At 38.3% G+C, this 144,179-nt stretch overlaps 1 protein-coding gene and 3 pseudogenes across 5 annotated transcripts; 2 read left to right on the top strand and 2 right to left on the bottom strand.

Moving 5' to 3' along the window:
- Window positions 1-2,773: 2,773 nt before the first annotated feature.
- Window positions 2,774-2,906, bottom strand: LOC118661949 (annotated as a pseudogene).
- A 10,019-nt stretch (window positions 2,907-12,925) lies between these two features.
- Window positions 12,926-18,885, bottom strand: LOC118670854 (annotated as a pseudogene).
- Window positions 18,886-39,004: 20,119 nt separating this feature from the next.
- Window positions 39,005-142,316, top strand: MINDY3 (MINDY lysine 48 deubiquitinase 3). Of its 5 annotated transcripts, XM_036352205.1 has the most exons (15): window positions 39,007-39,325; window positions 55,048-55,127; window positions 59,113-59,173; window positions 60,993-61,169; window positions 65,463-65,514; window positions 66,333-66,447; window positions 70,168-70,241; window positions 71,296-71,375; window positions 85,088-85,158; window positions 90,069-90,149; window positions 111,424-111,496; window positions 128,824-128,896; window positions 131,233-131,320; window positions 138,116-138,187; window positions 141,368-142,316. In XM_036352205.1, the coding sequence occupies exons 1-15, from the start codon at window positions 39,232-39,234 to the stop codon at window positions 141,515-141,517; spliced, it is 1,341 nt and encodes a 446-aa protein (XP_036208098.1). In that variant the 5' UTR covers window positions 39,007-39,231; the 3' UTR covers window positions 141,518-142,316. The 5 variants fall into 5 exon arrangements, with proteins under 5 accessions (XP_036208117.1, XP_036208098.1, XP_036208107.1 ...); XM_036352224.1 differs by lacking the exon at window positions 60,993-61,169 and having other exon boundaries at window positions 39,005-39,325; XM_036352214.1 differs by lacking the exon at window positions 90,069-90,149.
- LOC118677262 lies at window positions 67,172-69,463 on the top strand (annotated as a pseudogene).
- Window positions 142,317-144,179: the final 1,863 nt, after the last annotated feature.

Raw genomic sequence — 144,179 nt, 5'->3', positions numbered from 1 at the left:
CTAAAATAGTTCATGACCAGGTGAAGTGCACACAAAGAGAGTCATTTCATAATGTTAATTTTCAACTTAGTAGGAAGATATTACAAATTTAAATTTGGTTAACAATAACCTCAAATATATGAAGCAAAAATTTGACAGAAATCTAAGAAAAAAGAAACAATTCACCATTCACTGTGGGACACTTTAACTTTCTCAGTCATATGAAAAAGTAAATTTAAAAAATAATAGATAATATTTGAAGAACAAGTAGCAAACAACAGACATATACGGACCACTACTACCGAATTTCAGAATACTGCCTTTTCATGAACATGCACATTACAAAATTGACCATTCACAGTCTGAAATATTATACAATGAGAATGAGTGATATGCAGCTATCCACAACAATATGGATGAATCTCACCAATAATCACATTGAGAAAAAGATGGCAAAGCAAAAATATATATGCTGTATAATTCCATATATGTAAAGTGTAAAAACAGCCAAACTAACAAAGGCTATTAGAATCTAGAATAGTGGTCACACTTGGGGGATGTGACTGGAACTTCTGGTGTTCTGACAATGTTCTGTGTCTCGATCTGTGTGCTAGTTACATACCAGTAGGTGTGTTCAATGTGTGAACATTTATCCACCTGTAATTTTCAGTGTGTGCACTTTTCTATATGTATATTATAATTCAACAAACAAAAAGTTTTTTAGAAAATGACTATAATGGGCTGCAAAGAAAATTTCAACAAATATCAAAGAATTAAAATCATACTAGATATGATTTGAAGACAGTGAGACATAACTAGATATCTATAACCAAAATATTATAGATTATCTCTATTTTTTAATACCTCTGTGTTTGGATATTGAAAAAAAAACATATTTCTGAATAGCCTATGGGTCAAATAAGATATTACAAAGGAAATTAGAAAATGTGTTGAATGCTTGATAAAAAAAAATATTACATATAAAAATTTGTGATGGAATTATTGAGACTTTCTATATGGCCCAGATTATATTTAATTTTTGTCAAGGTACCATTAAGCATTTAAAAAGTGTTTGTAGTCTGCAGTTGTTGGGTGATTTTATATCTACACACTTGTTTATTAGTCTTAATATTTAAATCTTCTATATCCTTATTGATTTTCTTTTGTCTCCTTGTTCTCTTTCTAAAATTTCCCATTCTGGTTATGAATTTCTCAGTTTCTCCTTAGAGCTCGGCCATTTTTGCTGCATGTAATTGAAGATGGTATTAATGCACTGAAATTTACAATTGTTTTGTCCAGATGAATTGACTCTTTTATCATTAGGTAATGTCCTATTTATATCCAATAGTTTTCTTATCTTAAGGCCTACTATAAGTGATATTTTATAGCTAGCTTCCAGTTTCTTTTTCATCAGTGTTTGCATCGTATCTCTTTCCATTCTTTTACTTTAAACCTTTTAATAAAGGTGTGTCAAATAAATGAGATATGGTTGTTGAATACCTAACCAGTCAGACCATGTTTGTTAATTGGAGGGTTTAGTCTGTTTACATTTAATGTAACTAGTGATATACTTGGATTTAAATCTGTCATCTTACTTCTTTTAAAATTCCATATGTTCTAATTTCTTTGCCGTTTCCCCTTATCTTCTTTTAGATTAACTAAGTATATTTTTTATCCTACTGTCTCTTCGTTATTAATATATTGGTTACACAATCTTTTTTGTTTTTCAATCCTCACCTGAGGATATGGTTTTAAAAAAAATGATTTTAGAGAGAAAGGAAGAGAGAGAGAGAAACATAGAAACATCAATGTGAGAGAGAAACATCAATCAATTGCCTCAGACCCCAACCGGGATTGAACCCACAACCTAGGTATGTGCCCTGCCTTGGAATTGAACCCACAACCTTTTTTTTTGTATTCCCACAATGTTCCAACCAACTAAGCCACTCAGTCAGGGCAATTACACATTCTTTTAATATTTTAAATGGATTACCCTAGAAGATAAAATATGCATTATAACGTGTTATATTACAGTCTAACATAAATTTTTACTTTACCACTTCCAGGACAATACAATGGCCTTTTATATATATATATATATATATATATATATATATATATATATATATATATATATATATATTTTATTTCAGAGAGGAAGGGAGATAGAGAGATAGAAACATCAATGATGGGAGAGTATCATTGATTGGCTGCCTCCTGCACTCCCCCTACTGGGGGGGATCGAGCCCACAACCCAAGCATATGCCCTTGGCTGGAATTTAACCTGGGACCCTTTTGTCTGCAGGCCAATGCTCTATCCACTAAGCCAAACCGGCCAGGGCACAATGGCCTTAAAATCTCTTAATTCTATTTACCTCTCTCCATATTTTTGTTATTGTTCTCATATATTTCACTTCTTTTTATATTTTAAATTCTATGCATTATTGCTGTTGTTTTATTCATTAAATATATTATCTCTTCTGCTTCCTTTATTATTTCTTTCCTTCTCTTCCTCCTTCCCTCCCAGCCTCCCTCCCACCTTGCCTTCCTAATTTCTATGCTTCTACCTGAAAATATTTTTCATATACCTAAAGAATCTCTCTTACTATTTCCCTTACTACAGATCTATTTGAGATGCATTTACTCAATTTGGGTTCATTTGAAAATATTTTTATTTACCTTCTTTTTTGAAGAATATTTTTTCCGTGTATAAAATTCTAGGTTTGCAAACGTTCTCTTTAAGCCCTTTAAAGATGTCATTTTGTTGTTTTCTGGCTTCTATCTTTTTTTTTTAGCTTGTTTTAAACTAGCCCACATCCTATAGAGCAGATGATAAGCACTGTGAGGCCAGCTTCAGTATTATTTTTTCTCCTTTTACAAACTCCAAGAGTGGTGTTCCAATCAGATGGAAAAGGGAACTGGTGGGTTCCATTTTCTTTTCTTGAGTGCTTAGTTGTCAGTCTTAACCTGACAAAGGGTCTCTGAAAAAAAAATCAAATAATGTATTCATATTAAATATTAAAAACTTTCTGAGAACAGGAATAAGAAAAGACTACTCATTATCATTTCAACTAAAAAATGCCACAAAACCATAGAACAAAAAAACCCTATATGACTACAAAGTACGTAAATAACACTAATATTATGTGGAGATGACATGACAATACATGCAGAAAACATAAAACAATATAAAAATGTGAGATTTTAAAATAAATTTAGCAAGGGCACTGTATACAAAGTTAATATCAAAATCAGTTTTATATCTATATGCCAGCAATAACAAAAAAATTAAAATGAAAAAATTTAAGTAGTACCAGAATAACAAATATCTATTGAAACTTGTGCAATATTTCTACACACACATACACACACACACACACACACAAACATTGAAAGAGGAAAAAAGGGAACATCTGTAATTCTTTCAACAATAAAGATAAATTTAAAGCTTAAAAAAGAGTATCGTATAGTAAATACATAACAAATACCGAAACCAGTAAAAAAATAATTGAATGAAAATAAATAAAATAAATGGAAGAACATACCATGTTAATGTAAGAGACGTTTATGGACATATTGTCATTATGCCAATAAACTCTATATTTTTTATAGTTGATAAAAATTCAAATAAACTCTGTCAAAATGTCCTTTATTTTCTACAGATTTAACGTAATGCGAATTAAAATTAGAGGGTTTTATTTTTTTGCTACAAATTGACAAACTAATTCTACAACATCTATACAAATATAAAAGGGCACAAAGAGCTAAATTAATCCTGAAGCTGAAGAACAAAGTGGGAGAATTTACACAATTGTATATCAATGCATATTAAAAGCTACTGTATTTAACACAGCTTCATAAACAAGAAAAAGCTAAAGGAGTTCATCACCACCAAACCAAAGTTATATGAAATGTTGAAGGGCATTATTCATGAAGAAGAAAAAGGAGGAGGAGGAGGAGAAGGAAAGAAGGAGGAGGAGGAGGAAGAAGAAGGAGAGATAAAAATATGAACAATAAAATGGCAACAAATACATATCTATCAACAATTGAATCTAAATATCAAAATAAATGAACAAAATAAACTGGTGAATAAAACAGAATCAGAGGCATGGAAGCATGGAAGCATGGAACAGACTGACGAATCTCAGGGGGAAGTGGGAAGGAAGGGCGGGAAGAGATTAACCAAAGATCTTATCTATGGACACAGATGGTAGGGTGGTGAAGGCATGGGGTGGGGCAGGAACTGGGTGGAGGGAGGCAATGGGGTGGGAGGGGGTGAGAAAGGGGGACATCTGTAATACCATCAGCAATAAAGATTTAAAAAAGAAAATAATAGTTGTCGCTGACAGTAACATGAGGGACCAAAAAAAAAAAAGTAAATAAACCACTGCAGCAGAATTCAGAGTTGAGAAACAGTCACTTGGATTATGACAAAAGTAGCAGGACAAAGCAGTGAGCAAAAGATGGCCTTTTTATTAAATGGTGCTGTGTATGTAGAAAATCAAACTGGATTTCTACATGGAAAAAAATGAACCTCAGCTCCTACATTATACCACACTTAATAAAAATTTCAGATGGATTTGAGAATCTAAATGTGTAAGTTAAAACAAGAAATCTGCAGGAATGATGGCAACCAATAATCAGATATGGCTATTTCAATTTAAGCTTAAATTAATTAAAATAGTAACATTAAAAAATTAGTACAGTTTCAACTAGCCACATTTTAAGTGCTCAGTATGTCCTATATATGCAGATATAGAAATTTTTCAATATATAAGAAAGTTCTCTACTGGACAGTAATCTATATATATAAAACCCTAATATGCAAATAGACCTAACAGCGGAACAACCGAACAACCGAATAACCAAACAACCAGTCACTATGATGTGTGCTGACCACCAGGGAATGCGCACAGAACATGGAAGGCATCAGCAGCAGGCAGCAGAGTGTGGAACATGGCGGGCATCAGTTTCAGTGGAATGATGGAGCAGGTGAGCGGGGGCACCAGAGCAAGGTGGGGCACTGGTTGCTGTCATCGGGGCGAGCCTCTGGTGGTTACTGAAAATTCTTTGCTTCCACACGCCACAGTCCCGCCGGGTGCTTGCACCTGCTGCCGGCACCAGCCCTGCTCACACTTGCTGCCGGTACTGGAGCTGCTACTCGCACCCGCTGCTGGCACCTGGCGCCAGCCCCAATTGCTCCATGCCATCAGCGGGTGAGAGCAGCAGCTGCTGGCCCCGATCTCCCCTCAGGGGTTCTCCACCTTCCCCTGCTCCTGAGGGGTGATCGGGGCCGGCAGCTGCCGCTCACACCCACTGCTGGCACCAGAGCCACCGCCGGTCCTACTCGCACCTGCCCCAGTAGCTCCCCGCCATCAGCGGGTGCAAGTGGCGGCTGCTAGCTCTGATCACCCCAGGGCTTCTCCACCTCTCCCTGCTCCTGAGGGGTGATCAGGGCAGTAGCTGCTGCTAGCACCTGCTGCTGGCAGACAGGGACTGGGGGCCGTGACGGGAGGGTCTGGGTGGGGGTGCGGAGGATGGACCGAGACCCACACCTGTGCCCACTGCAGTCTCTCAGCCCACAGTTCCTTTCAAGGTGCACAAATTCATGCACTGGGCCCCTAGTGTTCTATAAAATAACTAGAGGCCCGGTGCACAAAAATTTGTGCACTCGAGGGGGATTGGGGGGGGGGGGTCCCTCAGCCCGGCCTGTGCCCTCTCGCAGTCTGGGACCCCTTGGGAGATAACGACCTGCTGGCTTAGGCCTGCTCCCAGATGGCAGAGGGCAGGCCCAATCCCTAGGTGCAGCCCCTGGTCGGGGCTCAGAGCAGGGCCGATTGGGGAGTTGGGGCGCCGCCCCATCATGCACAGAGCAGGGCAGATTGGGAGGTTGTGATGCCACCCTCAGTCACGCTCAGGGTAGGGCCAATTGGGGGGTTGGGGCACTGTCCCCTGTCACACTCAGGGCAGGGCTGATGGGGAGGTTATGGCTCTACCCCGTCACACACAGAGCAGGGACCGTGTGTGGAGGGGGGGGGTTGGGGAGCTCCCCCCTATCAGGCACAGAGCAGGGCTGCTCAGGGGGTTGGGGCCCCGCCCCCTGTCACACACAGAGCCGCAGGGCGATCAGGGGGTTTGGGCGCTGCCCCCTGTCACGCTGATCCCGGTGCCGGGAGGCATATTACCCTTTTACTATATAGGGTAGAGGCCTGGTGCATGGGTGGGGCCAGCTGGTTTGCCCTGAAGGGTGTCCTGGATCAGGGTGGGGGTCCTCACTGGGGTGCCTGGCCAGCCTGGGTGAGGGGATGATGGCTGTTTGCAGCTGGTCACACACCCTTCAGGGTGGGGGTCCTCACTGGGGTGCCTGGCCAGTCTGGGTGAGGGGCTGAGGGCTGTTTTCAGGCTGGGAGTGACTGAAGTTCCCAACCGCTCCTTTTTTTCTTTTTTTTATTTTATTCTGGGCCAGCTTTACCTTGAGGCTTGGCTCCAGCTCTTAGGCCTCCACTGCTGAAAGTAGGTTTCTGGCCTTTGCTTACTATGTTGCGAATCTGCTGGCTGAAGTCCGGCAGTATTTGTTACAATGTTTCTTAAACTGCCCACTCAGAGGCCTGCAGCCGCAGGCGGGGAACATTGGTTTCCTCCTACGATCCTCCGTCACTGAGGCAAGCAAGCCTCATGTTAGTTTCAAGCTTCCTGGCTGCCGGCCGCCATCTTGGCTGACAGTTAATTTGCATATCTCGCTGATTAGCCAATGAAAAGGGTAGCGGTCGTACGCCAATTACCATGTTTCTCTTTTATTAGTGTAGATATAAGATCATATAGTCATGACTTTAAAGAAGGCTGCATGTTTCTTACAAAGATAGAAAGGGTACTAAGTAGAAAAGAGAATATTGATAAATTAGATCTTATTAATACCAGGGGTTTCTGTTAATCAAAAGATATAATTAAGAAATAGAGAATATTTCTATATACCACTGTAGTATAATCATCAGTTTATATTTTTAAATGAAAAATCAAAGTGGAGAAAAATTTATGATGTATGTCAAAATAGCTTAAAAGCAGAAGATAGACACATATATTTGCTTATATTTTACATATATACTTACATTAAAACAGAAATAGTGAAAGGATAAATCATAAAATATGATGACCTGTAAGAGGAGAGGACTAGAGTGGAGGAGCAGGGATAGTAGATGCTAGACTTCTCTAAATATTTTTCCTTTTATAAATTTATTTTGGAACCATGTAAACATTTCACATAACCATTAAAATTAAATTTTAAAAAGCAAGTCCTAACTTTGAAAGGAACTTGAAACAAATGAACCTAACTCTGAATGTAGTGTGTGGCTTAGCTACACAGAGATAAACTATTCCAAGATACTTTAAAATACAATAATTTGCACTGTGAGTGCCTAGTGAGATATACCCTACAAATGAAAAGAATGGCAAAAATATTAAACTGTTACTGTAATCATATTGTTGGTGAGGTGCTGGTATTGTTTTCTAAGTCTGTTGTTTGAGTAGTATGGCAGTTAGGAATGAGTAATTATGTTGATGTAAATGAAAACCAGTTTTGTTTTGGAAGATTGATGAAATAAGTAAAAACCTTATAGTGCTGAACTTGGAAATATTAGTATTGAACTTGTGATGCCTAAATCTTTTAAAAAATGCACAGTATCTGAGGATACCTAGAAACACTAATTGAACCCTGTAGCAATAAGCCCACTGATTGTCCAGATTATATCTCTAAATATCATCTCCCAAAAAAAGGAAGTGAAGAGTCCTTGGAGACTAGTTGATTCCAGGTCTGAGACAGGAAATTTACAAAATGAACCTGGATATTTGTAATACCAGAAAGCAGACATTGTCTTTAAAATAAATTAAATGAGCCCTAAACGGCTTGGCTCAGTGGATAGAGCATCGGCCTGCAGACTGAAGAGTCCCAGGTTCGATTCTGGTCAGGGGCATGTACTGTGGTTGCAGGCATATCCCCAGTAGGGGGTGTGCAGGAGGCAGCTGATCAATGTTTCTCTCTCATTGATGTTTCTGACTCTCTGTCCCTCTCTCTTCCTCTGTAAAAAATCAATAAAATATATTTTTTTTAAAATAAATTAAATGAGTCTGTCATTGCAAGAAAAACAACTGACAGTATTTGCTTGAATGATAACATGTAAGATTTTGAATGAGAATTATAATTTTGGAAAACTTGTGTCTACCACTGTGAGCTTGTTGTTTCTCAATACTAAAAGACTCTCTCATGAGATCAGTGGTGTTGACAAATGTGATTTTTTTTGTTATTGTATAATAAAATGTGTCTATATTTAGAAGATCTGCATAGCTCTGTGAACTAATATTTCCCAAACAACCAATAAACCTGACTTTTATAAAGTATATAATGGAAGGGATGAATGGTGTTAGCATTTTAATAGTCACTTATGTAGACTGTTCAGTATTCAATTATTACATTGCATGAAAAAATAATACAAATCTAGAACTAAAAAACAATGAGATACTAGTACACACCACTGTAAGAATGAAAATTTTAAAGGTAGGTAATGCTAAGTATTACAAAAATGTAAAATAATGGGGACTCTCAAATACTGGGAGAGTAAATTGGAACAACTATTTGTGAAACTGTTGGCAGTATTAAAGCTGACCATACTCACACCTAATAACCAAGCAATTTCCACTACTAGCTACATATGCAATAGAAATGTGTACCAAGAGACATGAGAAAAATATTCATAGCAGAACTGTTTGTAATAGCAAAAAATAAGTGACATAATGTCCATCAACAGAAAAATGGATAAATAAATTGTGGTATAGTCATACAACGCAATACTAGTATATAGCAATTTAATGAATGAATCATATCTATACACAGCAGCCTAAATGAATGTCATATGTATAATATTGAGTGAAAGGATTCAGACAGAAAAACATAATCATACTATATGATTCTATTTTTATAGTGTTGGAACTCATGATAATGGTTATATTTCAGAGGGGAGCAATGATAGGGGAGGATCAAGGGAGTTTGGAGGTGCTGCTATTGCTCTTCTGTACCTCTGTAGTGGTTACATGATTGTGTTGGTTTTGAATCCTGTCATACACTTATGATATGTGAATCTTTATGTGCATTTACTTCAGTTAAAATTTTTAAAAATAAAGTTTCTGTGAAGCAGCTAATATCATGCTTAAGTGGAAAATTTTCAGCTTTAAATCCATAAATTAGAAACAACAAAACTTGAAAATCAGTAAGCTAAACAAGAAGCTAGAAAACAAATAGCAAATTGTATACAAAGGAACTATAAAGTTGGAAATAAAGTTAAGAGCAGAAATCAATAAAATACAGAGCAAATATATTAGGAAAAATGAGAGGTGACAATAACTAACATCAGAATTGAAGAAGGTGGGTAAAGAGGGGGGGAAAGGGGGGCATCTGTAATAGGGTCAACAATCCTAGCTAATAAAAGACAAAAAGGGTAATCAACCGTACCTCCGCTACGCTTCCCATTGGCTAATCAGGACGATATGCAAATTAACTGCCAAGAAAGATGGCGGTTAATTTGCATACATAGGCGCAATGTTGGGAGGCAAAAGGGGAAGGATGGAAGAAGCCGCCTGCCACTCGGTGATTGGAAGCCCAGGTGGCAGCTAAGAGCCAGGTGGCAGGGCAAAGGTGGCCCTGGGGCTCAGACGGAAGGAGGCGATGGTGGGGGCCCCCACCCCCTGTGCGGCCCACAACGTGTGCAGCCAGGCCATCGGTGCGGGGCTTAGACGGAATGTGGGGATGGCGGGGGGCCCCCGCCCCGTGTGCAGCCCGCCCTGTGCGCGCCCCGGCCATGGGCATTGGGCTCAGGAGGCTCGACCAGCAAAGCGGGACTGTGGTTTGGGAATGGGCACAAGGCAGACCTCCTGGTCCTTCCCCTCAGCCAGCAGGCTCCTATCAATCTTCAGTTTCTACTGAAAGGAATGTGGTGCCTCCACTGTGCAGCCTCCCAGAACTCGGACTCAGAGGCTCCGGAGTGGAGACTTCAACAAGGACTTCAGCGCCTGCTCAGGGGAATAACCGCCACCTCCCTACTCCACAGCTGCTTCTGTGTCTGCAAGAAACTGCACATGCTCCTCTCTGTGACATGGGTGGAGCCAGAGCCTGAGTTGAGGGGTTCCACCATAGCATAGCAGCTGGACCAGTGCAGGGATGGAGGGAGGGAGGGCAGGGAAGGAACAAGGGGGAAGCCCTGGTTCCCTGCTCCTCCACCGACAGGCATGGCCCTTGCTGCTGTTATGATAAAAGGAGTCGTGTTTTTCTAACTCTGTCTGGGTAAAGGAAACAAGTGTCTGTTGACTTCTGATCTTATTCTCAGAGCTGCCAGTTAATCCCTCTGGATGCATCATATCCAATCTCCAAAGGATCCAAGGGGCAGGATCAACCTTCATTCCATAGTTGAGGAAACTGACCAATAAACACATGTGTCTCATGCCTCAGTGTTAACTACCACAGAAATCTCCGGGTAATGACTCAGATTCTATAACTAAGGGCATATTTTCTTCTGTTTTCATGTTTAATTCAGCCCCAGGAATCAAATGATACAATAAAGAATAAAATGAGTTCAGAGGGCTCAGCATTGTATTCCCAGGGCCTTTGGTCCCACACAAACCACAGAGCTCAGTTATCCTGAGATGAAAGGAAAGGAAAGAGAAACATGAAAGGTTTCCCAGCTCAGTCACAGAGACATCTCATAACCACATATTAAGGACACAGCATTAACTTAGGGGTGGAAAGGACACAAATGGAATAGAAGATGGAGCCACTTGGAGTGAGCAGGCCAGCAAGGGGGCAGTTGGGGGAAAGCAGGCCAGCACGGGGGGGGGGGCAGTTAGGGGCAAGCAGGCCGGCAGGGGGGGGTAGTTGGGGTGAGCACACTGGTACAAGGGGCAGTTGGGGGTGATCAGGCTGGCGGGGGGGGGTGGCATTTGGGGGAGAGTAAGCTGGTGGCGGGGTGAAGTTGGGGGCAAACAGGCTGATAGGCAGAGTGGTTAGGGGCAATCAGGCAGGCAGGCAGGCAGATGAGTGGTTAGGAGCCAGAAGTCCCAGATTGTGAGAGGGATGTCTGACTGCCAGTTTAGGCCCGATCCCTGTAAACCAGGAGTAGGACATCCTTCCAGGGGTCCCAGATTGGAAAGGGTGCAGGCCGGGCTGAGGGACACTCCCCTCCCCCCCCTCGCCCCTGAGCGCACAAATTTTTGTGCACCAGGCCACTAGTCTACACTAATAAAAGACAAACATGCAAACTGACCATACTTGTGCTATGCCTAAAGCTACGCCCACCAACCAATCAGAGTGACTATATGCAAGTTAATCCAACCAAGATGGTGGCAGGCAGCCACGGAGCTGGAACAAGAAGGAGGCTTGGTTGCCCCAATGATGGAGGAAGCCAAGCTTCCCGCTTGCTGCGGCCCTGAGCTCCACTCACAGCAACAAAGTTTCAATTATAGAAGGTAAATAAACCCCAGATACCTGCTTTCAGCTGGCCATGGCCATGGAGCTGGAGTGAGCAGGAGGTTTCCCTCCCGCACGCCCTGGCTGGCTCTGAGCTCCTCTCAAGGCTAAAAAGTTTCAATTATAGAAGGTAAATAAATCCCAGAATAAAAACAAAAAGAAAAAAAGGAGAGGCTGGGAGCTTCTGTTGCCAGGGGGTTTGGCCAGCCTGAAAACGGCCCTCAGCCCCTCACCCAGACTGGCCAGGCACCCCAGTGGGGACCCCCACCCTGAAGGGGGTGTGACCAGCTGCAAACAGCCATCAGCCCCTCACTTGGGCTGGCCAGGCACCCCAGCGGGAACCCAACCCTGATCCGGGACACCCTTCAGGGCAAATCAGCCGGCCCCCACCGGTGCACCAGGCTTCTATCCTATATAATAAAAGAGTAATATGCAAATTGACCCTAACAGCAGAACGACTGGGAATGACTGGTCACTATGACACACACTGACCACCAGGGGGCAGACACTCGATGCAGGAGCTGCCTCATGGTGGTCACTGCGCTCCCACAGGGGGAGCTCTGCTCAGCCACAAGCCAGGCTGATGGCTGCCAGTACAGCAGTGGTGGTGGGAGCCTCTCCCGCCTCCTCAGCAGCTCTAAGGATGTCCAACTGCACCTTAGGCCTGCTTCCCGCTGGCAAGTGGACATCCCCTGAGGGCTGCCGGGCTGCTAGAGGGATGTCTGACTGCCATCTTGGGCCCGATCCCCCAGGGAGCAGACCTAAGCCAGAAGATGGACATCCTCTGAGTGGTCCCAGACTGCAAGAGGGCATAGGCCGGGCTGAGGGACCCTCCCGAGTGCACAAATTTTGTGCACCGGGCCTCTAGTTAATAAATAACACTATATACACACTATATATCCTGGCAAAAGAAACTGCTTTAATTCCAGAAGAACAATACATTGATATAAGATTGCTATGATCAAATTATAATTTTCATGTGGAGTATTTAACAAAGTCAGTTGTACACGGTTGTGCATTTTGCTACAAAAATACTTATTATCTAAAAAATTTTCCAATGCACTTAACTTTAAATGTTAAGTAGAAATTTATATCTCAGAAGTACTATCTTAGACAACAAACTAAAAAATAAAATTGCCCATTAAGAATTTTAATGAAAAAACTGACATGAGACACATGCTTTCTGCTTGTTGTGCAGTGTGGCAATTTTGTTTATATCTGTTAAATATTGTCAGTAGGAGAGATACAGACATGAATGTTTCTCTAAATTCCTTAAACTCAGATTTGAGTATTGTAAACTATGTTAAAATACATTGCAAACTAAAATAAGCCAGAAGAGTTTAGAATTTGAACAAAATATAAACAAGTATGCATTAACATGATTCTGTATGACTCAGGCGCATAGTTGAATTGATAAAATTAGACCCATTTCAAAGGATTTTTGTTTTATAAAATTCAAGCAACAAATATTTTATTTCTAGAATTCTGTTATTATTATTAAGGCATTTGGTGAACACAATGACAAGCATTTTTTTCTAAAGAATCAAGATTGGATTAATATGCAATAGGATAGGAATAAATAAATAATAAATGCCCGTGTGACTCACAAATACTCCAGCTTGCTGAAAGTTACTTCACCCATGTTTTTATGCGTTATATATTTTTTATATATAAGGAAATATCCAGCCCAAAAAGTTGTTAGCAGAGAATGGACTACCTAAAAAGTGATCAACAATGATGGAAAAAGATTGCTTAACTGGATGAATGGGGTGCCACAATATTCCTGCGTGTAATGAACATTATAGCTTTGTTACTTTATCACTTATATAAGTTTAAAATTTTAGTCCCGGTGACATTTTTCTTCATTGTTAGTTATTTTTTTCCTTTTAAATAGTTTTCCTTCTAACTTCAGGTCCATTGATTTTCCTATCACTTATATATTCTTTTCTAATCTAGTCAAAATGTGTGTCTCAAATAATTCTTGACTCCAAAACTTCATGGACATTACTCATATTCTCATCTGAGTAATAAAAGAAATAAATGGTGAGAGTTTATGCATTGTTTTGATACCTAAAATGTTAATATTTTGTGCACCATTTTCTCCCTTAAAATTAATTCCATTTTAATTTGCATTCACTGCAAATTTCACCTGTAATGATGTGCCCCTCTGTTTAACTGCATCTGTGGAAAGAACTAATGGAGCTTTACCATATTGGCTGAGATTCGGAAAAGGCTACAGTCAGGAGCCTGAGAGACAAGATAGGAGCCACTATCTGCATCCCCTGCTACCACTTTTGTAACCAAGTGTCCAGTTCTGGTAGAACAGAGCACAAATTTCACGGGGACAGAGCCATTCCTGGGCAAGGGAAACAAGATGACAGGAACATTGTCCTTCCCATCTACCACAAACAAGTTCATGGCCACAGCTGCACTTCTGAGAGGAGTTCCACCATAATGGGCTTCCACATGAAAGTGAAACCCCTTGAGCTGCTGAAAGTCAAAGGAAGTTTTGGCAGCGATAGCCCCACTGGAGGATTCTACTGCCACCAAGCTAGAGGCTGTGTGCCCTTCAGAGATAATATGCAACAGTTCATACAAGACAAGGCCATTCTTCCCCTGGTCCGGGTCCTGGCAAACACGGGCCTTAGGTTCCAGGAACATGTTTTTAGACATGAAAAAGTTCCTGTTGAGGTTGAGGAAAGCTGGATATATTGCTGTGAGTGCTAAGCCGGTCGAGCCACCATCTAAGGGGGTGATCAGGCCTCGGCATTCGCTGATCTGCTCCCAGTTCAGGGAGCCGTCAGTCAGTAAACTGTAGTAATGGTCAAACGAAGCCTTCAGCTTAAAAGGGCCTCTACTGGACATGCTACAAATGACCTTTCCATTGGGACCGAAGTCCACGCCCCCAAGGAGAGAAATCACTGTGTCAGGGCGGTGTCCTTGGAAAGTGGCCTGGAAAGTCAGCAGGTGCACCCCCCGGGGGCACGATCGTTCGTGTCAGCCACTCCCACCAGCAGTTTGGCGGTGCTGGCTAGACAGAAGGCACTTGGTCTCTCGCCTGGATGGATGCCTCCAACAGTTTCAGGAGGATCTATCAAAGCAGCTCCCCGCACCTCCCCATTTCTAGGGTGCACTTGAGAGTGGTGTCGCAGCTTTGCTTGCGTGCTATTGTTTACTGAGTTCCGGATTTCCCCACTGGGGCCTTCACCCAGGTCCGAGGCCTGAACTCGAATGACTCAGTCCCCTCCGGTACATTCTCTGGTTCCTTTGCGCCATAAACTGTGCGCTCAAATGCAGGTGCATCGTGCTTTGTGTCCACCAGAGCGCGCGGTCCGCCCCGCGTTCCGGATGGATGAGCGCCAGCCGGTGGGTGGCGCGCTTCTCGGGATCCAGAGCTTTCTCCAACCAATTCCGGCTACTCGCTGCGGGCCACCCGCAGCCCCAGGTGCAGGCGAAAGTGTTGGCTGGGGCTCAGGCGGTAGCTTAGCACCCCGTTGCTTCTCTGGTTGGCATCTTGGGCATTAGGGAGAGGAAAGCGGGCCCCAGGCACCAGGAACTCTGGGATGCGCAGCTGCAGCGCTGGCTGGGAAGTGAGTGAGTTGTTGGTATCCAGAATGTGAACGCGCATCTGATGTGGTTCCAGCGGGTCCTTTTGCACCGACGGGTCAAGACGCAAGCAGCTCGCGGTCCGCGGGCTCTCGGACCACCAAGCTACCACTGGCCATCTCTACCTGAAGTAGGGCTGGTCGTGGCTGAAAAGGAAGCGAAAGTTCCGCAAGGACAGAGCACCAGCTGACATCCTCAGTCCAAGGTGACTGTTGCTACGGCTCTGCCCTGCTGGGTCTCCTCCAACACTGAGTATTCCAGCTGCCCCGCGGCAGAGCTGCAGGACACCCACAAAGGCCCGCACCGTCCACACCCCGACCATGCTCCAAACTCCCGGAGAGCAGGAGCCGTGGTAAAGAGCAAGGCCAGCTAGCCGCCGCTGCCCGCTAGAGGGCAGAGACCGTGGACGCCCCCTCTGAATATCAGGATCTCCCGGGGCTGGCGGGGGGGGGGGGGCGGTGGGGGGGGGGTGGGTTAGGGGGGGGGGGGGAGATCGGCCTGCTGGACCAGAGGCTAGGCAGCCGTCTGGCAGAGGAGCGCAGCGCCACCTAGGGATGCAGAGACGAGGTAACTGGCCGGGCTTGGGAAGCGCCGCCTCCATTCCTAGCGGGCTGGGATCTCGCCTGGAGGCCTGGCAGCGGGAGCCGGGCAGGCAGGAAGATTCTCCGAAAACCTAACACATCTTCCCTTAATCGGTGTTTCCTAGGACAACGCCCCGAGGCCACCCCGGTCTTAGCCTCCACAGCCTCTGCCTGAGAACTGTAACTGGGCTAAGCTCAGCTGGTTTTCTCTCGGCAGCTGTCAGTCCCCAAGGCACGGACCCAGGGGTCTCCTACAGGGCCCCCTGAAGGCGCGGAACTCTGAGGAACCGCGGGTCTTTATGATGTAACTTTCATCCATCTCTTAAGCAGATCTGAAATGCATTAATTTTTAGTATACCGAGGCTGCTTACTCACAAGGTTAGCCTTGGTTTCTGTTTTTCCATGGACATTTGCGGTCCTGGGCAGCCAATCATCCCATATTTTAATTTCTTTTGTTTGAATAAGGGGAATGCATTTCAGATCTGGAATTACCAGGTAGCTAATTTGATGTACTGACAGACACTCTAGTGTGGACCTCCTTTCGACCTAGTCTTCTCCTTAGGTGGTCACACAGAAGACAGAGGCTAACTAGTTTTCCGTAATCCCACCTGAAACTATGTCCTCTCCTTGCACAGCAATCAAACCTCTGAAAGCACTGGGGGCTCTACGCGCGGGGACTACTGCACAGGCCCCATGGCAGATGTGTAACCCGAGGTTAAATACTAGCCCTGAGTCAAATAGCAAAAGGATGAGATTGGTTCACTTTGACCTCCTAAATGTCCCACCTACCAAGAACCTTAAAATAAAAGCTACAAAACGTAAAGACAGAAAGCAATGAAGACAAATGGCTCTTTTGTCTATTTGTTCCATTCCTTGGAACTTGTGTGGAAGGAAAAGAAAGAGAAAAACACAATAGAAAGCAAGGAAATTCTAAAAGAACACGAGGATTTCAGAGAAGCCTATATAGCCAGGCCTCAGAAATTTTAACTTAAAAAATCAAACACTTATGTAATTGATATGTAGAATTGATTTTTAAAAATTCAGGTACTACAAATAGGTTAACTAAAAGATCATTTCTACCCTAAAGATAAATTTGAATTTGCTCTACTCAATTTTTTCAAAGCTTAATTTTAAGAGGTGTATACACATTTTTATCACTGATTCCCATGTGTGTAAATTTTAACACTGGATATTAACTGATAAAATTTTAAATATTTAGTCTCTCTAAATTTCCAAAGAAAACTGTCCAAATAGGCTATTTCTTGGTTCTTTCTGTAGTTTAGACAAAGTAAACTTTCACCTGATTTGAATTCTTTCTGCAGTGATGGTGACCTATCCATCCACTCCAATGCTCTCCTTAATAAGCAGCATGCAACTAACAGAAACTACCCAAGAATAAAGTTTATAGCCAGAAAACAAAAACATTTTCTTTGAAGAAACTAACTGGCTCTCCTATAGAGGGAGTAAAAGCAATACTTTAGCCTGAGGCTCTGATCAAGGAGACCACCCAGTCACCCAGGAATGCCAGCGGTCCCTTCTCATGAATACAGACACTCAGAGCACAGAAATAAGCAATGTCATTCCCACTTTCCCGTCAGGGCCTGTCTCCTGTTCTGGACCTGTCACCAGAACTGGCTGCACTGAAATTCTTACTGTTCTCTCTTGGGAAGCACAGCCACCAGAAGCCCTCAGTTTATGGCCCACCAAGCAGTGTCCCATTTCCAGTCTCCACTACTGGCTCACTCGGCCCTTCTCTTCTTGGTTCTCCCCACCAGCTGACAGCCTTACAGCCTCCCCATCCCGAACTCTGCCCCAGCAGCACTTGGGCACCAGAGTTCTTTCCTCATGCTACCTCCTCCCAGAGTCCACTTAGGGGGGAAGATACTGGAACAGTTTTTCCTTACAAGGGGTCTGCTACTGCTGGCAGCCTGACATGGGACATTTTCTAAAAGAAACAATTATAAAGGGTGGTCAAATTCCATTATATTATTAGTACAACAGTCCAGCTATTTTATGAATTAAGTAGGTTTTTATAGTAACATAATATTGTTTCTATGGGAAAATTTGTTCCAAGTCATAACCAACAATGTACAAATTTTGAACTTCAGTCCCAGATGTGAAATGAACATTGTTCACATCCAGTATACGATCTGAAGAATCTTTACACCTACCTTAAAAATGACTAGAAAATACAGTGTGGTTTGAAAGTTTAATATTCAATACGTTATTTCTTTAATCCCAAAGACAGTTCCGATTAATCTCTTGTTTAGTGTTCAAGCTTACAAATATTTGTGTTGGTCTGTTGATAAGATGATGAAATAAATTATTTGGGTGCTGGTTGATCATAGACATTCCCTTCCAATTCAAGGCAAACTATTGCAGTAATTGGGGGAAGGACCAGAGTTGGCAGGGTGTTTATATTTTCTAGAGGTGGGAATTGTAAAGAAAAGAGGGAAGATGGCACTGTATATGAGGTTCCTTTTGTGCGAACTGCCAAAATGACTGCTGGAGGCACTAGGGAACTGCCTAAGTAAGTGGTTTATTAAGTAATAGATTCTTCAAGTTTGGAGAGCTCTTGGAGGTTGGCCACTTGGTCATTTCTAGATGGGGACATCATGACTCTGAGAGTTAGTAACCCAAGGTGCTACGCCATTTAATAGCAGATATGTGATGGAAACCCAGGTCTCTTTCCTGTCCTTCACTGTCCCTCTCAAAGATGGCAGGTTTATACCTTTTTAATTTCTGAGGGGCTAAACTTATACCCTTGGTGTGATCTTGCATATTCATGTGTGTTGAAATACCAGAAATGGATAAATCATGGTAACAGAGAGCTTCTATACCATTTGCCAAGTCTAGGTGCTGATTTGAAATTATTTCTATGTCTAGGATAACAAACCTTTAGTTTGTTAAGACTCCCATTGACCTGACCCCTGAGGCTCATCCCTTAATTGGGTTTCTCCTGGACTCACTCTCTCTATTGAGGGGATTATCCAGGAATCTCTGCCTTCCGATTTCTGGTTAACTTGCTGGCCTCCCTTTAGGATGTCAACCCAGCTCTTCAGGGGATGCCTAGAGGGCTGTGGTGGACACCATTGGAATCTCCTCAACTTCACAGACCACTTGGGGCTCCTTCTCCTGATGTCCTTGAGAGTCTCTCTGTGGAACTGTTCCTGGGGCATTTTTGTTGCTAGCAACTCCACCACTTCTCCTCATGGTTGTCATATTTGCCTGGTTGATGGTAATATCCCACAAACTCTGAGGTAGAGCAGCCTAGAGAATTCAGAGACCTTGTCCCAGAACAGGGGATTTCCTTTAAAGAGGCAAAGGCACTGGGAACCTCTTTGCAGATGCAATCTGACACCAACCTGAATTCATGAAACAGGTTAAGGTGGGGTTGCCCTAGCTTGAGCTGTGCAGACTGGGGACCCCAGAACCCATGGAATCTCACAGTAGCCCCAAAGGCATGTCTGAAAACCCAGGGTCTCAAAAAACATAGCTTAAAAGTATGCCGAGACCTATATTGCTCCTTTTACAGGTGAGCTTTGGGGGTGAGGGGACAAGGAGAGATAAACCAAAGAATTTACTAGATTATACTTATATGAATAGCCCATAGACACAGGAAATAGGGTGGTGAAGACCTGGAGGTGGGTGGGGAGGAGTAAAAGGGGGGAGGGGCGGGGAATGGGAGACATCTGTAATACTGTCAACAATAACATATATACGTGAGCTTTGGAGCCCAAGTGGTATGCTGAATTGCATAGGGAGTATCTTTTCTTGGGCCAATAACTTTCTGAGCAACAGTGAAGAGGTGGTTTCAATGATTTTTCTCTCTTAATTCTACCAGGTTGTTTGTGTGTGTACATGTACATGGTAAGGATATATATGTGCTTATTTGTGTTAAGTCTTTACCCAAGATTGAAGGGTTACCTATTAATTCCAGGCACAGTGGTGTCTTATGTGCATTATTTCACTTAGTCTTTACAACAAATTAAGGAGGGCAGGTCAGTTGCCCATGGTGAGTGGTTCAGAGTTCATCAAACTCACAGTTGTTTGACCCTCTACTCAGGCATCCAGTTACGGCTACAATGGAAATCCACATGGCCAGGCCAGGCTGGCTCAGTTTGCAGATATTTAACTTCGTGCCCTGCACCACATTTCTCATGAAACAATTTCCAGAATAAGGGTGTAAAAGAGCTAGACTTGGTGCCAGACATGAAGAGAGCCTCTTGAACCATCCAGTCTGTCTTATGTGGGTTGGGTATTCAGGCTAATTATTATGAATAATTTAGGTAGCACTAATGAGCCCTATAACTCAAGACCAAAGCTTAACTAATCCCACAACTAGAAGACAAAATGATGTAAAAATGTTGTGATTTACCTCCCAGAGTTTAATGTTGTGTGATTTTTGCCATCCTTGAAACAGTTAATTTGTATATTTGACTTCACACAGCATCATTTCCTATGGAGAGGCTAGGCAGGGTTGAAAGGGAAAAGCAATGAAGTTTTCACATGAGGTAGAGATCCTTTAATCTTTCTTGGACCCAAGTTTCCCCAGGCTTGTTTTTTCAATCCAAAGTGTGACTCCCTTCCAGTATTATTTACATTCTTATTAATTTTTTACATTCTTTTTAATGTTTTAGATGATGGAACAGAGAGTACCTCATTAAATTTTCCCGTGCCCTCAAATTTGATTGGTGACTATGACTATGAGAACCAGACAAGATTAAAAGTGACTTAGCTATGTGATATTAGATGGGTGTAAACTTGGAGCTAGTACTGATAAGCATGGGGTAATAGACTTAAGGAAGGAGAACATCTGAACCATTCAAAAAGGGGAGCCTGTCCAGTGATGTATTGCAGGAACATGACATAATGTGAATTTAGTATCTGAGAACCATGAGGTAATGAAGACTTCCTAAGAAACACACTTTTTGGGGGATTGCTGTTGCATTTGGAAACTTGTGATTGAAGCATGGCAAAATACAGTGAAGGAGTACAAAAATCATTAAAAGTTTAGAAGGTAGGTTCTATAAAGAAATTACTTACTACCCTAGCTGGTTTGGCTCAGTGGATAGAGCATTGGCCTGTGGACCGAAGGGTCCCGGGTTTGAATCTGGTCAAGGCCATATGCCCCAGCTCGATCCCCAGTAGGGGGCATGCAGGAGGCAGCCAATCAATGATTCCCTCTCATTATTGATGTTTCTATCTCTTTCCCTCTCCCTTCCACTCTGAAATCAATAACAAATATATTTAAAAAAAGAAACAAATTATAGGTATGACATTTCTTTACCAAGATGAGGTACAACTTAATTATAGCATCCAAGTATGTCTAACAACATTTATTTGTTTCTTTATTCAAGTTAATATTTACTAGTATGAGCCACTGTGGAGTCATGAAGATGGTACATTCCTGCAGTGACAGATTTTCTCTATTTCATGCTAGAATGGGGTGAGGAAGAAAAAGACAAAAAGGCCAAATTGAAGTAAAAACATATGGATACACTGAGATTTATTATTAAAGTTGTAAGAACCCTGGTAATTAAGGGAAAATGGGATTTCTTGCTCTGACTGAAGAAGACAGTAGAATAGTATGTTTATGGGGACTATTTGAATATGGCAGAGCTTTTTAAAATTTTTATCTTTATTTTTTAAAATATATTTTTCTTGATTTTAGAGAGGAAGGGAGAGGGAGAGACAGAAACATCAATGATGAGAATCATTGATCGGCTGCCTCTTGCACACTCCCCACTGGGGATCGAACCTGCAACCCAGGCATATGCCCTTGACCAGAATCAAACCCGTGACCCCTTGGTCCACAGGCTGAAGCTGCAGACTGATGCTCTAGCTCAGCGGTTCTCAACCTGTGGGTCGCGACCCCTTTGGGGGTTGAACGACCCTTTCACAGGGGTCGCCTAAGACCATTGGAAAACACATATATAATTACATATTGTTTTTGTGATCAATCACTATGCTTTAATTATGTTCAATTTGTAACAATGAAAATACATCCTGCATATCAGATATTTACATTATGATTCATAACAGTAGCAAAATTACAGTTATGAAGTAGCAACGAAAATAATTTTATGTTTGGGGGTCACCACAACATGAGGAACTGTATTAAAGGGTCGCAGCATTAGGAAGGTTGAGAACCACTGCTCTAGCCACTGAGCCAAGCTGGCCAGGGCTTATCTTTATTGTTGAAAGTGTTACAGATGTCCCATTTCCAACCCCTCCCCCATTGGCCCCTTCCACACCACACCTGCTTTCCCCCTCCCCAGGCTTTCACCACACTATTGTCTGTGTCCATGGCTTATGCATATATATGCATATAAGTTCTTTTATTAATCTCTTCCCACCCACACTTTCCCTCTGAGATTACACAATCTGTACTATGCTTCTATGTCTCTGGATATATTTTACTCATCAATTTATTTTGTTCTTTAAATTCCACATATGAGTGAGATCATATACTTGTCTTTCTCTGACTGGCTTATCTCACTTAGCATAATACTCTCCAGGTCCCTCCATGGTGTCTCAAAGGGTAAGAGATCCTTCTTTTTTTTTTTTTTTTTTTTTAACTGCTGCATAGTATTCCATAGTATAGATGTGCCACAGCTTTTTTATCTACTCATCTATTGACGAGCACTTGGTCTGTTTCCAGATCTTAGCTATTATAAATTGCACTGCAATGAACATAGGGGTACATACATTATTTCTGATTGGTATTTCGGGTTTCTTAGGATATATTCGTAGAAGTGGGATTACTGGGTCAAATGTAGTTCCATATTTAAATTTTTGAGGAAATTCTGTACTGTTTTCCATAGTGGCTGCAGCAATCTGCATTTCCACCAACAATGTATGTACTAGGGTTCGTTTTCCTCCACATCCTCTCCAGCACTTGTCATTTGTTGATTTGTTAATGGTAGCCATTCTGACAGGTGTGAGATGATACCTCACTGTCATTTTAATTTGCATCTCTCTGATGATTAATAACTTTGAACATTTTTTCATATGTCTCTTGGCCAACTGTATATCCACTTGGGAGAAATGTCTATTTAGGTCCTTTGCCCCTTTTTAATTGAATGGTTTGTCTTCCTTTTGTTAAGTTGTATGAGTTCCTTATATATTTTGGATATTAACCCCTTATCAGATGTATCATAGGCAAATATATTCTCCCATACAGAAGGCTTTCTTTTCATTTTGTTGATGGTTTCTTTGGCTGTACAGAAGCTTTTTATTTTGATGTAGTCCCATTTTTTACATTTTCTTTAGTTTCCCTTGCCTCCAGAAGATGTATAGGCAAGCATACTACTATAAGAAATGTCTGAGATTTTGCTGCCTATGGTTTCTTCTAGGATTTTTATGGTTTCACGACTTACATTTAATTCTTTTATCTATTTTGAGGTTATTTTTGTGTATGATGTAATTTGGCGGTCTGGTTTCACTTTTTTTGCATTTATCTGTCCAATGTTCCCAATACCATTTACTGAAGAGACTGGCTTGACTCCATTGTATGCTCTTGCCTCCTTTGTCAAATATTAATTGAGTGTAAAGGCTTGGGTGGATTTCTGGCATCTCTGATTTTTTCCATTGACCTATATGGCTGTTCTTGTGTCAGTACCAGGCTGCTTTGATTATAGTGGTTTTGTAGTATAACTTGATATCTGGTATTGTGATCCCTCCAACTTTTCTTCTTTCTCAAGATTGTTATGGCTATTCAGGGTCTTTTTGGTTCCATATAGATTTTTGGAGGATTTGTTCTAGATCTGTGAAATATGCCATTGGTATTTTAACAGAGATTGTATTAAATCTATAGATTGCTTTGGTTAGTATGAACATTTTAATGATGTCAATTCTACCAACCCATAAACATGGTATATTTTTTAGACTTCTTAGTATATACTTCTAAAAGTGGGATCACTGGGTCAAATGGCAGCTCCATTTTAATTTTTTGAGAAAATTCCAGACTGTTTTTTTATAGGGTCATAACAGTCTGCATTCCTACCAGCAGTGTACTAGGGTTTCTTTTTCTCCACATCCTGGCCAGACTTGTTGTTTGTTAACTGATTGATGGTAACCATTCTGGCAGGTGTGAGGCGGCACCTCATTGTCATTTTAATTTGCATCTCTCTGATAATTAGTGATGTTAAGCATTTTTTGATATCTCTCTTGTCCTTTTTATGTCCTCTCTAGAGAAGTGTCTATTTAGGACCTCTGCCCATCTTTTAATTGCATTGTTTTATTTTGTTGAATTGTATGAGTATTTTATATATTTTGGGAATTAACCCCTTATCAGGTGTTAGTTCTTCTTTGAAAGTATAGTAAAACTCCCCTCTAAAGTCATATGGACCAGGGCTTTTGTTTGCTGGGAGTTTTTTAATTACTGCTTCGATTTAATCAGTTGTTATTGGCCTATTCAGGTTTTCTGATTCTTGATTCAGTTTTGGGAAATTGTATTTTTCTAGGAATTTTTCCATTTCATCCACACTGTCTAGCTTGTTGGCATATAGTTGTTCATAGTCTTTTCTTATAATCCTTTGTATTTCTGTGGTGTCGGTTGTTATTTCACTGTTTTCATTTATGATTTTATTGATTTGGGTCCTCTCTGTTTCTTGATGAGTCTGGGCAATGATTCATCAGTTTTATTTATCTTTTCAAAGAATCAGCTCTTAGATTCATTGATCTTTTATATTGGTTTTTGGTCTCTATGTTGTTTATTTCCACTCTGATCTTTATTATTTCCTTCCTTTTACTTACTCTGGGCTTTTCTTGTTGTTCTCCTTCTAGTTGTTTTATTTGTAGTATTAGTTTATTTAGAGTTTTTTCTTGATTCTTGAGGTAGGCCTGTAATGCTATGAACTTCCCTCTCATAACTGCTTTTGCTGTGTTCCATAGATTTCAGGTTGTTGTGTGTTTATTCATTTTTTCCAGGAGTTTTTAAATTTCTTTCTTGAGTTCATTGGTAACCTATTAATTGTTTAATAACGTACTATTTAGCCTCCATCTGTTTGAATTTTTTTGAGAGTTTTTATTGTAGTTGATTTCTAGTTTCATGCCATTGCGATCTGAGAAGATGCTTGATATGGTTTCAATCCTCTTTAATTTGTAGAGACTTATTTTGTGTCCTAACATGTGGTCTATCTTTGAGAATGTACCATGTACACTTGAGAAGAATGTATATTCTTCAGCTTTGGAATGGAATGTTCTGTTAAATGTCAATTAAATCCATCTGGTCTAGTGTTTTGTTTAAGGTCTCTGTTTCCTTGTTGTTTTTTTGTCTGAAAGATCTATCCAGTGATGTCAGTGGGGTGTTAAAGTCCCCTACAATGACTGTATTGCTGTTGACCTCTCTCTTAAACTCCTCCAAGAGCTTTTTAATATATTTAAGTGCTCCTATATATGGTGCATAAATGTTTACCAGGGTTACATCCTCTTGTTGGATCCATCCCTTTGGTATTATGTAATAGCCTTTTTTGCCTTTGCTTTGAAGTTTATTGTGTCAGATATAAGTATTGCAACCTGAGCTTTTCTTTTCATTTCTATGGAAACATTTTTTCCATCCCTTCACTTTCATCCTGTGTGAGTCTTTTGTTTTGAGGTGGGTCTCTTGTAGACAGCATATATGTGGTCATGTTTTCTTATCCATTCAGTTACCCTGTTTCTTTTGATTGGAGCATTTAATCCATTTACATTTAAGGTTATTATTTGTTGCCATTTGTATTCTTTATGCCTATGTTTCTCTCTATATATATATTTCCTCTTATTTTTTTTTAAAAAAATATATTTTATTGATTTTTTACAGAGAGGAAGGGAGAGGGATAGAGAGTTAGAAACATCGATGAGAGAAACATCGATCAGCTGCCTCCTGCACATTCCCTACTGGGGAGGTGCCCGCAACCAAGGTACATGCCCTTGACCAGAATCGAACCTGGGACCCTTGAGTCCACAGGCTGGCGCTCTATCTATTGAGTCAAACCGGTTAGGGCTCCTCTTATTTTTTAAAATCTTTATTGTTGACAATGTTACATATGCCCCCCCCCCTTTTCTCCTTTGATCTCTTGTAGCCCTCCCCACCTTATTTCCTCTTATTATTACAGCAGTCCCTTTAACATTTTTTGCAATGCTGGTTTGGTGGTAATGTACTCCTTTAGCCTTTTTTTTTTTTTGGGGGAGGGGGTGGTGTCTGGGAAGCTCTTTGTTTCCCCATCTATTTTGAATGATAATCCTGCTGGATAGAGTAGTCTTGGTTTCAGATCCTTGGTTTTCATTACTCTGAATACTTCGTGCCATTCCTGTCTGGCCTACAGTGTTTCTGTTGAGAAATGAGCTGGCAGCCTTAAGGGAACTCCCTTGTAGTTCACTGACTGTCTCTTACAGCTCTTAAGATTCTCTCCTTGTCCTTAATGTTTGCCATTTTAATTATGATGTGTCTTGGAGTGGGTCTCTTTGGGTTGCTTTTGTTTGGTATCTTCTGCGCTTCCTGAAATTGTGTTGCTTTTTCCTTCACCAGCTTAGGAAAGTTTTCCATCATTATTTCTTCCAACAGGTTCTATCCCTTGCTCACTTCCTTCTCCCTCTGGTATCTAGAGCGTGAATGTATTTCATTTCATATTGTCCCAAAGTTCCTTAAACTGTCCTCATGCTTTTTAAGTATTTTTTCTTTTTGCTGCTCTGATTGAGTAGTTTTTTCTACCCTATCTTCTAATTCACTTATTTAATCCTCTGCTTCATTGAGCCTGCTTTTAATTCCTTCCAGTGTATTCTTTTTTTCTTTTCTTTTTGGTTAAACCTCACTTGAGGATAATTTCCCATTGATTTTGTAAGGAGAGCGGAAGAGAGATGGAAAAACAGAGAGAAACATTGATGTGAGAGAAACACATCGATTGGTTGCCTCCTGCAGGAGACCAGATCAGGGCCTGGGCTGGGGAGGAGCCTGCAACCAAGGTTCATGACCTTGACTGGAATTGAACCTGACCCTTTGGACCGAAGGCTGACGTTCTATCTGCTGAGCCAAAATGGCTAGGGCTCCAGTATATTCTTGATGTCAGATAAAGTATTCTTTATTTCTGTCTGGTTCTTATTCATAATACCTATATATTTTTTTCATGCCAATGTAGCTTGCACTAAGTTCCTTGTAATTCCACTAAGTTCCTGAATTTTCCCATTCAGTTTCTTGTAATTGGTGCTCAGTTCCTGGAGCATCTTTATAACCATTGCTCTGAAATCTATCTCTGATAATTTGCTTGCCTTGATTTCTTCCAGGCCTTTTTTGGGCAATCCCCTCTTTTTTTTTTTTTTTTTAAATTAATGGCCTGTTTCTTTGTCTCCCCATTTTGTGTTTATATCTGTGTATTATATCTATTTTCTATGACTTCTAGTCTGTGAGGTGGGCTTTTGTAATGAATGTCCTGTGGGACCTAGAGGTGTGTTTTCCTTGTACTTCTGAGCTATTTGCTCTAGATGTGTCCCTTTTGTGGAATTGGGACTATTTTGTTATGATTTGATTTAGATTATTATTGTCCCTTTTAAGGGAGGACACTTCTTTGAGACTGGTTGTGAGGCTCAGTTGCTATCACCTCATGTGGGCTGTTGTACAGGTGCAGTCTCTATGTTGTTTCTTCAGTGCTCCTTAGTCAAAATATACCCAATCAGCTGTGCTTTTCTTTTATCCAAGCTAACTGCACTGTATTTTAGCTGTAAATACAGTTCGTGGCTGGGGGCAAGGGCATTCAAACTTCTGTTAGAGTGCAGCCTTTTCATTCTTTCTAATTCTTTAAGTTGTAGTGTTAGGGAGTTTATTAGAGCTTTTCCTTGTTTCTTGAGGTAGGTCTGTAATGCTATGAACTTACCTCTTCAGACTGCTTTCTATGTGTCCCATATATTTTGGGTAGTTGTATGTTCATTTTCATTTGTTTCCAGGAAGTTTTTAGTTCTTCATTGAATTCATTGGTAACCCATTCATTGTTTAATAACATGCTATTTAGCTTCCATGTCTTTGACTGTTTTTGAGTGTCTTTTAAAAATAGTTTTATTGATTTCAGAAAGAAAGGGAGAAGGAAGGAGAGATAGAAACATCAATGATGAGAGAGAAGCATTGATTGGCTGTCTCCTGCACATCTCACACTGGTGGGTAAGCCTGGAACCTGAGCAGGTACTCTAACCAGGAATCAAACTGTGACGTCCTGGTTCATAGGTCAACGCTCAACAACTGAGTTACCCTGGCAGGAATTGAGTGTTTATACTGTTGTTGATTTCTATTTTCATGCCATTGTGATCTGAGAAGATGCTTGATATGGTTTCAATCTTCTTGAACTTGTAAAGACTTGTTTTCAAATACATTGAGGCTAAGTAGCATGTTATTAAACAATGAATGGGTCACCAATGAGATCAAGGAAGAAATAAAACTTCCTGGAAGCCGTGGCTGGTTTGGCTCAGGGCTTAGAGTGTCGGCCCGTGGAACAAGGGGTCATGGGTTTGATTACCGGTCAAGGGCACATACCTCAGTTTCAGGTTTGATTCTTGGTGCCTAATGGCAGAAGGCAATCAATTAACGTGTCTCTCACACATCCATGTTTCTCTTTCATCCTCCTCCCTCCTTTCCACTCTCTCTAATAATCAATGGGAAAAAAGAATCCTTGCATCAGGTTAGAAGGGGACCATGGGGAAAAAAGAAGATATATGTAATACTTTCAACAATAAAGATTTAAAAAAATATATTCTTGTATAAGGATTAAAAAGCAACAAGAAAACTTCCTGGGAACAAATGAAAATGACCATACAACAACGCCAAATCTCTGGGACACAGCATAAGCCATCTTAAGAGGGACGTTCATAGCACTACAGGCCTACCTAGAAAGAAAACTTAATAATAAACTATTTAACATTACAACTTAGTGAACTGGAAATAGAACAACAAGTAAAGCCCAGAGTAAGTAGGAGGAAAAAAATAAAGATTAGAGCAGAAATAAATGACATAGAGACTAAAAAAAAAATCAATGAGACTAAGAACTGGTTCTTTGAAAAGATAAACAAGCTCTAGCTGGTTTGGTACAGTGGACAGAGCATCAACCTGTAGACTGAAGGGTCCTGGGTTCAATTCCAGTAAAGGGCATGTACCTCAGTTGCAGGGTCCTCCTTGGCTCAGGCCCTTGCCTGGCTCATGCAGGAGGCAACCAATTGATGTGTTTCTCTCACATCGCTATTTCTCTCTGACTTTCCCTCTCTCTTGCACTCTTTCTAAATACCAATGGAAAAATAACCTTGGGTGAGGATTAGAAACAACAACAACAACAAAAAAAACAAAAAGGAAAAAAAAAGATAAACAAGATTGATGAACTGTTAGTCAGACCCATCAAAAAACAAAGAGAGAGGACCTAAATAAATACAATCAGTAACAAAAGCTGAGAAGTAATAAGTGACATCACAGAAATACTGTGTAAGAAAATTGTAAGAAATTGCTATGAAAATTATATGCCAACAAGCTGGACAATGTGGATGATATGGAAAGATTCCTAGAAAAATACAATTTCCCAAAAACAGAATCAGGAAGAAATCAGAAAACCTGAATAGGCCAATAACAACTTAGGAAATAGAAATAGTAATAAAAATAACAAAAGCACTGGTCTGAACAGCTATATAGGGAAGTTTTACCAAACATTCAAAGTAGAACTAACACTTCAAACTAACACTCCTCAAACTATTCCAAAAAATCTAAGATGAAGGAACATTTCCAAACTCTCTTTATGAGGCCAGATTATTTTAATTCAAAAACCAGATAAAGACACAACAAAGAGAGAGAACTACAGGCCAATATCCCTAATGAGCATAGATGCTAAAATCCTCAACAAGATATTAGCAAATCGGATCCAGCAGTATATTAAAAAGATCACACAACATGACCAAGTGGAATTTATTCCAGGGATGCAAGGCTGATACAATATTTGCAAATCAATAAACGTGATACATCACATAAACAAATTGAAAGACAAAAATCACATGATCATATCAATAGGTACAGAAAAAGCTATCAACAAAATCCAACACCCATTTTTGATAAAAACTCTCTGCAAAGTGGAAATAGAGGGATAATACCTCCACATAATAATGGCCATATATGACAGATCTACAGCCAACATCACACTGAATGGGCAAAAAGCTAAAACCATTTTCCCTAAGAACAGGAATAAGACAGGGATGTCCACTTTTACCACTCTAACTCAACATAGTACTAGAAGTCTTAGACACAGCGATCAGACAAGAAGAAATAAAAGGTATCCAAATTGGAGAGAAGGATGTAAAACCTTCATTATTTGCAGATAACATGATACTGTATATAGAAAAACCTAAAGACTCCACAAAATAACTACTAGATTTAATAAATTTGGCAATGTAGCAGGATACAAAATTAACACCCAAAAATTGATGGCTTTTTTATACAACAATAATGAATTCTCAGAAAAAGAAACTAAACAAACAACCCCATTTTCAATTGCAACAAAAAAATTAAGATACTTAGGAATAAAGTTAGCCAAGGAGGTAAAAGTCTTGTACTCAGAAAACTACAAAATGTTGAAAAAAGAAATAGAGGAAGATATAAACAAGTGGAAGAATATACCATGTTCATGGATTGGTAGAATTAACATAATTACAATGTCCATACTAACCAAAGAAATCTATAGAATCAATGCAATTCAATCCTTATTAAAATACCACCAGCATATTTCACAGATCTAGAACAAATAAATTTTGGAGTATTTGTTCTAGATCTGTGAAATATGCTGGTGGTATTTGACCAGTGATCCCACTTCTGGGTTATATGCTAAGAAAACCAATATACCAATCAGAAAGAACATATGCACCCCAATATTCATAGAAGCACAATTTAAAATAGCTAAGATATGGAATCAGCCCAAGTGCCCATCAGTGGATGAGTGTATAAAAAAAGATGTGGTATATTTACAACATGGAATACCATGCAGCTCTAAAAAATAAGGATCTCTTACACTATGAGAAACCATGGAGGGACCTGGAGAGTATTATGCTAAGTGAAATAAGCCAGTTAGAGAAAGACAAGGGCCATATCATCTCACTCATACATAGAATCTAAAGAACAAATAAACTGATGAGCAAAATAGATCCAGAGACATAGAAGCATGGTACAGAGTGTGGAATCCTGGAGGGAAGGTGTGGGTGGGTTGGTGGGTGGGAAGAGATTAACCAAAGAACTTATATGCATACATCCATGCCCATGGACAAAGATAACAGTGTGGTGAATGCTTGGAGGGAGGGCAGGTGTGGGCTGGAGGGGGTCAGTGAGGGAGGAAAATGGAATATCTGTATAGCTTTCAATAATAAAATTAAAAATTTAAAAAGAGCTTAGTACCATGACTAGCACAAAATGTGATGAATAAATATTACCCACTATATTCAGTATTCTTAAGATTCTGGTCCTCTATATCATTAGTCTGCTCAGGATGCCATAAAAAAAATACCAAGGATTGGTTGGCTAATTTTCTTGCAGTTCTGTAGGCCTCATATGGCCTTTTGTTTGCTTTCACATGGAGAGAGAGAGAGAGAGAGAGAGAGAGAGAGAGAGAGAGAGAGATATCTCTGGTGCCTCTTCCTCTTCTTATTAGAACACCAGTTTTATTCAATTAGGGCCCCATATTTATAAGCCCATTTAACTTTAGTTCTTGTTTACAGGCTTTATCTCCAATACAGTTACATTGGGCATTAGGGCTTTAACATATCGATTCAATGGAGACCCCATTCAGTCTATGGTACCCTCATTAACCTGACATTCCTGACTCATCTCTCTCTAGTAACACTCATGCCAGGTTCTGTCACAGTAGTATTTCATCACCAAAATGTACTCCCTGCCCTCTTTTCTAGTAAAAATTATGACCAGTTCAAACTTCTGAAGATTTCTCCAATACAAATAATGACTCCTTTTTTTTTGTTCCTATGGTATTTTGTTCAAACCATTAATGTAGCTAACTCAAGAATAGTATTTATCAATATGCATATTTATTTTACACAAGAGGCCTAGTGCACGAAATTCGTGCATGGGGGGTGGGTTGCTCAGCCCTCTCCATCTGGGAGCCCTCAGGGAGCTGTCTCCAATCCAGGAACCCTGATGGCTTAGGCCCACTCCGCATGGTTTTCTGCTCTCTGCGGGGCTTGGCCGCTCCGTGCCCGCTGCCCAGAGGCTCTCCGCGATCCAGAGGCTCTCTGCATCCTGCCCCAGCTGTTCCACGTGCACGTTGCCCAGAGGCCCTCTGCAGCCAGGGCAGGATGCTTGCCTCATTGCTGCGGTGATGAAGCAAGCATTCCATCAGGCCACTCACACTGCCCGCTCTCAGCAGCCACCCCCCCAGGACTAGGGGACTCTGGTGGGGCTGAAAGGACTGGGCACTGCCATCTTGTGGCTATGGGTGCCTCCATCTTTGTGATGGAGTGATGGTTAATTTGCATATTTCCCTTTTATTAGATAGAATATGGTTTGTATTACATCCCATAATCATTATATATAGTTATTATTAATAAGCTTATTTTATTAATTTCTCAAGTGATCCTCAAAGAGGGTATTTATTCAATAGAATCTGAGAACATTAAAAAATGTGCTTATTTGTAGATGATGGTACCTTTAAATGATTATGAAGCATTGAAAGAGGAGCAGGTTTTTTGGAAAAAAATGTTTGACTTGACACATATTTAGTTTGAGATGAATGCAACACATCCAAGTGTGAAAATATTATATACTTGTTTAATATAGCCAGTCTTGGATTGATACACAAGTTGGGCTTTGATCTCATTTTATAATATTAGCACAAGCAAGTGATAAGTGACAAATAATCTCTTTTATTCTGTGTTAATGAAGAATAATGCTAAATTATCTCTTTACTCTATTTACTTGCTCAATATTCTTCTTCTTTCCACTCTTTCCATGTATTTTTTTTATTTTTATTTTTTTTATTGCTTAAAGTATTACAAAGGGTATTACATATGTGTCCATTTTATCCCCCCGCCCTAGACAGTCCCCTAGCCTCCCCTATCCCCCAGTGTCTTATGTCCATTGGTTATGCTTATATGCATATATGCATGCATACAAGTCCTTTAGTTGATCTCTTACCCCCCTACCTCCTGCCCCCCAACCCTCCCTGGCCTTCCCGCTGCAGTTTGACAATCTGTTTGAGGCAGCTCTGCCTCTGTATCTTCTTTCCATGTATTTTAACTTCTAAACTGCTTATTTTTAATATCATAAAACTGGACAGGATCTGAAGTAACTGGGATCTTAAGAGTTTATCTAAATTAGTTCCTTTCATTTGTAGATGAAGTAAGCCCACTATAGCTAGTTAAGTAGTTAAGTGACTCATCCAAGGTCACAGTGAGTTCTAAAATAAGAACTAACATTCATATTTTCTAATTCCAATCATAAGTCTATTGCATTATACCAGCAATTCCTAAACAATATTCTTCAGAACAAAACTGCGAGAATCTCGGTGAATAAAATAATTCAAATGTGTCTTTTAACATTGAATACAATCCTCTCTCTTGAACAGTTATAATGAACAACTTGTTTAACTTTATTTAACCCAACATCTATATATATAAAAGCCAAGCGACCAGAATGACCAACGAGTGGAACGACTGGAACGATTGGTTGCTATGATGTGCACTGCAGCCGGCCAGCCGATCTCCCATGTCCCCTACCTCCGGCCAGCTGGCTCCGATTGGCCCTGATCAGAGCAGGCCGGCCAGACCCCACTCGTTCACGAATTCATGCACCAAGCCTCTGGTTTAATGATAAAACCCATTCTCCACCATCTGGATATGGTTCTGGCACTTTTAACAATTCCTTTTTACTACAGCAAGGATTGCTGAAGTCAGAAATAAAGTATAATGCTAATAGGAAATGCTTTGGGAAATGATGTACTGTGTTATCCTTTACTAGTAGTATGACAATACTTGGTTTAAAAGGAACTCAGTATGCTTTGTAAAAATTTATCCTGCTGAGATAAGGTTAGGATAATGCAAAGAGTTTTGTTTCTTTGGTAGATTGATGGTGTTATTGGAAGACATAGGCCATATAAATTAAATAATTGCATTATGAAATGAGTATGAAATAGTTTTAATTAACCTGTCTAGAACTTACTAATTTTATTGTAGGGTGGATTTTTTAAAAAGACTTGATTTCTCCTTGATAAGTGGTGGTACAAATACACTAAAATAGGAGTTGAGGACTTCCAGTTGGAGAATTGTTCTTTTCATGGAAATGTGTAGGACACAGGTAATGAAGCTATTGTGCTTTTATTTGTCATGGAAGTTTTGGGAAAAACAGAAAAAGAATTAAACACAGTTAGAGTTTGATAATAAGGAATTAATTTTGTTACTGTGAAGTAGTAAAGAAAAATCACAGATCAAGAAATATTCCTTTTTTTAAAACTTTTTTTTTCAATCCTTACCTGAGGATATGCCTTTTTTATTGATGAGAGAGAGAGAGACATTAGTGTGAGAACAATGTGAGAGAGAAATGTTGATCCCCACAGGAGCCCCGACTGGGGATGGAAACAGTAGCTCCTTTGTGTAAAGGATGATACTCCAAACAAATGAGCCACACCAGGTCAGGGCAAGAAATATCCCATTTTTTAAAAAAAACATGTTTTTATTGATTTATTTTAGAGAGAGAAAGGAAGGGAGAGGGATAGAGATATAGAAACATTGATGAGAGAGAAACATCAATTGGCTATTCCCTGCATGCCCCCTACTGGGGATCAAGTCCAAAACCTGGGCATTTGCCCTGACCAGGAATCAAACCAGTGACCTCTTGGTTCATGGGTCTAAACTCAACCATTGAGCCACACCAGCCTGGCAAGAAATATTCCATTTTTAAAACTACATTTTAAAAGAATAGCTTTTTCTCCATATCTATAGATAGTTAATAAAATCTATCTGTATATTAATAGGAAGAAAATGACTGTGATGTACTATATTTCTATATATTAATGGAAAGCAAAAGTGTGGCAGACCTCTGAATTTTGATTTTAGAAGTATGCCTTTTTTAGGCTCTATGAACACAAACCCTTTGTCTTTCAGGAAGAGAAATAATTATGCAAGATGTAAACCACCATGCAAATTAATTAGACACTAGAGGTGCGGTGCACGAATTCGTGCAGGGGTGGGGGGTCTGGGCGGCCCACCCCAATCGGGGTCGATCAGGCTGGGCCAGCTGGGGGGAGGGGCTCCAGGTGGTTGGCGGGCCGGCCCCGGCCCCTGGCCAAACTCCTGGTTGAGGGGACAATTTGCGTATTAGCCTTTTATTATATAGGATTTAAGTGTACTAGTCAATACTATATCCCTGATCCCTCATTTGCTGGAAGATAGTGAATTCTTAAGTTACAGTAAAGTTTCATTCCTTCACTAATGCTTACTGAAATCCAGCATTGTTCGGATTTCAAACTGGGGAGAGAACCAAGATGGCGGCATAGGTTAACGCCGGAGTTTGCTGCTTTGAACAACTACTTCAAAAGTGAAACCAAAAAACAGAAGGGACAGCACCCAGAGCCACAGGAACGCCGGCTGAGTGGAAGTCCTACAACTAGGAGGAAAGAGAAACGCATACGGACACTCAGAGGAGGCACAGTGCTGAAGTCAAATTCTGAGGTGCGGAGTGCGCGGAGCAGGCTGGCGGCGGAGGGCGCGGTTGGCGTTTTCAATCGGGAGGGAGTCGCAGACTCTGAGCTCCAGATCCGGGCGAGTCTTTAGGGACCCAGACTCAAACGGGAGAAACGGGACTGTCTGGCTTCGGTCAGAGCGAGTGCAGCTTTCTCTCTGAGCTTTGCAGCTGGTGCTGGGACTCGGAGGGGCAGAGCCCCTGGGGACGGGACTGGGAGCCGCCATGGCTGCTCTCTCTGGCCCACCCTGTTGATCCTGTGCGACCCGCCCCGCCCAAGCCCTGAACAGAGGCATTTGCCGGATGGCCTCAGGCAAAGGCTAGATTAGCACCTCCCTAGAGGACAGAAGTTCTCTCACTGCTGACACAGCTGATTCTCGTGGCCACCTGGCCTGGAGGTCAAACCCTCCCTGGAATTAGCTACAACAATCAAGATTTAACTATAAGACTGCAAACAAAGACCGCTAGGGGGTGCACCAAGGAAGCATAACAAAATGCGGAGACAAAGAAACAGGACAAAATTGTCAATGGAAGATATAGAGTTCAGAACCACACTTTTAAGGTCTCTCAAGAACTGTTTAGAAGCCGCCGATAAACTTAATGAGATCTACAAGAAAACTAATGAGACCCTCGATCTTATATTGAGGAACCAACTAGAAATTAAGCATACACGGACTGAAATAACGAATATTATACAGACTCCCGACAGCAGACCAGAGGAGCGCAAGAATCAAGTCAATGATTTGAAATGCGAGGAAGCAAAAAACACCCAACCGGAAAAGCAAAATGAAAAAGGAATCCAAAAATGCGAGGATAGTGTAAGGAGCCTCTGGGACAGCTTCAAGCGTACCAACATCAGAATTATAGGGGTGCCAGAAGATGAGAGAGAGCAAGATATTGAAAACCTATTTGAAGAAATAATGACAGAAAACTTCCCCCACCTGGTGAAAGAAATGGACTTACAGGTCCAAGAAGCGCAGAGAACCCCAAACAAAAGGAATCCAAAGAGGACCACACCAAGACACATCATAATTAAAATGCCAAGAGCAAAAGATAAAGAGAGAATCTTAAAAACAGCAAGAGAAAGAAACTCAGTTACCTACGAGGGAATACCCATACGACTGTCAGATGATTTCTCAACAGAAACTTTGCAGGCCAGAAGGGAGTGGCAAGAAATATTCAAAGTGATGAATGCCAAGAACCTACAACCAGGATTGCTTTATCCAGCAAAGCTATCATTCAGAATTGAAGGTCAGATAAAGAGCTTCACAGATAAGGAAAAGCTAAAGGAGTTCATCACCACCAAACCAGGATTATATGAAATGCTGAAAGGTATCCTTTAAGAAGAGGAAGAGGAAGAAAAAGGTAAAGATACAAATTATGAACAACAAATATGCATCTATCAAAAGTGAATCTAAGAATCAAGTGAATAAATAATCTGATGAACAGAATGAACTGTTGAATATAATAGAATCAGGGACATAGAAAGGGAATGGACTGACTATTCCTGGGGGGGAAAGGGGTGTGGGAGATTCGGGAAGAGACTGGACAAAAATTGTGCACCTATGGATGAGGACAGTGGGTGGGGAGTGAGGGCGGAGGGTGGGGAGGGATCTGGGAGGAGGGGAGTTATGGGGGGAAAAAAAAAGAGGAACAAATGTAATAATCTGAACAATAAAGATTTAATTAAAAAAAAAAAAGAAAAAAAAAGAAAAAAGAAATCCAGCATTGTTCAAAGCTCCATACTAGCTACTATGAATAAGAAAGGTCCTTGGCCTCCATAAAAATTTATATATCTTGGGGAAGAGTAAATAATTCTTTGCAAATATAAGAATGACAGTAATTGTCATAAGCAGATAAGGTAGGTACTATGAAATTTTTTACTTTAGAGATGGTAAGGACTGAAGAAAGCTTTATTAAAAAGTGGCATTTTTACTAAATCTTGAAGAATAGGTTGGTTTGCAAAAAATAGTGTAAAGGAAGTAAAAATTAGGAGGAAGCCTATGGTTATGAGTCAGGCACTTTGAACAATTCTTTTTAACTAAAGCAAAGGTTGCTGAAGTCAGAAATAAAGCATAAATTAGCAAAACCCTCTTATTTGCAAACTGTAAGGAACCCAACAAATTTTGTCTTTTTTAAAATTCAAAGGTCAGAGAATGGTAAGATCTCTTCTTTTTAAGCAGCACAAAGAGAAGTTTCCACACCCACTAAGTTTAACTGAATGCCTGACAATGATTCAAACCTGGACTTTAGCTCAGGTGTTCCCCATGCACCCTACAGCAGTGATGGCGAACCTCTGACACTCGAACTCATTTTTTTGGTTGATTTTTCTTTGTTAAATGGCATTTAAATATATAAAATAAATATCAAAAATATAAGTCTTTGTTTTACTATGGTTGCAAATATCAAAAAATTTCTATATGTGACACGGCACCAGAGTTAAGTTAGGGTTTTTCAAAATGCTGACACGCCGAGCTCAAAAGGTTCACCATCACTGCCCTACAGTCTCAAAAAGTAGAAATAAGAATGCTCTATCATTTACAAACAGGCTACTTTCAATCTGTTTTCCTACAAATAGCTTTGTCATTCTGCGCTACATCTGGTAGAGACATTTCTAATGCACATTATGCCATGTGTGGTTATGCTTTTGTTTATATTTTTAATAGTTGGTTCAACTTTATATGATTTCTCCAGGCACAGAGGCTGACGGCCTTCAAACTAATGGGGGGATCTCGACACAAACATGCATGTTTCTTCACTGAGACACAACCATGGTCTTAGCATAAATATTACAAGTTTTAAAGAATAGGCTATGCTCTAGGCCAGTGGTTGGCAAACTCACTAGTCAACAGAGCCAAATATCAACAGTACAACGATTGACATTTCTTTTGAGAGCCAAATTTTTTAAACTTATCAAGGGGCCAAAGAGCCGCATGTGGCTCAGGAGCCGCAGTTTACCGACCACGGCTCTAGGCCCTAGGGCAGTGATGGCGAACCTATGACACCCGTGTCAGATGTGACATGCGAACTCATTTTTTTGGTTGATTTTTCTTTGTTAAATGGCATTTATATAAAATAAATATTAAAAATATAAGTCTTTGTTTTACTATGGTTGCAAATATCAAAAAAATACTGTATGTGACACGGCACCAGAGTTAAGTTAGGGTTTTTCAAAATGCTGACACGAAGAGCTCAAAAGGTTCGCCATCACTGCCCTAGGGCTTGGACTTAGCCTCCAGCTAAGACAGTGTCCAGAGGAAGCGTCCAGGATTTCAGAAAAATGGGAGCGCCCACGGATGTGGCATGCCTGCCAACACCAGAGCTTCCACTCTGCAGCGGGGGGTGTGGCTCAGGCTGTTGGAGCATCCCTTTTACACAAAAGGTGGCGGGCTCCAGTCCCGGCGGGGCACATACCCAGGTTGCGGGTTCCTCCGGGTCGGGTGCATGAGGGGGCCACCCATTCATGTTTGTCTCTTACAGCGACGTCCATGTCTCTCTCTCCCTTCCTCCCGGTAAAATAAAACATTTCGGGCCAAGGACTGAACTCAAGATGACCAGCGGCTTCCACAGAGGTCCGCACCTCTTTCCACTTCCGCTTCCGGGGAGGTGACTCCCGGGTTCCTGGGTGTGGTGGGGGTGGTAGCGAGAGAGGAGCCGGAAGTGGGTGGTTCGGGGCTTCCGGTACGGGAAACTTAGCTGCCGCTGGAGCGGGCTTGACAGGCGCAGTCCCTGCGTGCAGGTCTTTCTCCTTTCGCCGGCCTCGCGTCTAAGCTTCCAGCGGCTTTGGCTCTGCCGTCCCGCACCTCCTGTCTCCGGAGCCGCCCCTTCCCCATGTTCCGGGGCGGGAGTCCTGAAAGCCAAGACCCGTTCGCCGGTACCCCATCATGTCCGAACAGACTAAAGAGCTGGTGGAGCTGGTGTGGGGCACCAAGAGCAGTCCCGGTCTCTCTGACACCATCTTCTGCCGCTGGACGCAAGGTACCCGGGCCGGGCTCCCACTTCCAGCGCCGCCTCCTTTGCTCTGGGTCCGGCCGTGACGCTTCTCGCGCGCCCCGCACTCTGTCCCCATTCCCACGCCCCGCTCAGGAACTGGACTTGCTAGAAACGCCCTGCCTGCCCTGGAGGGAGAGGTGGAGGAGGAGAATGGTTACATTAAAGCCCGAAGCGCCTCCGCCGCTCCCGGGACCGCCCTGCGGCTGGAGAGGAGAAAGGGTGGCTGCTGGGCTGCGTGACACCGAGGTGTGCCCTGCGCCCGGGGGTCAGTTTCCCGAGAAGGGCTGTGGTCGCCTGAATCGTGGGCACCTAACAAGGCTGTATGCTATTGGCGTTTGGTCTGATTTTAAAGGAGGGGAGTCCCCTGTAAAGTAGAATGGCTAATCCCAAAAGCAGTTTTGTTGTTTGTGTTTTAATTATGTGGTTAGGCATGGTACGCACTACATAAAGACAGTGTTGGTTGCTACAAAGTGTTTTCTTCACCCAAAGTATCTCCGGTTTTGAGATGGTTTAGTATCAGTTACAGTTAAAAAGGTATATAAATCATAGCATTTCCTGTGGCAGTCTAATTACCAGGTCAAGATTTTGAGTTATATAAGAAGTTTTATTGATAATATGAGTAATACTGAAATAACAATCACATTTATTAAATTTATGCACTGTGCCAGGCCCTTCACTAGGCACTTTATACCTAATTCTTAAGTTTTAGTACTATAACACAGCGGACACATCACTTAAGGTGACTTAAGGCTGGCGAAGTTAAGTGAGGTTAAGAGCATAGTGTTTTGTTAGTAAGGTATCAGTAATGTAGGTGTGTATGTAAAACAGGCCAATAAATAATAGCTATTTATAACTATCATTATTAAAACTTTTTTTAGAGAATACCTGTTCTCAAAGGATTTGGAGGAATTTTAGCGTAGTAAATCTGTCCCTACCTCATAATGTGTATTCTGTAATATAAATTCAGGTATAAGTAAACCTTTCTGGCTCCCAGATATTTATCTTTTAACAGCTGGTAAAAATTAGGATAATAATGTATTATCATCAGGTTATTTAGTCTATCACTATTTTTTGCAGATGAGTCATGAAGGAAGGGTAAATGACCAGGCCAAAGTCGCACACAAATTGATAGAAATTGGGAGTGAATTTATGTGTAATTAGTTTGGCTCTTTTTACACATTTGCTTAAGTCATGTAACTAGTATTTTCTGAAAGGTTGGACACCCACATTTGCAAATTTTATTTTGAAAACATACTTTCCACTTTGATTTATTTATTCTAATTGTGAACAGCTGTAAAGTACACAAGACTGTGGAGGATTAAGAAACTTTTACTTCCCCTGGAATTAGCCAACATTAATTAAACATTTACAGTGTAGAAAAAGATAATATTCAGCTTCATTTATATTAATACTATAATGTAGATTCAAGGAGAATTAAGAGAGGCAGTTCTTGTAATGGTTAAGAGCAGGCTTTGGAATAGGCATACTTGAGTTCTTGGTTTAAGCTATTCTTTAACTTATTTAAGCCTCATTTTTCTTCTCTGTAAAATGCAGATAATAGAGGTGTCAATCTTATAGGGTTGTTGTGAGGATTAAAGACATGTAACTATACTTACGTGCTTAGCACAGTACCTGACATATAGTAAATACTCAGAAAATGGTAGCTTAATTTAAAAAGATTTTGGTTGTAGAGTAAGCCAAAGATCTCTCTCTGGTAGGCACTTGACAATTACAAGAAATTATTACTTATTTGATGGATAATCATTATTTAAAATAGAACTTTATAATGACATTCTAATGCTCTGCCATCTTGTAATCAACCTAAGTTCCTTAACAAGATTCATTCAATCAATACCATTTCAAAATAAAGAATTTATTTATTTTTTGGCTTTTTAGAAAGTGCAGTTATATTGTGTATATGTAATTCTTCAAGGTCTTACATTGATCAAGGTTTCAGGCAATCAAATACATGTTTTTAAGTTTGCACCTCTGAATCAGAAGGATGTTGTTACTGGTTTTGCTATATTAACCGTTTTATTCAATTTATTCATTCTTAGAGACAGAATCCATTGTGAACAATTGCTGTGGCAGTCATTTGGGATTATGGGACTAGGAACAAGAGACACTGCTCTGCTGTACCTGCCTTACTGCATTCATAATGTGACATTAACTTTGGCTTTAATTCAGTCTGTAACTGTGCTTTGAATTGGCAACTGTAATCTCATAGTCAGTTGGAAGCAAGTTATAGGTGCCAGTAGTTTGGAGTGAATATTTATAAAATTATCTAGGGATATTTCATTTATGAAACTATATTGATTGGTCATGTTAAATTGTTTTTTTTAAACCCTCACTTGAGGATATATTTTTATTGATTTTAGAGAGAAAGGATGGATGGGATATATGTATCACTTGGTTGCCTTCTATATGTGCCTCACCTGGGGATGGAACCCACAAGCTAGGTATGTGCCCTGACCAGGAATTGGAGCCACAACTTTGTATGGGAGGATGCCCCAATTATCGAGCAGGCTTTGGAATAGGCATACTTGAGTTCTAGGGCAGGTCTTGTTAATTATTTTGATGTGTTAAAACAGTAAGCTGCAGGAGTTTACATAGTACAAAGTCTCGCCCCCCACCCCCCTGTCTTAATTGATTTGGCATTTTTAGATAATATGTTAAACAACAGGCCTCAAGAGTGGCACATAGTTGTTGTTTTTTAAAAATCATTTGGCAGTTTTAGATAATTCTCTCCTCTCCTGAAAATCCTCTTTTTTCTTCTTTTAAAGAGTAGAGTTTTGGGGAGTTTGCCAGTTTTTATTTTAAAGGAAACAGTCACATAATTTAAGGGTTTTAAGTTTTTTAACTTGGAAAATTATTCTCTCCTGCCTGCTCTCCTTCTACTCAGTTGAGGAAAAGCATATATTTTTCTACCTCCTTATTCATAAGCATCATTTATTCTCCTCTCCCTTCTTCCCACAAACTACGAGTGTTCCAAGCCTCTGCAGCTTAGATTTAGTAGGGTGGGAGAGAAGACAAATAATAAATATAATATAGCAAAAATTAAGTTATATATAATAGTTAGAAGGTAAAGAAATAGGGAGTTATGGAATGGCGTAGCCTGGATGGGCCTCGTTTGAAGATGAGATTTGAGCAAACACTTTAAGTAACTGAATTAGTAATGCAGATAACTGAAAAAAAAACAACAACAACAAAAGAAAAACAAAACAAAAAACAAACAAACCAAAAAAACAAAACCCCACAAAAAATAAACAAACCCAAAGTTCCGGGCAGGGAGAATAGCCATTATAAAAGACTTAAAACAGAATATTCCTGGCTTTTTGTTCAAGGAACAGGAAGGAGGTTAGTTTGGCGGAAGAGGGAATGAGGGAAGGGGAGAGTAATAAAAGATGAGGCAAGAAATATGTCCCAAATTATATAAGGCTTTATAGGCCATTTTAAGCTTTGGCTGTTATTCAGAATGCAATGAAAGGTCATTGAAAGACATAGAGCAAAGGAAAGACATATGGGACAATTTTTTAAAGGATTGGTCAGACTGCTGTGTTTGAGGTTAGACTATAGTAGATTGAATGAGACAACAAGATCAAATGAGAGAGAATTGTGGTAATCCAAGGGCTTTGGACCAGGTTATTAGTAGTGGAGATGGTAAGAAGTAGTCAGATTGGTCACATCCCGGCTGAATCAAAATAAGTTATCTAGATCGAATAGAAGCAAATATTAATCTCATTATAAATGAAAACATTTTGACTCATTGGAATTTTTTTTTTTAAATTTAAATTCTTTATTGTTTGGAATTTGTTTCTTTTTAGTATTGATTGTCTAGCTCATTGTTTGGTAAACATTTTCTGTCAAGGCGAATATCTTTATTAACTCATCTCTGCCATTGCTGCAAAAGCAGCCCTATATAATATGGGTGTGGCCATGTTCCAACGCTGCATTTAGACAGCCTGATCTAGATTATAAACTGAAAAACCATTTCCCCCCTTTTTAGCCCCCTTTCTCCAAATTTTATTATGGTTTCACATAAGGATTAGCCAGAAAGGAAGAAACCCAGTTTTGCTATTTATAACAATTCAGTGGTATGGTGGTTTTTTTGGGGGGGGGTCGGAGGAGGGGATGGCGGGGGAGGTCTAATTAATTGAAATGAGAATTTTGGACTTGCAGTCAAGGACAGTTTTTGTTACATAATATAAAAAAATGAGATTTAACAAATAACTTAGGAAAACTTAGGGATTAGTTAAGATATAAGTATAAAATATATTTAGGAAATAATACATTTGGATTTAAATTCCAAAATATAGTTGGATGCTTATTATAAAGTGATTTAACATTTTACCGAAGTTATAAAATGATGCACAAGTATCATTAATTTTTCTTCCAAAGTGAGGATAAGTTAAAACTGTGGATCATGTCATTTTAGAGATTTTTGTTGCTGTTGGAAGCCTTTTATTTCTCAAAAATATAGATTTTTTCATTCTCCAACATACCTAAGTTATAATTCATCTAAATCCAACTTTTAAAAACTCAGTTTGTAATTTTATATGATAGTTTGTTTCTTAGTCTTTTGAATATATAATCTGTTTTTTAGCTCATGATATCTTATATTTGTATTATTATTTACAGTTTTTAAAAATCTTACTTAATCCTTGCAGCAGTCCTGAGAGCTAGCAAAGGACAAATGTAGTTATCATTTCTACAGATGAGGAAACTGAGGCCTGGTGCGGATGTGGCTCCGCCAATATCATGTAACTTGTAATGAGAAGCCATGTCTTCCTGTGGCCTTTTGTTTACATGGCAGACTGGAAATGTAGAGGCAGTAATTGTCGAACTGGTTTGAATAGTGTATATTGCATAGTTAGTCATATGAAAATAAGAGACTGGAAAATTCGGAGGTTCATGGCTGAGATTTAAATTAGTTGTGAGTTATAAGACTGACAGACTTCTATGTCTGCAGTACAATGGAATGTGATACAAAATGGAATATTTAGGATCAGAAGTTTTTGATGGCTGTTTCTAATGTAATCAGAAAAAACAGCCATTTTATGATAAATTAATTCCATTTAAAACTAGGAAATAATTTGATAGAGAACAAATGACAAGAAAAAGAACTATGTCCTTAAAAATTCAAACTCAAGTGAAACCTTGTAAAAGGAGAAACCTACTTAGCATAGTCCTGTTTTAGGGTAGAATACTTAATTTTTTTTTTTTTCACTTTTTTTTTTTTTTTAAGTGATCTGCCTGTCAAGTATGTGATTTACCATGAAACATATTTTATGACTGTGACAATGTTTTTTTTGTGTTTGTTTTTTTAAAAAAATATATTTTATTGATTTTTTTACAAGAGGAAGGGAGATAGTTAGAAACATCAATAAGCGAGAAACATTGATCAGCTGCCTCCTGCACACTCCGTACTGGGGATGTGCCCGCAGCCAAGGTACATGCCCTTGACTGGAATCGAACCTGGGACCCTTGAGTCCGCAGGCCAACGCTGTATCCACTGAGCCAAACCGGTTAGGACAGAACACTTAATTTTTATTTATCTGACTTCATGTTAAGCTCCAATAACCTTTGTTCATTATCAGTTAACACACTCAAATATATGTACTGTAATTAAACAGAATTTGGCATAAAGCAGAATTGCCTAGAATTTTCTCCATGGGGTTTTTATATCTAAAGTACAAAAGCAACTCACTATAATACAGTTTAAACTATAAGCCCCATCCATGGTTCTTGAAAAATGCATTACATTATTAGTAATTTTATGGAAGGCAAGAATATAAACCCATTACTGATTTATATTTTTACATATCCTGAAAGTTTGACAGAGCCTAATTTTGCTTTTGAACATAGGCCCAACACGAGGGACTCTTTCCTTATTCCCAGTAAGGGAAGAATTAGACAAATAGTGGAGGCCTCTGGCCTCACTTCTTTTTCTTAGGTTGGACCTCAGATTTGGTTGTCTTAACATGAAAACCAGCACCATTTCATTTGTCCTTCTTAAAATTTCCCCATCTGCCTTACCTCTTTCCATTCCTCCATTTAGCCTATCATCTACTTCTCCCAGGCTATTGTGTATTGCTAGAAAAAATTGTGGCCAGCAAGAGTACAAATGTAGTAATCAAACCTTAGCTGAGCCCTCAATGTTTCTCTAAGTTCTGTATACTTGCTAGCTTTTATGTTTTTCAAAATTAAAATTCGCCTCTTTTATTTCCCTCCCTCTTAATGAGTAGCATCTTTTTATCTAAATATTTTACTTAAAAGCCAGCTAAGAGTTATTTCTCCTGGGTCAGTGGCTGTCAACTTTTTTGAACTCAGGGCTCCTTTACACTCTAACAATTATTTAGGATTTCAGTATGAAAAAGAAAAATTAGACCTGTGGCATTGTTCTACATTTTTGCAGATTTCTTTAATGTCTAGCTCATCAGAAGAAACTGGAATCCCCCCTTGCTTCTCCATTTAGTCTGTTGCAATATGTTGTTTTGGTTGAAGTGCATGCAGAAAATCCAGCCTCACACAGATACATAGTTGCTAAGGTAGGGGTATTGTAATAGCTTTTTCAGACAATTATGGATATTCTTCTTTGATACTACACTACTATAAGTGGTAGTTCCTTAGAGGTTAGTTGCAATACAGAACCTGAAGCCATATCTGTAAACTTTTTTGTGCTCCGTTAAATTGAAATCCATTGTTTGGTTTGTACTTTGAAAGGATCTTTTACCTATACATTAGTTTCTAACAGCATGCATTGGTCATTTGGAAATTATTGGTCCATTGGTTTATACAGAGCTTTCAAATGTTAACACATTTCATTATATTATATCAAAGGTCACATTTATTATTATAACTACTGATCTCATTAGAGAATGAGTATTGAGAAGCTGTGAAGCTGACAGTGGTGGACACAAGATATGTAGAATTTTAGTTATTGTTTGAAACCTTGAAATGTTATCAGAGGCAAAAATAATCAGTTATTTTCCTTGAATTATCAGGCTTACTTCATTTGTGAGAAATTGTCTGCCAAATACTCATGTCTGAATAATCGTAGTTTGTCAGCAGCACCTCAAAGTAAAAACAGGGCTCCACAATAAATCAGATCAGCCTGCAGTTCAAACAATTGTTCATGAGCTCTTCTTTGAGACAGCTATCAACCTTAGTATGTAGCAGAAGGGCTTCATGGGTAGTTTTATTTTGTCACATAGAATATTTTTTAAATGGGCATTGTATTCATGGTCAAGATTTAATAAAATTAGTAGTTTTTACTGCATCAGTATGGACATGTTTAAATTAGCTATCTCTGTGTGTTTGAGAGCATATGGTAGTGTTTATTAGAGCAATGATTGCTGGTATAGCTCAATGTCACTGCCTTGATGTGTGTTTAAGGCACCGGCAGTTTAACTCAGTATTGCTTTTGCACCATTACTGTGAATGAAAAGGGCAAGGAATGTATTGGTATTGCCATGAAAATGATGTTAACCTCTAGCAGGTCAGCCGAAAGGGTCTTTGACTTCCAGAGCTCTGTAGACCATACTTTATCCACAGCTAGCACCACCACACCACTTTCTCAGCTCTTTCAGGACTTAGAATCCTTAAACTTCTTTCTCACATAATCATTCTTTTCATTTTTTAAAACTCAGCCCTTTAGTCTATAAAAATAATTATTCTTTATCCAGCTATCCTTCACACTGTCATCCTTTTCCCCTTTTCTTGTTTGACAAGTAGTTTGCATTTACTGTTTGTTTCTCCTTGTATTCTGAATTGCACCATAACCCTTTAAAATAGGGCTACTCTCCCCAGTGCTCTAAATTTATTTTTTTTAGTATTCCTAGTTACATGCTTAATTCAGTTTTGTAATTTATGTTTTAACTCAACAGCATTTGTAATGATTGACTAGTCTTTGCTTCCTGATTTTTTCCTTCTAGGACCTCAGTGTATTTTTCTCTTACCTTTTTAATCATTGTCAATCTCATTTACTGACTTACACTCTGTTCACTTTTGGTTCTTAACTTCATTATCTTTGTTCTTCATGTTCTTATTCATTTTAACTGTCAAGTTGATGTTTCAAATTGCTATCTTTAATCCTAACTCCCTACTCCATGATCCAGACCTATAATTCCCATTCATTCTGAATGTTGCCAAATGGTTGTCTTATATTTTTGAGACTTAACTTGACATGCCTAGAAACAAACTCCCATTATCTTCCCTCCCAAAACTTCAACAATAATTTACTGAGCATTAACTATATGACATAGTAGGAAAACTGTGGTCAGTGGAACAGACAAGCTACCTATAAGGCAAGAAATTTAATAAACAAGTAACAAACAGTGTAATTACAGAATATGTATAGTAAGTACTGGTTGTGCTGAGATGGTAGGAGAGATCTTAGATAGGTTTGCCAGAGAATATATATCTGAGGAGTTAATAACTAAATTGAGTCCTTGAGAATGAGAAGGGTTCAGCTATATGAAGAGAAAAGGAGAAAGAATATTTCATGCAGAGGGAATAGCAAACATCAAGGCCCCAGGTAAAGACCTTGGGATGTTCTAAGGGCCTAATGCCTCTGTAGATGATGAAAGTAAGAGTGAACTAAGGGAAGGTTGGATTGATTGATCATACATTGTCTTTAGGTCATAAAAAGGAGTTTGCATTTCATTCTTTTTGTTTGTTTGTTTGTTTTTCTATGCATTTCATTCTAATTGCAGTGAGAAACCATTGAAATATTTTAAGCAGGCTGTGACAAAATTACATTTCCATTTCTAAAATATTCCTCTGGTAACTATGGTGAACCCTTGTTGAGGGTAGGGGTGGGGTGGAATGGAGAGATCTGATTGGGAATTCTTCAGTATTCTAGGTGAGAAAGAGATGATGGTGGTTTGAACCTGAAAGTAGACTAGAGATGTGATAGAAGTGGACAGACACAAGGTATGTTTTGGAGCCTTGAACTAAGGGGATCTTATCTTAAGGTGAAGCCTAAAGGTCAAGTCGGAGTTTTATCAGAGAAAGGATTAGCATATATTTCAAGCTGAGGGAACGTGTTCAAAGCGTAAGAAACCAGAAAGAAAATTGATATTTGAGGACCTGAAAGAAGCTGAGCATGCTTGGAGTCTTAAGAGAGAGCGTGGCAAAGGATGAGGTAGGAGACATATCCAGAAGCCAGATCACACAGGACCATGTTAAAGTGTTTAGAGTTTGTCTATGTCTGTACTAAAACCTGGGAGTAGATGAGTTACCCTGGGAGAATGTGTAGAGTGAAAAGAACATAGATTCTAAAGCCAACACCTGAGGAACATTAGCATTTAAAAGGAGTTGATCAAGGAGACTGAGAAGAAATAGAACAGTTTGGAGAAAAAGGAACCAATAAAGCCAAGGGACAAAAGGTTTTTAAGAAGTGAATGGTGCCCCAGCCGGTTTTGCTCAGTGGATAGAGTGTAGGCCTGCGGATGAAAGGGTGCCAGGTTCGATTCTGGTCAAGGGCACATGCCTGGGTTGCAGGCTCAATCTCCAGGAGGGGGTGTACAGGGAGCAGCCAATCAATGATTCTCTCATTGATGTTTCTCTCTCTCTCTGAGATCAATGAAAAAAGAAAAGAAAAAAGAAAAGAAGTCAGTGGTCAACACTGCCAATGATTTTCTGGGAGATTAAAAAAAGAAAAGACTTGAAGAAATAGCTTTTATTGATCAGTTTCTGAGGGGAGGGAGTATCAATTTGATTATTTGATCAGACCTAACAGTGAGAATGAGTTTGTGTAGCCACAGGCTGAAATCAGATTATTGTGGATTAAGTAAATTGTGAGATAAGGAAATTTAGACAGTGCATATAGACAATTAAGTGGGCTTTGATAGAGTGAGTGGTGATTAGAATTTTTGGTGAAATGTCTTATTTTTTTTATGGTCAAATGAGTTTTTAAGTTAAAACTTTAATTTTTTAGAGCAGTTTTAGGTTCACAGCAAAATTGTGGGGAAGGTACAGAGATTTCCCATATACCCCCTGCTCCCACAATAATATGCATAGCCATCCCTATTATTAGTATCCTCCACTAGAGTTGTGGGTACCTTTGTTACAATTGATAAAGCTATATTGATACATAATTATCATCCAAAGTCCATACTTTACATTTGGGTTCACTCTTGGTGTTCTACATTCTATGGGTCTTAACAAATGTAAATGACATGCCAACATTGTGGTATCATAGTGTTGTAGGCGGTGGGAACAGCACCAGGTATTATACTAGTGGGGTCAGACCAAACCTGGGTTTAGCAACCGCAGTACTTGGGTTCTGGCTAGAAAATTCAAAGTCCAGACCCAAACTGTAAGAGAACATTTATTGGGTAAATTAAAGAGGTAGAAATAGTAATTCCTAGAAGAAGTGGTCTTAGGAAACAAGTTATAGAGGTAAAGGAAGGGCCCTTGGAGCTTGGGAGTGAGGAAGCTAATGGTAAAGTGCCTGAGTCAGGGAGGAGGAGGGGGAAGGAAAAGGGAAAGGTGCGGGAGTGTTCCCTGGAGAGAGAGCACACTGCGTCCTCCATCCTAAGTGTTTTTAAGGGTAGAGATTTTAGGGCGGGGTCCCGGGGCGGGGTCCCAGGAGAAGACCTCAGTGTAATATTCAGCCGTTTTCTAGGTGTGTTCTTTCAGGGTTGTGGTCTCCACTGATGGATTGGTTGACACCAGGGCAGGTGGTCCTTATTCAATGCAGCTGATCCTGAGGTTGGTTTTGTTGAAACTGAGGCATAGATGTTATCTCTAGGGAGGAAGAAAGGTCAGGGGGTCCAAACTGCTTGACCAGCAATATGCTAGGGGAGGAAAAGTCACTGGGGGCAAGGTCCCACCCTACATTTGATTGCCCTTTGCTGGGCACCTGGCCCATGGTCCTTGCTCTGCTCAAGTCTGTCTAATTGCCTACAACAATAGTATTTTCAGTGGCTAAAAAATCCTCTGTGCTTCACCTATTCATCTCACATCTCTCCCTTCTCCTACCCACTGGCAATCACAGATCTTTTTATTGTTTCCATAGTTTAGTTGGAATTATACACTGTATGTAGCCTTTTCACTTTGGTTTCTTTTACGTAGTAATACACATTTAAGGTTTCTTCATGTCTTTTCACAGCTTGCAAGCTCATTTCCTTATTTTTTCCTCTCTTACAAAGAATTTTATTTATTATTTTATTGTCTAAAATTTTACATATGTCTCCTTTTCCCCCAGTTGACCACCCCCTCATTTCCTTTTAACACCGAATAATATTCTGTTGTCCAGATGTACCACAATTTATCTGTTCACCTTCTGAAAGATATCTTGGCTGCTTCCAAGTTTTGGCAATTATAAATAGAGGTGTTATAAACATCTGTTTGCAGGTTTTTTGTTGTGGACATATGTTTTCAACTCCTTTGGGCAAATGCCAAGGAGTTTTTGGTGGATCTGAAGGTGTTTTTGTTCTTAAATATATGATACACATATAAATACCGTTTGCAAGAGATTAAATGGTAAAGAGAGAGGAAGTGGGTTGGGATGGGATCCTCTACATCTACAATTTAAAAAAATATATTTTATTGATTTTTTTTACAGAGAGGAAAGGAGAGGGATAGAGAGTTGGAAACATCAATGATAGAGAAACATCAATCAGCTGCCTCCTGCACACCCCTTACTGGGGATGTGCCCGCAACCAAGGTACATGCCCTTGACTGGAATTGAACCTGGACCTTCAGTGTGCAGGCCGACGCTCTATCCACTGAGCCAAACCAGTTAGGGCTACATCAACAATTTTTAACTTTTTCATCACATGGCACACATTAACTCATTACTAAAATTCTGCAGCACACCACAAAATACATTTTTGCCGATCTGACCAAAAAAAAAGGTATAATTTCTGATTGATTTACAAAAATAAAAATAATAATTACCTACCCTTTTTTGCTCCAAAGTGATTTAAAAAAAAAATCAGGTGTCTATACTTGTACATAAAAGATTTCTGGTATCATACCAAGAATTAACCAATCAGATGTAAACTTACTATGCAAAGTGACAAATAAGATTATATGACCTATCCTTTCTAATAAAGAGGGAATATGCTAATTGACTGCCCTGCCCTGCCCTCAAAGAGGGCGGTGCCACACAGCCACAAGTTGGCGGGGCCCTGTCCCCTCAGTCCCGCTGGGGCAGCAGGCGCGTCTGCCTCCAAAGTCCCCCAGTCCCCTCAGTCCCCCTGACACCCAGGGCTGGCCCAAGGCACAGGCAAGCCTCGGATGGCGGCTGCCCAGCCACCCAGGGCCGCCTGAGGCTCAGGTAACCAGGGCCGGCTGAGGCTTGCGCTGCCAGCAGTGGCAGCAGCAGAGTTGTGATGGGGTGTCACCTTCGCCCCTGAAGGCTCCTGGACTGTGAGAGGGGTCAGGCCGGGCTGGGATACGCCCCCCTCTAGTGCATGAATTTTCATGTACTGGGCCTCTAGTGTGTGTGTGTGTGTGTGTGTGTGTGTGTGTGCGCGCCTGGTGCACAAAAATTTGTGCACTTGTGGGGGGGGGGGCCCTCAGCTCAGCCTTTGCCCTCTCACAGTCTGGGACCCCTCGGAGGATGTCCACCTACTGGCTTAGGCCCGCTCCCTGGGCCTTGGGGGAGCCCAGCAGCCCAGCAGCCCTTGGGGGATGTCCACTTGCCAGCAGGGAGCAGACCTAAGCTGCAGTCGGACATCCTTAGCACTGCTGAGGAGGCAGGAGAGGCTCCCACCACCGCTGCTGTACTGGCAGCCGTCAGCCTGGCTTGTGGCTGAGCAGAGATCCCCCTGTGGGAGCGCACTGACCACCAGGGGGTAGCTCCTGCATTGAGCGTCTGCCCCCTGGTGGTCAGTATGTGTCACAGTGACCAGTCATTCCAGTTGTTCTGCTGTTAGGGTCAATTTGCATATTACCCTTTTATTATATAGGATTGAGGCCTGGTGCATAGGTGGGGGCCGGCTGGTTTGCCCTGAAGGGTGTCCCGGATCAGGGTGGGGGTCCCGCTGGGGTGCCTGGCCAGCCTGGGTGAGCGGCTGATGGGTGTTTGCAGGCTGGTCACACCCCCTTCAGGGTGGGGGTCTCCCTGGGGTGCCTGGCCAGCCTGGGTGAGGGGCTGATGGCTGTTTTCAGGCTGGCCCCACCCCCTTTAGCGTGGGGGGTCCCCACTGGGTTGCCTGGCCAGTCTGGGTGAGGGGCTGAGGTCCATTTTCAGGCTGGCCAAGCCACCCCGGCGACAGAAGCTCCCAGCCTCTCCTTTTTTTCTTTTTTTTAATTTTTTATTCTGGGATTTATTTACCTTCTATAATTGAAACTTTGTAGCCTTGAGAGGAGCTCAGAGCCGGCCAGGGTGGGCGGGAGGGACGCTTGGCTTCCTCCATCACCAGGGGCAACCCACTCCTGCTTGCTCCAGCTCCGTGGCCACGGCTGGCTGAAAGCAGGTATCTGGGGTTTATTTACCTTCTATAATTGAAACTTGGTTCCTTTGAGTGGAGCTCAGAGCTGGCCGCAGCAGGCGGGAAACTTGGCTTCCTCCATCATTGGGGCAACCAAGCCTCCTGCTTGCTCCAGCTCCGTAGCTGCCAGTCGCCATCTTGGTTGGGTTAATTTGCATATAGTCACTCGGATTGGCTGGTGGGCATGGCTTAAGGTATAGTGAAGGTATGGTCAGTTTGCATTCTTGTCTTTTATTAGTGTAGATATTTACAGTTCAAGACAGAGCATTCACAGTGGATAACTATTGTGTTGGCTGTTGTCATTTTTTATTTGACAGTCTAAGACAGCGATTCTCAACCTGTGGGTTGCAAACAATGAAAATACATCCTGCATATCAGATATTTACATTATGATTCATAACAGTAGCAAAATTACAGTTATGAAGTAGCAACGAAAATGATTTTATGGTTGGGGGTACCATAACATGAGGAACTGTATTAAAGGGTCGTGGCATTAGGAAGGTTGAGAACCACTGGCTAAGGGAAAAGAGGTCATTGACCCTGACTGAGTAATCAGGTATTGCACATTGTAAAAATTCCTGCAGCACACCTGTTGAAAATCACTGCTCTACACTATTTCTTACTTCACTTGCTATCATGTAGTATCTCAAGCTAGGTACTTCAGTCAGCTCTAATTTCTTTTGTACCAAGCCTTTGTCCCACTTGCAGGTATTCATCACATCTTCATGTTTACCACAGAAATATTGTTTGGATATAGTTTCTCCTCCACACTGTGTTGCTTTTATCAGTTTGACACTGTCTCTAAAGGGCTGTTGAAACAACTTCATCCCCATTCTAGTCACTTACAAAAGAAAAAAAAGTATGATAATATTAGTACTTGTCAGGGTACTCTTATTAACCCATTATTAACCTCTTGTCAGTATTCCCTCCTCTCATTTACCATCTCCTCTATCCTACCCCTATATTGCCTTTCAGCTACATTAAATTTCCCTTTGATCCATAAACGTGCCCTGCTCTTACCCTGTATCCTTTAATAAAGGTTTTCTTTATCTGAAGGTTATCTTCCCACCCTTGCCTCTCTGGAAAATTCCTATTCTAGATCAACCTCAAAGTCACCTGGTATAATTTGACTTGGGGCAGAGTAAGTCGTTCCTTTTTTTTTGTTAATCCTCACCCGAGGATATTCTTCCTATTGATATTTAGGGGGAGAGAGAGATTGTTTGCCTCCTGCATGTGCCCCACTAGAACTGGGGATCGAACCTGCAATCCAGGTAGGATCCCTTGGCTGGGAATTGTATCCAAGACCCTTCAGTCCGCAGGCTGACTCTCTAACCATTGAGCTGTGCCAGCCAGGGCAGTCATTCTTTTCTGTATCCACAACTCTGTCTTCATACTTCTGTTTTAACATTCATTTCTTTATTTTAGTGTTTGTTTATATGTCTGTCTTTCCCTGAACTGTTGGCTCCTCCAGACTATGGACTCATTCATTCATATATCTAGATGCTTGGTGCATTATCTGATGCTTATTAAATATTTGTTGGATGAATGACTTAAATATAATCTTTAATGAAACTTTACATATTCCTAGCCTGTTGGAATTGGAAGTGATCATTTTAAAGATGACTGAGGTCTACAGATGTGAAATGATTTCCTAAAGGTTATACACATAGTAACTCAATTCTCACTTCTGTTCTTGTTCTGCAGTTTGCCAGTGCTCTCTGTGGCAGCTTCTACTAGCTGCTCTCAGACAGTATTGGTTGGGGAATATTTAAATTAAGACTGAGCCAATGTGAGTACATTCACTGCTATGTATGATACTATTTAATAGTTTTTAGCTTATAGAATGTGAGACATAAAATTGGGACAAAAAATACATGTACTGTATGGAAAGGGTCCTAAAATTTGGTTTGAATTCAGTAGATTGACTGTCTAGTCTTCAAGTAAATGAAATTATATAAAAGTCAGATTTGGTATCCTTTTCCACACTTTATCCCCCTAGTCCACTTAGAGGGGTCCCTGGATACAAAATATTGTGTGTGCGTGTGTGTGTAAGTGTTTATGTGCACTGTGTGGGGAAGCATAGGTTCCATATTTTTTTCAAAAGGTTCCTTGATCCCCCCAAAAAGTTAACACGGCTCCTGACTTGAAAATATGTTGTTGTGTGATAAGTGATCTTTCTCAAAGCAAAGTACATTAAAAATTCTTTTAGCTGATACTTGAATTACATTTTTAATCTTTGCTACTTGCTTTCATTTTTAGGGTTTGTGTTTAGTGAATCAGAGGGATCTGCATTAGAACAGTTTGAAGGTGGCCCCTGTGCTGTTATTGCACCTGTTCAGGTAACATAGACTACTTTATCAACTCCTTAGAGGGACGTGTTCAAACATTTCATACTTTACTTTTTGCTTTCTGATATATATGCTCTGTAATCATGATGCATGGTCAGTTACCTCTCAACTTTTGTTCATGTAAATTGCTATAGATTTAAAAAATATAAGTGCATTCAGCAGAGACACAACAGTATGGTGATTGCCAGATGTGAAGAGGGTTTGGGGGAATTAGAAGAAGGTATAGGGGGAATAAATAGTGATGGAAGGAGACTTGCCTTGGAGTGGTGAACACACCAATGATGTATTGTAGAATTGTACACCTGAAACCTATATAATTTTATTAACCAATTTTATTAAATTCAATAAAAAAGAAAAAAAATGAATTCAGAACATGAGTAGGTTACACAGCAATAGCCTTTGGAATATATATGTGTGTGTGTGTGTGTGTGTGTATATATATATATATATATATATATATATATATATATATATATGTTATATGTGTATATATATTTTAAAAATATGTATTTTTATTGATTTCAGAGAGGAAGGGAGAGAGATAGAGAGAGAGAAACATCAGTGATGAGAGAGAATATCATTGATTGGCTGCCTCCTGCACACCCCCTACTGGGGTCGGGGGCAGATCGAGCCCGCAACTTGGGCATATGCCCTTGGCTGGAGTTGAATCTGGGACTCTTTAGTCCGCAGGCTGACGCTCTATCCACTAAGCCAAACCGGCTAGGACTGGACTATATTTTCAAGAAAATATAATAAGTGTTCCCTGATTTTCAGAAAATGAGGCATTAATGATCATGTCATTTTTCTAATACAATGATCCTGTTGAATAATAACATTTTATACTACAGATAAGTACATTATAGCAATGATACTATTTTTATTTGATCTCTCTATAAGAATGATATTCCTAAAATGTTGAATATTTTCATGACCTAAAATTTTACAAATTTTTAAAATAATTTGGCAGATTATACTATTTTAGGGTATAGCTTTGGCCTTTAAATTAAAATTAGTAGCAACTGATTTAAAACAGAATTTGCAAAATAAAAAGATTTTTTAATCTTCATTTCTATTTTATTAATCCCATAAAAGAAGGGTTAATCTGAATATATGTATTTGATTTTGAATATTGATGTGTAACATTGTTTGAATTTCAAAGACTGATTTGTTATAACCATTACATTGTTAAAACCAAAAATTGAATTTTCAGTTTACTGTTACACTTATGTCTGAAACAGCAATGTAACTTCAGAACTGTTACAAAAGAAGCTTGAATTTGTTGTTTATGTTCAGTCAGCAGGTTTTGAAAATAAATATTTAATGTGGTATTTATTATTCATTGGGCATAAAGAATGCATTCCTGAACTGTTAGCTTCAAAGTAAATTTCTCAAAACTTATACTTTATACACTTACATTATTAAATGAAAAGTATATTCCTTGAAGGAGGGGGAAAAACAATCTCCCTTTATGGCAGATTCTAAAATAATATCCTTTTAGGTCATTATTTTATTTCTTTAAAGAGTTGATATATTTTTTACATTAGTAGAATTATTAAAAAAATTAAGAAAAAATTGAATGTTTGAACTTTGCTTGGGAGATACTGAATATAAAGAATAAAATTTAACCATAAATTGATTAGAGAAATTATGTTGAATAATAGGCAAATTTTGGTTGCTAGTAGGAATCTTATTATCTAAATCTGAAGATTCCTTGTCCTTCTCATTTGCAAGTTAGATTATATTAACTTTGTCCCTCTTGGGCCATTAATAGTACCTTAAAGTCTTTATTTATTGTAAGTCAATGAATGTCATTAAATGCAAGATATACCACAGGAGTTTTTTGTTTTATAAGATTCATTACATTTCCAAAATGGCAGTTATTTTTGCAAGTGGGGTTGTTGTATAAAAAGAGATAATTGTAATGTTCAAAATCCTGATGTGCCTTTGAGGTAGTAATTTAGTTTCATAGTCACATAAATCTTTTCAGTCATAGAGGAATTTTGTTTATATTGCAATTTCAAGTAAAAGTCAAAACTAAACCATTAATAATGAAGGGAAATGAGCAAGTCCAGATATTAAAGCTTTTTAAATTATAAAAAATAAGATATGCGCTATTGCTAAAAGAATAGTCATATTATAGAACCAAGTAATCAGTGGTGGAGAAAAATGAAGTTTACTGAATGTCACTGATATGACTGGTTGGCAGTTGGAGAGAGAAAAATGAATTTAGATAATCTCATATCGTATACCAAATATATTCTTAAGGTCATATTAAACCACAGAAAAACTAAAAATAATATATTGTCAACCATCTAAGAGAAAGTATGAGTTCCAGACTCAGAAAAACATTTGCAGTGAATATTAACAATAAATAGATGTTGTCTTTCTTAAACAAAGAATTTGAACAAATTAGTTATAAAACACAAAGACCCCAGAGGTGAAATGAGCATGTATATGCAATCAGAACAGGTGAAGTGGTGATGGACAGCCAAAGAATCAAGATGTTCAACCTCAGTAGGAACCCAAGAAAGTACAAATAAAATTGTAACTAGAGTCTACTGCTTACTCTTTTTAATCTTTAAATAGAAAATAATTGCCAGTATATGTAAGGTAGGATATGCTGGCATACTCATATATCACTATATAGTACAAATTTGTACTTAGATTTTGGAAGGAATTTTACATTATAATTGGAACCATGATAGTGCAGTTTTTTTAAATGTAATAATTGTACTTCCCTGTGAATCTTTCCTAAAGAAATAACCTTTAATATGGGAAATGTTGTAGTCAAGAAATAGCTTTTATATTTATAGCAGCAAAAACATTGCAAACAACTTAATGTACAGTAATGTTGTATAAACATGAAATAATATTTATGTAAATTTTGATAGCTTGATAGAAATTTGGTGATTAAGAATTACTGTTATGAATTCTGTGGGAAAACATTAAAATGGAAAATAATCACATTGTATACTACTGCTTTCAAACGCATATAAATCAGAATCATCACAGTAACCTCTTTTTCTTGAATCTGCCCCCTAGAGATTCAGATACAAAAGATGGAGGCATAAGAATTTGCATTTTAGATAAGACTAGGATGCGGTAGCCCTTGAACTGCAGCTTAAGAAGGAAACACTGTACTACCCTGAAGTACTTTCTATTAAATCAGCAATGTAACATCGTTGGTTCATGTAAGGAAAGGTTAGAAACCAGTTTGTTTTTTTCTCTTAAATCTTACAGCTGTTTTATTTATTTTTATTTATTTATTTATTTATTTTTATTGATTTTTTACAGAGAGGAAGGAAGAGAAATAGAGAGTTAGAAACATCGATGAGAGAGAAACATCGATCAGCTGCCTCCTGCACATCTCCCACTGGGGATATGCCCGCAACCCAGGCACATGCCCTTGACCGGAATCGAACCTGGGACCCTCCAGTCCGCAGGCCGACGCTCTATCCACTGAGCCAAACCGGTTTCGGCATTAAATCTTACAGCTGTTTTATTTAAACCAGGAAGTTAGAAGCTTCTTATAGAGTGATGACTCATAGTGGTATTCTTGTATTACAAATCAGAGCTAATAGTGCAGAATCACTCTTGTATTTAGATTTCTTTTCCTCCAAGGAATCAAAGAGAAATGTGGACTTATTCCTGTTTTATAGGGCTTTCACTTTACATTTCTTTAAGTTTCCAGTCATGTGTCTGATTTTGAGTCAATTCTTCTGTTTATCAGGAAATACATATTATGAAAGAAGAAGAATTTTATGGACATAGAATTAAGTTTATCATAGTATATCCTGGATAAATAATTGTCTTCAGTTACTGTTGAATGTGAAGGGGAGCCGTTTGAAATTTTCATAGTGCTATGCAAAAGATTAGAAAGGTGGTGCAAATTAGTTTTTTTATATTTTAAAATAAAAGAATGATATAAGGTATATTTGTGATGCGTGGTAATAATTATTGCTTTAATTGTATAAAGGCATTTCTTTTGAAGAAGCTCCTGTTTTCTTCTGAGAAGTCTTCTTGGAGGGATTGCCCAGGTATGATAGCTATCTTATAAACATTTACTCCATCCTCAGTTTTACAGGTAACCTATGCAACATTCATTGGCAATAGTTAAGTTAAAATGATCTATTCTTAAAAAGTGCACTATCAATGAGATATTTTTCCTTAGGTTTCTTTCTTTCTTTTTTTTTTTTAAAGCTATGTTTTTATTGATTCTTAGAGAGGGAGAAGGAGAAAGAGATAGAAACATTGATGAGAGAGAAACAATGACTGGCTGCCTCCTGCACGCCCCTTACTGGGGATCGAGCCCAAAGATGGGCATATAGCCTGATGGGAATCGAACCCATGACCTCTTGGTGCATGGGTTGATGCTCAACCACTGAGCCACACCAGCTGAGCATGTTTCTTATTTTTGATATTTCAGGAAGATTCATGGTCAGTGACTCCAAATTTTTAAATGCATATATTTCCAATTTGGTATTCCCAAGACATTTGACAGGATAATATAACTAAGGGAAAAAGTTTTGGCCTCTTGATAAAATAAGGATAGAGCACCCTAAACTGTTAAATTACAGCATAGTATAAGGAATAATTGTTTTATGTTTGTTTTGTCTTAGCTCTGAGCAGGAACTCAGTTATCTTTGTATTTCTGCATCTTTTAGTATAATGTCTTACACAATGCAAATAATATTGCAAATAATTGTGAATTAAATTGCAAATGAAGCTGCTGTAGCTTCTGCAATATGCTTAGGTCAGAGAGCGGTATGGTACTACCTGATAATTCACTTGACAGCTTACAAAAATCTTACACAATTTTATGTGACTTCACAATACCTTGTGAAAGGAGGTAGAATATATTATAATCCCAGTTAGTATATAAGGGCAAAACAACTTGCATTCTAAACCATGCTCATAGTGATTTTGAATTTAAGAGTTAAAAGTATCATTGTCATGTATTTTTTATTCATTAATAGTGGGAATGCAAAATAAAGTTTAGTAGAGAAGAAACTATTCAAGAGATAATATTAACATCAACATTTAACCATTTAGATTGCTTGCACAGAAATATATTCTTATTGATAAAAAATGTATATGCATTGTCATAAATGTCATATGCTATGGAGGTTATAAAATGAATGACCCAGTTCCGGCCTTTAAAGAACTTTAAATCTATTAGGAGAAATAGAAACTTCCCTGTAGCACACAATTTTACATAGGCTATGTATACATCTTATCCTCTTTGAAAGTTTCAGAAAGCAATAATACTTCTCAAAAAGGGGAAGGTGGCTAAGGTTCAGGAAGAAATTGAGCATTTGTGCAAAATCTGTAGTTCAAATCACTGTAATACAGTATTAGTAGCTTCTATATTATGCAGCATAACAACAATGGCCCCTGCTCATCTAATAGGTTGTGGTATTGTTTGTGCTGAGGGTATGTTATCTCATTATCCTTACTCTATGGGACAGGAAGATCAAAGACATTAGATTAATTCAAAAATGGGGGGAAAAAAGGTCTCAACAGGCCCTTACGTTGTGCCTGGTTCTACAATAAAGGAAACCTCATGACTTAAATGTTTCATTTGCAGGTAAGAAAGAGTTGATTGTATCAGGTAGCATATTTTTTTCTAGAAAATAGGATTCTTTTTCTCAGTAATGGAAATATTTAGTAATGGTGACATTGTAACCCTCAAGCACATTATTTTTCTAAAATATAATTTCAGATCAGTTGTTTGGATTTTCCCCCCACTTGGAATGCTTGATTTTCATTAAATGAAAACATTCATAAGATTGTTATTCACGCCCGGATTTTTTTCCCAAAGGAAACCATTGTAATTTGTACTTCGGTTATTTTTAGAGGAAGAGCGGAAGGAACTCCTTTGTCACACCTTATGTGATATTTTAGAAAGTGCCTGTTGTGACAACTCTGGATCATACTGCTTGGTTTCATGGTTAAGAGGAAAGACAGCCGAGGAAAATGCTAGTATTTCTGGGAGTCCTGCAGAGTCTAGTTGCCAAGTGGAACATTCTTCTTGTAAGATACATTTTTTTCCTAAAGTAATTTCTTATACCTTTGTTTTAATAAAACTATTGACAATTTTAAAGAAAAAAGAATTAAAAATTTCATAACATGTCTCTTTTTCAGCAGAAGCTTAATTCATGAGCCTTAGTATTTTTCATTTCCATTTTGATTATTTTATATTTATTTATTTATTTAAATATATTTTATTGATTTTTTTTTACAGAGAGGAAGGGAAAAGGAGAAGGATAGAGAGTTGGAAACATCGGTGAGAGAGAAACATCGATCAGCTGCCTCCTGCACACTCCCTACTGGGGATGTGCCGGCAACCAAGGTACATGCCCTTGACTGGAATTGAACCTGGGACCTTTCAGTCCACAGGCTGATGCTCTATCCACTGAGCCAAACTGGTTAGGGCTCATTTTGATTATTTTAATTGCTAAAGGACATTGCATTTGTTTCTTTTTGCTTTCATTTTTGGGGTAAAAAAAAAAAAATGCATTTCTTACATAAAAAAAAAAATTCTCCTGCTTGATGACATTCTCTGTGAGCTTTGAAACTCTCATTTAGAAAGTTTAAAGAATGTATTTATATATACTTTAATTTCAAATACCTTAATGTTTACTTTGGCATTAGGGAAGAAAACGCTTTTTTTTTTCCCCAGAAAATTTCTTAAAATAGTTTTTGTTACTTTATAGAGCAAAGATGGGGACTTCTTTTTTCCATTATGTTTCCATTTCTCCTGAACTTTTTGGATATTGTTACTGTATATGAATTATTTTAAAGTAATTTTAATTATGAGTTTTAATTTTGCCTTCATTTAAGTTTTTTGTACTTTGAAGATTTTTCTTCAAAATAAACTAAATAACTATTCTCATTATAAAAATAATATATTCTGTAGTCTTTCGCCTTTGAAAATTCTTATGTAATTGGCCTAAAAATTGCCAGAATGAACTAGTGATACAGAAACTAGATTAAAAAAGTTGCTGTCTGGTTTTTCTTTCCAGGACCTATCTTACTAGCAGTTGGCTTTTGATAATTGGTACTTCCAAGTGTTTATATAGAATAAGTGACTTATTCTACCTATAATGCATTTCATTAACATTGGAAATTATTTTTAAAGAAATTAGACAACCGATTCCTAGAAAGTAAATTTTGATTGTGATATACATCCTGTTTTCCCTATAGGACTGTCTGTGATGCACTATTGCTTCCTTGAGCTAAAATGTGTCTGTGATGTCAGCATTTTCTCTTCTACCTCTGCAGTTACATTGGCGAATTCTAATAGCACATTTGCAAGGAAGAATTTTAAAAATTTAAACAGTTCAATGACGTTTTTATTTTCAGGCCTTTCAATATAACCTCTCAAAAAATTTAACATTTTTAGAGTTGATAATACAATTGAAGGAAACGAGTGGAAAATATTCACTAGGTTGATAGTAAAAAATGTCATTAAGATTAAAAAGAAAGATTGTTTTTAAATATTTTCTAGGTTTGACTGGATTGCATGTAAGCATATTTAATAGTTTCATTAAAGTTAATCAACATTTTGACAATAATAGTTGAACTAATTAAAAGTTATTTTAAAGACTAGGTGCTTAAAGTTAGTTTATATTCAAATATAAGAAAATAGTAAGATCTTTTTGTAACATTTTTTATTAGTATCTTAGTATATACTGTGTACTTATTATGGACTGTGCTGTACATTTCATAGTAATAGGTTGAGTGGCCTCATGATACGTTAAATTTGGTACTTCAGGAATTAACTTAGATGGGCAGACTATATTAAATTCCTCTTCAAAAAACATATTTTACTGGTTTTTCAATTTACTTTGCCTCATTTTAAAAGTGGACATGAATAAAACCAGATTTTAAATTTGCTTTTTTATTATCTATAAATTTGAAAAGTTTTATTAACTGAAAATTTAAGAAATTTACTTTAGATGTTGATAAATGAAATGAACTTACACTAAAATTTGTATTCCATATAACAACCTGTTTTACCTGTTCTTTCCTTTATTTCCAGCTATTTTTTTTTGTGTTTTACATTTTTCCATCATCCTGCCTGCTAAGTTTTTTATTTTGCTTGCCTCCTTTCTCTAAGTTACTATCTTTATGTCAACTTTTGTAGTGTATGCCCTGTAAAATTATTTAGATAATCAGGTACAGGAAAATTAGTACAATTTGGAAAACATTAGGTAGAATTTTTATTTTATCCTGAAATTTTAAATGTGAACTATTTTCCCCATTGTCAATATTACATTCTGCACAAACATTAATTTCATTGGCTTGTGTGGTGTGTATAGTTTTGGCTTCTGGTAACGCACACTTGTTTGCAATAATGAACAATCAGGTTCAATTTCAGTTTGTTTCCCACACAAATTAAAAGATTACTTAAGCCATTGGATTTTTAAAGATTTTAAAAAGTAATTTCAAACATTTGAATATTGATACAAGACTTTGAAAGGGTAACGTAATGTGACCTTTTAAATTGTAAATCAAAAATTGAGAATTAATATTTGAAAGTACTAAGATTTGCTTTATGAATATACCAGTGGCCCAGTACACGAAATTTGTGTACGGGTGAGGGGGTGTCCCTCAGCCCGGCCTGCACCCTTTCCAATCTGGGACCCCTTGGGGGATGACTGGCAGTCGGACATCCCTCTCACAATCTGGGACCGCTGGCTCCTAACCACTCACCTGCCTGCCTGCCTGATCACCCCTAACCACTCTGCCTGCCAGCCTGCTCGCCTCCAACTGCCCTCCTGCCGGCCTGCTCGCCCTCGACTGCCTCCCCCCCACACCCCCCGCTGGCCTGCTTGCCCCCAACTGCCCTCCCCAGCCGGCCTGCTTGCTCCCAACTGCCCTTCCCGGCCAGCCTCATGGCCCCCAACAGCCCTCCCTGGCCAGCCTCATGGCTCCCAACTGTGCCCCCTTGCCGGCCTGCTCGTCCCCAACTGCCCCCCACTTTCGGCCTAATCGCCCCCAACTGCCCCCCCCTCCCGGCCTGGTCTCCCTCAACTGCCCCCCACTGCCGGCCTGCTTGCCCCCAACTGCCCCCCCCCCCCCGCCAGCTTGCTTGCTCCCAACAGCCCTCCCCGGCTGGCCTCATGGCCCCCAACTGCCCTCCCCTGCTGGCCTCATGGCCCCCAACTGCCCTCCTGGCTGGCTTGCTTGTCCCAACTGCCCCTCCCCCCACCCCCGCCAGCCTGCTTGCCCCCACTGCCAGCCTGCTCACCCCCAACTGCCCCCCACCCCCGCCAGCCTGATCACCCCCAACTGCCCCCCACTGCTGGCCTGCTCGCCCCCAACTGCCCTCCCCGCCTGGCCTGATCGCCCCTAGCCACCTCTGCTTCGGCCCCACCACCATGGCTTTGTCTGGAAGGAATCCCAGTCTAATTAGCATATTACCATTTTATTAGTATAGATATAAGCACATACGAAATTGTTCATTGTGATAAATTGAGTAGGCATTTTTATTCATCTTTAAAGACTTTATCTTTGGGGAGCCAAGACTCTCAGGATTGAAATCTTAGCTCTACTGTTTATTGCTGTGTGCACTTGAGAGGATTCTTCTCAGTGCCTCAGTTTCCGCTTCTGCGAAATGAGGACTATTAGGGTTGTTGTGAGGGTTAAGTGAGGTAAGACCAGTAGAGCATTTGTCAAGGGGCCTGGCACTCAGAAAAGTTCTAAATAAGCATTACCTTCGATTTAAGTGCTTTCTTTGATTTTTAAAAAAATTTATAATGGTGCTGTATTAATAAATGTAATCTAAGTAAGTTACTGAAAACTTCTCAACAGTTATATTAATTAATGCGGAAACAAACTTAAAGCTGTCCTTGAACCTGTATAGTTTCAAAATGCTATGCCTTTTTATACGCATTTTGTTTAATAATGAAGCATTCAATGTAAAGATTTATATTATAAAGAGGAAGGTTAGCTAGATGATTTTACTTGGATATATGGATTGAACGATTATATGAAAGTGCAGGACACGTTACAATGATGTGTGAAGCACTATGATTTTTCATATTTTATAAACGATCCTAGCATAACTGAATTGAAAAGAAGTGTATTATTTAATACTTCTACATTCTCAGTATTATGTCCATTTTAGGTATAATCATGGTAACTAAAATGTTGAAATATAAATTTATATAATACTAAAGTTTAAAGTAAACTGAGGATTTTAAGGGAGTGAGTAAAGAGGGAAAATTTTGATTGCTTGAAAGTATTTACAGCCTGCTGTGTGTATCTTGTGTCATTTATTTGCCATGTGTAGTGCTGAAAAGTGTCTTTTATGTATAGCTGCCTTGGCTGTCGAAGAGCTTGGCTTTGAGCGATTTCATGCATTAATTCAGTAAGTAACATTGGATCATTTAAAATACTTACCTTGTGGACACATTGCCATTTTAATTTTGTTCATACTGGGGAAAGGTACTTAGATTTATATGCCTGAGATTAATTTGTTTTCAAATTAAGAAATAATTTTTAAATGTATATTTAAATTATTCAAATTCCTAAATTAACTATCAAAATACACTTTTTATAACACTAAAAGCTTTTTCATCCTGACAATGAAAAAATAATTTTAGCTTAATGTTTCTCTGTCCTGAGTGAGTATAAAGGTTTCTAGTAGAATAAGTGTTTGAGTTATTTATTGTTTATCAAAATATACTTTCTATAGTTTTCATTAAAGCTGCCATGTCTTCATTAGATCATTTAAACTTTTTATTACAAAATAAAAGGGAGGATAGCTATGTTGATAGAATTATAGGTGGCATTTGAAATATAACATTAATTTTTTAAAAAAGTTACAAATGTACAAAAGTCAAATTTTGTTTGTTCTTAAACTCATCTTTGAAGAGGGCCACTTTATTCCTTAAATAACTGTATAATTATTGAAGAATTTATTGGTGCCAGATAGTTCACCTAAGGGATGAAGACATTCCCTACCAAGTATACATTCTGTCTTAATGGCGTTTATTATATATAGTGACAGTTGTCAGCAATAGCTTTTGCTTTTAATGGCTAAATTTATATTTGAAAATTTAAGACACAAAAATCTCCTGTTTGTATATATACATTTTTAATGTATAAGACAATTTAAGAATTTTCCCATTTACGAATGTAGTAAACCTTATGATGGTTCTCATATTTAATTCTTTTCACCCCCAGGAAAAGATCATTCGGAAGTTTATCCGAATTAAAAGATGCTGTCTTGGACCAGTATTCAATGTGGGGAAGCAAATTTGGAGTATTGCTTTTTCTGTATTCTGTGTTATTGACAAAGGTTTGTTGAAGAAGATGTTTCTGCTGGCTTTTATTAGTTTGAGTTTAGTATATTTTTCCTGCTATGAGGACAAAATTTATTCTTGATACTGTTTCTAAGTCTCAGAATAAAACTCTCTTATGCTAATAATAATTCTCTTTCCTCCTACTCACTTGTTCCTTAACCACTTTGAAATTGACTTTCACCCCTGCTCTTCTGGACTGCAGGGGTTATCAATAATGTGCTATGTATAAAATGCACTCAGTTCCTCTGAATGTTATTTTTTCTTTGCTCTTATAAATGTCTGGCACCTGACACCCTAACCCCTTCTGGAAGCTCTTTCTAACCCCCACTCCCTTTCTTACCTATGTGATAAATCATAGCACTGAGTTCTCTTTCTATAGTCTCATAATTTTTTTGTTTATATCTTTTCATGTTTACCTGTTATATTCTTCTTTCTCTTTTCCACTAAGCCTTTTTCCCCCACTAAGCTTTTATATTCCACTAGAGGCCCGGTACATGAAATTCATGCATGGGGGGGCGGTCCCTCAGCCCAACCTGCACTCTCTCCATTCCGGGACCACTGGCTCCTAACCGCTCACCTGCCTGCCTGCCTGATCGCCCCTAACTGCCCTCCCCTGCCAGCCTGGTCACCCCTAACTGCCCTCCCCTGCCAGCCTGCTTGCCCCTAACAGCCCTCCCCTGCTGGCCTGGTTGCCCCTAACTGCTCTCTCCTTCCGGCATGGTCACCCCTAACCACCTCTGCCTCGGCCCCTGCCACCGTGGCTTTTTCCAGAAGGACGTCTGGAAGATGTCCGGTCTAATTAGCTTATTACCCATTTATTAGTACAGAATTTCAGTCCCTGGGTTCTATATTCTGCTTCTTTTATGGATATTTCATTCCCTCAGCTTACCTTTATGTGTTTAATTCCAATATGTATAATACTAGTCCTGCCCTTTTCCCCCAAGTGCCTGTTAGTCCCAGTTATCTAACTAGACTTACGATGCTAAAATCAAACTTCTTTCATTTGACACATGTTTACTGAGTATTGACTATATGTTAGGCCCTGGGCTGATAATGTTGGGGTAGAATTGAACTTAATGGTTCCTCTTCAGTGTTGTAAAAACAATTGACACGTTAATGATTACTTCCATTATGGCAGCGTTTTTTGGGGTGTGTGTGTGTGTGTGTGTGTGTGTGTGTGTGTGTGTGTGTGTGTTTATTGCATGCACAAAGCAAACGGGAAAATAGTAAAGGTCTGCCTAAGTTTATTTGGTGAAATGAAAGGGGGGCACCTTATATAGTAGGGATCATTCTATGAATGAGGAAAAGTTTTCTAGACAGAAAAGCTGTGGGAAGCTCTTGTCTCTTGGCCACCAACATGCCATCCAGACTGAGGAAGACCCCAAAACTTCAGGGCCACATGAGCCATGGCCATGGCCGCATTGGCAAACAGGAAACACTCAGGGGGCCGAGGTAATGCTGGTGGCTTGCATCACCCAGGTTACTTTGGGAAAGTTGATATGAGGCATTACCACTTAAAGAGGAACCAGAGCTTCTGCCCAACCGTCAACCTTGATAAACTGTGTACCCTGGTCAGTGAGCAGACATGGGTAAATGCTGCCAAAAGCAAGACTGGAGTTTCTCCTATCATTGATATGGTGTGATCTGGCTACTACAGAGTTCTGGGAGGGGAAAGCTCCCAAAGCAGCCTGTCATTGTGGAGGCCAAATCATTGAGCAGAAGAGCTGAGAAGAAGATTAAGGGTGTTGGTGGGGACTATGTCCTGGTAGCTTAAAGCTACATGGAAGGAAGTTCATTAAAATGTCCACAATTTTAAAAGAAAGAAAAAAAAGCTGTGGGAAGATTTTCCAAGCAGTGCGGATAACAAGTATCTATAATAATAAAAGTGTAATATGCTAATTACACCGGATGTCCTTCCAAACAAAGTCGGGGCTGTGAGGGAAGCCCAGGTCCTGGGTGCCTGCCAGCCGCCAGGGAAAGGAAGGCCTACTCTTGCACAAATTTCGTGCATCGGGCCTCTAGTAAAGGTATAATCAATTGGGGGCATGACACGTGTCTAGGAACCATAAGTGGTTTCATATTACTGCAGGATAAGCCACCAGAAAGGCAAATGTGGAAGATGAGATTGGGCAGTTATATAAATAAGGTTTAGCGTGTGAAGGTTCTTGTATATTATGCAAAAATACTTTAGATTTCATTTCAAATTAGAATAAAACAAGAATTTTCAACAAGGATGTAACAAGATCTTTTTGTTAATAAAGAGTTCTTTAAAATGGGATAAGAGTTGTGTTGGAGGGAGTTGGTGTGTGGAGTATCAGTCTAGAATCAGGAAAACTAGAAAAGTGTTAATTGAAATAAGTGAACCTATGCTAGGGCAGCGAGTGTGGAAATGGAAAAGAAAAGAAGCATATTTAAAGAGGCTAGGGGACTGTCTAGGGCGGGGGGATAAAATGGACACATATGTAATACCCTTTGTAATACTTTAAGCAATAAATTAAAAAAAAAAGCATGTTTTAAATTTAGAAATTTAAAACATTTAGGAGTATGTTTAAGTGAAAGTATCAGAAGTACTTGGTAGTTGGTCAGAAGTAGTGGAGACCAGTGGTAGAGGTATCTAAGATGAGGCTTCTTATGACTTCGTCTTAACTGTTCATTATTTTGCCAGTTTTTTTATGCTCAAGACTTTGGATACCTCCTCTGTCTCTTGTCCTTTACAGCCAATAAACCATCATGTCTAGTTGTTCTTTGAATCTGTCTTTGAAATGATGTCCCCGCCCTCGCCAATGGTTATGTCACTTGTTCCTATTGTTCAGTTTGGCTTTATCAGACTAAAAAATAGTTTTGTTTTGTTTTGTTTACAAGGAAGGCAAGCGCAAGATCTCATACTTGTTTGTGTCCTTCTATATGTACTTATGCAATCATTAAATATTTTGATCATTGATTAATCGTCTCTTTAAACCTTAGAAGTGACCTGTTATCTGGTGGAACTAATGTTAGATTATCTTTATCGTTTTGGAGTTGTGCCTAGGTCTTCTTGTAGTGGTCCAGTATCTACACCTGTTGGGATTTGGATGCCCTTTGGGGGATTAAAAATATCAAGAAAATAAGAAGCTTCCTGCCATCTTAATTTATATTTTTGTTAGTACACATTTGAATTACTAATATTTGTGAGAACACACAATCAGAAGCAAACCTTCCATTTTGTTATGTATTTCTTATACCTTTTGTGATTTTAAATTTATATCTCTATCAACACTCATATGTGTATGTATTTAGTACCAATAAATGACCTAAGAAAATATATCAGATGATTTTTAAATGACCTAAGAGAACATATCAGATGCTTTAGAAGGTATATTAGTTTTGAATTTAATTTAACCTACGTTAAATGAATATTAACTTTGGATTAAATAATTTTCTCTTTCCTCCTCTTGAAATTTAAACATTATTTCTCTATCTATTTAACCAACATTAGATCTATTATGTATATTCTTTATATAGCACACATGAAAGAAAATAAAAAGATATTCATGGAGAAACTATTAGTTACCATTATCATCTCAGGTGCACCCCTAATACATATCTGGTTAGTTTTTTTGGGAGAAAAGTTACTTAAATAATGTGTTTTATTAATTTATAGTATGAACTGGTTAATTTTAAACTATAATGTTCATTTCTAGTTTTTAAAATAAGCCAAGAATATTTGCTTTCTTTAGGGCATTGAAAACATAAAAAATGAAATTGAAGATTCAACTGAACCTTTGATAGATCCTGTGTATGGACATGGCAGGTAATTATCTAAAGTCTTTTATCTCCTCAAATGGACTTTAATTTAAGAACTTGACTTAGAATAAAGTACTACGGAGCCAGAAAATTTTGCTTGTCGGTTGTTGACAGCATAAAGTCTTTGAATTTGAGCAGTCTTGTGCTGTATGCATTGCTTGCCTTATGTATGAAATGTAATTTCCACTTTAGGTTTATATATGGAGTGCATTTACTATAGCACATATTTTGTCTCGAGATGGCCGGGGAGTATTGTAACAACTTCTTGATGTTTCATTTATGAAACTTTATCAGATGAAATTTATTCATTTTGACCTAGAAATAAGTGTATCCTTACCTATTTATAAATGCTTTCCTGCTTGGGTGAAAATTTTTTTTCTTATTTTTCTCTATGAAACTACCCTTTCTCAAGCTTTTTAATAGCTATTTCTATTAAAATTGACAAAACAGTGATTATGAACTCACTCTAAAAAATAAGTACTTTTTGCCCTGACTGGTGTTTGCTAGGTGGTTAGAGCAGTGGCCCCCACACTGGGAGAGTCTCGGGTTCTCCCTCTCTTTCTCTTTTCCTCCCCTTCCCTCCCTTCCCCTCTCTCTAAATATCAATGGAAAAAAATATCCTCAGGTGAGGATTTACAACAACAGCAAAAGTGCTTTTCTTTATAACTTTCTGCTTCAGAGGTTAAAATTAACACGTTTCATCAAACACAAAATAACATTTATATATGTATTTTAAAAGATGATTACATATAATAAGTAAATTATCAATCTAGGTATCATTTTTTAAAAAATTAATTTAAATATAGTATCTTAGATAAAGTTGTTACATTTATGTGAATAAATAGAACAATAGATACCATTGTGGTGATTCATTTAGTGATCCAGTTAATAAGGCTGTTTTTCAATGAGTGTATAAAATGAAAAATACAAGGTTTTTCCTAACTTTGTTTCTTAACATAATTTAATGTAAACAGTCATTACTGTATGCCTTACCATAAAGATAATTTTATATGAAAATTAGTTTATTCATATTTTAATTACTTTTTAATTTTTATTAATAGTCAAAGCTTAATTAACCTCCTATTGACGGGACATGCTGTTTCTAATGTATGGGATGGTGATAGAGAATGCTCAGGAATGAGTAAGTATATTCTTTGTGTATTTATCTCATTTATGATTAATATTTAACTAGAATATAGTTGGTTGTTACTCATCTATTTAATGGCCCTGCATTACTTAGAGGTTAAGGTAAGTGCCTTATAATCGAAGAATCATTTACAGTTTTCAAGGCACCATAACATGAAGACATTGACTTTGGAGGCAAACTTGGCCTCAAATCCCAAGTTACTTACCGTCTCAAGCCTTTAGTTTTTTTGTAGTATAAAATTGGGATTACAGGACTATCTTCTTTAGAAAAAGTAAAATATATATCTCTTTATATAATCCTAGTACATTTTCATGCAGCAGTATCTAAGTCTGGAACACTAGCATTTTGCTTAAAATTGAGGAGAATTACTATAAGTATTCTAATTTGAAATATTATCTTTGAGAGTCTAGTGGTTTTTGCTGTATTACTTTTAATGTAAATACTTTCCTTTAGGATGCTGCGCAAATTTAATGTCATCTGAATTTTAAACCACTACCCTCTCCATGACTACCTCCATTTCTGGTCTTAGTTATTCTTTCCTGTAGCTTCATATGTTGCCAGGACATTGAAATGACATACCTTTGGCCAATCCATCCAGTTAAGGCAGTGGTTCTCAACCTTCTGGCCCTTTAAATACAGTTCCTCATGTTGTGACCCAACCATAAAATTATTTTCGTTACTACTTCATAACTGTAATGTTGCTACTGTTATGAATCGTAATGTAAATATCTGATATGCAGGATGGTCTTAGGCGACCCCTGTGAAAGGGTCATTCGACCGCCAAAGGGGTTGCGACTCACAGGTTGAGAACCGCTGAGTTAAGGAGACCTAGTACATTGCTCTGAATAAAATGCCCTTCAGCTTATTGCTGAGTCAGTCTAAATTCACGTATTTACCCATTCAACTTATATTGAATAACTACTGTGTACCTTATATTGAAGTATGTAGTAGAGGACAGGAAGTTCCATAGTACCTATAGTTCACAGGGACATTTCTTTCTTTGTTACATATTTAGATAAAACTGTCAACAAATGTCAGAAGCAAATATGATTGAGAAAATAATAGTTACTAATTTTTGGTCCCATTTAAATGATTGTCTTGATCTTAAATTTGAATTTATCTTGAATTTTAGAAATATGTATAGTCAATTAACAGAAACATGAAAGGATATAACATTAAGGAAAAAGTCAGTAGAAATTATATAATTTCAGAATTAAAAAGCACCTCTTGAGAATATTATGCTAAGTGAAATAATTCAGACAGAAAAAATCAAGAATCATATGATTTCACTCATGTGAGATATACATAAGTCAGATGGAAAAAGTCAAGAACCGTATGATTTCACTCATGTGAGATATATATGAACAATACAAATAAACAAACTAAAAAACTCAGACAATGACAACAGTATGGTAGTTACCAGAGGGAACGGTAGTAGTAAAGGGTAAAAGGGGTAAAATATATGGTGACCGAAGGAGATTTGACTTTGGGTGGTGAACACAATGCAATATACAGATGTATTATAGAATTGTACACTGCAACCTATATCATTTTATTAACCAACTAGAGGTCCGGTGCATGAATTTGTGCACGGGTGGGTTTGGCTGGCCCACCCCTGATTAGGGTGGCGGGGGGTGGGGAGGCGATTCGAGGTGGGGCTAGCCGAGGGGAGGGGCCACAGACGGTTGGCCAACTGGCCCCGCTTCCTGGTCGAACTCCTGGTTGAACTCCTGGTCCAGGGGACAATTTGCATATTAGGCTTTTATTATATAGGATGTCACTCCCAAATAATTAATACAATTTTTAAAAATTATATAATTTCAGAATTAAAAAGCATCTCAGCATGTTCCAACCCTTTAATTTACTATTTAAGAAATTTAAGAATTACCCTCCTTCCCTACATTAGATAATATATGGAATTTATTCACTTCATGATGTGGTTGGAATGAGAACCTAGCTTGCCAATTTCTGGCAAAAAAGTCAAAATTTAAATAGTAAAGTTCACAGACAAATCACTACAGAAATTATCTTGCTGAACTTTTTTGTAATTGAGCCCATTCTCTTCTTGAGTCCTCATTCTGATTAATACCTAAAAGCATTTCATCCTGCCAATAAAAGGTGTCAGTCTGTCTTGAGTAATAGCAGGTTTTTTCTCCCTCTCACCCACATTGGCTTCTGCACATCTCCTCTTTCTTCTCTCGATGGTTTCTTGGCACTGGGTATCTTATATCATCTGAGATGATTAGGAAAGGAATACCTGGTTCCTGTTCATCTTTGGTGGAGGTACCTCATCCCACTTGGCCTCTGTCCTTGCTACCCTTGTGTGCCGTGGCTCAGAACTCTTTCCACCTGGACTTTTGTGCCTTGCTCTGGCTCTTGGTGCTAGTTATTGTGGTCCTTCTTTCTACACATTCTGCAGATGTGCTCTCAGGTCTCATCTGTTTCCAGAACCAGAATATTCTTTCTGTGTCCCTAGGTGTTTCCTTACCCAGCCTCCCATAGACTTTTTTTCTGGCCGTGTACTACCATTACGGAATAGCAGTCAGTTATCCAAATTTTGGTTCTTGATATGTATAAATTCATCCTTTTCTGTTTGTTAAAATATTAGCTTTCAAAGCTATTGTCTTGCCGTGGATTTAATTGAAGAATAGTTTAAATATCAAAACTAAGCAATGACTTTGAAATAATTATTTTGGAAAAGAAGATAGCTAGGGTATACTTCTTGCATTTCCCTTCAATTGTTAGGAATGTTGACTTGAAGTTGAATTTGTTTTCAGTAACTGCACTTAAAATAAAAATTTATATATTCATTCAGCATTTATTGGATGTTTTTCTGCCGTGACAATATGGGAGGAGATTAAAATATGTGTAATATACAAAGAAAAATTATAATTAAAGAGTTAATAATATTAAAATCCTTAGGCAAGCCACATCTCATGGTTTCAGTTCCTTTATTCATAAAATACAAAGGTATTACCTGTCTCAAAGGGATGATGTAATGATTAAGATCAAATTTCTAACATGCCTCAACTTGCCATAAGAAGAGCTCAGCTTTCCCTCAAAAGCATACACACCTAGTTTGGGAAACAAGACATACACACAAACAATTGTAGTGCAAGGTAAAATGAAGCATGTTGAAATAAAATATTACAGAAGTTCAGAGGAAGGAGAAAACTCTCCCTGTTGTGTTTATGTTGGGGTAAAGGAGAGTCTTTAAGTAGGAGTTAACATTTTAATGGGGCTATTTGGAATGAGCGAGAGGGTATTTGGGGAAGAATTCAGGTCATGTTTAGGGACAGGGAGGCAGATCAGTCTGGAACAGTGGTTCTTAATCCTGCTCACATTATCATTTGGGGAGCTTAAAAATATGTCAGTGTCCTGGCCATTGTGGTTCAGTGGTTAGAGTGTTGGCCTGCACACTGAGGAGTCATGGGTTTGATTCCCGGTCAAGGGCATGTACCTAGGTTACAGTTAGATCCACGGCCCCTGTTGGGGCATCTGTGGGAGGCAACCAATCGATGTGTCTCTCTCATCTCACATTGATGTTTCTCTCTTTCTCCTTCCCTGTCTCCCTCTTTTCACTCCTTAAGAAGCAATGGGAAAAATATCTTCAGGTGAGGATTAACAAAAAAAGGTTAAAAAAAAAAAGGTCAGTGCTCAGGCCCCAGCTGAGAATGAATGAATGAATGAATGAATGAATGAAGAGAGAAAGAGAAAAAGAGAAAGAGTCTCTAGGTGGTGGGGCCTGGGCATGATAATTTCAAAATGACCCCTACTTAGATGATGCTAATGTACAGTCAGGTTTGTGAACCAATGGATAAGAGCATTGGATCTGTGAAAGAGACTAGTAAGACGAAACATCGTTGGTGTAGCGTTGGGTACGAACACAGAGAATTTTAAATACTAAGAAGTTTTAAAATATAGTTGGCAAGCATTAGGAAGAGAGGCATTGAAAATGTTTAAAAAGAGCAATAACTTACGACATAAAATAAGAACATTAATTTGTCAGTTTGTAGAAAGTATTGAATGGGTTGACATGTCAAAAGCGCATAGTCTGGACAGGTAAGAGATAATGAGATGAAAATGTGCATGGCAAAGAAAGAAAAAAGATATCAATTAGTACTTGTGTACTTGATGCTGAGCAATATGTTTTGGATATGTATCTTGCTAACCTCAGTATCTATAATAATAAAAGTGTAATATGCTAATTAGACCAGACGACCTTCCAGACGAAGCCGTGACAGTGGGGGCTGAGCCCCTTGCATGAATTTCATGCATCAGGCCTCTAGTACATTTATAAAAACTGAAGCTCAGATAGTTGAGTAACTTGCCCAACGTTGAACAGCAGAGGCATAACTGCTTTTGACCACAGCCAAGGCCTATGTTCATGCCACCATAGTACCTTCTCCTGCTGTAACAGTGCCTCTGAGAGAGAGAACAGGAAAGTAGGCTCTATAGAACTCAGCAACTAGTTATATATGTGAAGGAGAGATACAAATAACTAGTAGGTTTTTAAATAATGCTTACTAAATTAATGAGCATGTGAAAGAAACATCATGGCAAGTATGCTTGAAATCACTGTGTATATTTTGGTGGTGGAAAAAAAACTTTGTCCTTAAGTATTTCATTTTATTTGAAAAGTAATTACAACTGTTGATTAAGAATGCTCATTGTGCAGCAGTGGCAAACATTTATTTAACAGCTAGAGGCCCAGTGCATGAAATTTGTGCCTGGAGGTGGGGGTCCCTCAGCCCAGCCTGGACCCTCTCACAATCTAGGACCACTGGCTCCTAACCACTCTCCTGCCTGCCTACCTGCCTGATCATCCCTAACCACTCTGCCTGTCTGCCTGATCATTCCTAACTACTCTGACTGCCTGCCTGCTTCATCACCCCTAACCACTCTGCATGCCTGCCTGATTGCCCTTAACCACTCACCTGCCTACCTGATCGCCCCTAACTGTCTCTGCCTGCCTGATCACCCCAACCGCCTCTGCCTGCCTGCCTCATCACCCCTAACCACTCACCTGCCTACCTGATCACTCCTAACCACTCTGCATGCCTGCCTAATTGCCCTAACCGCTTGCCTGCCTGCCTGATCGCCCCTAACTGCTTGCCTGCCTACCTGATCGCCCCTAACTGCCTCTTTCTGCCTGCCAGATGCTCCTAACTGCTCGCCTGCCTGCCTGCCTGATCTCCCCTAACCACTCTGCCTGCATTCCTGATCATCCCTAACCACTTGCCTGTTTGCTTGATTGCCCCAACCACTCGCCTGCCTGATCTCCGCTAACCACTAACTTGCCTGCCTGATCATCCCTAGCCACTCGCCTGCCTGCCTGATTGCCCCCTAACCACTCTGCCTGCCTGATTGCCTGTAATTGCTCGCCTGCCAGCCTGATCGCCCCTAATTGCCTCTGCCCCCACTGCAGTGGCTTCATCCGGAAGGTCGTTCGGCTGTCTGGTCTAATTAGCATATTATGCTTATATTATTATAGATGCCAAGCAGTATTCTTAGTACTTAATGACTATAATCTGTATACTTTTCCATTTACTCACTTCATTCTTATAACTACTCTGAGAATGTCATAGAATAAAGGAAACTGAAGCACAGAGTAGCTAAGTATCTCTTTTCATTTCATGCAGCTTAATCTCAACATAAGAAATGTCCAAACCTGTAAGAATTTTTGAGTTTATTTGAGCCAAATTAACAACAATTGCCAGGAAATAAAATCTCAATGAATTGAGAAAATGCTCCAGAGAATGGCAATTTTGCACCTTATTTTATACATTAGAATCAAAGGAGGGAGGCATAAAAAAGGTTAAATGAAATTCATTGGTGGTAGATTAGGGAGGTGGGAGAAAGCAAAGAGGTGAAATCTCTGAGATTGGATAAAAAGTAAAAGGGTTAGATATACTTCTTTTACATTGGTGGGTATAGTATAGTAAACAATTATTTTTGTTGTTCTTAATCCTCACCCAAGGATATTTTTTCCATGGATTTTTTTTAGAGAGAGTGGAATGGATGGGGATATATATATATATATGTGTGTGTGTGTGTGTGTATGTATGTATGTGTATATATATATATATATATATATATATATATAGAGAGAGAGAGAGAGAGAGAGAGAGAGAGAGAGAGAAACATCAATGTGAGAGAGACACATCAATTGGTTGCCTCCCACATGTGCCCCAACTGTGGCCGGGGATTAAGCTTACAACTCAGGTATGTGTCCTTGATCTGAATCGAAACCATGCCACTTCAGTCCATGGTTTGATGCTCTAACCACTGAGAAACCAGGCTAGGGCAACAATTACCAGTAATATTTACCAGTACATATCATATTCAGTAGAACATGATAACAATGAGGGGTTTTGTGGTCTTGTGTTCTGGTGGGTGATTATGCTCTGAGGGGTTTGGAAATAGGGGGATTACACTGACATTTCAAAGATATCCTATATAATAAAAGCTTAATATGCTGAGTGTCCGGTTGTCCGGTCAACCAATCAAAGCATAATATGCTAATGATATGCTAAGGCCACTCAACTGCTCACTATGACATGCACTGACCACCAGGGGGCAGACGCTCTGACCAGTAGGTTAGCTTGCTGCTGGGATCCGGCTGATCAGGACTGAGTGAGATGGGCTGAACATGCCCTGGAGCCCTCCCATGGTCCCTTTCCGGCTGGCCAACCTCCCGTGTCCCTCCCTGGCCCCGATCATACACTGGTAGGGTCCCTCGGCCTGCCCTGCACCCTTGCAATCCGGGCTGAGGACCCCCACCCCCCCGCCCCGAGTACACAAATTTTGTGCACGGGGCCTCTAGTGTTATCATAATACAAAAAGACAACATACAGGCTTAGTTAAGATAAAGATTGACCTTTTTCAAGGAAGCTACAGACTTAGGACATGACTAACTGCCATGACTTACTTTTAGTTAGGAAGTTTTAATTTCAGACCATCCTATGTGGTTACTTTAGGTCTTTGAGTTTGTAAGGCCCACCGTGCAGCCTTACCTGAGCTTGTCAGGTTTAGTATGTGGCCCCTTTTTCATCCACATTAATAAATAGCAGAACTGAGATTTGGACCACAGTAGTCTGACTCCAAATAACCAGCATATTTAATCATTATAATATACTGTCTTATATGCTACACTTAACAGAATCTTGAATAAGGTAATAAATATGAAATGATTTGGAAGAAGTTTGTAATTACATTTCACAGTAGCCCTGAGAGGTCATTTACCCCATTAATAAGAGAAATTGAAACTGAGAATTTAATCCAAAGACTCTTGTCTGTGATATAGTTAGTGAAGAAGACTTGGTATATCTCTCATTCAAGGAGAATGAGGACTAAGAATAAATTATGAGTGTTCACCACCCAAAGTTAAGTCTCCTTCCATCACCATTTATCCTGCTTTTACCCTTTCCTACCTTCCTCCACCCCCATTTCCCTCAGATAATCACCATACTGTTGTCTGTGTCTATGAGTTTTTTTGGGTGCTGAACATACAATACAATATACAGATTGTGTATTGTAGAATTGTACACTTGAAACCTAATATTTTATTAGCTAATGTTAACCCAATCTATCTATGTCTGTCCAACCCTTTAATGCTCATGTCATATGCTGTCCCTTCCAAGGAAATCTTCCTCATTCTCAGAGCTAAAAGGGATCTCTCTTACCTCTGAGCATCATGTTCAACATTGTAACCAACTATTGTTATTTGGGTAGGGTGATTTTTTAAAATTATAGTAAGAATATTTAACATAAGATCTACCATTTTAATGAAATTTTAAGTTAAGATGCAGCATAATGATAGATAAGAGCTTTTGCAACTGATCTCTAGACTTATTCCTCTTACATAATTGGAACTTTGTATGTGTTGAATAGCAACACCCCATGTGCCTGCAACCATAATTCTATGCTGCTATGAGTTTGACTACAGTATTTTAGATACCTCATGTAAGTGGAATAATGTAGCATTTCTCCTATGATGAGTATATTTCATTAAGTATAATGTCTTCAAGGTTTATCTGTGTTGCCACATATGGTAGGATTTCCTTCTTTTGTAGACCCAAACAACATTCCATATCATGTATATGCCACAAATTCTTTATCCATTCATTCGTAACTGGATATTTAGGTTATTTCAACATCTTGGCTACTGTGAATAAATAGTATTGCAATGAGCATGGGAGTGCACGTATCTCTTTGAGATCTTGATTTCAATTCCTTTGGATTAAATACCCCAAAGTGGAATTGATGAGTCACATGGGAGTTCTATTTTTAATTTTTTGAGGAACCTCCGTACTGTTTTCCATAGCTGTACCATTTTATATTCCCACCAACAGTCCACAAGGGTTCCAATTTTTACACATATTCATCATTTTTTTAATAGTGTCCATTCTAACGGATATGAAGTGATATCTCATTGGGTTTTGATACTGCATTTCCCTGATGATTAGTGATGTTGAACTTCTTTTCACATATTGTTGGCCATTTCTGTGTATTCTTTGGAGAAAGTCTATTTAAGTTCTTTGCCCAGTTTTTAATTGGATTATTTGTTTTTTTGTAACTGGGTTGTAAAAAGAGTTCCTTTTATATTTTGAATATTAACTCCTTATTAGATATGTGGTTTGCAAAGAGAGTCTTGTCTTTTTCTCTATATTCCTACACTATACTTTAGCATTGCTTTTTCAGTACTTGACACTCAAGGTGCGTTTATTAAATAAATGTAAAGCGGCTACCTGGTTTCCAGTCAGCATCAAATTTGAGAAGCCCAAGTGGAACTTCTGTAGACGCTCTATGACAGCAGTGAGAAGTAATAGTTGAGAATGGAGGAGAACACTATAAAACCAAACTTGGGGAAATAAAGTTCTGCATGTATTTACAGTCTCATGGGCTGAAGCAAATAAGGGTTGATAGGGACTGATAAAGATTAATCTTAAATGCTAGGCTGAGAAAAAAAAATTAGGCCCGGCTCTTATGGCTTATGGTTGAGCATTGACCTATGAACCAGGTCATGGTTCGATTCCCGGTCAGGGCACATGCCCAGGTTGTGGGCTCAGTTCCCAGTGTGAGGCATGCAGGAGGCAGCTGATCAGTGATTCTCTCTCATCATTGATGTTTCTATCTCTCTCTTTCCCTTACTCTCTGATATCTAATATATATATATATATATATATATATATATATATATATATATATATGTATATATATATATGTATGTATATATATGTAAATGGTTAAAAAAATTAGACAATCCTAAAATATGACATAATTATTAGAATTTTCTACAAATGTAAATAAACTTCTTTTAGAGTTATTGAGAAAAGTCTCATAAATAAGGGACTATTATATCATTGCTCTAACTAAAAATTTGTACAATAATAGTCTTTTTAAAATTGAGTTTATTGGGGTGACATTAGTTAATAAAATTATATAGGTTTCAGCCCTGTGTTGCTCAGTGGTTGAGTGTTGACCCAGGAACCAAGAGGTCGCTGTTTTGATTCCTGATCAGGGCCCATGAGGGGTTACAGGCTCTATCCCTAGTAGGGGGAGTTCAGGAGGCAGCTGTTCGATGATGTTTCTCTCTCACAGATGTTTCCATCTCTCTATCTCTCTCCCTTCCTCTCTCTACAAATCAATTAAAACACATATTTAAAAATTATATAGATTTCAGGTGTACAATTCTATAATACATCATCTGTATATTGTACTGTGTGTTCACCACCCCAAGTCATGTCTCCCTCCATCTCTGTTTATCTCCCCTTTACACTCTTTGCCTCCCCTCAGCCCCCTTTCCCTCTGGTAATCACTATACTGTTGTCTGGGTCTGTGAGGTTTTTTTTGGTGACTTTTTTTTTTTTTAATCCCTTCACCTTTTTCACCCAGCCTTCCAAACCCCCTCCCCTCTGACAGTTATCAGTCTGTCCTCTGTATCTATGAATCTGTTTCTATTTTGTTTATTAGTTTATTTTGTTCATTAGATTCCACATATAAATGAAATCATATGGTACTTGTCTTTCTCTGACTGGCATATTTCTCTTAGCATAATACTCCATAGGTTCACCCATGCTGTCTGAAAGGGTAAGATTTTCTTATACAGCCAAGTAGTATTCCTGTGTATAAATGTACCACAGCTTTTTTATTCATTCATCTACTGGTGGACACTTGGGCTACTACCAAATCTTGGCTATCCTATATAATAAAAGCCTAATATGCAAATTGTCCCCTCAGGCAGGAGTTTGACTGACCAGGAATTCAACCAGGGGGCAGGGCTGGCCCACCAACTGCCTGTGGCTCCTCCCCCTGGCCAGCTCTGCCCCCGATTGCCCCCCCCTCCGATTGGGGGTGGGGCTGGCCGGTCAACCTTCCACGTCCCCTCCCCCTGACCAACCCAGCCTATTGGCTCCATTGGGGCGGGCCGGCCGAATCCCACCCGTGCATGAATTTGTGCACTTAGCCTCTAGTTGTAAATAATGCTGCAGTGAACATAAGTGTGTATATATTCTTTTGAATTAGTGTTTCAGTTTTTTTGTGTGTTTTTTTTCATATATATCCTCAGAAGTAGATTTGCTGGATCATAAGGCAGTTCCATTTTTAATTTTTTGAGGTAACTCCATACTGCTTTCCCCAGTGGCTGCACTAGTCTGCTTTCTCACCAACAGTGCACAAGGGCTCCCTTTTTTCCATATCCTTGCCAACACTTATTTGTTGACTTATTGATGATATCCATTCTGACAAGTATGAGGTGATATCTCATTGTGGTTTTAAGTTGCATCTCTCTGATGATTAGTGACATTGAGCATCTTTTCATATAATAATAAATATTCTTGATTTACTTTAGCTAACTAAAGCAGATAAATATTATATATTTTGTTTAAGGAAACAAAATTAGTACATTTTTAAAATAATAATGTCCAGACTACATGCTTAAACATGTGATTGCTGACCTAATATGAATATTTTTTATTCAAGAATTATGAACTGCTACTTTGTTGTATAGAGTATCCTGACATTATTATAAATATACTATTCTAGATATTTGTTTAAAATTCCAAGAAAAAAAGATGATGTAGTAGCTAATCGTAACACTAGGTGGTGGTAACTGATTTTAGAAATTAAAGCGTGAAATGTTTCCAACTTATGTATTCTTTTTTTGAACTTGAAACATTTAGTGCTGCTTACATTTCAGAAGGAAAGGAGGGAAAAATATGCCAGGCTATACAATACCATTTCTACCTGTTTGGACTCCTCACCCCTCCATCTTTTCCCTTTGAATGTTATAATCCAATGCTTCTCAAATTTGTTGGTCTCATGCCCTTTACACTCTTAAAAATTATTGAGCCCTGACCGGTTTGGCTCAGTGGATAGAACGTCGGCCTGCGGACTGAGAGGTCCCAGGTTCGATTCCGGTCAGGAGCATGTACCTGGGTTGCGGGCACATCCCCAGTGGGAGGTGTGCGGAAGGCAGCTGATCGATGTTTCCCTCTCATCGATGTTTCTAACTATCCCTCTCCCTTCCTCTCTGTAAAAAATCAATAAAATATATTTAAAAAAAAATTACTGAGCATCCTAAAGAGCTTTCACTAATGTGGATCATAAGTAAATAATGATTAGTGTGTTTTTCTTGTTAGAAATTAAGACTGAGAAATTTAAAAAGACATATTAATTCATTTAAAAATAATAACACACCTAATACTTATTAATATAACTATTTTTGACAAAAAAATAACCAATTTCCAAAACAAAAAAATAGTAAGAAGAATTACTTTGTTTTAAAAATTTTAAAACCCTTTAATGTCTAGGTTATTAATAGATAGCTGGATTTCTATATTTGTTTACAGATTCAATCTTTTGGAATATAACATATCATTTAGTCTCTGGAAAATTTCACTCCATATTCCTGAGAGTATAAGAATAAAAAGGGCAACTAATGGCTTTGTATAAAAATCATTTAAATTTCACGTAGTCTCTCAAAGGGTCTTGTGGACCCCGAAGAATCCAAAACTACAATATGAGGACTATTGCTCTACCTCCTCCGTGCCTGTAAGATGTTAATGAAGACATGCAAACCATATGCATACGTACTTTGTATTAACTTTGAATTTACAAATACTACAGTTTAAACTACCAGTTTTTGGCTTATTTCATCTGTATGTTGTACATAAGGATATATTTACAACAGAAATGACTGAGTAGATATTATCACATTAATTGATAAGAAAAACATAATTTCCTAATAGAAAAAAGGACAAAAGATGACCATAATTGAAAGATGCAAATATACATTATGTTCATAGGACATAATTTTTTTTTAAAAATATATTTTATTAATTTTTTACAGAGAGGAAGGGAGAGAGATAGTTAGAAACATCGATGAGAGAGAAACATCGATCAGCTGCCTCCTGCACATCTCCTACTGGGGATGTGCCCGCAACCCAGGTACATGCCCTTGACCGGAATCGAACCTGGGACCCTTCAGTCCGCAGGCCGACGCTCTATCCACCGAGCCAAACCGGTTTTGGCCATAGGACATAATTTTTAACCAGAAAAAATACTTATTAGAATACATATGGACCTAAATTATTACCAGAGTTTGATTCAATGTATATTAGCTGAAATCTGTAATCTGTGAAGACTTTGATATCATCACTGTTACAACTCTGTTGTGAAGTAATCGCTTGTCTCTTCATTCTCTATGCTTTGTCTGTTCTTCCTGATCCGCATCCACAACATCAGCCCTTGTCTCTATGCTAATGATTCCCAACACTGTGTCCAAGCTAACCTGACCTCTCTTCCCTGTGTTCCCCAGCCTTACTTCCAGTTGTGTATCTCTAGGTAGAAGTCCTAAAGGTTCCTCAGTTCCAGGTTACATAAAACCAAACTCATGTTCTCCCTTCAGATCACTCTAGCACCTACTCCTCCTTAATTCTCTCTTTTAGTTAATCACCGTTTATCAGATTCCTCAGGCTGGAAACCTTTAAGGAACCTTTGACAATTTTTTCACCCCTTAAATACACTGATTTTTCATGTCTCTTTGCTGTTTGCTCTGCATGAATTTTCTTCTTATCTTCTTAACCTGGAAAATGACTACAAATACTTAGATCTCAAATGTTACCACTTCTGTAACACAATTAGCAGATGTTCTTATATCACTATAAGTGTGTGTTTGGGTAAACAGAGAGAGAGAAAGCACACATTGTTTTTTCATCTCTCTCCCTTGATAAATTATTAGCTTTGTAAGGCAGGTACTGTGTTCGATTCATCTTTATTTCCCTAGTCTTTAGCACACTTCGTAGGTTTATTTATAGGAGAAAGAGAATGGTATCAATTGTCCATGTTTCAAGTATTGTACAGGTAGTTCACTGCTGCCCAATGTTAAATGTTACAAATTATGATTAGTATATCTTTTCCAATAATTCCTTAATTTCAGAGGGAAATGCCTCCATTATAAAAGTTAACACTGAGTATAAAGTTTCATAAATACATTTGAAGTATCACAAACCTGATCTAATGGTATTTATAATGAGTAGTACTATAATTATGACTTGATGTTAACTCGTAACAATAAAAATGTGCTAGGTTTAAGTATAGTTTGGGGTAAAAGTTTTGGTATAGAATATATCTATACATACATATTTCCATGTAAGTACTTTTCAGATTTATGTATACTAATACATGCTAACTTCTGTTTGCAGAGCTTCTTGGTATACATGAACAAGCAGCTGTAGGGTTCTTAACCTTAATGGAAGCTTTAAGATACTGTAAGGTAAGTTGATTTTTAAGGTACTTTGAATGGTCTTTATTCACATGTTCACTGTTGTGGATAGTATTTTTCTTCTATGACAACATATTTTAGCTTACTAATGTTATTATATACTCTCATCAGATTATTGCTGGTCTTCTTTCCTAAACTGACAGTCATATTAAGGGAAGAGTTAAGCTGGCTGATCAGGCAGAGTTTCCTAATTTTGAGGTTTGTTTCTTTTTGAGGGTGGGGGGAAGAACCCAGTATATTGTGGAAATAGAGACTTCTGTTGTTGAATATAAATATTTTTTTTGGTAAACTGAGGGAAAAGGATGTGCTGTTTCTTCCTTACCAATTAACGGTATACTTCACTAAACAACTGGTAGTACTTTATTGGGCAAAGAAAAAGAACCTGCTGAATGCTGAAATTCTAACTTCTGATTGTTCCATCTGAAAATGATTTCACACTGACAAAGCAGAAATCCAAGCATTTAATAGAATTAAACTCCTTAACACATATGTGAAAATTAGGAACTGCCATGAAACCCTCATTTATTGATATATATTTTATTGCTTTCCTACACAATCTGAAATAACTATTGACTGTTCCAATGGTCTTAAATCATTAGAGATTTGCAGTTAAGGTGTCCTCATTTTGGAGGAAGAAAGAAGACAATGTTATTTTTTACTTCTGAATGGTGGTTCCATGGCAGTGGTTCTGGTGGTGGTGATTAGTTTTAGTAACAGTGTCTTGTGCCCTTCCTTCCTTCCCTTTTCTTTTCTTTTTTTTTTTAACCAGACAGCATTCCTCTTTCATGACAGTCCTTGGACAGGGGTGATACGGGCATAAAAATCAAACAGGTCTCATCCAGCTCTTATTCATTTTAGTTATCGTAAGGTTAAACAGTAGCAGTTCTTCTTTTTAGTGACTTTAATTATACAAGCTAAAATTATTCTGAGTTTGCCTGGCAACCAAAGAATGAAATTGCAACTTCTCTTAGCATGCGCACACACACATACACACAAAACAGGAACTGCCATGAAACCTTCATTTATTGGTATATATTTCATTGATATATAGAGGTGATACATATATTAATTAGCTTGATTGTAGTGATATTTACATAATATATACGTATATCAAAACATTAAGTTGTACACCTTAAATATATACAATTTTTATGTCAATGAGATTTTAATAAAGCAGTTTTGTAAGAAGTGTGTGTGCGCGTGCACGCACATGTTGCAAGAGGTCAGGGTCTGGAGATGTTCTAGTTTGACATTTTCACTGTGTGGCCTGTAAGGCCCTGATGGTCTGGATCCTGTCTGCCCTTCCAGAGCTGCATCACTCCCTCCATTGCTGTGTCCGGCCATGCTGGTCTCCTGTTGTTTCTTGAACAGGCCAAGCCCTTTCCTGCCTCACAAGCCTTCATATTTGCTATCATTTCTGCCAGAGATATTCTACTCTCCTCTTCAGGTCCTACTTCAAATGGTGGCTCAAAGACCCTTTCCTTGATCATTCCCTCAGTGAATCATCCCAACATGATTTCATAGGAATAATCACTCTGTACTTACTTTTTTTTATAATTTTGAATTTGTTTTTTTTTGTCATCCCTAATGGAATATAGACTCTTTGAAGGCAAGCAGGCACATTGTTTCTGGGTACATAGTAGGTGCTCAATAAATATTGTTGCACAAATGAGTGGAAAATTGCACTGTATCTGTAGGCTTCTCTAAATGTGTGCTTTAGCTTTGCTTTAACTGTTAGGCACAACAGAGCCATGTCTGTTCCTCCAGGACTTTAATAGAAAGTTAACAGCTGCTGTGTGTTCTCTTGTTATTCTCTAGTATTTTAGCAGCAACTATTGTATTATATAAGATTTAAAGTTTTTTTTTTTTTTTTTTAGTGGCAGGACACAACATATTGACATTCAGATAGAGGAAAGGCAGATCTGTTAGTTACTGACAGCTCCTAACCAGAGCTGGGCCACACAGGGGTTACACCTGGGAACAGGCCAACAGCAAGCTTATGTGTGGGAATTGAGGGCAGAGTTAGCTAGGTCTCATGGGCTCAGTGTGGACTGGCTAATTTGAATAGTTTCCATGAGCTCAGGGGCTTAAGGGCTGTCCCTGGTCGTGTTGTTCCTGGTTCCAGGGCCATTAGGGCAATGCATAATGACCTGGGGTGTGAGAGATTTCTAGGGAAAGTGGTTGGGGTTTGGACTTACTCAGCAGTCTTTTTTAAGGGAATTGACCAGCCTCAAACCAGGGCCTCAAAACTGAGTCAAGACAGAATTTTAAAAAACCCACAAAACTCTATTACATGGAGCTGTTTATATGTATATACTGTAAGTTTCATTCTCAAAATCTATATACATTTACTTTGTACCAGATGTTTAGAAAAATGACATTAAGGAAATATTTGTGTTTGTATTAGTTTTGTGAATCTGAGCATTTTCCTGTTTGGTAGTGTAGTAAATTGCCCTTTAGAAATGAAATTAACATTTTCATGTCAATTTAACCATATATATTTATTAACACAAATAAAACGGTATTTCTCTTCTCCCCCTTTCTTTCTGTGTATATATATATATATACACACATGCATGTGAACAAAGAAGGTGACCCAGTGCTTTTGACTATGCCCTTTAAAAAAAAGATATATAACTCACATAACATAAAATTAACTATTTTAAAGTGTATAATTCAATAGTTTTTATGTATTTATTTTATGTATTTATGTATGTTATGTATTTATAAGTTAATGGAGAGTTCCACTTTTTGGTTGTTACGAATAATACTGCTATGAACATTCATGCATAAGTTTTTGTGAACATGTTTTCATTTCTCTTGAGTATATACCCAGGAATGAAATTGCCTGGTCATATGGTAATTATATGCTTAACTTTTTGAGGAACCGTCAAACTGTTTTCCAAAGTAGTTGCATTATTTATTCACTCTTTGATTGATTTTTTATTATTAGAAAACACTTCATGAGTTCAGCCTTTATTTGCCTTTTGATCCTACTTTGTGTAATCTTACCCACACTTTTTACTTCTGTGATGATTAAGTGTATGCGCATGCACGGACGCTATCTTTTTTTTTTTTTTAATCTTCACCCAAGGATATGTTTTTGTTTTTTTTATCGATTCTACAGAGAGAAGAAGGGAGGTGGGGGGAGAGAGAGAGACAGAAACATCCATATGAGAGAGAAATGTCGATTGATTGTCTCCTGTATGTGCCCCAACCAGGGGATCGAACCCGAAACCTAGATATGTGCCCTGATCAGGAATTGAATCCTGCACCCATTGGTGTATGGAACGATGTTCAACCAACTGAGCCACCCTGGCCAGGGTACACACTTTTTCTAAGAAAGAAACTAAACTGACCAATCTCAGAGGGAAGGTAGGGGTGGAGGAGTGGGTGGGGAGAGATTAATCAGGGAACACATATGTGAATATATGCATAGCCCCTGGACACAGATAATAGTTTGGTGAAGGCCTGGGGGGGCGGAGTTCAGGGTAGAGGGGGGGTCATAGGGGAAAGAAAGGGAGACATCTGTAATGCTTTCAACAGTAAAGATAAATTAAAAAATAGTTAAAAGAAACTAAACAACCTCTAAACTTTTCACAAGAGGCAGCGTGATGGAATGGAAAACCACCACATTAGGAGTCAGCAAACCCGAGTCTTAGTTCCAGTTCATACTAGTTAGCTGTTTGTATTCCAACAGGGCACCGATTCCATGTATTCCTCTGTGTCATTATGTAAAATTGAAGGACTTGCACTGCACACCTCTGAAGTGCCTTCTACTCTGACCCAGTGATCAGAGCTTTTCTTTTTTCTTTGTCCTTTGGCTGTTATTCTCTGTTGTTCCCAAAGTGACCTTTACGCTACTGGCTCATCATTGCCATTGGCACATCCAACGCATCCCTTGCATTACAGGACAACAGAGAATAAATTCTATCCCTCCTAGTGATAAGAATAAATTTTGAAGGGCCCTGGTGGTGCCTGAAAGCAGGGTATCATATCAGGGCTGTTTGTAATTAGGAAGAATTGGCCCTGACTGTTGCAAGTAGCCACTTGGAATTTCCTATTTCTAGGGAGTCTGTGTGAGAAAAGAAAATTCAGCACATTTGATTGGTAAGGTTAGTTGTTTTTAAGTCAAAATCTTTGTCCTCATAAGTGTGTGTAACTGATTGATGTGGATGTGGTTGGATTTCACAAGTCTATTATTTTCTCAGTCACACAAAAATGATATTTCCAAATTTTTGGAACTGCAGTGTTTAGAGATTAATTATATAACCCTGAAGCCAGGTTATAGGTTTAACTCATTATACATTTTAAAGAGACTGCATATTGTAAAACTTGGAACTTAACTCCTACCAGGAAGAGTCAGATGATAGGATTCTTTTATATACTTAAATGTTTTACATATTTTGCTTTAGAGAGATTATTATGTTACCCTAGGTTCTTTGAAGACAGGATGTTCTTAAGGCTTTTCCCCTTATTTATTCATAAATCTACTCATTTGTTTATTTATAATTATTTTCCTGATCAAATTATTATGATCCAAGTGTATGGTTTTTGGGTTTTGAGATACTAAGCTGACATTCTAGAAGTGGCCACGCTATCTAGGAACTTTAGTAAAACCTGAGAATGATGCTTAGGGTTAAACTATTGGTTATGGCTGTGTTAAGTCTGTGTTGTTGTTCTGTGTAAAGGCACAACATAAGCTTAGCCCTGATAGTCTTTATAACATTGACTTTATATTCATTGGTAATGACCTTTATGGGTAAGGCATTCTGGCACAGTATTTATTATTCCATTTAAATATGAATTGGGCACCCTGGTTATGTTTCAGATATTCATGGGCATGTAATAGGCAGTATAAAATTTTCATTTGTTTGTTTATTTTGCTACATTTGTTCTAGGTTGGTTCTTACTTGAAATCTCCAAAATTCCCTATTTGGATTGTTGGCAGTGAAACTCACCTCACCGTATTTTTTGCCAAGGTATGCTTACAGTAGGATTTTTTTTTTAAGTATGACATCAGACAAACAAGTAATATAGGTTATATTTAGTATGGATCTTTGTGCAAACATCAGTGTATTCCCACTAACAAACGGATTGTTCCAAAATCTAAAATATTAACACAAAAGAATGTATTGTTGTACTTCTCCAGTTTTGGAATTTCAATAAAATCTGTCATGACTCAGTTATAACTTCTTTACCTTTGCTGACTTTAGTGCTTTGCCTTTTGCTTTTCTTGTTTTTATATATTTTTTGTTGTTGTTGTTTGTCTGTTTTTTAAGGGATCACTTTTGTTAGGATAAAGTTTTGGATTGTTCTTTTGCAGAAAAGATTAAACTTTCACATGATATACAATAATTTTAGTTATAATATGCCTTAGGAAAATATTTTAAAATTTATTAATAGTTGAATGGTATGAAAAGCACTCTTTTAAAATGGAATATTTCCTATAGTTTTAATGTATATATGGTTACAATATTGAAATAAGTCAAATGTATTTGAACATGTTTATTTTAAAATTCTGACAACAAAGCCTTTTCTAAATCCTAGCCTTTAACAATAATATGTTTTTTCTACAATTGAGTGGTTCAGTGCTTTGGAGCCAGACAGCTTTTGTTTTGAATCCTAGCTCTTCCACTTCCTAACATTGCTCTCAGCCCCTTTTCTTATATTTAAAATGGGGATTAAGAACAGTACCTGGCTCTTAGAGTTATTATCAGGCTTAATATAAAATATTTAGCAATACTATTACAAGTTAAATGCTCAGTAAGTCTTAGCTGTCATCGTCATTTTCATTCTATAAACATTTATTAAACCTTTCTGGTATTCCTAGAGAGAGTTGCTAGACGTTGGCCTGAAAAGGAAAAGATATAATTGTGTTTTTGAGGTTTTTTAATTTGAGTGCGCTTTTTATTACTCCATGTTTTTTTTTCAGCTTGTACTTGCTAATATAAGTTTATTTATATCTGTAAGAATTATGAATAGCATAAATTATAGCAAAGACTGAAATGACAATGCTGAATTTTGTGGGTCTATTTTCTTGTTTATTCCTATATTTACTTTTATTGTGTTGGTAAAAGTCCAGCTGTGGATTTAGAGAAAGTTATATATATTTACCTTTTTTTTAAACAGGGAAAGCTATAAAATAAAAATTAAAGTACAGACTCATATGTTACATTTAGTCTGAAAGCTTTTGCTGTTTGTTTCCCTCTTAAAAGTGAAGAGGAAGAAGTTAAAAGCATCATTTAAACTATAGAAACTAAGCAACTTCTAATTCCTGAATGAGTCCATTTGACTAATTTTTGTATTAAGTGTTATAAATTTCCAGATAAGAAAATCAAATTTTCAAGCCAATTATTTTATCTCCAACCCTATTCTTTAGCATTAAGAAAACTAATAAATTCTGTGAAACTTTGTTTCAAATGTAAAAGATAATAATATGAAAGTATTTTAAATCTTAAATTTTATGATTGATATTTAAGAAACTAGAGGCCCAGTGCATGAAATTCATGCACGGGTAGGGTCCTTAGCGGCTGCCAGCTGTTGGCCAGGGCCTCCCTTCTCCTGGCTGCCAGCCAGGGCCTCCCTTCACACCCTCTTTGGCCTCGCGCCGCCTGCTCACCTGTTCCACCATCCCGCAGTGGTCCCGCTTTCGTTGGGGCCCATCTAGGCCAGCAGTGCCTCTACTGTTGCCTACTGCTGCCCACTGCTGCCATTGCCACATTGCTGATGCCTACCATGTTTCATGCCATCCCCTGGTGGTCAGTGCACGTCTAACTCCCTGTTGGTCGAACTCCCGCCTGTAGGAGCAATTTACATATTAGCTTTTTATTATATAGGATGATTCTATTGTCAAAACAGCAGAAGACAGAAGGTTAATACAAGGAATAGTGTTAATTCAGCTATGTAAATATGCAGGTATTTTGTATTCAAGCCATAATAATATATCCTAGTTTTAGAAGATTAGGAATGTTTCCTTGAAGAACAGGTGTTTAAAATGAGCACTGAGGCATCTGATTAAACTGTGGGAAGAGGGAAAAAAGAACTTTCCCTATATGGGAAGTATTTGGAGCAAACAAGCAGCTGCAGAAAGATGGAGTACTAGTATGGTGTGAATAAAGAAGAGCTGGGGCACTAAGCATTCAGGAAAGATGAGGCTGCAAAAGTAGGCAGGCCCTGCAACTCTATTTTAAGAGTAATGACAGCCCCTAGATTTTTCAAAAATTGGTGGGGGGAATAGGTTGGGGGTAGATGGGAAGGAAGGGAATGGTTTTAAATTTGCATTTTGGAAAGATCACTCTGGCTAATTCTGGAAAACAGACATATTGAAGGATAGCTTAGAGTGGGTAAACAAGATTTCTTTAGTTTTTGAGGTAAGCAAAGAATATGGTAATGTTGGTAGAGATGGGTAGAAGCACATACATTTGAGAGACTTAATCGAGTTAAACTGACAAGATTTGGTGATAGATTTCATTGGAGAGATAAGAGTTAGAGAGGTCTCATGACCTGTGTTTTTACTGATTAGATCTTCAAGCCTCAGAAAGAACTCAGTAGCTTTGCTATTGTAGGATGTACCCATGATTTATTCTTCTTTGGGCACACTGACCAGGTCAAGAGGAAAGATTGAGATACTACAGTTTGGGAATAGTTCAGCCAAATAATCCCTACAGTGAGGTTTACAACTCCTGCTCACAAAGATAATGGCTTTTAGTTTCTCAGATATTAGCAGAACACCAAGGGTCACCAGACATTTGAGGAATGCTTCCATGAAAAACAGAGTCAGAACAAATAGGGGAAAATGAACTCAAAAGAATGTAGATATTGTAGGACAGTGCAGGGATCAAAAGAAAACTTAAAAAAAAAACCCACAAAAAAACCTAGGAGAAGTTAATATATCCGTAAAACTATGGAGGCTCTGAGAAAAAAAATTTAAGAAAAAAGAGAAACTGAAAATTTATTGAAAGAATCGGAAGACAAATTAGAGAAATCTCCCTCTAGCTTGTTGCAGTAGTTTCTAACTGATAACCATGCTGTTGCCCTTTTTGGAGGCTTTAGTATCTTCTCATTTCAGCAATTAAAATGACCCCCAAACTTTATGTCACTGTTCTGCTCAAAACCTTATATTAGTTCCCCTTTTACTAAGAATTAAAGCAGAGTTCTTGGAATAACCTACTAGTCCTTCCCTCACCTCATTGGATTCCCTATTTCCTCTCTATTCTTATTTCCTATTACTTCTCCACATCCTAGCTTTCTTGGCCACACTGGCCTTTCCTCTGCCTCAAAAACGAGGCAATGTTCACTTTGCTTAAAATGATCTTTGTTTGTATAAAAGATTCCTTCCTTTGGGTCAGTAATCTAATGTCATCTCCTTAGTGAGGCCTTCCCTGCCCATCTTTTTAAAAATTTTAACCTCCTTGTTCTGGCTGAGTGGCTCAGTTGGCTGGAGCATCGTCCTATACAGCAAGAGGTTGTGGGTTTTATTCCCAGTCAGGGCACATACCTAGGTTACAGATTGGATCCCTGGTCGGGGCATGTATGGGAGGCAACAGATCAATCTTTCTCATACAGATGTTTCTCCTTCCCCTCCCCCTCCTCCTCCCCCTCTCCTTCTCTTTCTTTTTCTCTCTAGTATGTATTTTAAAAATTGAGTTGAAATTCTCATAAAATTAACTTTTTTCACATGAACAGTTTAGTGACTTTTAGTATATTCACAGTATTGTGTAACCACCACCTGTATCTACATTCTCATCCAAAACATTCTCATCACCCTAAAATAATAACCCATATCCATTAAGCAGTTATTTCCTATTTCCTCTCTGGAGCCCCAGCAACTACCAATTTACTTTTAATCTCTATGAATTTACCTCTACCAGATATTTTATATAAATATAATCATAAAAAATGTGACCTTTGTGTCTGGATTCTTTCACTGAGTATGTTTTTGTGGTTCATCCTCATTGTAGCATGTATCAGTACTTCATTCCTTTCATGGCTGAATGATACTCCATTATATGCATACTGGAGGCCCGATGCACGAAATTCATGCAAGATTAGGCCTTCCTTCTTGGTGCTCTCAGCACTGGCTTCTCTCTGGCACTCGGGACCCAGGCTACCCTCCCGCTGCCGGCAGGCACCTGGGACCCGGGCTTCCCTCGCAGCCCCGGCTTCATCCGGAAGGTCGTCTGGAAAGATGTCCGGTCTAATTAGCATATTATGCTTTTATTATTATAGATAACACAGTTTATTTGTCCATTCATCAATTAGTGGACATTTGGTTTGTTTTCACCTTTTGGCTATTGTGATTGTGCTGCTGTGAACATTCCTACACAAGCACATGCTTGAGTCCCAGTTTTGAGTTCTTTTGAGTATATACCTAGAACTGGAAATGCTGGGTCATATGGCAATTCTGGGTTTTACTTTTTTGAAGAACCACCAAACTGTTTCAGCAGTTGTATCATTTCACATTCCCACTAGCAATATGCAAGGGTTCCAAGTTTTCCACATCTTTGCTAACACTATTATTATTATTACCAGAGGCTCAGTGCACAAAATTCGTGCACTTGGGGGGGGGGTCCCACAGCCTGGCCTGCGCCCTCTTACAGTCCAGGAGCCCTCGGGGGATGTCCGACTGATGGCTTAGGCCCATGGGGAGTGGGCCTAAGCCGGCAGTTGGTCATCCTTAGCGCTGCCGTGGAGGCGGGAGAGGCTCCCGCAACTGCCGCTACACTCGCCAGCTGTTAGCCCGGCTTCTGGCTGAGTGATGTTCCCCTTGTGGGAGCGCACTGACCACTAGGGGGCAGCTCCTGTGTTGAGCATCTGCCCTCTGGTGGTCAGTGTGCATCATAGTGACCGGTTGTCCCGCCATCAGGCCAAAACCGGCTCTTTGACATTCCCCAAGGGGTCCCAGAGGGTGCAGGCCAGGTCGAGGGACCCCACCAGTGCACAGTTGGGGTTGGGAGGGACATGGGAGGTTGGCCAGCCGGGAGAGGCCACAGGAGGGCTCCAGGGCATGTCTGGCCCATCTCGCTCAGCCCGATCTGCCGGACCCCAGCAGCAAGATAACCTACTGATTGGAGCATCTGTCCCCTGGTGTTCAGTGCACATCATAGTGACTGGTCGACTGTCTGCCCCCTGGTGGTCAATGCACATCATAGTTGAGTGGCCTTAGCATATCATTAGCATACTACACTTTGATTGGTTGAATGGCCAACTGGACGACCCGACACTTACATTTTAAGCTTTTATTATGTAGGATTATTATTATTACCACCACCATCGTACTGCATGTTAAGTGGTCATTGTGGCTTTGACCACCTTGTTATATGCTTTTGGCCATTTCTGTATCATCTTTGGAGAACTAATCTATTCAGATTCTTTGCCCATTTTATAATTGGTTTGTTTGTCTTTTTGTTATTGAATTGTAGGGGTTTTTAATATATTCTGGAAAATATGCACATAGTATATATTTTGCTCATTTGTTTTATATGTTATCTGTGTGTCTCAGTAGGTAAGCTTTTGTCTGTTTTATTTTTTTCTCTTTCCCAATGCCTAGAACAGTGCCAGGCAGTGTTAGTGCTCAGTAAGTTTTTGTTGAACAAATAAATTTCAGAAAGCACTGAGGAAAGATTTATCTCAACAAAAAATTTGATATAACCATGTTTATATTTAATAAAGGGGACAAGGGGCTTAATAGTACTAACTTGTTCGAGGACATAAGAATTCAGTAGATGAAGAAATAGCAGTTAATGCATGTAATATTCCTATCTGGAGGTAAAAACAGAACTAATTTTTGCTCTTCTACCTAATCAACTTAAGCATACATACATACAGATTCTTTCTCCAGATTAATGAATAAAAACAAGTTTGGTGAGTATCCTATATAATGAAAGGCTAATATGCAGATTGTCCCCTCAGGAGTTCTACCAACCAGGAGTTCGATCACTTGCTATGATGTACACTGACCACCAGGGGCCGGTGTGGAACGAAGGAAGGTCCTGGCTGGCAGCCGGAAGGCCCCGATCAGCTCTGATCACCGCCAGGCCTAAGGACCCTACCCATTTATTAATATTGTGCACTGGGCCTCTAGTTTGTAAATAAGCAGTCATACTATATACTCTGTAATATTTAAGGTTTATGTTCATAGTTTGATGGTAAATAAAAAAATTGTTTCTATTTAATGAAATAACTTCTTACCTATCTGTTTTGGTTTTTTCTTTTGAGATGAACAGTTAACTTTCAGGACTCTATGTAACTATAAAAGAGTTGTTAGCTTCATGATTTTCAATTTGAGTGCCAAAGTATTTACTTAATAAAGTTATTTCATATTTGAGATGCCCAGTGGCTCAGGACTTAACTTTTCAATTTTATTGGAACCCTCTTCCTCACCCATGGAAACTCACTGAACATATTTTGTAGGATTAGAGAGGTTTTTCACAATTCAGTTTTATTTGAAAATGAATGATAAAAATAAATTTAATAATAAAATTTTATGAACAGGTTGTAAAACTTCAGTCATCTATAACCATCTTCTTTATCTTACCTTCTTTCAGTGTTTAAATTTAACTACCATGTTTTATAAATCATCTTAGTTTTCTATCTAACACAAAGTGATCTTTTAAAAAAAATATATACACATATATTTTTTTATTGATTTCAGAGAGGAAGGGAGAGGGAAGGACAGATAGAAACATCAATGATGAAAGAGAATCATTAATTGGGTGCTTCCTGCATGCCCCACACTGGGGATCGAGCCTGCAACCTGGGCCTATGCCCTGACCAGAAGTTGAACTTTGACTTTCTGGTTCATAGGTCAACACTCAACCACTGAGTCACGCCGGCTGGGCCAAAGTGATCTTATTTCTTATCACGCATCTGTATCTGTGAAACAACTAAACTGATATTGTACTTTTTGACATACGTATCTTAGGGATTATGGTTGAAAGAAATACTTACAAGTTACTCTATGTAAATGGGAGTTTTATACTTATTATTGAGGGGAAATAGCACAGAATTTAACTACAGAGACCTTATAGGACATCAGAGTTATCAAGCAGCAGGTGTCTCACAGAAACTTTTAAAAAGAGGATATGGGTGAGGTAAAAAGCAGTAGGTACATGGACCTGTTCAAAGAAGGGGAATTTTTCAAGCAGGCCATCTGAGCTATGGCAGAATAAAACTTCAGATCTGCACACTGGGAGGGAGAGTACCCTGTGAGCATGGGCAGTGTCTTCAGAAATTGTTCCGTGGTGCTTTTGATGGGCTTAGTTAAAAACTTGCAAACCTACTGCATAGGTTAAAGGAATTATTTTGAGACAAAATGGTTAAAGAATCTAAAACCCGTATTTATCTTTTTTAAATTGCCTTCCCTTTTTTGTCTTCATTTGTTATATTTTGGTTTTAAGAATTAATTATTTGGGTCACTTTTGTAATTTCCTCTTGAGTTGGAACTAATTATGAAATTAATTTTAATGCAGATTTAAGATGAGGGCTTTAAATTTTGAAAGTATAAATATGATATTACTAGTAATAGAATTATATGTATAAAGTGGTAGGCAAAATAGATTTGCCTTTTTTTTTTATTGTGCATTTGAATCAGTGTGGGGTGACCGCAGCTGATCCAATATGAAAATAGTTGGAACCTATCTATAGCATCTAGTTTCATCTTCAGAAGATCAGTGACTAATTTCCTTGGTAATCTGGTTCAGACTTTCTTTTGAAGTTGGGTAGATGAGTTTTACATCCTTTTTTGTTCTCTTTTATGGTTATAAAAGAACTCTTTGTAAGTGTGTGCAGAGTGTCACCTTTGACCCTTCCTATGATAAAGCAGGTTTTCCTTTCAGGTAAGAACACATGAGAACACATTACTATTTAAATGTAAAAAATGTATAAAGAAACAGAATTTAAAGTGAAGGAGAAACAAAACATTTAACTGTTCCTTAGTGAGCTGACTGCTCTTACTGTGGTATCTGTTACTGGGAGTCTGAATAGAGTTCTTTTCTGTATTGCTCTTTGGTGTAACATTAGGAAGACTACTGCTAGTAAGTGTTAGAGATATTTTTTTAGGTGTTTAAAAATCAGACACTTCTATTTTACCATTAATACATTTTAAATAAAGTAAGCACAATTTTAAGGAAATGAAGTAGAATGATGCTTTATAGGTTTTACTTGATATAAAGAAAATTCACCTCTATCTTTGTTAGGTAAAAGTGAATTGGAATACAATTAAATTCACAGCTGGGCATTTTATAATAGAGTTTTCCTATATATTAATGCATGTTAGTCATTTATGTTAACTAAATTTTAGTTTGTTCATCTGTTTAGATTTCATGCCTTATCTACTACAAAAAATTAATTTAAGAAGCTAAAGTACTTGTTTTTATAGCTTAAATCATAAACTAGTCGTGTGACTTTTAACACCTATCTTCAAACCTAAAATAGCAACTTCAGACAAAAGACCCTACCATTAATCTTCTGTTATTTGAACTACTTGTAAAGTTTGTGTAGAAGTCTACATAGACTAACAATTTTCAATTATTTGAATTATTAAAAACCTGTGAACTTTTACCCACAAATTGTTTCCTAACTGCTTAGTAAACCATGATCAGATGTCTAGGATTATGCCAGTGATTATCATGATAAGACTTAAACTATTTTCATTTCTAATTATTATAATGAGAAAGCGTCAATATGTAGTATGTTCTTGACTCCTTAAAGTGAAAACTAATTGTTTTTATTAATTGCTCTTTTCTACTATTCTGAGTGCTCTCATGTAGCTATTTCTGTATCTGGTTTTTATAAATTTTCTTTTTTCTTAGTTATCTCAATCATGCCAGTGATGTCAGCCTGCTTACTGAAAGTAGTTTTTGCCTTTGAGTTTGTTTCTTATAGGTTTTTTTGTTATAGTAGAACTCAAATAATTGTGTAAACAAGGTAAAATGTTACTCATAGAAGGGCCTAAAGGTGTTCTGTCTTGAGTAAAGTCTGTGAGTTTTAATTAGAATCAGTATTGATAAGTTCATACCTCTAGCACTCTTTCTATAATTGATAAAAATAATTGTAGCAAATAGAGTTGATTGCAGAATAGGGCAAAAGACCTCACATAATATATTTAATATATGATAGTAAGTGTTAACAGTTTATGATTTTATTTTTCTGTGCTTTTGTATATTTTATCCTCAGGCCAGAATGTGCTGATCAAAGTCCTGCTCAGCACTCATGGTCCAGCCTTGATATTTTTCATGTAATGACTGCTGATTCTTTCTCCCTTCTTGCTCCTATTCTTTCTTCCAGCTTCTTACCATCTTGTGTTCAGTGGTACTCCCTAACTCATCTGTTTTTCCACAGTACTTAGTATAGTAAAGATTAGGCATTGTGCTAAGTACTGTTGAAATGCAGAGATTAATAATACATTGTAATAGTTTACTGTTTACATTTACTGAGTGTTCTCTGTGTGTCAGACACTATGCTAAGCATTTTACATGCATTCCTCATTTAATCCTGAAAGCCACCCTCTGAGGTAAGTACTATTTCCATCTACATTTTATAGTCTGATGCCAGTGAAAAATAACATCTCCAGTTATATACTAGTGAGTACTGTGGCCAAATTTTAAGCTCAAATCTTCTGACTCCTGAGCTTTTAATTACTTCTGTCCCTTAGGAAACAAAAAATAAGTCATTTTACTAGGGTGGAATAGAGACTGGAAGAGGGAAAGGTGGGTACAGAGGAGACAGATGATACTTGAATTAAAGGACAGGGTAACTTTTAGGCTTGGAAAAAGATGAAGCAAAAAGATGAGAGATGTGGAATGTGAAAGTTCATATTACGTGTGGAGAATAGTAATTGGTTCAGTATGGCTGAACCATACTGATTGTACTAGAAGTTTAAGAGGGAAGCAGAGGTTGGGATCAGATATAGAACCAGATAAGATAATCATTTATTCCCAAACCATCTTCACTATACTATGTTTGTGTTTATATCTTGATATGAAAGGCTAAACATGGATATTCAAGATATGAATGTGAAGCATATTCATAGAAGTAGAAAACCATCTTAATGAACAGTAAGAACTTCCATGTAATGCTATGATAAAACTTAAGAATATTAGAAATTTGAGGAGAAACCAAGATGGTGGCATATGTAAACACCTGAAATTGCTACCTTGCACAACCACTTCAAAAATACAACTAAAAGACAAAACGAACATCATCTAGAACCACAGGAAGGCTGGCTGAGTGGAAATTCTACAACTAGAAGGAAAGAGAAAAGCACACTGAGACTCAGAGGAGGTACGGAATTAAAGTGCAGAGGTACGGAGGCTCCCGCGGAAAGGGCTGGCAACTGAGGACATGGTTGTCTTTTTCAGTCGGGAGGGAGACACAAGCTCCCGCTCTGAACTCCAGTTCCGGGCTAGTCTCTGGGGACCCAGACTCGTACAGGGAGAAACTGGACTGTCTGGCATCATGCGGAATTCAAGGGCAGATTTCTCTCAGATGTGCTTGCAGTGATTACCGTGGGACACTGAGACCCGGGGCCTCTTAGGGCTGGGCTGAGGATCAGTCATAGCTGTTTGCTCCACCCTGTTGATTCCCTGAGACCCCACCCCACTCAAGCTGTGCACAGAGGCTTTTGCATCTGAATGACCTGGCCCTTTGCAATCTAAAATTACCTAACAAACTGCAACTGGGTCAGAGACCCAGAACATCCAAAAGAAGGCCCAAGGCCCCACAGCAGCCTGCATTGCTTCACAGCTGGGCCTCATCTGGGCACCTCCAAATCCCAAACAAAGAAGAGGAATCTGCAGATCTCTCTGTAGCTCCTGCTGGGTAGCCTCAGGCAGAGGCTAAATTAGCACCTTCTTAGAGATCCAAGTGCCAGTGTACTCAGTGGTCAGAGTGGGACCATCCAGATTACAACTCCTCAGATCCAAAAGGGACACACTTAGGGGGCAGACTTAGTGAGCACCAAAGCCCCACTGAAGCAAGTCTTGCCCCATAAGGGTGTCTCCAGCACAAAAGTTCTCCCACTGCAGACACAGCTGATTCTCACAGCCAATTGGCCTGGAGGTCAATTCCTCCCAGTGATACCAACTACAATCAAGGCTTAACTACAACAAGACTGTGCACACAGCCCACGAAGGGGTGCACCAAGGGTGTCCACCTCAGGTAATTGGAGAGGCTGAGCTACTGGGCCCTATAGGACATCTAGCACAGAAAGTCACTCTATTGACACAGGGAAGCATAAAAAATGCGGAGACAAAGAAACAGGTCACAAATGACAGAAATGGAGGAAAGCAAACTACTGGATATAGAGTTCAAAACCATGGTTATAAGGTTTTTCAAGAATTTTCTAGAAACCGCCGATAAATGTAGTGAGACCCTCAAGAAATCTAGTGAGACCCTCGAGGTTCTGAAAAAGGACCAACTAGAAATTAAGCATACACTGACTGAAATAAAGAATATTATACAGAGTTCCAGCAGCAGACTAGAGGATCACAAGAATCAAGTCAAAGATTTGAAATATGAAGAAGCAAAAAACACTCAACTGGAAAAACAAAAAGAAAAAAGAATCCAAAAATATGAAGATAGTGTAAAGAGCCTCTGGGACAACTTCAAGCGTCCAACATCCGAATTATAGGTGAAGAAGAGAGAGAGCAAGATACTGAAAACCTATTTGAAGAAATAATGACAGAAAACTTCCCCTACCTGGTGAAAGAAATAGACTTACAAGTCCAGGAAGCGCAGAGAACCCCAAACAAAAGGAATCCAAAGAGGACCACACCAAGACACATCATAATTAAAATGCCAAAAGCAAAAGACAAAGAGAGAATCTTAAAAGCAGCAAGAGAAAAACAGTTAGTTACCTACAAGGGAGTACCCATAAGATTGTCAGCTGATTTCTCAACAGAAACTTTTCAGGCCAGAAGGGAGTGGCAAGAAATATTCAAAGTGATGAATACCAAGAACCTACAACCAAGACTACTTTATCCAGCAAAGCTATCATTCAGAAGTGAAGGTCAGCTAAAGAGCTTCACAGATAAGAAAAAGCTAAAGGAGTTCATCACCACCAAACCAGTATTATATGAAATGCTGAACGGTATTCTTTAAGAAGAGGAAGAAGAAGAAAAAGGTAAAGATACAAATTATGAACAACGAGTACATATCTATCAATAAGTGAATCTAAAAATCAAGTGAATAAAAAATCTGATTAACACAATAAACTGGCGTATAGAATAGAATCAGGGGCATAGAAAGGGAGTGGACTGACAATTCTCGGGGGGGAAAGCGGTGTGGGGGGTCTGGGAAGAGACTGGACAAAAATCGTATACCTATGGATGAGGACAGTGGGGGGGGGGCGGGGTAAGGGCAGAGGGTGGGGTGGGAACCAGGTGGAGGGGAGCTATGGGGGAAAAAAGGAACAACTAATACGAACAATAAAGATTTAATTTAAAAAATATATAAAAGGGCAAAAATAAGAATATTAGAAATTTGAGTACTGTGACTATTTTTTCACAGTCAAACCTTATTTAAAATAGTGGAAAAGGTGGTAAGACTTGTTGTGGGGATGGGGAGGTAGGATTACTCTGTCTCTCACTTTCCATTAATACTAATCCAAACCTATAAAACTTAAATTACTAGTATTGTCTGGGCTATAATTTCAATCTTTTTAGGCATTCATTTTCATATGAAACATGTGAAGTCCATATATGTAGAGATTCCTCTATATGCAGCTTGTATTGTTAAAACCAGTGTCAGTGAGTAGCATGAGGGAAGAGGAAAAAGTAGGCCAAGTAGGAATAGGAAGAGCAGATATTATGCATAGGAGCAAAATAAAGCTCCTGCCAGAACATTGTTTCATTTCCTTTTGACAGCTTCCTGAATAACAACCGTAAAATTTCAGCAGTTTACACAGTAGTGTTTAAGAAGGGGCAATGAGAGCAGTCCACCCCCAGGGAGGAGGAAGTTGTGTAGATTTGCCTGCATCTGACGATGTTTAAAAAAGAATTTGACAAAGTCAGCTTTGTTGTATTTAAATTCTCTGCAAACAGCGCACCCTCTTTGTGCCTATACTGGGGCACAGCCGCTCCTAGCATACCCCCTCTTCAAACACATGCATCAAAACTTATTTCTCTCTTAATTTACATGTTGGCTGCAGGTGTGCTCCATGTGCTTTCATGCTAAAACCTGGACAGAAGGAGCAGCCTCTGACAGTAATGTATGGTTCTCCTGGCAGAGGGGGAAAGGGAAAGACACCTGGCAAAACCACAGATGGCACTAAAGCTTCTAGGAGCTAACATGATGTCACTTCTGCTTACATTGCTCTGGCCAAAAGAAGTTACCGGGCCAAATCTGATATCAGTGGATCGAGGAAGTAAACCCCTCCCACAGAGAGGTACTGCAGGCCCCATAGCAACACGCAGTGATATATAAATCAAGGAAGGGAGGTGCAAGGAATCTAGATCAATAAAATCATTTATCACTACGGGTTGCTTTGTGTTCAGGTGATTAAACAAAGTTTAAATTCAAATGATATAAAGCATCTTTACTAGAAATAAGGAGGCACTTTCTATCAGATTGATTTTTATACCAATGATTGTATAATGCTAACTTTTAACATTTAAAAAAGTCAGATAGCCTGGTTGGCATTGCTCAGTGGTTGAATGCCAACCTATGAACCAGGAGGTCATGGTTTGATTCGTGGACGGGTACATGCGTGGGTTGTGGACTCAATCCACAATGGGGGACGTGCAGGAGGCAGTTGATTAATGATTCTCTCTCATCATTGATGTTTCTATCTCTCTCTCCCTCTCCCTTCCTCTCTGAAATCAATACAAGTAAATAAATAATAAAAGTCAGATATTTTTTTCTTGAATATGCAGGTGTTCATATGCCCAGAGAGTAATAGTTTATGTAAACTGTTTTCTTAATGAAATACAGTAGTTAAAAGGCTAATAGCTTTTCTCTGCCCAGTTCTTCATATAAAGGAGAGAACACAGAAAGTGATTCTAGATGTATAGGGAAGTCATTACACCAAGATGCCGTAGGCCTTAGCAATGAATTCTCTGATGGAAATCAGTTGAGAAAGGCTAGAGGGATTGTTAAAGTGAGTTGTACAGTTATGGTAATAGGGAGAAAAAGAAGTCCATTCATTAGTATTAGTAATTGTAATGATTATGTTAAATCGTTTGTTGGAGACTTTTCCTCCTACTTCCTTATTTCCACTTGTACATTTAGAGTTTATGTTTTTATGGAGAAAGAATCTCAAAGGACTTTGCTTTATATTTTTTACCTTTACTTCTCTGCTATTAGAACACAAATTGATGCCACACAGCAATGGGCTGTTGTGGAGATAGCCTGGGACTTTTGCACATTACTTGGCAAATAACGGAAAAGTAAGAAAAAGCCCTATCCGGTTTGGCTCAGTCGATAGAGCATCAGCCTACGGACTGAAAGGTCCCAGTTCTATTCCGGTCAAGGGCATGTACCTTGGTTGCGGGCACATCCCCAGTGGGGAGTGTGCAGGAGGCAGCTGGTCGATGTTTCTCTCTCATCGATGTTTCTAGCTCTCTATCCCTCTCCCTTCCTCTCCGTAAAAAATCAATAAAATATATATTTTTAAAAAAAGAAAAGTAAGAAAAAAACCCACTGTCCTACCTACTTTGAATTGATGGCATGAACTGAATTGTGTGTCTAATACTGGCACTAAAGAACATGATATACTTGAGAACATTTGGTAATGTTTAAAACAATCCGTTTGAGATAGTTCCCAAATTACTTTCACAAGTATATTTAGTGAATAAAGAGTCAAAATCAAACATTATAAAGTGATTTAGTAAAATTTTACTTAAAGCTTAAAGGTAAGTTATGTACTAGTTAACTTTATTTTTTTGGAAGAGCTCCTAGCACCATAAATGTCTGCAAGCTAAAATGTAATTTATATATGTGTGATCATTTCTAAAGTTAGATAAGGCTCTCAGAGGTTTTTTGATTACTCATGACAGCAGATTGCTCTTGATAATGATGAAAAGTATAATGAATAAACTTTAAAGACCTTTCCAGTAGTGAATTACTTATACCTACTGAATACAGACCTTCCTTGTATTTCAATAGGCGTTTAGAAGGTTAGCTAGTATTTCCACATTTTAAAAGGTTTATGGTGAATAGTGAATAATTATACTGATAGTACATACAGAAATACATGAAAAAGAGCTATTTGTTTCATGACTGTAGGTAATTAGATAGTCCCATTACAACTTGGGTTTTTTTCTTTCCCTTCTCTTCTGTAGCACTTTGCCAATTTAGGAAAATTGGCCGAGGCTAGATAATTTTAAAAGCTGTATTGTCTAGCAATCCCTGTTGACCAGTAAGTAAATTGACTGATTTGAAATTGTTTGCTCTAGCATTCCTCTGATAAAAGCTTCTGATTATATTCGAATAATGTGGAGAACTACTTATAGTATAACAATAATTTTGATGGTAAATCAGAGTTTAAATAGCTAAATAAAAGTGTTTAAATATTTGACTCTTATGTTAAGATCTTTTCCTAGTCAGATATCTAAAAGAGTTTCAGGTACAATACATATTGAAAATTTCTTCTAAGTACTGTGATTAGTGATGAAAAATAGAAAATGCTTAAAGCATCTTTGCTGACTTAGATAACTTGGAATTACATAATTGGAATCTTTATTTATAGCCCAACAGTTTTTTTAGGGTGGGGGGTTAATATATGTTTAACTTTTTTTTAGAAGGTAATTTTCTTAAGATAATTTTAATACCATTCATGGAAATAAGCATATAGTAGCATATTTTTTTTCTCTCTTTTATTAGATCGTGAACTTAAATGTACAGACTGGATCATTCTGTACCATTTAATAAGCTTGACAGTATTTAAAACATTATGGGTGTGTGGATAGTTATATAGTGAAAATATATTAAATATGTAATCTAAAAGTTCTCGCTGTGTTAAGCCTTGGAAGTGGGAAATGTGAGGGTTAGAATCCTCTTTTCATATTGTTTTTCACACTTACACAGTTATTACATGAAAGTTTTATTTTACTTCATCCTTTATAATTAAATCATTTTATATGTAGTGAGAAAAATATAGCACTTATATTCTCACTAAAATATTTTGCTTAAGATTGCAAAGGACTCTCAAGTGAATGGAATTCTATACTTGCTATTCAATCTTACTATGTAAATATGAAACATTTAATATTAATTTATCACCAAATTTGCTACATGGATCATTCTGCTACAGATCTTTAAACCAGGAACCGTGTTCAGAAGTGCTTAAGTAAAATTAATTGGTAAAAATTTGGGTTAGAATTTGTAATTTTAAATCAAATTAGGACGTTAAAAGTTCAACATTAAACACTTTAATGGGAATAGAAAGTGGTTTTGTAGCTTTTATTATTTCATCTGCAAACATTTAAATAAGCTTTAACTAAGAGATTGTTTTCTATAGTAATCTAAAAAGCATTCTAAGTACTAAAATAAGCAACACAATAATCAATTTAAAAGACTACTGATATGCAGATGACAATTTTTGGAATGTGTTTATTAGAATTCACTGTAATCTTTTTTTTTTTTAATGCTGTACTTACTTTTCTCACCCCCCCCCCACCCCTGTAATATAAACACACCTTAAAATAAGTAATAGGTTAAGAACAGTTAATTCCTAAGGAGTTTAGCAAATAGCTATTAGTATATCATTGAGACCAAAGGAGCAAAGCAAGGTGTTTTTTTAATCATTCAAGACACAATTTACTTTGTTAGTAATGACAGTTACAGTTGATAGTTTTATGATGTGGAACCTGACCAATACTACTGGTTTGTATTTTAGGAGGAAAAAAAGGAATTTCTGTTTAAGTAGTTCACATATAGGTTTTTTATTGTTTCCTCACATACAGGTTTGTTTCAAACTTCTAAACTTCAACCAATAAGTTGTCTAAATTTCTTTTTGGAAATACTCTATTCTGATGTCTTTGAAGTAATCTACTTTCATCTGTCTCAGTATCTTACCGGGTAGGTTCTCAGCCTTAATCTCCTCTAGTGCAAAAATCCTAATTCTACTAGGCTATGAGAAGCACACAACTGGAAACCATGACATTTTCATCATATGCCAGGCATTAAGATCTATTCTAATGAAAGGGTAATATGCTAATTAGACCGGATAGACCAAACATCTTCTGGACGTCATTCCGGACATCCTTCCTGACAAAGCTGGGGGTGTGGCTGGCCTGCAAAACGCCTGTGACCCCTCGCCCAGGCTGGCTCGCCCCCCAGCGGGAATCCCCAACTCGGTCCAGGGCCCACTTCAGGGCAGGTCAGCCGGCCCCCACCCGTGCACCAGGCCTCTATCCTATATAAAAAAGGATAATATGCAAATTGACCCTAATGGCAGAACGACTGCTGGACCAGTCACTGTGAGATGCACAGACCACCTCTTGGTTCCTTTCCCCAGCCAGCAGGCTCCTATCGCCTGATGGCCACCCGCAGCAGAGGTGGGGCCAGTGAATGGGTGGGAACAGCTGACCCCTTGGTCCCTTCCCTGGGCCGTCAGGCACCAATCACCCGATGGCGAATGGGGAACTGGGGGTGGGTGGCGGCCGGGGGCGCGGCCGGCTGCGGGCAGCTGGGGAAGATGGCTCTGATCGCAGGCCAGGCCTAGGGACTGTACCCGTGCATGAATTTTGTGCACCAGGCCTTTAGTAACTCCATAAATGTCTAACCACTAAGCTGTACACCTGAAACTAATATAAAATAATATTGAATGTCAACTGTAATTGGAAAAAAAAAAGATATCTCCATGTGCTCTACTTGGATGTTCAACCATCATCTCCAGACTCTGAATGTTCAAAATCAAATTCATTCTTTCATTAAAGCTGATTTCTCTTCCTAACTACTTTTTCTCACACAGTTCATGGTCCTCTTAACTCTTTCAGTTCCTCCACATGCTATGCTACTGCACATCTCCCTCCCTTTTGCGATTCTATTCCTTCTAGTTAGAATTTTCTCCTTCAGATGAGAGCCAAATGCTTCTTTGTGAAACCTGTTAAGACATCTTTTTATCCCCAGGTGTATCCCAAAGAAGGTATGTTTAATAACTATTAGAGCATTTGGGAAGACATATAATTTATTGTTTAAATTGTGATTCAGCAAACTATGGGCCACAGGCCAAATCAAGCCACCAATTACAGAAAAAAAAAAAAATGCACATATCCTCTGCCCTAAATGAGCATTTGTTAAACCATGGTCCATCAGTTTTGCCCAAGTTTCAAGTATCAGGCCAGCATATATAGCCTATTCAAATAAGAATACTAGCATGTTTTTTAAAGCCTAAACTTTTTATATTTTCATAACCAGAGCAAGAGATATGCGGTGAACTTTTCATTAAGTCTACTTTTATTTCTTTCTACATTAGCGTATTGTATTTTTAATTTGTAGCATTTGGAACTTAGAGACAAGGCATTAGGTAGTTAACTTTAAGTTTTTTTTGTGCTCCTGCATTTTCTGAAATCTTTAATGCTGGAGCATTTGATGTAAACCTTTTTCTGTGGCTAAAACTGGAATCTTCCTTGTTTGCCTAACTTTATCAACACTGATAATTTTCTATAACTTCACTCTATAAGAATAAAGTAATGTTTCAATTATATTCTCTGCTACTTCTTCCTTCAAAAAGATTTTTCGCTTTTATTGGCCAAGTAAAACAATGTTCCTTTTCCCTCTATTTAGATCATATTATTAAGTAATATTTAGAAAATTCAAAATAATGTTTTAAAATTCATTTCAGTCTTTTCCTTATCACTTACTGGTAACAAAGGAAGGTTGAAATGCAACAGATGATGAATAGAATGAATGATTGTAGGCTCATTTTGTATCCCTATAAATTCCCCTCTGCATAAAATCTCATGCACCTTCTCCTCAGCCAGAATTTAGGTACAGTGTTCATCCACAAATTCCTACAGTCACTTAAAGGGAAAAATTGAAAAAAGAAAGAAGTAGCAATGGAAATAGTTAAGGGACCTAAAGCTTATAGTGGAATAAATGTAGAAAATATTGCAATTAAGGTTTGGAAGTGATAAAAGATGCTAAATAATAATAATAATAATAATAATAATAATAATCCCAATATTAATTGTTCCCTAAAGCTGAGAGCTGATGCTATAATCCTAGCTTTGTTATAAAGTTAATTATAGAGCTAAGGTTATGTTCCTCACATATCAGAAAAGGGAAAGAGTTTTAAGAAATATTGTTCAGCCCTAGCTGGTTTGGCTCAGTGGATAGAGTGTCGGCTTGCAGACTAAAGGGTCCCGGGTTCGATTCCAGTCAAGGGCACATGCCTGGGTTGTGGGCTTGATCCCCAGTAGGGGGCATGCAGGAGGCAACTCTCTCATCAGTGATGTTTCTATCTCTCCCTCTTCCTCTCTAAAATCAGTAATATATATATATCAGTAATATATATATATGTATATATATATTTTAAATAAATATTGTTCAAAATAGGTTAAATGAACACACATAACTCAAGAATCTGGCAATATTTACCACAATTATAAATGAACTCTTTCTTTAACCTAGCAAGCTTACTCTGATGCTTTGTCTTACAGATACAATGACACATGTATGAAATTACATGTTCAAGTTTATTTGGTGCAGTATTGTTTATAATAGCAAAAGATTAGACACAGCCCAAGTATCCAGAAATAAAGGACTGGATCAGAAAGACATTGGAAGTTAGGCTAGATGAAAACATGTCATTTGACTTGCTATTTTCTACAAAATAATATTGAAAATGCAGGAAAAGGATAACCTAAAAGTTGCTATTAAGGGATAGCAAATGAGAAATAAATACCCATGACTAAATCTTACTATGTTGTAAAGTATACTTTATTTTTTAATACATAAAAAATGTGTGAGAGCTTGCATAGATTGCCTTGTTTTGATCCCCATTTAATTTATAATCCCATGTAAACTGAACATATTATTATGGGTGCTCAGGCACCTAATCTCCTGGGTGAGAACTACTCTAATAGATTCTTATAGTTTGTTTCTTCATCTTTGAGGTAAAGGTGGGTTGATTAGGACAAAAGTTAATTGCTACATTTTTAATAAAAATTTATTACTATAGAGGAACAGCATTTTAATTTGTATTTATTATTTGTAACCCGCAACATCTTTAAAAAGATTCAAGATGGTAAATAGGGATACTTGAGAACTTGTTTCTCTGATGAGGTTTGTCTAAGTGAACACAATCTAGACAAAGCCTGAAACTAAAGCTGTGAATACAAGAAAACTTCTGGAGCCTAGAGTCTGGGTTCATATCAGTTAAATAGTAGAATTTCCTAACAGTTTAAATATGTGGAGTAAAGGTTTGTGAAGAATCCAAGATAACACTGAATACTGTCTTTATTTATCATCTATCTATATATAAAAGCCTAATATGCAAAGTGTCCCCTCGGGAGTTTGACCAGGAGACTGGGAGTTCGCTTGCTTGCTATGACATGGACTGACCACCAGGGGGTGGTGCAGAATGAAGGGAGGCCCCATCTGGCGGCCCGGCAGCAGCCGCTAGGGACCCTACCTATGCATGAATTTTGTGCACTGGGCCTCTAGTAAATTATAATATGGATTACTGTGTAAAGAAATGAGTTATGATAGAGAATGAGTTGTATGGGAAAAAATACTAGTCATTTTGCCTTTGCCTTTCCAGTATTTCCTTGGAGTTAAGAAAATTTAAAATTCTGGACATGCAGAACTTAATTGTTGATCTGTGGCTAGGTTTGATATAGCATGCTCCCTAAAGTAATAAATTTCAAATGCATTGCTATGTAATTGTTTTCTAGCATATACCTCTGGATTTAATTTTCAAATATTTGAAAGCTAGACTATATTTTAAGTTATATTTAAGTAATATTTCTTCTTGTTTGGACTATAATGTAAAGCAAATGTATAAGTCATTAATTTTTATAGACTGCATTTTTATAGTAATTACCTATATAATATTAGACTTTAAGTGTTTTTATAAAAAGCTTTGAATATCAGTCTCAGAACAGTTCTCTATTGTTGAAGGATTATTCCCATTTTTTAAGGCCCAGAGATTTTGTGATTTATTTAGTCACCACTCTATGATATAAATATAACTTGAAGTCTTCTGCCTCCAAATGCCATCATTTCTTTGTCCTATCTTAGTATTTGTTCTCTTCATTTTTAATGTCCTGGTACTGTAACTAGTGAATAGCATGCTGTTTATCTTTTCAGGATATGGCTTTGGTTGCCCCTGAGGCTCCTTCAGAACAAGCCAGGCGAGTTTTTCAAACCTATGACCCAGAAGGTAAAATATTTTATTATTTTATTAACATTGACTCTGTGTTTTATATCTTTATACACTTGAAATAGGTTGATATTTACCTGAGTTCTAGTCACAGGAGTTGTTGGGTTATTGAATGAAACATAGGTTGCATTTCTTCAGCATTTTAAATGGGAAATGTGAAAATGGAAACAAAAAGGGATACCTAAGTGCTCATCAAGTTCTGACATGGTATGAGGTTTGCATGTTTCTCAGGGTACTGAATTATGGCTACTTGAATCTTCATTCCTTATACTCAGTGTCAAATGGGAAAATACCACCTTCTGAAAAAGCTCTTTGAAAAGTTAAGTCATTTCCATGCTTTTTCATTTACTTATTAAACAGCTCTTCCAGAATATTTTTTATGTGAGATATAATTGACATGTAACAGTCTGTAAGTGCAAGGTATACAACGTGTTGCTTTTACATACTTATATACTACAAAATCATTGCTACAGTAGTGTTAGCTAACACCACTATAGTATCACATAATAATCTTTCTTTTTTATAGTGAGAATAATTAAGTTCTATTCTCTTAGCAACTTTGAAATTTATAAAACTGTATTGTTAACCATAATAACTATGCTGTGTATTAGCTCTCCAGAACTTATTTCTCTATTAGTTGCAAGTTTCTACTTTCAAACAACATTCCCATCTCCCTCAGGCCCTGGTAACCACCATTCTACTACTTTTACAAATTCAGCTCTTTTAGAATTCTACATATAAGTATAGGATTTGTCTTTCTCTATCTAACTTCTTTCAATTATTATAATGCCCTCAAATTCCATTCATGTTACAAAAGGCAAGATTTTCTTATTCCTCCTGTCTGAATAATGTGTGTGTGTGTGTGTGTGTGTGTGTGTGTGTGTGTGTGTGTGTGTGTGTAATCCATTTCTTTATCCATTTATCTGTTGATGGGCACTTAAGTTGTTTCTATATCTGGGCTATCATAATGCTGTAGTGACTATGGGCGTGCACAGATCTCTTTAAACTACAGTTTGAAGTCCTTCAGATATATACCTAGGAGTTCAATTTTTGAGAAACCTTACCTTTTTCTTTAATGGGTGTACTATTTTACATTCCCACCAATAGTGTATAAGGGTTCTCTTTTTCTATACATCCTTACCAACATTTATCTCTTGTATTTCTGATAAAAGCTATCCTAATTGTTCTAACAGGTGAGGACTGATACCTCACTGTGATTTTGATTTGCCTTTTCCCGATAAATAGTGATATTGAGCATCTTTCCATAAACCTATAGGCCATTAGTATGTCTCCTTTTTTTTTTTTTTAAGATTTAATGAGCACCTTTTTTTTCAAATTTATCTTTATTGTTAAAAGTATTAAAGATGTCCCTTCCCCCTACCGTCATTAATCCTCTTTCTTCCATCCTGCTCCAGTCCCCTCCCCAGGCCTTCCCCCACACTATTGTTTATCCATGGGCTATGCGTATATGCATGTTAGTTCATTGGTTAATCTCATACCCCTCACTCCCCTTCCCTCTGAAATATCTGAGTCTGTTGCATGCTTTAATGTCTCTGGATCTATTTTGTTCATTAGTTTATTTTGTTAATTAGATTCCACATATACGTGAGATCATGTGATACTTGTTTTTCTCTGACTGGCTTATTTCAGTTAGTATAATACTCTCCAGGTCCCTCCATACTGTCTCAAAGAGTAAGAAATCCTTCTCTCTCTCTCTCTCTCTCTTTTTTTTTTTTTTTTTTTTTTTTTACAGCTGCATAGTATTCCATGGTGTAAATGTACCTCTGTTTTTTAATTCATTCATCCATTGATGGGCACTTGGGCTATTTCCAGAATTTAGCTACTTAAAATAACACTGCTCTGAACATAGGGGTGCATATATTCTTTCTGATTGGTGTTACTGGCTTCTTAGGATATATTCCTAGAAATGGGATCACTGGGTCAAATGGCAGTTCCACTTTTAATTTTTTGAGGAAAATCCACACTGTTTTCCATAGTGGTTGTACCAGTCTGCATTCCCACCAGCAGTGTACTAAGGTTCCTTTTTCTCCACATCCTCACCAGTACTTGTTTGTTGATTTGTTGATGGTAGCCATTCTGGCAGGTGTGAGATGGTACCTCATTGTTTTTTTAATTTGCATCTCTCTGATGATTAGTGACTTAGAGCATATTTTTCAGATATTTCTTGGCCATTGTATGTCCTCTTTGAAGAAGTGTCTATTTAAGTCCTTCACCATTTTTCAATTACACTGTTTGTCTAACCCAGTGGTTCTCAACCTTCCTAATGCCGCAACCCTTTAATACAGTTCCTCATGTTGTGGTGACCCCCAACCATAAAATTATTTTCGTTGCTACTTCATAACTGTAATTTTGCTACTGTTATGAATCGTAATGTAGATGTCTGATATGCAGGATGTATTTTCATTGTTACAAATTGAATATAATTAAAGTATAGTGATTAATCACAAAAAACAATATGTGATTAAATATGTGTTTTCTGATGGTCTTAGGCGACCCCTGTGAAAGGGTCGTTCAACCCCCAAAGGGGTCGCGACCCACAGGTTGAGAACCACTGGTCTAACTGGTGTTGAGGTTGTATATTTTTGAAATTAACCCCTTATCAGATGTATCATTGGCAAATGCATTCTCCCATACAGTAGGTTCCCTTTTCATTTTGAGGCTGGTTTCTTTTGCTGTGCAAAAGCTTTTTTATTTTGATGTAGCCCCATTTGTTTATTTTTCCCTTTGTTTCTCTTGACTTAGGTGATGTATCTGTGAAAATTCTGTTATGTGAGGTATCTGATATTTTGCCTGCCTATGCTTTTTTCTAGCATTTTTATGGTTTCATGACTTCCATTTAAGTCTTTTATCCATTTTGAGTTTATTCTCGTGTGTGGTGTAAGTTGGTGGTCTAGTTTCAGGTTTTTTTTTGTTTTGTTTTGTTTGTTTTGCATATACCTGCCCAATTTTCCCATCACCATTTATTGAACAGACTGTCTCTATTCTGTTCCATTGACATATGTGTGTTTATACCAATACTATTCTGTTTTGATTACTATAGGTCTGTAATATAGTTCGAAAACAGGGGATGTGATGCCTCCAGCTTTGTTCTTCTTTCTCAATATTACTTTGGATATTTGTGGTCTTTTGTGGTACCATACAAATGTTAGGATTGCTTGTTTTAGTTCTGTGAAAAATGCCTTGGATCTTTATAGGGATTGCATTGAATCTGGAGACCTCTTTGGGTAGTATGAACATTTTAACACAATTAAATCTTTCAATCCATGAGCTTTCCATTTATTTGTGTCTTCTTCAATTTCTTTTATCAGTGTTTCATAGTTTTTAGTGTCCAGGTCTTTTATTCCCTTGGCTGTCTTTATTCCTAGATGTTTTATTCATTTTTAAACAATGGTAAATGGGGTAGATTTATATTTCTCTCTGATAGTTTATCAGTTTATAGAAATGCAAGAGATATTTGTATATTGATCTTATATACTGCAAGTTTTGAATTTGTTTATTCTAACAGGTGGTGTTTTGTTTTTGTTTTTGTTTTTTTGGTAGAGTTTTCAGGCCTTCCTATCTATAATAATAAAAGCTTAATATGTTAATTAGACCAGACATCCTTCCGGACGACCTTCTGGACAAAGCTGGGGCTGTGAGGGAAGCCTGGGTCCCAGGTGCCTGCTGGGGGCTGGAGTAAAGCCTGGGTCCTGGGTGCCAGCGGGAAGTCCGGGTCCCAGGTGCCAGAGGGAAGCTGGTGCCAGCAGCTGGGGAAAGGAAGGCCTATTCTTCCATGAATTTCTTGCATCGGGCCTCTAATATATGATATTACTAGAGGCCCAGTGCACGAATTTGTGCATGGGTGAGGTCTGGCTGGCCCACTCTGATGGGGGCCGATTGGGACCAGGCCAGTGGGGGGGAGGGGCCATGGGTAGTTGGCCAGTCAACCTCACCCCTGTTCGGGGTGGGGGGGCAATAAAGGGTGGGGCCGGCAGGGGCCACAGGTGGTGGGCTGGCTGGCCCTGCCCCCGATCTGGGTGGGGGGGCCGATCAGGGGCTGGGCCTGCCGGGGGAGGCACCACAGGAGGTTGGGGTGCCGATAGGGGTCCTGATTGGGACAGTTGGCTGCCACAGTGCACATCATAGCGACTGGTTGTTCTGGTTGTTCCATTGTTCTGGTTACTTGGCTTTTATATATATAGACTGGAGGCCCAGTGCACAAAAATTTGTGCACTCGGGGGGTAGGGGGGGTCCCTCAGCCCGGCCTGTGCCCTCTCGCAGTCTGGGACCCCTCGGGAGATAACAACCTGCTGGCTTAGGCCCGCTCACGGGTGGCAGAGGGCAGGCCCAATCCCTAGGTGCAGCCCCTGGTCGGGCTCAGAGCAGGGCTGATCAGGGGGTTAGGGTGCCTTCCCCTGTCACGAACAGAGCAGGGCGGATAGGGAGGTTGTGGCTCCGCCCCCTGTCCACACAGAGCCACGGGCGATCAGGGGGTTTGGGTGCTGCCCCCTGTCACGCTGATCCTGGTGCTGGGAGGCCTCGCTGCTCTGCTGATCCTGGTGCTGGGAGGCATATTACCCTTTTACTATATAGGATAGAGGCCTGGTGCATGGGTGGGGGCCGGTTGGTTTGCCCTGAAGGGTGTCCTGGATCAGGGTGGGGGTCCCACTTGGGTGCCTGGCCAGCCTGGATGAGGGGATGATGGCTGTTTGCAGCTGGTCACACACCCGTCAGGGTGGGGGTCCCCACTGGGGTGCCTGGCCAGTCTGGGTGAGGGGCTGATAGCTGTTTTCTGGCTGGCAGGTGATTGAAGCTCCCAACCCCTCCTTTTTTCCTTTTTTTTTTTTAATTCTGGGCCAGCTTTAGCTCTGAGGCTTCGCTCCAGCTCTGAGGCCTCTGCTGCTGAAAGCAGGTATCTGGTTTGTTTGGGTTCTATAATCGAAACACTGTTTCAACTCCAGCTCTGAGATCCTGGCTGGCTGAAAGCAGGTTTCTGGGGTTTTGTTTAGCTTCTATATTTGTAACAATGTTTCAAACTGCAAGCTCAGAGGCCGACAGCGGCAGGCGGGGAAAGTTGGCTTCCTCCGTCACTGAAGCAAGCAAGCCTCATGTTCGCTTCAAGCTGCCTGGCTGCCGGCTGCCATCTTGGCTGGCAGTTAATTTGCATATCACCCTGATTAGCCAATGGGAAGGGTAGTGGAGGTACGGCTAATTACCATGTTTCTCTTTTATTAGATAGGACTTGTGTCTTGGTGCTCAAAATTCATGCACATTAAAAGGGGATTAACTAGAGGAAATATTTTAATATTGCTATTTGTCCTTCCTCTATAATAGAAGTGTCAGAGATGAAAAAAAATTCGTAAAATGTATATGAAAATCTTCCTCCTGTCAGAGTCTGGGGTGCGCTGCGGGACCCAGAGTCAAGTCCCCGCCCATGCACATGTGCCTCAAAATTGTGTGAGTTCCAGACCCGGCCAGCCCCCCCGTCCATTGGGCTAGATCCAGACCCTGCTGGTCTCACCCTTGTCAAGCCCCACTGGGCGGAGGTCATGGCCTGAGGTTCCTCGGCCTGGTGCCGGGGCAGGGGGAGCAGCCTGAGGTCCCTGGCCCAGCATCGGTGTGGGGGGCGCACCTTGAAGTCCCCCATCAAGCTCTGCTGGGCGGGGGGCATGGCCTGAGTGCCCTCCGCCAGGCGCCCGGTTGGGGGGATGGCCTCAGGTACCCTGGCCCAATTCCAGGGCAGGGGGTGCGGCCTGAGGTCCCCTGTCAAGCCCTGCTGGGCTGGGGGGGCATGGCCTGAGGTCCCCTGGTCTGGTGCCAAGGCGGGGGGTGCGGCCTGAGGTCCCCCATCAAGCCCTGCTGGGTGGAGGGGCGAGGCCTGAAGTCCCCTGTCAAACCCTGCTGGGGGGGGGGGGGGCGTGGATTGAGGTCCCCTGGCTTGGCGCCAAGGTGGGGGGTGCAGCCTGAGGTGCCCTGGCCTGGCACTGGGGTGGGGTGTGTGGCCTGAGGTTCCCCGTCACGCTTTGCTGATCTTTTTTCTTTTCTTCCTTCTACTAATTTTGTTTGTCTCTTTCTAGTTCCTTGACATAAATATCCTAACTTTACCCCTCAAAATAGTTTTGAATTTGACTATATATTCAACTTGACCAGTGAATTTTATATTTTCATGTTACTAATTTGTGTCCTTCTTTTCAGCTTATAGAATTATCTTTAGTATAGGGCAGGTCTCATTTTTAAAAATATCCTCAGCTTTTGTTTATCTCAAAAGTCTTTATGCCACCTTCATTTCTGAATGACAACTTACCTAGATAGAGAATTCTTAGTTGACAATTATTTGTTTTGAACACTTTGAATATATATTATCCCTGTCTCTACAGGCCTGTTAGGTTTCTGCTGAGAGAAATCTGCTTATAGTTTTATCAATATTCCCTTGTATGTGATGAATATTTTATCTTTCTGCTTACAAAATTCTCTATTTGTCTTTGATTTGAGAGAGCTTGATAATGTTATGGGGTCTCTGTATTGAATATCTTTGGGGATCTTTGAATCTCCTATACTTGGATGGTCATATCTCTCTCCAAATTTGGGAAGTTTTCATTCATTATTGCTTTAAGTAAGTTTTCTGTTCCTTTATCCCTCTTTTCCAAGACTCCCATAATACAGATATGCTTATTCTCTGTGGTCCCCACAATTCATTTAGGTTTTCTTCACTCTTTATTTTTTTACTGACTTAATAATATTCTGACATCTGCCCTCACAGATATTTTCTTCCACCTGATTGAGTCTGCTGTTCAAGCTATCTATTGGGTTTTTTATTTCATTCACTGTATTCTTAACCTTGAGAATTTCTGTTTAGTTCTTTATTATGATTTCTATTTATTTGTTAAACTTCTCGTTTTGAAGTCTATTGGTAGTTATGTTGTTTTGACACCTTTACATTTGTGTACTAATTATAATATAACTAAAGTATAATAGCTGAGTCACTTTAAAACCACATCATACGTTGAATTCCATTGTAAATACCATGTAGAAATTTAAGTTGTTGGATCAGTGAAGTCCATTGGAACTCTGAAAGGACTCAATTATCTTTATGAATACACTTTATTCTATCTTAAAACTTTTACTCTTGAAGATCTGCTCTTTTCATTTCTGAAAATTTGACTCACAGAATAGTCATGTGCCACACAATGATTGGGATGCATCCTGACAATGCGTCATTAGGATATTTCTATTTTGTCCTTGTACAGGCATCATAGAGTGTACTTATACAACCCTGATGGGATAGCCTACTACTATAATTGTATATGCTATAATTTTCTATGACTGGCAGGGCAGTGGGTTTGTTTATAACAGCATCACCACAACATGAGTAACATTGTGCCATGATGTTGGGACAGCTACAACATCACTAGGCAATAGGAATTTTTCAGCTTCATTAAAATCTATGGAACCACCATTGAATATGCTGTTATATGGCACATGACAGTATGTCTAGTCTCTTAGTAGCAGTATAACTTTTAGTTCCTTTTAGGTCTATAAATCTGTTTTCTTATATGTCAAATGAGAATAATGAGACGTATTTCTTAAGAGTCAATCTGAAGATGAATAATGTTATAGAAAATACCCTGTCGCCAAAACCGGTTTGGCTCAGTGGATAGAGCGTCGGCCTGCGGACTGAAAGGTCCCAGGTTCGATTCCGGTCAAGGGCATGTACCAGGGTTGCGGGCATATCCCCAGTAGGAGATGTGCAGGAGGCAGCTGATCGATGTTTCTCTCTCATCGATGTTTCTAACTCTCTATCTCTCTCCCTTCCTCTCTGTAAAAAATCAATAAAAATATATTTAAAAAAAAAATACCCTGTCCAATGCTTAAAACATAGTAGGTATTTATAAATGTCAATTCCTCTCTCTCTCCACCTCATTTTCATTGGTGCTTGTATTGCTGATTTGACTGAGTTATTTTCTTCCACTATGCTTTTTCCATACCTTAATACACACACACGTTTATTTGCTCTTGGATTTAATAATATTTTAAATGCTAGATAACATTTCATTCTAAATCTTTAGATAGGAAGTAAAATAGACTTACCACTGAATGAAATTCACCTTAGAGTAAATCAGCAGCTTTGAGTCATTGCCATGTGAAGCATATTGAACTATATAATGGATGGTGACAAATTTACAATCATTCTCTTGCCACTTTGAATCCTCTGATAAAAAAAAAGAAGAAAGAAATCATTTCTATTCCTAAATATATCCAATATATTTTGAGCTAAGGGTCAAACTTCTTCCTAAAGGATAGTTTTCATAAACTATAATAACAAGTTAATATGAGAAAGTAAGATTCATGTTAATAGTGTTAAGATTCGAAGAAATGGTGTGATTATAATAAACCTAGATTAGTCAGCAAGCTATCATGAAGACCTGAGGAAGAATTGCATTGGCAAATGGAAGCTAAAAGAGAAGAAAGTGATATGTGTGTGTGTGTGTATGTGTGTGTACACACATATAAAGATACACACACACACACACACACACATATACTAGAGGCCTGGTGCACAAAAATTTGTGCACTGGAGTCGGGGGGGTGTCCCTCAGCTCCACTTGTGCCCTCTCACAGTCTGGGACCCCTCGGGAGATAACGACCTGCTGGCTTAGGCCCGCTCCCGGGTGGCAGAGGGCAGGCCCAATCCCTAGGTGCAGCCCCTGGTCGGGCTCAGAGCAGGGCCGATTGGGGAGTTGGGGCACCGCCCCCTGTCACGCACAGAGCAGGGCGGATCGGGAGGTTGCGATGCCACCCCCAGTCACGCTCAGGGTAGGGCCGATTGGGGGGTTGGGGCACTGCCCCCTGTCACACTCAAGGCAGGGTCGATGGGGAGGTTGCGGCGCCACCCCTTGTCACTCACAGAGCAGGGCTGATCAGGGGGTTGTGGTGCCACCCCTGTCACATACAGAGGCGGCCGATCAGGGGGTTGGGGAGCTCCCCCCTGTCACGCACAGAGTAGGGCTGATAGGGGAGTTGGAGCACCGCCCCCTGTCACACACAGAGCAGGGCCAATCAGGGGGTTGGGGAGCTCCCCCCTGTTACCCACAGAGCAGGGCCAATCAGGGGGTTGGGGAGCTCCCCCCTATCAGGCACAGAGCAGGGCCGATCAGGGGGTTGGGGCGCCTTCCCCTGTCACGAACAGAGCAGGGCGGGTAGGGAGGTTGTGGCCCCGCCTCCTGTCACACACAGAGCTGCAGGGCGATCAGGGGGTTTGGGCGCTGCCCCCGTCACGCTGCTCCAGGGGCCAGGAGGCCTCACGGCTCCGCTGATCCCAGTGCTGGGAGGCCTCACGGCTCCGCGTGACACGGGGCAGGGAGGCCTCGCTGCTCAGCTGATCCTGGTGCTGGGAGGCCTCGCTGCTCTGCTGATCCCGGTGCCAGGAGGCCTCACTGCTCCGCTGATCCCAGTGCTAGGAGGCCTCGAGGCTCCGCTGATCCCAGGGCCGGAAGGCCTCGTGGCTCCGCTTATCCTGGCTTCAGGAGGCCTTGCGTCTCCACTGATCCCGGTGCTGGGAGACATATTACCCTTTTACTATATAGGATAGAGGCCTGGTGCACGGGTGGGGGCCAGATGGTTTGCCCTGAAGGATGTCCTGGATCAGGATGGGGGTCCCACTTGGGTGCCCGGCCAGCCTGGATGAGGGGATGATGGCTGTTTGCAGCTGGTCACACCCCCTTCAGGGTGGGGGTCCCCACTGGGGTGCCTGGCCAGTCTGGATGAGGGGCTGAGGGCTGTTTTCAGGCTGGCGGGTGACCGAAGCTCCCAACCCTCCTTTTTTTCTTTTAATTCTGGGATTTATTTACCTTCTGTGGCTGTCACTGGAACTGAGAGCCGGCTTTAGCTTTGGGGCTCGGCTCCAGCTCTGAGGCCTCGGTTGCTGAAAGCAGGTATCTGGGTTTGTTTGGGTTCTGTAATCGAAACTCTGTTGCAACTCCAGCTCGCTGGCTGGCTGAAAGCATGGGGTTTGTTTACCTTCTATAATTGCAACATTGTTTCTTAGAGTGCAAGGTCAGAGCCCAGCAGCAGCAGGCGGGGAACCTTGGCTTCCTCCTTCACTGGAGCAAGCAAGCCTCATATTCGTTTCAGCTGCCTGGCTGCCGGCCGCCATCTTGGTTGGCAGTTAATTTTCATATCACCCTGATTAGCCAATGGGAAGTGTGTCAGAGGTCCGGTTAATTACCATGTTTGTCTATTATTAGATAGGATATATATAAATAATAAGTTGCTGGTTACTTCATGCTAGCGATTTATATGTATGAAATTGCCAGCAAAATATTTGACCTGAGTGAAAAGACAAGGCAGAAGAAAAATAATTTGTAGTGTTTGCTAGAGGCAAGAGGTTATTTGAATTTTATAAGAAGTATATTTCAGAGAATGAGTTGAGCAGTTTCCTGTGGCATACCCTCTTAAGGATTTATTTAAGGTTATATTTTTTTTTCCTGCCATCTCAAACTCTGTTTGAGATGTCATCTTTTCTATATCTCATATTCCAAAGGAGAGTACCACTTTGCAACTCTACAAAGACATATATAAGTGCTTGTTCTATTTCAGGATATGTTTCTACCCATACTAATATAAATTACAGTATGAGATGTAAAAGCCTTCCAGAATGGAATATTATAAGATGAAGTACTAGTATGTATGATGGTATGATGGAAAAGCTGTATATATCCCAGAATTTCTAGTCAGGTCTTAATAGTGCTGCTTAATTTTTATTTGAAGTGCATGTCTAAGATATCAAACATACTCTTATCCCACTGTAACTACCACATACGATTACAAAACCAAACATATGGTTTTCATGTGATCTGCTTTTTTAGATACCCCTACATTTGTGTCATTGGTGAAAATTTTAGAACTGAAATTAAAACTGAGTGAATGAGTTTCTTGAGAAAGGAAACATCTAAAGAAATGATCAAAAGATCTTAAATGATAATAATTCATTGAATAAAGGCATAAAGAAATGTCTTCAGAGCAAGGAATATTCACAGATAGGAGACCTGAACTTCTAAAAAGCTAATGTTATAACGCTGATTTTAAAAAATCCAACAGGAATGCAAAGGTACTAAAACTAAGGTTTTAAAAGTAGGATACAATTGTCATAAACAATAGGTTTGTTTGCTTTTTGCAAAATAAAAATTGTAAAATATTTTTTCATTGATTTCAGAGAGAAAGGGAGAGAAAGAGAGAGAGAGAGAGAAAGAGAGAAAGAGAGAAAGAGAAACATCAATGGTACGAGAGGATCACTGATTGGCTGCCTCCTACATGCCCTCTACTGGAGCCCACAACCCAGGCATGTGCCCTTGACTGGAACCCTTCAGTCCATAGGCCAACACTCTATCTACTGAGCCAAACCAGCTAGGGCACAACATTTCTTTTTTTTTTTTTTTTATCATTAATGAGATAGCAGGCTTGTATTATTCATTTTCTTCTACCAATTTACAAGGGAAGTTAGAATTTCTTATATTACCAATACTAAAAGTATAGCCAGTGGCAATTTTTCAGAATTGAGTCCTCATAGATACTGTACATATGAAAATAAATTTGCCCTGTTTTTACTAGAAAAAGAGAATTATTGATTAAATAAAATGGTTTTCATCTATATAGTTTTGTGTGACAACTTAGCAGCACTATAAGCTGAATTAAGAAGAAAGCATTAAAACTTGTTCGGCCACCTTGGAAAAATATCTCCTTCTATGTATTACTTATCATGGAGAAAATAAACACCACTTTTTCATCTGCATATCACTGTTATGGTTTAACTCTATATAGTTCATTCTAAGAAGGAGGATTAAAAATAAAATTTTCCATTTTTAGTCTATTTAGTTACTCAGAAACTAATCTGTTAATCTAATTTTATTTTTTCCCCCAAACATGTATTTTCTTCTTTCAAGATTTAAACAAATCAGGCTTTCTCAGAACACTTAATATACTTACCGTTCTTACAAGCTTCTGGGTAGTTCCACTTTCTGTTTAGCAGAGGCTGCTATGGGGACAATTGTTCTTTGTCACCCTCTTCAGAATATTTATAGAATAATTGACCTAGAGGGAAGCTGAAGAAAAGAGAATTTGAGTTCTGGTACCCATGAATATTTTTGTGCTTATTGCTCCTGCCCTGGCTGCTACTCATGTGTTTGATAGTTAGGTATACCCGTTTAGCACTGTTAGCACCATGCTTTAGGTATATTATGAATTAAATGGACTTGTGCAGGCTAATCACTACTTATAGCATTGACACTATGAAACTACATTTTTCAGTGTTCTAAACAGGTGATTTATTAATGACCTTTTGAAACATACCCCTGATTTATAAATGTGGGCCTGTTTAAAAATAATAATTATGTCTGGCTTTACATGGAACGTACAATTTATAAAGCACTTTACCTGTATGGTCTCATTAAAACCTTCCTTAAACCTAGGAGATAGGCAGGGATTATCATTACCATTTTGTTCTTAAGAAAACCAATCTTGTGGCAGTTTGTAAATTCTTGGGAGCTGAAAGCACTCCAGTTGGTATCGGAGGCCTGGATTCAAATACCACCTCTGGTACTCATTAACTGTGTGATGTTAGGCAAGTTCATAACCTTAGTTTTCTCAGCTGTGAAATGGATTTAATATCCATATGATTATTCAAATACTCAATAAGTTGATCATATTGTTGTTTTATAAAAAATTCAAAAATGCGTGACATAGAGCTTATTCAGTAATGTCCAAAGCTACAGGATTCTACATAGATGGAATTTGAAATAGACACAGGTTTTCACACTACACCTAATGGGTTTTTAAAATTTGTTTTCTTTTTTCTCTTTTATACTCTCCCCCTGGTAGAATTACATATAAAGAGGCAACCCTACTAGTATTTGAGCCAGGAATACATAGTTTGATTTAAAAGGAGCCCCTTAAATACTATTTTTAAAGTGGCTAAAATATAGTTAGAGCCATGTTTTGTCTGAATGATTTCATTGTACTGTATTTTTTAATCTTTAAGAATAAGTTTACGCTCTGGCTGGTGTGGCTCAGTTGTTGGAGTGTCAGCCTGCACACCAAAGGATTGCAGGTTTGATCTCCGGCCCTGGTCGGGGCATGTGCAGGAGGCAACCAATCGATGTGTGTCTCTCACATCAATGTTTCTCTCCCCCTCTGCCTCCCTTCCTCCCTTCTACTATCTCTGCAAATCAATGGAAAAATAAATACCCAGGTGAGGATTAACAACAACAAGAATAATTTTACTTATAGATTGTTTCAATTATAGCAACCCTTAGATATTATCTAGAAATTGCCTTTTGTTTAACTCAGTCTTTTCTGTTCCTTTTAAATGATACATCTCTTTCTCTACTCTTTTATTTATTTATTTCTGTATTGATTAAGGTATTACATATGTGTCCTTATCCTCCCATTGGCCCCCCCCCCCCCAAACTCATGCCCTCACTTCCCTGGTGTCTGTGTCCATTGGTTGGGCTTATATACTGCATACAAGTCCTTTGTCTCTCCCCCTTACCCCCACCTTCTCCTACCTCCCTCTGAGGTTTGAGGGTCTGGTCGATGCTTCTCTGTCTTTGGATCTGTTTTTGTTCATCAGTTTATGTTGTTCATTATATTCCACAAATGAGTGAGATCATGTGGTATTTATCTTTCGCTGATGCTTATTTTGCTTAGCATAATGCTCTCCAGGTCCATTCTATACTTTTGCTGCTTCCCTTTCCTTCCTTTTCACTGCCTTTCTTCATCTTGCTGTAATGTTGTCATCACTGTTTCTTTCATGCTGTCCCTGCCATAGTTTTTCTGTATCTTGCCACCATTTTTTGTTTGTTTTGCAATTTTTCCATCACATGATAGAAGTGGTTCTACAACACAGGCAATAAATTACTCACTTCTTTCTGAACTTCATATGTTCAATTCACAAAACTGTTTTTTTTTTAAAAAACTATGGTGCTTGAACAGAGTAGTTTGTTGAAACTTGAAGTGAGGACTAGCTTGAATAATTAAATGTAACAAATGTTATTGAGCAGGTACTTGTGCTAGGCACCGTGGTAGGCCCTGGGCTTATGGAATCCCTGCCACTAAGGAGCTCCTCATCAATTGGGAGCCAGCTGAGCAAATGGCAGAGAAACCAAGGAAAGCTGAAATATGAAAATATCTTAACTTTGCCTAGGGGCAGAAAATCATGTATATGTTATTAAAATTTTAAAATAATAGGTAAAGTATAATACAACATTTAGTAAATATATAACAACTATTAATTATTTGACTAAAGTGGCATTAAGTTCTCCCTAACTAGCTCTTGGTTTTCTTTTCTATTCCCAAGAAGCTTTCACTCACAGTGAAAGCTTTTTTTACTCTCTCTCACTTACAGTGGTTTGGAAATGTTACAGTCTCAAATGTTTCGCCCCTTTCCCCCAGCCTCTTCAGAGGTTGTGTCTTGCCCTTTGTTAATTCCTGACATTTGCTTTCTTCCTGCAGCACCCAGTTTAGCTAGTGTCCCAGTTAAAACGGATCTGACAGGCTCCCCCTTCAGGCTGTTCCTTATATTCCCTAATCTTTCAGAACGGAACCCATGACTGGTACTTCTTTCTCTGTAAAATTGAACTCTGATTTCTGCACAATTATGAAATGGTTCTTTTACCCAGGAAATTACAAACTCACCTAACTAATTTTCACTTCCCTGCATCACTACTCCTTGCACTGAGCTATTTCTACTCTCAACTAGGAGGTTGGCACTTTTTGCAATCTGCTTGTTTAAAAACACACCAAAAAACCTATTTTTAAACATACAGCTTTTTCATCTTTTTCAAATGTTTTAAAACACAATTTAACTGTATCCTAATATTTACACAGTACTTGCTTACCATCACAATTGCTGTGCCTCCTTTAGTTCTCCTCATTGCAGAACCCCCATTCCTCTAAGCTTAAGCTTATAAAAGTCCTTTTTATATTAATGTATTTAAGTTCTTACCCAGGCATTCAAGTTCTACTTTTTCTTTTAGTGCTTTCTTGGTGTGCTGACTAGTCAACCAATTGTATTCTCCTAGATTTCCTCTGCTGTTTTTTACTATGTGTTGAGGTCTTTATCATCATTGTGTCTGTATTTCAATATCTCTAATGAATCAGTTGACTAAATACTAGTTTCATTGGGTTTTAGACTTAATGATTCTGTTCTTTTTCAAGAATTGTATCAAGAATTTTTCTTGATAGGAATGATTAAAGAATAAAGTAATGCCAAAATAAACGTTTCAAAGAGATAAGCAGTTTCCAGATCTCCTCTTTCAATTGTGGGTAAAGTCTTTGAGGTATTGAGAAAATTATATTACAATCTCTGGTTTTAAAATATTGTATGTACAAAATGTAGAGTCACTGACTTATTATAGTTATTGTTGTACTCCAGAAAGTGTTTACAAGTTGTAAATCTCACACATACCTTAGAAATGTGTTGGGATATTTAAGCTTGAGGTCCTGTTTGAGCTAAGAAGAGCCCTTTGTTGTTTTCCTAGCTGTTGTTTGTGTCTTTATCCAACCAATTAGTTCTTTCTGGGGGAGAGGGGACTGAGTCTGGGCTATGGCAAGAATAGATAAGGCTCTGCCATTCGCTGCTCCTGGAGATCAGGATAATTCCACTGCTTTTGTCAAGTCAAGTGGATTCACATGACAGCCCACAAGCACAGACACCGTTGTAGATAGTTGTTCCTGCCTGCTAGTGGCCAAATGAAGACTGTTTTGCATTCAGAGATGTTGAACTTTTGGCTGTGACTTAACTAAGCAAAACAAATATTTTTTTCCCCCTACATTTCAAACTCATCAAAGTTAGGCTTACAGAGAATAAGTTCTTTATTTGCTCTACCTCAAACTACTGGTAACTTGACAAATTGGAATTATTCTAAACCTTTACTTTTTAAAATTCATTTAATTACCCTAAATGAATATTACCTAGCCTTTTACTCAAGGTCAGTCTATCTTCAAGTGGATAAGCATCTGCTTATGAAGTTTAATTGTCAAGGGTGGGGGGAAAAAAAAGGACACATATGTAATACCCTTTGTAATACTTTAAGCAATAAAAAAAAGAAATACTTACAAAAAACAAACAAACATCCATATATGCAATATAAAATGTGCCTAAATAGATAGATATAACACCCCTGAGGACAGACTGAATGACTGAGGGACAGGAATGTGAGAGAAGCTTAGCTTTCTCCACATACCCTTTTGTATCTTCTGGATTTTCTACCATGTGCATGTATTATATATTTATAGAACTAAAAATTTAAGTAAAAAAAAAAAAAAAGAAAACATCATTTTAAAATCATAACTACTTTATTCCTTTCTGATAGAGACAGAGGACATGCCACATCCTGAAAGCAGCTACACTTTATTTTGTTATTTGATTGTGGAAGCAGGGCTTTTGGACATCTTGTTCTCCATGACATGATTTTTTTTTTTAAAGTGTCTAATCCCTGAAAAGGATATTGTGTTAGAAGTTTATTTAAAGCTGAGACAGTCTTCAGGAATGAGTAAATGGGTAGAAGAACTCAGGCACTGTACATTTAAGGGAATAAGCAACTTGTTTGTTTAAAACTACTGTTATTTCACACTGTTCTGCAAGCTTTTTGTGTGTGTCACATTCTATTGCATCATTAGAGTTTGAGCCATTTGCTAGTGCTATTTCCTTATCAAGCCCAAGAAAAGGATTATTTTCCTTAGGCTAGTCTTTATCACCATTTGATTTACTTTGCACTTCAACTTTTAATTTTTTCCCATTAAATCTACAGCTTTTATTTAAATCAAGGCTGTTATAAGGATATCTTTTCTTGTTCTTATATTGTCAGTTTTCTAAATATCAGTGAAACGTTAACATTCTTCAAAAACTTAAATAACATTGTGATGAAAGGAATATATTGAAGATAAAGAATTATTTTAACTTGATTTCTTAAAGGAAATTTAAAGGTTTACATTGTTTGTTGAAAGATACACCTAATTACTAAATATTTGTTATAAGTAGAAACAAACTTCTATCATTTAAATTTGTAAGCCTGTTTCAAGAAGCAATTTGGCTTTAAGGTTTCCTTCAAGTTCTCAGAAACTAACCTTGAAAATAAATCTTTACCTATGTGCCCCAGAAAACTAATATAAGAGAATGTCTAATAATAATAGGCATTGTACCTAAATAACCTTAATAAGCTGTTCTTAACTCTTTACATACATTTTATATGATTTTTCACTGGAATATGATCAGTAGTAATAGCATTTCTTGAAGTAAACTCATAATCCAGGTTGTTTCCATTTCCCCCTAGATAATGGATTCATACCTGATTCACTTCTAGAAGATGTGATGAAAGCGCTGGACCTTGTTTCAGATCCTGAATAGTAAGTAAATAGGAAGTATTATTTAACCAACTCAAAAATTCCATTTAATTTAAAATATACACAGTTTTGCTTTTTAAAAAAATCTAAACCTGCATATATGAAGCATAGTACTTTATATAAAGCAAAGATTTAGGAATAAATCAGACTAATCAGTATTATAGTACAAACTTGACATACTAAAAATGAGCTTTCCTTCCCACTATTACTACTACGCACTTATCCTGCTGAAAATGTGCTAAAATATAAATGTCATTTTTTAACAAACTAAATATGTCTTTTTCTCACTGAAACCTTTTCCATTTAAAAAAATTTTTGCCCATATCTTTAGTAGCTTCAGTGAGAGTCGTGACAGTTCTGTATAATGTCTATATTGCTAGCCCTTGAACATCTCTATGTGATTAACCCGTTAACTGCAACACGTCCAAACAGAAACCATCATTGCGTCTGTAGACGCTTGTGGCATTCAAAGGGTTAAACTAACTGAGCCGAAACCTTGTAAGAGACACAGAATATCACAGAATATAATTTTTCAGTACTGAAAGTATCAAAGTATTGACTAACAATATTATATCACTGTCTTCAGTCTCACTGTTACATTTGCACATTTGCTGCATCTATCACTTCTTCCATAAATTTGGGATCTTTATTATGCATGAGCACAAACTGCTTCTTCTTAAGTGGATACATATCTTGATTAAGTATGGAAATAAAATAAAGATCACCTATGATGTACACTAACTTTTGTTTTACCTGCACAAGTTGTTTTTCTTCTGAAAAAAATTTTTTGGCAATGAACAAACTTTAGCTTACAAAACATTTAAGGAAAGGATTCAGCAAAAACAATGTAAAATATATTGATGCACATAGTTTTTAAAACTTGACCATATTTTGTTTTTAAATAAATCAGGTGTGTTTTCTTTGAAAGTATGAAATGCATATATACATTTACAAACTAATCTCATCTGAATTAATATCTGAGTCTTACTACTTATAGCTATGATGTTACCCATTCTTAACAGACATAATTGCTGTTTCCAACTTAAAAGAATTGAACTAGTCCAATAAATGGAAAAATAGTAATTAATGTATTTCCTCTAAACTGATTTCCAAATGGAGATCATCTTTTTTTCATTGTCTTAATTTGAAAAAGAGAATTGAACTCAGGTATTCTTGGTTACTGATAATTCTTACTACAGGAAGGAGGAAAAAAAGGAAAAGTGATTTTTTTTTCAATTTTTACATAGATTAATTTTTCTTCTTTCCTTAAAATACATAGCATACCTTGAATTATAAAGTTAGTATAATTTAGTCAGATTGTCTTTCTAGAAGTAGCTAAAAGATTAGACTCAGTTATTCACTCTGTATTTTGGTATGGTTTATAATACATGATAGCCCATAAATTAACAGGGCCAAATTTAGGATTAATAAATTAGATGGATTATATACAGTGTGACCTTACCTTCATTTGTTTCATGTCATAACCTCCTGCTCTTACTCAGACCCTTTAAAATGTCACATCCTTTGCATGTTTAATAATAAGTCGTATTTAACTTGGCATTTTTAGTTTGGGAGATAACATGGAGAATGAAAAATTTCTTTTCAGAAAGTTTTCATTTTAAAAACCCTTCCAACTGCAGTCTGCTTTTTTCTTTGCCTTCTTTTTAATCACACATAATACCTTTCACCAGCCTTGGCTACACCTACATGGTAAGAGCTGTGCAAAGCACTATCTAGTTTAGGCTGCTACTAGACAATCAAGTATATACCACTTATAACTCACTATACCTTAGTCTTTGAGAATTATCTTACCTCTTTAAACTTCAAGTTACATTGCCTAAGAATTTTAAGCTTCCACCTCAATTGGTTCTAAAAAGCTTTTTAGATGTTTTTGATGCACCATTTCCTTTTGACCCTGTTTCTTTTTCTCCTTGAGCTTAAAATAAACATTTTTAAGTTAAATGCCTCATTTGATTGTTAAATTTAGGCATACCTATGAAGCAAAGAGAATTTGCCTTTGGGGGATTATAAGTCTGTGCTTAGAAGCCTAAATTTTTAAATTACTTTACCTAATAAGGAACAGTATTCCAAAGTCATCGTCATAATTTAAATTCTAAATAGTAACAGATTACTCTGGTTTAAAAATAACCAAGTTTTGGCAAATCAGATGTCATTCCTGTGTATTTGTCATTAAGAGGCTAAAAAGAACAGTTCTTAAGATTTTTGGCAGTCAACGTGTTATAGTACCAGTAATTTAATCATCAAAGAAGAAAAATAAGCTTTTTTTCCTTTGTTACCCACTGTTTTTTTTTTGTGTTTTTTTTTTTCTCTCCCCGCAGTATAAATCTCATGAAGAATAAATTAGATCCAGAAGGATTAGGAATCATACTATTGGGTCCATTTCTTCAAGAATTTTTTCCTGATCAGGTAATGTAATTGAAGAAATGTTTTGTCCTATTGGGATGATCATCTGTGATTGTTTTATCACTTTTCCTACTCACTTAAAATGTTCTAACATGTAGATATGAGACTAAAAAAGCAGTATTGTGTAAATACTTTGCTGTTACAGAGAGGATTGAAGGGTATGTATGTGCCAATATAGTAATACAGAACTTTGAGGTAGAGGACCAGTGGAATATAGTGTATACTCCAATATGTACACATAATGATACTGTTTTTATAAAGAAAGGACAAAATTCAGAAGTATGGGGAGTAAAAAGAGAAAGATCTTTATCCATTCCCACCCCTGTTTTCCTTCTCTTAGGTAACTAGTGTCAATAGATTGGTATGTATCTTTTTAGAAGTTTCTAAATACTAGAAAAAAGGTAAATGAGCCTATATGAAGTGAGAGTACTGCTAGTGAACCTAAGTTCCAGGAGACTTAGGTGAGTCGAAGAAAAACCTTTGAGTGGAGCTGTGCTGTTTCATGTTGGGACATGTCTTCCATTAGGCTCCGATAGCTTCTCAGTTAATAAGAAACTATGCTACTCTCAATACTCTTTTAGGTTATGTCTGTGTCCTTGGAAAGCCAATTCTATAGCCTACATCTGTCTTTTGTGTTTCTTATTTAAAAAAAATATATTTTATTGATTTTTTACAGAGAGGAAGGGAGAGGGATAGAGAGTTAGAAACATCAATGAGAGAGAAACATCGATCAGCTGCCTCCTGCACACCCCCCACTGGGGACATGCCCACAACCAAGGTACATGTCCTTGACCGGAATCGAACCTGGGACCCTTCAGTCCACAGGCCAACGCTCTATCCACTGAGCCAAACCGGTCAGGGCATGTTTCTTATTTAAGTGGAGGAGTTACCGTAAACCAAATTATTTAGCTAGGGACATTGTGATCATTTCGTTAGATATCAGCATAGTTTAAAGTTCATTGTTTCTATTCTACCTCTATTATAAAAGAGATGTGTTGTCAAGTAGAAAAATATCCAAAATTTATAAAGAACTCATACAACTCAACACCAAACAAACAAATAATTCAATTAAAAAATGGGTAGAGGACCAATAAGACATATAAATGCCAACAGAAATATGAAAAGATGCTCAACTTCACCAGCTATTAGGGAAATACAAATCAAAACTACAATGAGATACCACCTCACACCTGTTAGGAATGGCTGTTATCAACAAGAGAGGAAATAAGTGTTGGAGAGGGTGTGGAGAAAAGGAACCATCATTCATGGCTGGTGGGAATGTAAACTGGTACAGACATTATGGAACACAGTGTGAACGTTACTCAAAAAATTAAGAATACAGAAGTGAAAACATTTATTTGCAAAGATATGTGCACCCCTATGTGCATTGCAGAATTATGATTCATGGTGGTCAAGACACGGAAACAATCAAAATGTCTTTTGATAGATAATTGGGTAAAGAAGATGTGGTGCATATACAATTGAATACTACTCAGCCATAAGAAAAGATGAAATATGGATGGACCTTGAGAATATCATGCTAAACGAAATAAGTCAGTCAGAAAAAGCTAAGAACCATTTGATTTCACTCATGTGGGATATAAAACTGAAAGTCATAATCACAGACAACAGTATGCTGGTTACCAGAGGGAAGTGGGGTGGTGGGATAGTAAAGGGTTAAGGGTACCAAATATATGGTGGTGCCCTATATGATTTGACTTTGGTGGGCATACAATGCAATATACTGATCATGTATCATAGAAATGTACACTTGAAACCTATATTATCTTATTAACCAACTAGAGGCCCAGTGCACAAAAATGTGTGCACTCAGTGGTGGTGGTGGTGGTGGGGGCGTCCATCAGCCCGGCCTGTGCCCTCTCGCAGTCTGGGACCCCTCAGGGATTGACCACCTGTGGGCTTAGGCCTGCTCCCCGGGGGATTGGGCCTAAGCTGGCAATCAGACATACCTCTGGCAGCCCGGGAGCCCTTGGGGGATGTCCACTTGCCAGCGGGGAGCAGGCCTAAGCTGCAGTCGGACATCCTTAACGCTGCTGAGGAGGTGGGAGAGGCTCCCACCACCACCGCTGTACTGGCAGCCATCAGCCTGGCTTGTGGCTGAGCAGAGCTCCCCCTGTGGGAGCGCAGTGACCACCATGAGGCAGCTCCTGCATTGAGCGTCAGCCCCCTGGTGGTCAGTGTGTGTCATAGTGATCAGTCATTCCCAGTCATTTTGCGGTTAGGGTCAATTTGCATATTACCCTTTTATTATATAGGATAGAGGCTTGGTGCATGGGTGGGGCCGGCTGTTTGCCCTGAAGGGTGTCCCGGATCAGGGTGGGAGTCCCACTGGGGTGCCTGGCCAGCCTGGATGAGGGGCTGATGGCTGTTTGCAGCTGGTCACACCCCCTTCAGGGTGGGGGTCCCCACTGGGGTGCCTGGCCAGCCTGGGTGAGGGACTGAGGGCCGTTTTCAGGCTGGCCAAGCCCCCCGGCGACAGAAGTTCCCAGCCTCTCCTTTTTTTCTTTTTTATTCTGGGATTTATTTACCTTCTATAATTGAAACTTTGTTGCCTTTAGTGGAGCTGAGAGCTGGCTCCTGCCCACTCCAGCTCTGAGGCCACAGCCAGCTGAAAGCAAGTATCTGGGGTTTATTTACCTTCTATAATTGCAACTTTGTTGCTTTGAGTGGAGCTCACAGTCAGGCCGCGGCAGGGGGGAAGCTTGGCTTCCTCCATCACTGGAGCAAGCAAGCCTCCTGCTCGCTCCAGCAATGTGGCTGCCGGCCGCCATCTTGGTTGGGTTAATTTGCATACATTCGCTCTGATTGGCTGGTGGGTGTGGCTTAAGGCATAGAGAAGGTATGGTCAATTTGCATGTTTGTATTTTATTAGATTAGATGTCTCCCCAATAAATTTAAATTAACAAAAAGAAAAATAACAGTGATAGGAAGAAAATATCAAGAAAAAATTATTAAATTCCAAGATATAATTGTTAATTTGAGGTTTCAGATTTAAATTATTTTTAACAGTAGACAATATTATTAACATTTAATCTTGGTAATTAAAAAAGAAAAAGGAACCCATATTTTTAAAACTGGTCTCTGTTATGGTTACTGTGAATAAAGAAAGTGAGGTAAAATTCAAAAAGTAACTAAGGATTTCACAATATAGCTATTGGACTTTTAAACTTTTTTTGTAAATGCTTTATGAAAAAATAGATTCTTTTTTCTGATATTGTTAGCAAGACTCTTGGATTGTGATGCCGTTTGTTCATACTCCAACTGCCAGGGTTTTTTTTTAAAGTTATTTTTTGGAATCTAATACTGTGTTTTAGATATCTTAATAAATGTTTAATAAATTTTAGCATTTTAAACTTTTTTGAGACAATGATATTAATTTTACTTTTAATTTATTTCAAGGCTGCTGTCAGAACATTTTAGAGAAATTACATGATACTGCTTATAATTATTCTAAAAACTTAATAGTTCAAGAAATTAATTTTTTAATTTTAGTATTCCTTGAAGTAATTAAAGAGAATTCTGGACCCCTTCTCTTTTTCCATTTGATTATCCTGTTTGTTCTCTCCAAGTTCATGCCTTACTGCTTGCTTATTTCCTGTTATTATTCTCCTCAACAAACTCAGCATCTGAACCTGACTCATCTCATTGCCCCTGTGTAGTTCATGCTCTTTCCTCAACCAAAGCATGTGATTCTGCTCTTGGTTCCCTGTAGAGCAGTGGTTTCTCAAAGTGTGGTCTCCAAGAACTTGTTAGAAATGCAAATTCTAAGATCCTTCCAGACCTAGTGAAGCAGAAGCTTTGGTGGTAGGGCCCAGCAGTGGGTTTGAACATACCCTCCAGAGGATTCTGATGTGATGTGCCAAAGTTTGAGACCCACTGGACCTGCCATTCTTACCTACTCACACCCTGTAAGAGTTCAGACCTCTCAGTGTCACAGAACTTTTCTGATCAGAGCTCATACTGAAACCCAAAATATGGTCAGGTCCAAGCTCTTTGTCTTGTAAAACCAAAGAATGGATTCACGGACAAAAATGATGGGAAGAAAACAAAATTTATTGAGGGGTGGAAACAAAGCTTCGGGTTTGGGGGGAGAGTGGGGAGGGATATATGAACTTACTGCTGCAGGAAGGGGACCCAAAATGGTTACCTGCTCTTGATCTAGGGATATTCATATACCCTGCTAGCTTTTTTTTTTTTTTTTTTTTTTTAAAAGAGAAGAAAGACTTTATTTTATAAATTAAATTCTTTATTGTTGAAAGTAGTATATATGTCTCCTTTTCCCCCCGTTTACCTCTCCCGGCCCCCAGCACATAGCCTTATCTGCTAGCTTTTGATTGATCCCTTCAAGGAATTCTGGCAATATCCAATTATATCAAAGTTCAAGTTCCCACCTGTGGGAGGAACTGATTGAGGACTGCCACTTCAGGTTTTGAGGTGACAACACTGTTCCCTCCCAGTTGGGTTCCACCTAGCTAGTTCTAGGTCCTTTGTTTGCCTCCACATGGTCCCTGCCCTGACTGTCTACCTAGCTCTGTTTTTCTATCTCAATACCACTGATGTCCTCTTTCTCAATAGTCACAAAATGTAAATAGACTCTATCCTTCATTTTGGCCAATTATTCATATACTGCTTTGTACCTAACAGACCACTATAGTAAACATTTAATCACCAGGAATATATTAAGTAAAGTTATAAAACTAGTCAAAGGGACAGCAAGGAAAATATTTTAACTTTAGTAATCTTTACAGATGCTTAAAGTAGGTGCTATGGAAGTGCATTTCTTTGCTATGAGACAGAGGCGGGGGAAGATACTTGAAATACTCATAAGCATTTCAAGGCAATTTGTTTATAATAGAACAGCAGATGCAGCTACCACGTATTAAGCATGCACTATGCTCCAGGCTCTATGTGCTTTATAAATTAGGTAATATTTTTCCCCATTTTGGCAATGAGGAAATTTAGGATTATAGAACTTAAGAAATTGTTTAAAGTCATACAGCTAGTAAGTGGCTGAAACAAGAGTCTAATGTTGATCACCTGACCCCAGAGACAACATTTTACCACTGTGTCAGACTACCTTTTGATATTTCAGTATTTTATGCCAGCTGTTAATGACTGGAACTAGAGAATATAAATTGTATTCAAAATATTTATATTGTAAATTAAAGTACATTAACTCTGAAAATCAACAGCCAAATTATTTATCTAAGTAACTAATTCCATTGATTCATGTATACAGTTGAGAAAATGATGAAATAATTGTTGATTTTTCTATTTGTTGTGAAGCATTTTGAGTAGGATACAAAAAAGTTATAAGAGAGCTTGGATTTTAGTTGCAAATACAAGAATGAAAAGTTAAAAAATTGAAAATTTAAATTATCTTTCAAAATAACAACTGAAGAGATGCAAAGTAGAATATGATTCTTTTCCAAATTAATTTTTGAAAAAATTTATTGTTATAAAGGTCCCAAATTATAAACAACCTAATTAGTGTGTTCAAGAAAAACTTTGCAGAAACAGCCTTGAACAAGGTCTTGAAAATGAAAGGAGAGAGAAAGGCATTTGAGAATATGCAAAGAGCCAAAAACAAAAGGTCTTTTCATGGGAAAATGAGTAACATATTCACCTAAAATGAGAATTCAGAAAGGTGAGTAGTTGTAGATAAGACTGAAAAGGTAGATTAGGTCTTATATTGTAGGAGTCTTGGTTGCAAATTCACAGAACCTCAGGCTGAACTGACTTAAGTGGGAGGGGTGGTTATGAATAGAAAGGAGTAGCTCAGAGGATTTGAAGAAGCATCAAAAGCAACAACACTAGGTCTTCTAAGACTGGGCAGTCTCTCCATCTTATATCTTTCCTCTCTCTGGAGTAGTTGCATTCTCTCAGCGTATTTTTTTCAGTTGCCAACAGCTCTCTTCCCTTAGTTCCAATTGGAAAATTCCAAGGAGGGATACTCGTCCAGCTAAGTCACATTCCCATCCTTATATCAATCAGATGTGGCCAGGAAGACAAGGGATAGGCCCAGGACAACAGCCACAGGCCCCGAGGGAAATCATTGGAGCCAGGCACCTTCAGTGGCACCAGACCATTCATTGATGCCTTGAATGCTAGGTTAAGAGAGTTGAAAACTTGATCTTTAGCTAACCAAGAATCAAGTGTTAAGACAGTAGGAATAATATAATTAGTTTTTCTGAAAGTTTAGTATAATGATCTATACAATATCCTTTCTTTATTGAATGTTGTTAAAGTCTCTAACCACTAATTATGTTTTCATTTCTTACGATGCTTGCTATTTTCACCACTTAATAGTTCTCAATACTCAAATGATATTGGGGGGATGGAAACCCCTAATTTAATACAGTGGTCCAAATTGGAAGTATTGGTACATGTATGTTTGTGGTCTGAGTAAAAGTAACATCTCTGTTCTTTCACACTTATTGAGAGGAGCAAATTATATACAACCAGAAAAAAAAATCAGAGATAACATTTTAGGAAAGAATTTTGTGTTTTAGACCTTGTTCTCTAAAAAAGTTACAGTAATACATGCACAAAAATCAACACTTTTCTACTTTCCTGCCTCTTCCCAAGAAGCAACTCTCTCAGCTTTTAGATTTCCTGGTAGTTAACTGTATAAATTTAAGTTTCTTGTTTTATCAAATGATTTCCCCATCAAAGGATGAGGATTTCAGAAACTTGCATTTTATTTTCAATTGCTAATTATAAATTGCCTGATATAAAGATATAATTTAAAGTTTTAAAGTACTTTATTTCTAATAGGGCTCCAGTGGTCCAGAGTCTTTTACTGTCTACCACTACAATGGACTGAAGCAGTCAAATTATAATGAAAAGGTATGATAATTCATTCACATAGTGATTTGTCTTCATCTGGGTTGATAAAGTAAATATATGAATGTATGACAATGTTTGATTCTCACAAAATTGTTACCTAAGGAGATTATTCCAAGAGTCTCTACTATTAAAAGATATTTTAGAACAGGTCATATTTTGATTTAACCAATATATGGTACACTGAGATTTTCATTGGAATTTTTGGAGTAATAGTTTCACTGTGACAAAATAACTATATCTCTGTGCATGTTGTTATCCTTGACTATGTGGATATTACTAAATCAACATTATAGTTTAGTCCAGTGAAAGTTACTGATCAATTCATGTGAAGAAAGGGGTAATAGATTTTTGATGAGAAAAATATTTTTAAATGATTTAAATTAATAACCATAATAGTTTAGTTAACACTTATGGATCATTTCTCTGGAATTGTATTAAGTACTTTGTTTTATCTAAAGTTTCCTTCCACCCTATGAAGTAAGTATGGTCTGTATATTCCCATTTTACAGAAGAGGAAACTGAAGCACAGAGAGGTAAGCACCTTGCTAAGGTCGAACAGTCAGTTAAATGGCAGAGCTGGGAATGAAACTTAGTCTACCTTGGAGCCTGCCTTCTTACCCACTATGCTTTGTTGCTTTCCTTTTTGAGTGAATCATTGAAAAAGGCACCAAGGTGACTTATTTCCCATGTACTCACCTGGTTTAATCCAAAAGTTGGTCTCACTGATATACCCTTTTGAATTAAATATTAGCTTTGTCTACATATATCATATATCTGTTATGTTTGCATGGTTTTCAGGTAGCAATCACAGTAGATATATATATAACTAATATTAGAAGGAGTGGAGTCAGGCCTAACACGTTTTTTCATTTGAAACAATCATGCTGGTTTCATAATTATCTAAATTGAGGATAGCTATAGAAAATAGATTGTAATGTACACTAAATACATAATTTTAGCTAGAGCAAATAAAAAACTGAGACTTATATTCCTAACAAAATATAAATTAGATATGTTATTAAATTAGGTCTAACGATCATTTCACAAGAAAATAATTTATTGATATATACATAGTAAAATAATATAAATTTGATAATAAGAAAACTTGGATGCTATTTCCTGATGTATTAATGAGTGCTTCATCTAGATTTTGAAATTTTACATAGCCTTGTAATAGGAGGTACTTTAGAATCACTACTCACCCACACAATCCCTGCAAGGTAGGTCAGTCAAATATTATCCATATTTTACAGATGAGGCATCTGAGACAGGGAGATTAAGTGACTCACCCAGGGTCACACAGGAAGTCACTGGCAGAGCAGGGATTGGAACTGAGTTCCTGATTCCCAATCCTGTCCATGGTCACGCTACCTGTATATAGTAAGTTCATATCATGCTCATGACAAGCATCTGACATACTAACAAAAAGATCAGAAATCAAAGATGAAATATTCTCGTGGCAATAGTGTAAGAATATAAAGCAAAGCATGTATGTCATTAAGTTGCAGAGGTATGATGTTATGAAGTTACTTAGGTGCTAGAAATATGGTGGACTATCTAATAAGATACTATTCAAAATATCTGAGGAAACAAAGGGAGAAAGCTGGCCAAGTGGGAGGGAGTGTGACCCAGCAGCTGGCACAAGCTCTCGGCCACAGAGGTAGGCACAGTGCTTTGCCCAGGCAGCTCTGCTGGAAACAGAATAAAGTTTTTCTCATGCTCACCTGCCAGTTTATATTTGATACGATCATTGCCACTGCATATAAAGTACCCGGTTAGTTTTACATATCAACCTTTCTCTTTGATTTTTTTTTTCTATCCTGACATCCTTTTTAATTTTCTAGCATGATTTTTCATGCAGCTAAGTAGAATAACTTGAGTTGTATTCTTTGTAGACAACGTTTTAGAAAAGAAAGTTTTACTGGGGGGGGGATTAAAAAGCATGAGTTGTAGTTTAATTGTAAATTTATTTTATCAAAACTAGAAACAAACTAATATATTAACCAAAATTTTAAAAAATGTATTTCACTTTAAAGTATGTCTTTAGAGCTTCCTAAGAAAGGAGTAGATTCATGAAACCAAATTATCTGACCTATTAATATAACATGCTCTATTCCTATATTTAATGTGCCTTTTAAGGAAACTCCTATTTAAGGGTAATGATGTGATTTCTTTTGGTTCCTTAGTCAAATAGTTTATGACTTTTATATTGGAAGAACATAATTGCAATCATGCGTATCAGCCATTGAATATGTAAAAATCAGTATATGTACTTTGAAAGAAGGCACTCTAAATCTATTCCTTTTAAATTATACAATCAGTTTCCCTTGGACAAAAAGAAATTAATTACTGAATGGCTTACTATACACAGTGAGCCCTTATAATAAGTCAGGGCTCACATAGATACTTCTAAAAGATTGTTATTATAAATTAATCAGAATAAAATATTTTTTGATACCCACCTTCCAGTTTATATTTGATATGATCATTGTCACTACATATAAAGTACCTGGTTAGTTGTATATGTCAACCTTTCTCTTTGATTTTGTTTCTGTCCTGACATCCTTTTTAATTTTTTCTCCATAATTTTTCATGTAGTACAAAGTACAGTCATGAGAAGTATTTCAGAAATATTTAATACAATCAGTCGCAAATTTCATTGGCAGACATTCAAATTGCTTTTAGCTCTGGAAACTTATTGCTTAAATTGAAAAAGAAATTTAAGTCTGTAGAATATAGAGCTATATTTTTATTGTATCTTTTTATTTTGAGAGGCAACATGATCATCTAAGAGCCTCAATATTAAAACAGTAGGAACTATATATATTGTTATATAATTTCTTCCAAGTGACATATGTTATTTGAAGAATGAATTTTCTTTTATCAGAAACAGTGTGCTTCCAGATTTTTAAGTGCTTTTTCTTGTCATAAACTTACAATCTAAAAACCAACTGGTCATCTAGCAGTTAAATCTGTATCTCCATCTTGTTTCCATATTTTCATGTTAATCAGTAAATAGATATTCTTGCTCATAATTTCTGTCATAATAAAATTAGATATAAAGTTTCACATGAAATAATATGCAGTGCCTTATTTGCTAGCCTATGAAAAATTTTGTATCCCTCATAAACATTTGCTGAGAATATTGATTTACCTAAGTCACTTTATTTTGTTCAACAGGTCATGTATGTGGAAGGGACCGCAGTTATTATGGGTTTTGAAGATCCCATGCTACAAACAGATGACACTCCTATTAAACGCTGTCTTCAAACCAAATGGCCATACATCGAATTACTCTGGACCACAGATCGCTCTCCTTCACTAAACTGATTTGCATAAGTATTTAAAAGGAAGATTGTAATAGCAGATGTTGAAAGAGGGTTGTAAGACTGGCAATTGGCTATACACTGGTATCACTGACTAATTGTAAATAACATAAGAACACATTTTCAGTGTTTAAGATATGTTTAAATTATTTATGTTAAGATTTACCCTATTTTAACTCTGTGTGTGAAATTTACTAGCAAAATTAAGCTTTAATCAAAGTTCACCACTTTTGCAGTTGGATAATTGGTCATTTATCAAATTACAAATATTTAATACTACAGCATTTGTATATTGAGTATCAAAGTTACTATTTATAAACTTCTATTTTGGGGTTTTATTTCATTCAGGTATATTATATTGTTTAAATGATTCTGGCTTGCAATATATCAGCTTCCATATTTAAATGCAGAGTTAATTTTTATTTCTTTTTAAAAATCTGTTTCCCATTAGAAATACTAATAAATAACAAATTATCAACTTGGATCTTTTGACAATTGGCTTAGCTCTGGCATGTTTATAAAAAGTAGAAACTATAAAGGAACATTACCGTTTATTCACAGATATATAGAGAATGTATTTTTTAAAAAGATAGTAAAGAGAATCTGTTTAATAGTCTTAACACTGTTAACTCTTACTGTATTGCCAAATACACTCTTCTAAACTTGTCCCAACAGCCCTGTAAGCCAGGTTTTTTGTAAATTTATAAATATGATAAATGCATGAAAACATCTGTTATTAGTATATTGCATTATTTATTATGATCCTAGTGGATGGCCTAAATAAACACTTTTCTTTAAATGTACCTTTGCATAATTTTTTTATAGTAGTGTCTCAGGATAAAGTAAATTCTTTTAAATGTTTCTGCCAAGTAACCCTGAGCGCAGCATAGAACAATTGCCTAGTGGAGTCATATGCCACCTTGAAAAGGAAACTAAATATTACGGTTACCTAAGAGCTCTGTAACTCACCCAGCTAGAAGCACCAGAACCTGGGTGGCAGCTGTCTGGACCAGTGGACAAAAATACAGAAGCCTCATCTTGTTTATTTTAGAGAGAGAATTTACTTTATTATGATAGGTCTGTTGCCTAGCAATTTGAAAATTGTATAGCCAGAAGATACTTTCTTTCCATTACTTTCAAGGTAAACAATTGTTTAGTACCTTAGCAACATCAAGACTGAACTTCCTTCAGCAGTATAGTTGAATATGTGTTTCCTCTGTTTGGATATTATTTTATTTTATTTTTATAGACATTGGAAATTATAAGTAGATTTTATCATAGGAAATAGTGGCACAAGATTTTATGTGTAACTTTTGGTAAAATTATGTTCAGGAGTGTGATACTAGCTACTAGACTTACAGCTGTAAAATATCCAGTCTTTTTGTGAATTTAACTACTTTTGAATTTATATGAAATATATTGTTCTAGAATTAATTCTCAAACTCTGTTCTTAAATCCATAAGGATTACGGAAAAGCAAAGATTTTCTTATAGACATTGAATCTAAAAAATAGCATTATTTTCTTACTGTTGCTACAATAACAAACCATCCCAAAACTTCATAGCATAAAACAATCATTTTATAAGTTATGTGGCTCAGGAGTTTGAACAGAGCACAGTGAGTATGGCTTGTCAGTTTCTAATCTGGAGGCTCAACTGGAGACTCTGGAAGTATCTTTACTTATGAGTGACATGACTGGAACCTTAGCTTGATCCAATCTACACCAAACAACTTTGGACATGTTTTATTTTGATATGTGTGTGGGACACTTACCAAGATAGACTGACTGTATACTGGACCATAAAGCAGTCTAGAAAATCCCAAAAGATATATATTAAGCAAGATACTTCTGAATAATCCAAGAATCAAAGAAATATTGAAATGGAAGTTAGAACATACTTTTCACAATAAATGAAAATAGGACATAGCAAAAATTATGGGATGTAACTAAAGCAATGCTTAGAGGGAAATGTATGGCTTTAAATACAGGGTGTCCTCCCCAAAATATATCTTTAGCAGCTTATAGTTCAATTAATGTTTCTTTTCAGATTTAACACATTGAAATGAATAATTATTCAAAGTGTGTATATATTTTTTGAGACACCCTGTATATATATTAGAAAAGTAGTAAGTTTGGAAATTGGAAACTTAAGCTTTCACCTCAAGAAATCCAAAGTAAATAAAGGAAAGTAAATAATAAGACAAAAAGGAAGGTATTCACAAGCAAAAGAATGAATTTGGAATCCTACCTCACACCATATGCAAAAATTAACATAAAATGACAAGAGATGCAATTATAAGAGCTAAAACTATAAAATTCCTAGAAGAAACACAGAAATAAATCTTCATGACTATGGGTTAGGTAATGGTTTCTTAGAAATTCCAAAAACACAGACAAGAACAAAGATAAAGTAGACTTCAAAAGTAAAACTTCAGTGTGTCAAAGGACATCATCAAGAAAGGAAGATGACAACCTATAAAATGGGAGAAAATATTTGAAAAGCATGTATCTCATAAGAATATGCATCTAGGATGTATAAGGAACTCAACTCATATAAAAACAAATATTTTTAAGTGGGCAAATGATTTGAAGAGATGTATCTCCCAAGCTGACAGAGAGACGGCCAATAAACACAAGAAAAGATGTTGAACATTAGTGAAATGCA

This window comes from Myotis myotis, unplaced genomic scaffold (assembly GCF_014108235.1).
Source record: "Myotis myotis isolate mMyoMyo1 unplaced genomic scaffold, mMyoMyo1.p scaffold_m19_p_1, whole genome shotgun sequence".
Classification (NCBI taxonomy): Eukaryota; Metazoa; Chordata; class Mammalia; order Chiroptera; family Vespertilionidae; genus Myotis; species Myotis myotis.
This window is presented reverse-complemented; position numbering and strand designations above follow the sequence as displayed.

Bases quoted from the DNA above. Each gene is read 5' to 3' on its own strand.
- MINDY3 (XM_036352205.1), top strand. From the start codon at position 39,232: ATGTCCGAACAGACTAAAGAGCTGGTGGAGCTGGTGTGGGGCACCAAG. The intron at 66,448-70,167 runs GTTTGTTGAAGA...TGCTTTCTTTAG, and splicing joins ATTCTGTGTTATTGACAAAG to GGCATTGAAAACATAAAAAA. The intron at 111,497-128,823 runs GTAAAATATTTT...ATTTCCCCCTAG, and splicing joins TCAAACCTATGACCCAGAAG to ATAATGGATTCATACCTGAT.